Source organism: Brassica napus, chromosome C4 (genome assembly GCF_020379485.1).
Source record: "Brassica napus cultivar Da-Ae chromosome C4, Da-Ae, whole genome shotgun sequence".
In the NCBI taxonomy this organism is placed as follows: Eukaryota; Viridiplantae; Streptophyta; class Magnoliopsida; order Brassicales; family Brassicaceae; genus Brassica; species Brassica napus.
Genome location: NC_063447.1, coordinates 6840263 through 6984441, shown reverse-complemented (window position 1 = coordinate 6984441; position 144179 = coordinate 6840263). Strand labels below are relative to the sequence as shown.

At 37.6% G+C, this 144179-nt stretch overlaps 9 protein-coding genes, 5 long non-coding RNA genes, 1 other non-coding gene and 2 pseudogenes across 21 annotated transcripts; 10 read left to right on the top strand and 7 right to left on the bottom strand.

The window, feature by feature from the left end:
* The first annotated feature begins 7082 nt into the window (after positions 1-7082).
* LOC125585090 lies at positions 7083-8490 on the top strand. 4 transcript variants are annotated; one of them, XR_007321968.1, is made up of 5 exons: positions 7083-7287; positions 7373-7455; positions 7587-7645; positions 7735-8175; positions 8261-8490. It is a non-coding gene; the product is annotated as an uncharacterized LOC125585090 (long non-coding RNA). The 4 variants fall into 4 exon arrangements; XR_007321969.1 differs by having other exon boundaries at positions 7084-7287; positions 7590-7645; XR_007321966.1 differs by lacking the exon at positions 7373-7455 and having other exon boundaries at positions 7087-7287; positions 7590-7645.
* A 5275-nt stretch (positions 8491-13765) lies between these two features.
* On the top strand, positions 13766-15207 carry LOC106406991 (nucleolin 1). Of its 2 annotated transcripts, none has more exons than XM_013847765.3 (5): positions 13766-13902; positions 13973-14012; positions 14268-14326; positions 14431-14873; positions 14953-15207. In XM_013847765.3, exons 1-5 carry the CDS (start codon positions 13858-13860, stop codon positions 15041-15043), a joined length of 678 nt encoding a protein of 225 aa, XP_013703219.1. In that variant the 5' UTR covers positions 13766-13857; the 3' UTR covers positions 15044-15207. The 2 variants fall into 2 exon arrangements, with proteins under 2 accessions (XP_013703219.1, XP_013703217.1); XM_013847763.3 differs by having other exon boundaries at positions 14265-14326.
* Positions 15208-31043: 15836 nt separating this feature from the next.
* Positions 31044-33234, top strand: LOC111205331. Its single transcript, XR_002657824.2, has 2 exons — positions 31044-31696; positions 32950-33234. It is a non-coding gene; the product is annotated as an uncharacterized LOC111205331 (long non-coding RNA).
* Positions 33235-48980: 15746 nt separating this feature from the next.
* LOC106409264 (dehydration-responsive element-binding protein 2E-like) lies at positions 48981-50054 on the bottom strand. Its single transcript, XM_013849919.3, has one exon. It carries the CDS (start codon positions 49796-49798, stop codon positions 49064-49066), a length of 735 nt encoding a protein of 244 aa, XP_013705373.1. The 5' UTR covers positions 49799-50054; the 3' UTR covers positions 48981-49063.
* Positions 50055-52664: 2610 nt separating this feature from the next.
* On the bottom strand, positions 52665-53423 carry LOC106409153 (annotated as a pseudogene).
* A 3849-nt stretch (positions 53424-57272) lies between these two features.
* On the top strand, positions 57273-58812 carry LOC111208578. Of its 2 annotated transcripts, XR_007321965.1 has the most exons (3): positions 57619-57942; positions 58023-58283; positions 58410-58812. It is a non-coding gene; the product is annotated as an uncharacterized LOC111208578 (long non-coding RNA). The 2 variants fall into 2 exon arrangements; XR_002660474.2 differs by having other exon boundaries at positions 57273-58283.
* A 2543-nt stretch (positions 58813-61355) lies between these two features.
* Positions 61356-63730, top strand: LOC106410655 (annotated as a pseudogene).
* Positions 63731-64112: 382 nt separating this feature from the next.
* Positions 64113-67856, bottom strand: LOC111198224 (TOM1-like protein 6). Of its 2 annotated transcripts, XM_048753495.1 has the most exons (10): positions 67605-67836; positions 67000-67078; positions 66826-66924; positions 66621-66734; positions 66057-66349; positions 65883-65964; positions 65715-65800; positions 65345-65608; positions 64936-65264; positions 64113-64872 (listed from the first exon to the last, which is right to left on the bottom strand). In XM_048753495.1, exons 1-10 carry the CDS (start codon positions 67721-67723, stop codon positions 64277-64279), a joined length of 2061 nt encoding a protein of 686 aa, XP_048609452.1. In that variant the 5' UTR covers positions 67724-67836; the 3' UTR covers positions 64113-64276. The 2 variants fall into 2 exon arrangements, with proteins under 2 accessions (XP_048609452.1, XP_048609451.1); XM_048753494.1 differs by having other exon boundaries at positions 64113-65264; positions 67605-67856.
* Positions 67857-70071: 2215 nt separating this feature from the next.
* LOC106407437 (pentatricopeptide repeat-containing protein At2g38420, mitochondrial) lies at positions 70072-71695 on the top strand. Its single transcript, XM_013848295.3, has one exon. It carries the CDS (start codon positions 70167-70169, stop codon positions 71535-71537), a length of 1371 nt encoding a protein of 456 aa, XP_013703749.2. The 5' UTR covers positions 70072-70166; the 3' UTR covers positions 71538-71695.
* Positions 71696-71742: 47 nt separating this feature from the next.
* On the bottom strand, positions 71743-74321 carry LOC106409740. Its single transcript, XM_048753493.1, has 6 exons — positions 73676-74321; positions 73294-73597; positions 73036-73216; positions 72517-72943; positions 72181-72450; positions 71743-72097 (listed from the first exon to the last, which is right to left on the bottom strand). Exons 1-4 carry the CDS (start codon positions 73883-73885, stop codon positions 72688-72690), a joined length of 951 nt encoding a protein of 316 aa, XP_048609450.1. The 5' UTR covers positions 73886-74321; the 3' UTR covers positions 71743-72097; positions 72181-72450; positions 72517-72687.
* LOC106453410 lies at positions 72002-72681 on the bottom strand. Its single transcript, XM_048755410.1, has 3 exons — positions 72517-72681; positions 72181-72450; positions 72002-72097 (listed from the first exon to the last, which is right to left on the bottom strand). The coding sequence occupies exons 1-3, from the start codon at positions 72679-72681 to the stop codon at positions 72002-72004; spliced, it is 531 nt and encodes a 176-aa protein (XP_048611367.1).
* Positions 74322-86455: 12134 nt separating the features above from the next.
* Positions 86456-92346, top strand: LOC106410325 (protein SCAR2). Its single transcript, XM_013850820.3, has 9 exons — positions 86456-86884; positions 86966-87129; positions 87382-87505; positions 87604-87733; positions 87989-88050; positions 88182-91494; positions 91578-91664; positions 91738-91845; positions 92012-92346. Exons 1-9 carry the CDS (start codon positions 86730-86732, stop codon positions 92063-92065), a joined length of 4197 nt encoding a protein of 1398 aa, XP_013706274.2. The 5' UTR covers positions 86456-86729; the 3' UTR covers positions 92066-92346.
* Positions 92347-97912: 5566 nt separating this feature from the next.
* On the top strand, positions 97913-102267 carry LOC125585760. The gene is made up of 4 exons (XM_048755409.1): positions 97913-98375; positions 98543-98809; positions 101902-102025; positions 102120-102267. The coding sequence occupies exons 1-4, from the start codon at positions 97913-97915 to the stop codon at positions 102265-102267; spliced, it is 1002 nt and encodes a 333-aa protein (XP_048611366.1).
* A 572-nt stretch (positions 102268-102839) lies between these two features.
* On the top strand, positions 102840-104132 carry LOC125585089. The gene is made up of 3 exons (XR_007321964.1): positions 102840-103089; positions 103634-103733; positions 103814-104132. It is a non-coding gene; the product is annotated as an uncharacterized LOC125585089 (long non-coding RNA).
* A 1541-nt stretch (positions 104133-105673) lies between these two features.
* LOC106374424 lies at positions 105674-107018 on the bottom strand. The gene is made up of 3 exons (XR_002659872.2): positions 106422-107018; positions 106257-106336; positions 105674-106158 (listed from the first exon to the last, which is right to left on the bottom strand). It is a non-coding gene; the product is annotated as an uncharacterized LOC106374424 (long non-coding RNA).
* Positions 107019-107864: 846 nt separating this feature from the next.
* Positions 107865-108765, bottom strand: LOC125585759. Its single transcript, XM_048755408.1, has 4 exons — positions 108648-108765; positions 108526-108568; positions 108291-108431; positions 107865-108206 (listed from the first exon to the last, which is right to left on the bottom strand). The coding sequence occupies exons 1-4, from the start codon at positions 108763-108765 to the stop codon at positions 107957-107959; spliced, it is 552 nt and encodes a 183-aa protein (XP_048611365.1). The 3' UTR covers positions 107865-107956.
* A 23792-nt stretch (positions 108766-132557) lies between these two features.
* LOC125586628 lies at positions 132558-132664 on the top strand. Its single transcript, XR_007323165.1, has one exon. It is a non-coding gene; the product is annotated as a small nucleolar RNA R71 (small nucleolar RNA).
* The last annotated feature ends 11515 nt before the right edge of the window (positions 132665-144179 follow it).

The window sequence follows — 144179 nt, the reverse complement described above, 5'->3', positions numbered from 1 at the left end:
TTATCAGCACGATAGACTCCAAAACCTTGAGACAAAATCTAACCTAAAATCCGTCACAAATAAACCCTAAACCAGGCGCAACTTAAAATCGATCTATCTCTCAAACCCTGAGGAACCAGACGACGAGCCACATATCAAATTGAAGCTCTTGACGAGGCCAATCCACCAGCGCAAACCGTTTGTCGATCCGATCTTAGACGCACCCTCACTCGCAGAAACAATACGCGGCGCCGTCTTGGTCTTTTGGAACCCTAATCCCGAAGAACCCTAAATTGTTCTTAGTTGCGTTCCAGCTCGTCAGCATCCGATCAGCTCCAGCTCTAAGGTGTTCCTAATCCTAGACAACCTCAGTTTCCAGTTCGCATCACAGCCAGCTTGAGTTCCCAATCAACCAGCTTGCGACCCCATAAGGAGCCAGCTCACGTCCGTGTGCAACTAGAGGTTCATCTGACTTTGGTGGTCCGGTTCAACGCTACAAAATAAAAGTTTTTTCGAAATCTGAAAACAAAAATCGAACCTGATTATTTTGTAAAGATTGAAACCTTAAAAGATAATCTCTAAAACTAAAAGTCATAGGTTAAATAGATCAATCCCCTATGAGTAAATCGAAGCTCTATAAGTTCGATTTAAACCCTAAAAACGAGATTGATCCATTGATCAATTAAAATCAGAACCTTAAAGGTTTTTGAATCTCAAATCAAATCCCCTTGATCAAAGATCAAAGTTTTCGAAATCCCCTAAAACCCTAATTTTGGAAAATCGGTTTTAATTTTGATTTGAAACTTGAGTGTTTGATTGATCGCCTAGAGCTATGGTTAGGATTGTTTTAAAACTTGAATCTGAATCTTTTTTGAACTAAAATCCTAATCTCGAATTTTAAAATTCCTAATGGCCTTGAAACCCTTAATCTTGATTGATATTCCTAAAGGCCTTGAAACCTTAAATCTCTCATTACTTAAAGCTTGAAAGATTGATTTAAAGAATTTACATATTGAATGAGAGTTAGGTTGTTAGATTATTTAATTCTAAAACTTAATAGATATGCAACTAAGAAATAAGATTGAATGCATCTAGATCTCGTTTCGTATATGGCTGTGTGGCCTAATACATTGTTCATACTTGCGGCCTTGTGCCCTTGATTGATTAAAAGCCGTGTGGCTTAGTGCATATCAAAGTGACCGTGTGGCCTAGTATCTGGATGGTTATATAAACCAGATTGCATCATGAACCAATCTTTAAGATTGATGTATCACACCAAGATGGCCGTGAGGCCTAAGCATCACAATACATGACCGTGTGGTCCAAGTATTATAGAGAGACTTATGAAATCATGTGCACTGATTATTTAAACTGGTTGCAAGAATTCTAAATCATGAACTGATTGATGATTTCAGATGCCGAGATTTGAACCCATGGATTATGCCATTCTAAATCTCTCTGGAGATAATGATCAAGAATGGGAAATGAACACTTCAATTATCATGAAGTCTAGAGGACTCAGGAAATGTATCATTGAAGAAAATGATGAAATTGAAAGTGAAAAGCATAGAGCCATTACAATAATGCGTCATCATCTCACTGAGGAACTGAGAAATCAGTATCTACATATTGAGAATCCTCGTGACTTTTGGACAGAATTAAAGTCCAGATACACTATGGTATTATTACCAAAGGTCAAACATGAATGGATGAGTCTCAGATTCCAAGACTTTGAGACAGTGGCCGAGTTTCACTTTGCCTTGTCCAGGGTCGTGTACCAACTGAGATTATGTGGAGAAGAGGTAACAGATAATGATTGTCTATTTAAGACATACTCAACATTCCATCCAGAAGATTTGTTGTCAAAAAATATCTACATATAAAGAGTTTCTACCACTTACAATGACCTGATCTCTTGCCTAACGGTGATTGAGAAGGACAAGGTACTAACGAAAAGCAGTGAGATGAAATATCCTGAGGAAATGGATCAAGATGAATCCAAGGCAGCCATGTCCAATGCAATAGATGGACAGGCCGGCTTATCTATTTAACTAAGAGGGATCTCGACATTTTATTTTAAAGTCCTTGTGATTTGCTTTTAACCTACTTGATGGTTCACGATTTTATATATACAATGGAATTGGTTTTGAATTCATTATCTTGCCTGATCTTACTTGAACATATGAATGTTTTATTAAGAGTTGCCTAAAGGGCATAAAACCAAGTAAGAAATCATGAATGGGTATAGTAAGCATAGTAAAGAAACTATGGCTAAGGCATTGCCTTAAAAGGCATTATATACACCCAAAAGAACATGTGAACCATTGAAGTTATAATGTATGGTTTCCAAGTAGAAACAATGGGTAAGGAAGGAAACAAGTTCCTTTAGATTTTAAGAAGAAAAACGCCTAAGACCTTGAAAGAAAGTGGTCGAGACTATACCTATGATCTCTACTGATCAAAACTATGCTACAGATCAGTATGATAAAGAAGCAAGAGATGTGGTAACCATATTGAGATAACACCACGAAATTTTACACTATATGGCATGATAGGATTAGCCATCCTAAAGTCTAAACCTGATGTAAAGATTGAAAAGGCACAGAGTTATCCCGTAAAAGATCTCACGTTGTGAAACATGTACACAAAGAGAAACTCATTAGGCTAAATTGTCCCAAGCACCACGACCTTATAGTATGGTCATGAGGGGGAGAGAGGATAAACCCATGATCAATACTACAAGTTCGTGTATCACTATGGTCTAAGACCATGTTATATGGCTCGGTCATTACTCGGCCGTAGAGGCAGGACCATTCCTCGGCCGTAGAGGCCATGATACAAACGGCCAAACCAAAGAGGCCATTACCCGGCTAAAGAGACCATGAGAATAAACGACTTGGCCATGACTTGGCTGTATAGTGCAGGCTTGGCCGCATACAAGCCATTACCTATAAAAGGTTCAGCCATGTAAGCCATTATCTATAAGACTAAGATTCTAAAGTCTATAAGCTTGGAGACATTATGTTTTACATGTATAGAATGATAATATGCATCAGGCCATATAAGTGAGCATATATATTCCCATCTCAGATTGAATACGGGTCATAAAACCAGACATACACCATCTTAAGATATTTTGAATAAACCACCAAGATATTTTGAATAAACCACCACATACATATATGTGTCGTCTAAGATGGAACCTCAGAAGAGGATTGGGAATATATAAGAATAAGATCTTCTCCACGAATTCAAAGGACCGTGAGCCAAAACATGGGTGATTAAAATAGTGGCCAGGTACGGATTGCATGAAACAAATGAATCCGAATATTCAATATTAAAGGAAAAAGATTATAAGCTGGACAAAGAAAGATTAAAAAGTAAAAGAATGATAAGAATGGTTTTAACCATCATTGTCTTGGCAAAAGATCCTCGGACTAGAGATTTTGATTTAAGACGTCCAAAGAAAGATTATATAAAGCTAGCTAATTGAGAAGCTAATCGAAATGCCAGACATTGACCCGAGAAATGACTAACCAGCTTAGCACCAAATGAATGTCCTAGAAGATACATAATCAAGTTGCTATAGAGTCTATACAAGATAGACCAAGTGTTCCATAAGATAAAGGAATCTCGGATAGAAAAGAATGGTGCATAGAATACAGATCCGAGATTATAAGAGAAACCATACCAAACATTGAGAAAAGGCTGCGCAGCTACACATCTAAGGTACCAAACCATGTGGCTTGGGATGCCAAGCTACTAGGTAACAAAGGTCTTGGATAATAAGATCTCAAATCTATAGATCATGTCTGGAACATAATGGAACCACATGAAGTGTCGACACACACACATTTGTATAAAGATACATAAAGTTATAGCACTTGAACATAAAGAGATGAACGAGGATCATGAACCCACGAAAGAGTACTCATACAATCATAAAAGATCATAGAGATTAGAAAAGATAAAATGTGGAGGTTCAAAGTATCTAAAAGAGAGATGGGCGTATTGGCCATATACATATACAGAAACGCCATCTGATAAACCAGTGAAATAGATGGATCTTGTGAGATAAAGAAACCGTGAGAGAAGGCACATGATCACGAGGTCTAAGAGTGTTCATGTCTTCCTACTTAACAGCATTAGATTATAGCTTGTTACACAAGGTACACACAGAGATCAAAGGAACATATTATAAGGAGATAAACTCCTATATGGTGGATGCTGCTACATATTTTCGAAATTGACAATAGTCTGGTCATAAGAAAGAAATTAGATACAAATGATGTAGTAAGCAGCATATAGATCACTGGATAAGATGAAAGAACAGCTTCGTTCCTAAGCTGATTCATGGACTGAAACATAAAGCAGCTGCATATAGTATGTAAAAGAAATTGATCACGCATGATCATTGATCTTGGAGTTGTATAAAAGACAATCCAATACAGTCCATATATATTTGAAATTCCTTGTGATTATACTAAAGCTTAAAGAGGTTAGTAGGCATAGAATAAATCTATGTGGGGTGTCCGAACAAAAGGCGTCCGGCCCCGGCCCTTCAAAACTAAAGATGTCCGACTCTTTCCGTCTAAGGGCGTCCGACTCTTCAGCAAAGAACGTCTGGCTATCCTACTAGACGCATCCGGATTTTAAGACTAAAAGGCGTCTAGCCCTTCTTCTTGATCACGGGCTAATAGAGACAAAGGATCAACCAGATACAAATGTATTGTAGTCCATAAGCTTGTGAAAGCCGAGATTCATGACCTAATAATATATACTTAGCGTGTGATATGATCCACATCAACTAAGGTCATGAGATGCCATCATTAAGATAGGAATGCAAAATGAATACGGCATTACCTAAGGCAGAGAAATCGATGTCCACATCCATGAGAGTGTTTCGGCCGCAGAGCCATAATAAGAGATTATAAACTCACATAAATGATCATTGATCTTGAACACTCATGAGACAAGTAGTGGACATGTATAGACGAGGTCTATGACCCAGACATGGATCGGCCAGATCGAGACATAGGTTCATGATAACCATGTCTAGTACATTGTCCATAAGTACTTATTTTGTCCGACCAAAGTAAAGAGTTAACAGTAGACGATCACGTCTAGACTATGGACACATGCAAACACGATTTGAAAAGACCCAATAGTGATCCCCGAGAACAATATGGTTCACATTGTTTAGCACACATGCTTTACCGGGACACTCAATGTCAAAAGACATGAGAAACGACCTAAGAGGTCGAAGTGGTCTAGATACAGCTTAGTAATGAACTTGGCCGATTACTCCCTTCCTACATATACAGGAAAGATCACGCACCAAGATGCGTAGAATGTAGAACCTACACTGAGGTTCACATCAGGGGGAGTAGTGCGTGTTATACTATTTTTCCTTCATCATGGTTTTGTCCCACTGGGTTTTCCTGATAAGGTTTTAATGAGGCAACATGAAGCGTACTACAAATCACGTATGGTTATGGCATCCAAGGGGGAGTGTTATAAATCATGGAGTGGATTGCCATTAACCAGACCCGGACCGAGACCGGCCCAATACCTAGAAGATGGAGAGATGGCCAAAGCCCTAGAGAGAGGAGAGAGAGAGAGCCGACTTCAAGAGAGAGAGCCGACTTCAGGAGAGAGAGAGAATGGCGGCCACAAAGCTTGGAGAAAAAGAAACCCTTTCATTTTCCTAATAGATGTAATTTTTCCATTATTATGTATTATTAGTTTTCCTAATCCTAGTGTGTTTAGGTTTTGGATATTTTCCATTTATCTTTATCTTGTAATCCTTATATAAAGGAACCCCCTTGATTATTAATAAGAACACAGAAATATTCAGTCTCTAAACTCTCTAATTTACAACATATATATATTACTTTTCATATTTATTGGTGTTTTTATAAATTTATTAATAGAAATGACATGTTATTCTAACAATTTGATTGGCTGAATTAATTGGTTTAAGTGAATAGACTAAAAAGCTTTCAAATGAATCTTGGTTTGAAAACAAACTTACGTTGTTATATTATCTTTATTTGTGAATATATTATCTATATATACTGCTACTATAATACAGGACTATCAATAATTTACAAATTATTAGAATTCAAAAATTGATGTGCATTAATATCCAAAGTTATATGAAATATTCCGTAAAAATTAATAAAAAACTAATTAAATTTTTGTAATTATGTATATTTTTATCTTGTTTAGTTGGATTCTCATGAAAAGAAATTATTAGACACACAAAATGTTTCAAAATTTGTCGTGTTGTTATGTCTATATTGCAAAATTTCTTGAATTGAAATTATTTAAATGATTGCATCTTTAAATAAGATTTTATTATTAAAACTCTAGAGAACTATTTTTTTGAATTTGTCAACAAATGTAAATCTTAAATAGGAATTGAAATAATATAATAAACTTACCGTTAACATAAGAAAATATTTTGGTTGCTTAATTTAGAGCTACCAAAATTTATTATTGTAAATTCTAATTAGTTTTGAGGTAACCAATAATTAAATACACAAATTCTAATTAGTTTTGGGGTAGCACTACCGCTTCCGTTCTTACCCATCTTATCTTTCTTATTAATTTGGATTTTCGGTGTTTTTATTTTATGGATGGTCAGAATGAAATATTTTATTAATCTTCTTCTTTAACCTCTTTCTCATTGTTGTTAATGGTTTCTTCACAGTTTGAACCTAGACTTTTTCACACTTTCTTTGAAGAGATTTCCGACTTTATTAAAAGAATGTTTGAGGATCTAGTGACAGTAGACCGTCTTTGTGAATACCATGATAATATAGTACTAATATGCATTATAAAACTTTTGTCTCCATATACTTATGGGCATAAGCCAACGATCAAATGAAACATCTATAATATCTTGATGCAACACAGTAGAAGCAATCCAGGTGGTATAATATACTTGATGCAGCATTTCAGCTAGATGCAAAAGCCAAAATCGAGGCACATCAACAAATTCTACATTGGACTTCTGATTCAACTCACGCGACTTCAAATGAAGGGGTGGAAGTTGACCAAAAAAAGGCCGATCTCTAATAAAATCAGTTTGGTCGGGCTAAAAAAAAGTGCAGGTCCAACTAGGAATCACAAATAAAAAAAGTCCACAAAAGCTCACACAAGGCAATATTAGGGAAGCTGTCTTGAGGGGTTGCTTTCTTCTCCACCTCCCTATCGAAACCGCCGTCGTGTTTATCTCCTCTTTTAAACTAATCCATGGACCAGAGCAAGCTCAAGAGATGCTCCGCATCATCATCCTCCCATGTAGTTTTCTTCATCTTTAGTCACCTCTTCAGCCAATTTTCCGATTTTTCCACTATTAATTGTTTTTGTTTTGGGGTTGGTTTAGGCTGAAGCAGCTGCTGAGGCTACAGATCCTTAAGAAAATAATTGAGTCTCTCTTTATTTGCTATGCCATAGTTCTTGTTCTGTGTAATGGTCTTATTTTTTGTAAAAAAACTCATATATAATAATTATCTCTGCTCATGTTTATTTTTAAGAAGTTAGGTTATCCTGAACTATATTCTGTTAGTTTTGAACTTGGTTTTTTATTTTTCTTGAAGCAGAAAGAGAGTTGAATGATTTGGAGACAGAAGTCAATTGTCGGAAGAGGCAGAAGCAGGTTATGTTTTGTCTTAATAATATTGTACAAGTGCTTAGTTGATCTATATCTTTTTAATTGCAAATAGAAATCCTTGGTTCGTTCTACAGGAGGAAGAAACCACAGAGAAGAAAAAAAAGTGTTGTTTTGGCACTAAAGATGCAGAGGGAAACAATGAGCATACCATATTCGTCACGGGTTTTGATAATAGCGGTTCTAGGGATGAGATCAGGAGCGCATTGGCTAAACATTTCAGTTCATGTGGAGAGTTGACGAGGGTTTTTGTTCACATCGAGTGTGAAACCGGTGTTTCCAGAGGATATGCTTTTTATTAATCTGAAAAAACGTGTTGGCATTGAGGCGGCGTTATCTCTCAATGGAAGCGACTTGGGAGGTCGGAAGCTTCTGGTTACCATGGCTACACTTAGAGACGAATATTATGGCCACGTTAACTTTAAAGGCTGTGAAATTTGTTTTGCTATGTTTGCTGCCGCCAGACGGAGACTGACAAGATGGAAACTTAAAACTGGTGGTGGCAAATTCAGGCGCCTGTACGTCAAACTTCTGATTGTGACTATTGATTTTTGTTAACTTCTTTGTCTTGTTATTAATTTTGTGGTCTTAATGGTATCGCAGCTCTCCAGAACTTGAAGAAAAGTTTCGTCTTCGTAGGAAAGAATTAATGGCTTCTCGCAAGATTGAGAAGTCTAAAACCAAAGACGGCTAATATTTTCTACTTGTTTCTCGACCAGCTCCATCAAACGCTTTTTTTTTCTATTATCTTGATGTGCTATTTAACATATATTATACTATCTTAGCTGCACTTTTTATGCTTCAATCAGATTATGAATTTTTTTTTATAAACCTATGTAATAGGTTATACTAGTTTGCTTTTGGTGGTTTGAGAAATGGTTGATAGGAATCAAAAATACTACGGAACTGTTTTGATGACATCTTATCTACAAAAGTATGTTTACTGATGCTAGAAATAAAAATCTCAGTCTTAGATAAAGTTAAAGTGTTGTACAAAACTTGATTCTTCCTGCAGCAGAGCCAGCAATTATAAAGTTGAGTGCTGATGCATGGTTGGTACTCCTTTTCTTAAGAAAACGGAAAATAATGTATGAAACTCGTATGCGATCAACGTTAATCAATATTCAAAACTTGTTAATAACCAGAACAACAATGGTTTTGCTTTCTCGCCTTGCCAAAATCACAGCCAGTGCAGGATCTAGTAGTTTCTGATACCCCATAAAATATTGAAAATTGAAAAGGCTATTGGAAACAAACTAAGAAAGCCTACACATGGTCATCGTTCATACCCTAAACCAACATGTGCATGAAAAGGTCTGTATATTAAATTCTGTGCCACGAACTAGAAGGTGGAGTAACTGCGAAGCTTGACAGGACAGAATCATAAAGCCGCCCTGAAGTGACGCTCCAATAATCGTTTCGATTCCTTCCCATAATTTCCTCCATTATTTCTCAAATCTCGACCTTTTTGGATTTGTCGAAGAAACTCATTCTTCGTTCTTTTCTTTCTGACGTATATAAAGTGATGATAGACCCCCATTGATTGAAGAATGGGTGGCTGGTAACAATTTTAACAAAAAAACTGATCAAATGAAGTTGAATTTGTCAGAATGAATGTCTTTGCAAATCTTCACCAATTATACTTAAAAAGGTATACTTTTGAATGTGTATTGTTTCATTTTATATGGAGGCTTCCACAATGAATCTTGCTTCGTTTAAGATTTTTAAAAGTTCAATAGAAAACAAACACTTGATGACAATACAAGTTGATATTTCAAACTTTGGGTATCTTAATTAAGTTCTTGATTGTAAGCAATTCTAAAGATATAATAAGTTCACATAGCGTTTTTATAGAATATGATTGCTGATCAACACGCGTAAAGCTGTTGAAAACGATATTCTCAAGCTTAATTAACCCTTTTGTTAAGTATTTAAAATCACACCTCAACCATTTAAATTATAATGATTTTAAAATCCATAGGTAATGTTTTCCAAAATTATTGATATGTTTTATTTAGAGAAATATCTTAATATAGTAGTAAAACATACTGCATTTTTTTTGTTCAAAAGATTCAAAGACTTTAGTATTAATTAGCATTAACTAAAAATCAGAAAATAAAATTTTATTTTATACTGTATTTGGTTTTGTGTTTGGTGACTAAGTTTTAGGGTTTAGCAAACTATCACTCCAAATATCAGCTATTCTTTCTTCTTCATTTATTTATGTGGTTCCAAAATCATTTTAACATTAATATACGCGGCTGTTTTGGTTGAGAGCTTTTGTCTATGATAAAGACCTAAAGAAAAGCTTAGCCAAATAAATTGAATGATGTCAGATTGAATATTTGTACACTCTCAGCCAACAAAAGATTTCTATACATATATCTATTGATTATTCTTGTGTTTTTTTTTTATATTTTTGTCTTCTTGTATTTGGAAGTTCTCCACCTACTCAGAACACATGGACGTTGATCCAAAAAGGGACTCCTTTACCTGATCCTAAAATATTCAGATTCATTTTGGACGAATTTCTGAGTCTAGTAACAAAGTTTTTTTGGTATAAATTGGTTACATATTAAAGCTAAATTATCTTGTACGGTCTTCTAGTCCATCAATCTTTGTCATCATAATTCTTTTGAAACCAAGCGAAGCGACCATGTATAAACGTATTTATTTGACTTACGACCGTAGTCGGCATGAATGCATGAACAATAAACCAATATATAGTGAAGGTCGTGAGTCTCGTGACATTCAACTTTCTTAAAAGGGTATTGGACATTCATTAATCTAATCGTACTGGTCAACATAAATGGGAAAACGGGAAAGTCTCTTTACGATATTTTACCTGAAATTTACCTTTTTTGGCAAGAATTGTGGCTATGGAGTTTATTTTTTCACTTTTGCTAGTTTATTTCTATCTATTATTTCAAACAGTTTTAATATTTTTAAAAACAATTTATCTGCATCGTGGTTGGAATAGAAATATAACAGTAGGGAGTAAAGACTAATGGACTATAACAAATCCTGGTCATTGAATTACAAAGAGGTAACCGGAGCACATATCTTGTTTTTTGACTTGTACTTTGTCAAAATAATAAAATATCATATACTCACGATAAAAAAGACTGAAGTCTCGTAGTTTGCAAATGTGCATAGGTCGGATATTTTGAATCTCGAACCAACGATATTTAATGATTTCTAGGTTTCTAGGTTTTATTAGATTTAATTTTTTCATTAACATATCCAAATCTTTGGGTCCCTGAAAATTTCATTAAATTACTGTAATGCTAAGATATATACACTAATATACATTAATGTTGATATCTAATCATATACTTAAAGTCCGGGATAGTATGTTATCTATATTATTATTTGCGAAATAAATTTTTGCAACAGAGTTCTCACGTTAAAAGTTAGAGCGGTTAATATCGTTTATACACTTAATGAGTAATTATATAAATTAGTCAAAAAAATAAAAACAAATTTCAAATCTATCTGATTAAAAAAGTGATTAAAATTAATAATAAATCGTTTATACCCTTAATAAATAAATTATATAAATTAGTCGAAAATAAAAACGAATTTAAAATATATCTGATTAAATAAGTGATTAAAATTAATAATAATAAGAACTAACTAAAATATAAATAATTAAAAACGAATTTCTATTAAAACTATTATATTTATATATTATATTAGATAATTGACTATAAATAAATATAATAAAATTTTCAAAAATAAAAACATGTTTTAAAACATAAGATAATTCTTAGATATATTCTGTTGTTATCTGAAAATAATATTTTATTTAAATTTATAGTTAGATATAAAAAAATTTATAATTAAATGCTAATCAAACAAATAAATATATTTTCTAAAATATATGTGAATGTTTTAAAATTTTAGAACAACAATAAGCATATATATTTTTTGATAAAAACTAATGAAATATATTAATAATATTTTATTTATATGTTATATTTGATAATTGACTATAAGTAAATATAATGAAATTCTCAAAAATAAAATATATTTTTAAAACATAAGATAATTCTTAAATATGTTGTGTTTTTATCTGAAATTATATTTTTTATTATAAAATATAAAGTTTAATGTTTGGTTTATCTTTTTAAAAACATTATTAATAATTTATTATGTTGGTTTTGATTTAATAGTTATAAACAGATAAATATCTATAAGAACACTACGTCCACATGTGCGGGCAGAACACCTAGTCATAGTGTATTAGAATATATGGATCCAAAATTGATTCGTCAACAAAAGCATTTAAAACTAGATAGTAACCCGCCCTTTTCAAGGGCGAAAATTATTTAAACAAATCTTTCTAATTGTTACCGAGATTAGAATATATAAAGTATTTATAAAAAATCAATAGTTTTTTATATATATAGTTTTGTTTATAGTATTGTTTGTGGATATAATATATACTGTTTTTTTTTTAAATTCCAACATCCCATGTATATAAATGTTAATCTGTTTGAGATCCAAAATTTATAAGCAAATTATTTAAACAAACCTTTTTAACCGTTACTGAGATTACAATATTACATTTTAAAAAAAAAATATTTCCACAATAGCACTTTTATATATTTTTTAATTATAATATTGTTTGTGGATATATTATATACTATTTTTTATTATTTAAATTTCAACTTCCATAATATTAGTTTTAGTTGGTTAAGACTAAGACCCATAATCGTATGGCCCATTTATTTGCAAAGCAACACAATAACGTGTCCTGCAAAAATATTTTCTGTTTTCAAAATAAATGAATAAGGAAAATATGTTCTCAACATAATTAAGTTGTTAGATCTTTTTTTTACTTGGACGAAAAGCTAGTTTAGATTTGATCAAATCTATTATGATGTGGTGGCAAGATATTATAACTGATGGTTCGAAAATAAGAATATTTAGTTTGCAGAACACGTTATTGTATACTTTTTTTTTTTTGATAATCCAGGTATCCGGACCATAGTCCGACTATCCCACCGCGTCCAACCGGAACTGGCAGGTCCTGGCGGTCAAACGGAAACCATGTTAAATCTGCTGTGGCCGGGTCTCGAACTCGTGATAGCGGGCACCTCAGCCGAGGTTCCTATACCACCAGACCACGAGGCCCGGTTCGTTATTATATACTTGATCAGAAGGTTGAGAACATAACTATTGTAACAAATTAGATATACTTTGAGGATAAGCTATATTTTCAAAACAATTTTAAAATATAAGAAAAAATTAAATAAATATAATGGAAAAATAGATATAATCTATATATAAGATTAAAGTTTATATGGTTGACAATATTATGTCATAATGCGAATGAAAATAAATGTTAAGAACTTGCAGGTGTAATGTATGTTTAGATTTCGTGATTCAAGTTATGAAATGAAGCGAAGTAAAGTGTTTGTCCTAGTAGACTAAGTTTGTCTAAGCAGAGTATGTGCCTACGATGTATGAGTTGTGTACTGTACTATTCTTATATCGAATTTGAATTTGATCTTATGCAGTTATTGATATGAACTAAAGCAAAGACTGAAGAAATTGTGGTGCTTCAAGTAATGAAACGAAGTGTAGTAAGCATGTTTCTCTAAGAAAAGTATGTATATATGTAAGATGTAATTTATATATAAGACTTGTGTATTCTTCTACTCGGATATAGACAACGCAACAACAATGTACACAACCCTCTCCTGACTCGGATATTAGTCTATTTTATAATCACTAAACAAGTATGGTCTAATTAAAAGCAATCAATGCAATCCAATATTCCAAAAATAACGAAATCAATAAAATTGTTTATGATTGAGTTCAAAAAAAAAAAAAAATTGTTTATGAGCAAAGTCACATATATATTTAAAAGAACATTTTATTTAATTTATACATTCAAATTATAAAACGATTTAAAACTTATTCAATTAAAAATAAAATATTAATCATTTATTTGAAGATAGTTTAAGTGTTTATAAATGTTTATAGCCATGAATATATGAAATCCAGTGTTAAAATTGAACATTAAAACTTTCATGTCCAACTTCACATCACAAACAAAAGCCCACAAAAGCCCAGTTAAACACCGCCCAATATTAAGGGAAACGGTCTTCTAGGGATTCTTTCTTCTCGAGCTCCCTATTGAAACAAACGAAAACCGTCCTCAGTTTTTCTCTTCTCTTTTAAATTAATCCATGGACGAGAGCAAGCTCAAGAGATGCTCCACTTCATCCACCCATGTAATTTTCTTCTTCTTCTTCTTTAATCACTTTTGTCTCAATTAATTGTTTTTGTTTTGTTTTTTTTTAGGCTGAAGCAGTTGATGAGGCCACAGATCCTTTGCAAAAGGGTAAGAAAATAATTGAGTTTCTCGTTCTTTGCTATGCCATAGTTCTTGTTGTGTGTAATGATACTTATATTTTTGACGCATATATTACCTATGCTCATGTTTATTTCTTTCTTTTTTTTTTGTAAAAGATTTAAATGAAATAATGCTTTCGTTGATAACTCATGTTTATTTTTACGTGGTTAAAGAAGAAAATTAGGTTCTCCTGAACTTACATTCTGTTAATTTTGAACTTGTGTCTCTTTTTTCTTTTAGCAGACAAAAGAGAGTTGGATGATTCGGAGACAGAAGTTAATAGTCGGAAGAAGCAGAAGCAGGTTATGTATGTTTTGTCTTAATAATATTGTACACATGCTTAGTTGATCTACATCTCTTTAATTGCAAATAATAGAATCCTTGTTTGCTACTTATTTGTCTACAGGAGGAAGAAACCACAGAGAAGAAAAAAAAGTGTTGTTTTGGCACTAAAGATGCAGAGGGAAACAATGAGCATACCATATTCGTCACGGGTTTTGATAATAGTGGTTCTAGGGATGAGATCAGGAGCGCACTGGCTAAACATTTCAGTTCATGTGGAGAGTTGACGAGGGTTTTTGTTCACATCGAGTGTGAAACTGGTGTTTCCAGAGGATATGCTTTTATTAATCTGAAAAAACGTGGTGGTGAGATTGAGGCCGCGTTATCTCTCAATGGAAGCGACTTGGGAGGTCATAAGCTTCTGGTTACAATGGCTAGACTTAGAGACGAATATTATGGCCACTTTAACTTTAAAGGCTGTGAAATTTGTTTTGCTATGTTTGCTGCCGCCAGTCGGAGACTGACAAGATGGAAACTTCGAACTGGTGGTGGCAAAGTCGCGATCTTGTACGTCAAACTTCTTATTGTGACTATTTATTCTTGTTATCGGATTTGTCTTGTTTTTAATTTTGTGGTATTGTTGCAGGTCTCCAGAATTTCAAGAAAAGGCCCGTCTTCATTATAAAAAAGCAATGGCTTCTCGCAAGATGGCGAAGTCTAAATCCAACGAAGGCTAATATTTTTACTTGTTTCTCGACCAGCTCCATCAAACGGCTTTTTTTATATCATTTTTGTTTTTTATTTATAAAAGAAAACATATATTATGCTATTTTGGCTGCCGTGTTTATGCTTCAATCAGATTATGAACTTTTCTTTAATAAACTATGTTGTATAGTTTTCTTTTGGTGGTTTGAAAAATTGTTAACAGGGATCAAATACTACGGAAATGTTTTGATGATATCTTGTCTACAAAAGTATGTTGGCTGATCGTGCGAGAAATAAAAATCTGAGTCTTAGATAAAGTGGAAGTGTTGTACTGGTTGAAAACTTGGTTCTTCCATGCAGCATAGCCAGCAACTATAAAGTTGAGTTCTGTAGGCAAATTAAATCGTATGCTGATGCATGGTTGGTGCTCCTTTTCTTCAAAAACGAAAAATATGTAAGAAACTAGCTCGTATATATGATCAATGTTAATCAAAATTCAAAACTTGACAACAACCAAAACTACATTGGTTCTTCTGCCTGTTGTAGTGAAAATATATTAACTAATTAGTTTCCAATATTTTAATAGTTTTAAAATATTGGAAACTAAATAGTATGCTGAATATTCTCTCTTGTTTTTTTGATGTTCAGTAAAATTATGTCATGTACGTTCAGTGAGGTACTTTTTGATGCATATGCTCGGCAATGCCAAACTAAGATTGTGATGTTGTATTATTTGGTCAACATTCTTATACAAGATAGCAAGTAAAAAGATATGCATCTATGCAGGGCTGAATAATGGGGAGGGAAATCTAACCAGAACTGCTACAGAGTAACTAGTTTAATGGATAAAGAAAGATATAATTGAAAAGAGTGGGATCCAAAAATGATGAGAGTTGTAGAAGATGTGTTTGATGGGTTAAAAAGGCGAGCATTGAACATGCAGATGATAAACATTACACAATTATCGGAGTATAGAAAAGAGGGCTACCCTTCGATTTACAGAAAGCAATGGGAGCCATTGAAAGAAGACCAAGTCTTGAATCCAAGTAGTTACTCCGATTGTATAGATTGGTGTTTGCCTGGAGCTCCTGATGTATGGAATCAACTAGTTGATGCTTATATTGTTGATGACCACCACTTTGCTTAAAACTCTCCTTAGATCTTTTCTCTTTCTTTGTTATATTCCTCTTCAATTGTACAGCTGATTCACTCAACTTTCAATTAATCTTTTGTTAACTTCTAAATCTTCTTTATTTCGTATCATTTGATTTAAAATTGGAAATATTTTTTCCTCTAACCTTTTACAAGAAAAGATATAATCTTTTTTCAAATATAATTGCTTTAAGAACATCTCCCACTCAACTTCAAATCTTCAAATTTTGAGATTTTGCATAGTAAAATTTCAAATTTGAAATTTCACTTCAAAACCTTAAAACTACTTTTTATTTTATGTTTGGTCTTTATGATTATTTCTTTTCACAAATACATGTACTAAACTTTATTTAGAATAACCTAAGTACACCAAATTAAAATAAATAGAAAAAATATTACATAACATTAAAATAAAGTTCATACAATAAAAAATACATTAAATAAAGCTTACACATAATAAAAATACATTAACAAAATTAACACAAATTAAGCAAATGACATAAACACTTAAATTTTACATAATGCTTGAGTAATTTGGTATTTTATATGTAACTTTTTAAATTTGTGTATATGTGTGTTGTTGTTTTATTATATATGATTTATATTATCTTTTATTATATAATATTATAATATTGTGTGTTGTATAATATATTAAATGTATATTTTATATGTATTTGTGAAGTTTTATCACTATTAGTAATTTTTGTTAATAGTAATGACTATAATACAAATGAATAAATTATTAAAGATTTTTTTAACGATCACTCACCCCTCAAAAGTTCATTTGAAGTTTGCTCCCCTTAAAATAAGGTATTGAGTTGGAAATGCTCTTAATGTTTTTTTTTTGTACTTTTGACTAGTACTTTACTGCTGAATCATTTGTTATTGACCATAACTATGTCCTTCAATTTGATGGTAGAGATTAATTAGCCTCGGGAAAGATGTTAATTCATCAACTTTAGATCAATTCCAGTTGAAAACTAAGTTGAAGTTTCGAAAAAGCTATGGCATCATGGTTTTGCTCTCGAGAACCTTAATTGGTTTCAAGAAAATGCTCATTATTTAGCACAAAAGATTTGTGATTTCAAAACATTTTGAGTTGAGTCACACTTGTTGTAAAAATGGGGGTTTTAATATGAATAAATATAAAATTCTTCAAGTTCTTGTTGTTTGGAGCAATGTCTAAAATCTTATCAAATTATTCGAAATTGTGTTAGTCAGTGATATTCTCTTCTTGTCTGTATAAATTAAACCCATTCTACATTACCGCTACATAAGTCTTTTTGATTAAAAAGAGTTTATTGATTCAACAGCTATATTTGATGTTGGTCCGTTGCTAATTATATCACCAGTTAAGTTATTGATAATTTCGAATTTTGTTTTGCGGAATAAAAAGTTAAAAACTGATTCATAGTATAAATCACTCAAAGATCTCTCCTCTCTTTTAGAGAGAGGATTTTTTCTCTACTTTCCTTGTTTCCAAATTTAATCTTTCACAAGGAGTAGAGATAAGAGAGTTTTCCAGATCGGTTTTTGTTTCCGGCGACGCACTTTTTTCTTCGGTGGTCGGCCGGTTCTGTCTCCGGCGTCGCGTCGTTACTCTCGATGGTCGTCCGGCTTTTGTCTCCAGCGTCTTTGCCTTCTTCTCCGGCGATGGCGGCTGGCTTTCTTGGGTTGTAAAGGGTTGGGGCGGCGGATGATATCTCGATGATGGTTTATCGACGTTCTCCGCCGGTGGGTGATTCTGGTACATGTGATGTTTGTTCTGTGTGGGTGTGGCTCGGATGAGATCTCAAAATAGTTTGATTGAAGCTCTCCGAGAGTTAGTGCTCTGGCAATGATGGTGGATGCCGTGGAGTTGTGGTGGCTGTGATCGTGAGGTTTGGTCCCGGTGAGCCGGTGGTTTCCCGTGTCGGCGTTGTCGATTTGCATGTCGGGAACATGAAGGGGTGATTTCAACCACGTGTTTCTCTTTCACAGTGGTTTGAACACGTGGCTGCGTAGTCAATGCGTTTCCACTTTCGTGTTGGCGAATTGTTCAATGGGCCGTTGTTGGCCTTTGTAATGTTTAGCTGTGTTGGGTTTTTTGGTGGGTTAAATACTTTTTGTAATGGACTTGTATGGTTACTATTTTTATAATAAATAAAATTTAGAAGGAAAAAAAAAAAAAAGTTATTGATAATTTCGAAATATGGTTATCGTCATACCCTAAAGCAACATGTGCATGAAAAGCTGTGTATATTAAATTCTGTGTCACGAAGTAGAAGGTGGAGCAACTGCAAAGTTGGCAGGAAAGAATCATAAAGCCGCCCTGAAGTGACGCTCCAATAATTGTTTCGATTTCCTCCCATTATTTCTTCTATCATATCTCGACCTTTTTGGATTTATCGAAGAAACTCGTTCTTCGTTTTTTCTTTCTGACATATATAAAGTGATGAAGACCCCCATTGATTGAAAAATGTGCGGATGATGACCATTTTAACGAAAAGCTGATCAGATGAAGTTAAATTTGTTGGAGTGAATGTCTTTGCAAATATTCGGCCAATTATACTTTTGAATGTTTATTGTTTCCTTTTATATGGAGGCTTCCCCCACTATCCTGATTCTATGAATTGCTTCGTTTAAAGATTTTTAAAGTTCCATAGAAACAAACACTTGATGATAATAGAAGATATTTCAATTATTGGGTGTCTCAAGTTCTTGATTATAAATAATACAATAAGTTCACATAGGGTGTAACCGGTGAGCGGTGACCAAAAGAATCAAAGGAATCAAGAAAAATACTATAGTTTTTAATATTTCAAATTTTTTTTACCAAAATAATTTTTTTTCATTTTTTATTAATTGTAAAGTAAAATAGAACAAATTTGTTTTTCATTAAATTGATAATGAATAATCTTTTTTCATCATTCCTCATAATTCCTATATTTTTATTCTTATCTGTTATTTTTCTATTTTATTCTAACACGCATAAAACTGTTAAAAATGATATTTTCAAGCTTAGTTAATCATTTGATTAACTATTTAAAACCACACCTTAACCGGTTAAACTTTCATGATTTTATAATTCATAGGTATTGCTATCCAAAATTATTGATATAGTTTATTTAAGATTAAATATTTAAGGTGGATTTTTGATAAAATTCGTTGCTAGTTAGAAACATAATTGTAATGGTTTTAAACCAAATGTCATAAAAGTTTGTTACAAATTTCTCAAGGTGTTTTTTTTGTTTGTTTTGATTGTTTAGTCTCTTTTTCTGAAAGTAATTATATGTAATCCTAAAATAAAATATGAAATTGATAGAAACGTGAAGTTGACTCTTTCTTTCTATTATGGTACAACCATTAATTTACAGTAACAAATTATATAGTTTAAAAGCCAACAACCAGATTTCCAAACAATCACTTCTTGACTTCTTTTATAACATCAGAAAATTAGATTGTCATGACGATGTCAATTTGATTCACTCGAGCTTTTAACATCTATTTATCCCTTTGAACGCCAAATATTCTAATAACATTATATCCCAAATCAAGAGATTTAGGGTATGACTGGTTTCCCCGCTACACCCGCAAACGCAGTTTTTGCGGTTGTTAGCGGTTGTTGGCGTTTTGCAACAATCACTCAAACCGTTTTAAACTGCTTCAAACTGCTCTAAATCTCATAAATTCAAAAGATGTTTTCAGCTAACGTTTGCAGTTGCGGACGGTTGCTGCAGGATAATATTTTTTTAAACAATATAATTACAAAAATAAAAATATTCAATAAAAATTTTAAATTAGAATTATAAAAATACTAAAATATATCTATTATATTTTAATTAATATTATAAAAATTATAAAAATATTTTCTATAATTTTCAAAAATTTAAAACTATAACTTTCTAAATATAATTTTTATATTTATTATAATATTATGATTTTTGATATTTTTATAATTATATAAAATGTAAATATTGTTAATTTATTATTTAACCGCTGATGCATTGGATAGTTAACCAGTCATAAGTATCTCGCAAACACACCAATTTTTAACTGCAGAACCAATCGTACAAATATCTTAAAACCGCTAGAAACCACAACCACCCGCATCCGCAAATTCCTGCAACCGTAACCGCAATCGATGTGTTTGAACCAGTCATACCCTTATTCATAATGTTCTAAAAGCGATGTAAAATTGTGAATGCAAATACTAATATTCTTACCAAACTCGGTTTGACGGAAGCTACTATACATACAAAAATATACCAAGGAAAAAAATTATATTCATCTATATTTCATTTTAAATGTCGTTTTGGGTTTGTACACACAGATTAATGAAACAATTAATTTTGTATATTTCCTATATAAAAATACTATTACCTATACATCTAACCAAATTTCAATCAATAGAAAAATAAATTGCTGAATAAAATTAATAAAGTTTGCATTGAAAGTCGAAAACAACACTTATTTTTGTAACAAAAATTTTTTTCTACAATTACACTTAGTATAAAACGGAGGGAGTATATTTTTCGATCAAAAGAATAAATATATATCCATAATTAAGATAGCTCATAGCTGTATTCATAAATTCAATGTCGTGACACCACAAGAGAACAAGTGCACAACTGTGTAGAGACTACACACTACAAGAAAACACACCGAATTCCGACGGAGGTTACGACAGACACCAAGGTCGTCGGACATTTGTGACGGAATACTGACAAATTTCTGACCAAATCCAAAAAAATTAAGTCGTCGGAATTCCGTCGGCCATTTCCGACGGAATTCCGACGAAATATGGTTCGTCGGAACTTTCCGACGACTTTTCGACGACATTCCGATAAAAAATGTAACCGTTGTAGTCGTCGGAAGTTCGTCGGTATATTCCGACGAATTTCCGACGACATTCTGATTAACAGCAAAGTCGTCGGAAGTTCGTCGGAAAATACCGACGGAATTCCGACGAACCATGTGACCGTTGCCGACAAATATATATGACCGTTGTATAGCCGTTTGAGATTGGACAATACCGACGGAATTCCGACGGACTGCTTTACATCCGTCGGAATTCCGTCAGAAAGTCGTCGGAGGTCCGTAAGCAATTTCCTATAAATACAACCCCTCCTCATTCAACTCATTCACACTTCATTCTCTCTTCATTCTCTTTAGTCATAACAATTCCGTGAAAATCATGTCTTCAGAAGTTTATTATCGTTCGTGGATGGATAAACCTCATTTGGATCCGAACACCAATTTGCTTACGGAAGAATACGTTCAAGGGATTGGAGAATTCATGAGGCTTGTTCAACAGCAACCGGATGCAAAAAGTGGTATGTTAAGATGTCCCTGCTCTTCTTGCAATAATAATAAGGTTATAAAAGAATTTGATGTTTGGACTCATTTGTATATGAAAGGGTTTTCACGTAATTATAAAGTTTGGTACCTTCATGGGGAAACTGGTTATGAATATGGTAGTACTAGCGAACCTCAGCCTGTTAGTGAACCTCAGCCTGATATTAGGTTAGAAGAATCTAGAACGGATATAGATTATGGTGTAGGTACTGAGCAGATGGTACATGATCATTATAGAGGGGAAGAACCAAACCCCGAATCTAGGAGATTTTTTGACATGTTGGATGCAGGAAAACAACCTTTGTATCAAAATTGTAGAGATGGTCATTCAGTCTTATCATCTGCAACTAGATTAATGGGTATTAAGACAGACTATAATTTGGCTGAAGAATGTATGGATGCGATTACTGATTTTGTCAAAGGTATTCTACCTGAGGATAACCTTGCACCGGGTTCATACTACGAGGTTCAGAAACTTGTTGCAGGTCTTCAACTACCGTATGAAGTGATAGATGTATGTATTGACAACTGCATGATCTACTGGAGAGCGGATGAGACACGGAATGTATGCAAATTTTGTGGGAAACCTCGTTATCAGGAGACGAGGGGAAGAGTTCCGATCCCATTCAAAAGAATGTGGTATTTGCCTTTGACGGAAAGATTGAAGAGGTTGTATCAGTGTGAGCGCACAGCAAAAGCAATGAGATGGCATGCAGAGCATTCCACAAATGGTGAGATTAGACATCCTTCAGATGCAAAGGCTTGGAAACATTTCCAGTCAACATATCCAGAATTTGCGGAAGAGAGAAGAAATGTTTATCTTGGATTATCTACTGATGGTTTCAGCCCATTTGGAAAGCATGGAAGGCAGTATTCTCTATGGCCAGTTATTGTGACACCGTACAACTTACGGCCGAGCTTGTGCATGCGACGAGAGTTTTTGTTTCTCTCAATTCTCGTCCCCGGGCCAGATCATCCTAAAAGATCACTAGATGTGTTTCTTCAACCACTAATATATGAGTTGCAACAACTATGGGCGCATGGTTTTGAGACATACGATGTTTCGCGCAAAGAAAACTTTCAGATGCGGGCAGTACTTATGTGGACAATAAGTGACTTTCCAGCATATGGTATGTTATCTGGATGGACAACACATGGGAAGCTATCATGTCCATATTGTCAAGATGACACAGATGCTTTCCAACTAAAGAACGGAAGGAAAACGTGTTGGTTTGACTGTCACAGACGATTTCTACCACCTGATCATCCATACCGCAGGAGTAAGACTTCGTTTACGAAGAACAAGCAGGTGTTTGATGGTCCACCTGAGGAAGTTAGTGGGAAAGATTTGTTGAAGCAGTTTAGGTATTTTGATGCAGAAAGGACGCCAGATGTAGGTGGACATGAAAACATTCGAGTCAATGCGGTTGGAGAGCTACATAACTGGCACAAAAAGAGTATTTTCTGGGATCTGCCATATTGGGAGAGTCATCTATTGCGGCATAATTTAGATGTCATGCATATTGAGAAGAACTTCTTCGATAATCTGATGAACACAGTCCTTAACATCCAAGGTAAAACGAAGGATAATTTGAAGTCAAGGTTGGATTTAGTCGATATTTGTGATCGTTCTGAACTTCACGTTGATGAGAACGGTACGGCCCCTTTTCCCATTTATCGGCTGGATGGTGCTAGAAAAGAAGAGTTCTTTGATTGGATTACAGATAAAGTGAAATTTCCTGACGGATATGCATCAAATTTGGGGAACTGCGTTGATAGAAGCGAAGGAAAGTTTACTGGCTTGAAGAGTCATGATTGTCATGTAATTATGCAGCGCCTCCTTCCGTTTGCTTTTTCAGCATTATTGCCACGTAATGTTCATGAAGCAATTGCAGGTATATTATATTTTTACAATTTAATTTATTTTTATATTTAACAATTATGCTTATAAAAACTTAATACTTACGAAAATTATGTCTTTTATCTATGTAGGGATTAGTGTTTTCTTCCGCGACTTATGCAGCAGAGTAGTGACTGAAGAGGGTATTAATAATTTGAAGACAAACGCACCAGTCAGCATGTGCAACCTTGAGAAGATATTTCCTCCATCATTCTTTGATGTAATGGAACATCTTGCTATTCATCTCGCAAGAGAATTGGAACTTGGTGGTCCTGTGCAGTACAGATGGATGTATATTTTTGAGCGTTATATGCATCATCTGAAGAAGATGGTCAAAAATCAAAGCAGGGTGGAAGGATCTATAGTGGCACAGGTGATCAATGAAGAAACTGCAATCTTTGCTGAAAATTATTTTCCACCAGAAGTGCATACAAAACACCGAAGACCTGCTCGGCATGATGATAGAGGGGAGAGAGCAACATATCATGTTACTGTCCCAAGCATGTTCAAGGAAATAGGACGACTTAGTGGAAAATTCACGAAGCGGAGACTTACGGACACTGAGCACGCTCATTTGCAAACATATTTGCTCACCAACTGTGAAGATGTTCTACAATATGAGAGGTAAAAATATTTATTCATTTATTGTTAGATTAATATTCAATAAATTTATTTCATATTGATAATATTTTTGTATATAGTGTATATATGGCGGAGTTGCGTATGACTCACAGGCATGCAACAGAAGATGAGCTTCGACAACTTAGAGATAACGGATTTGCTGCGTGGCTTCGTAGTTATGTGAGTCATATATCATATTACCCTATGCAAATGATTAGTTTAAATTTAATATATATAAACTAATTAACTTTTCAATCATATATGTTTTTAATTTATAGGTGAATGATGGTTTGGCCAGAGGTCTTGTGTTCGATGATTGGATACGCGAATTTGTGCAGGGACCAAACTATGTGGTCAAATCATATCCTAAATTTTGTACGCGAGGATATGCATTCACAAGGAAAGGTCATTCTAAGACAACATATGATGCTGGTGTTTCATCTTCTTCTGGTGACGATGTCTACTACGGCAACATAAAAGAAATATTGGAAATCCAATTTCCTGGAATGGTTGGATTGCGTTGTGTAGTATTCTATTGTGATTGGTATGACACCACCCCAGATAGAGGAGTGAAGATTGATGCGTTTGGTGTTACATCAGTTCATTCGCGGCGGAAACTTCAATATTATGATCCCTTCATTCTTGGTTCGCAAGCTGATCAGGTATGTCAATCTATTCATAATTTTTTACCAATATAATTAATTAATGTTATATATTTTACTAATACTTGTATAATTGATATGTATAGGTGTGCTACATCAGTTACCCTCGGGTGACGTACAGAGACGATCCATGGGTTACTGTAACGCAAATCAACCCAAGAGGACGAGTGGATGGAACTTCTGATGATGATGAACCATTGCAACCAGAGTCTACCAGCAACGCCCAGGCAGTTGAAGATTTGGAAAATGTTCAACTCGTTGAGAATTTGACTGTGTTTGGACATGATGCTGTCGTACATTCAGAGCCGGAAGCCGAGGTTGGGGAGTTTGATGAAGATTCAGAAGATTCTGATTAGTTTTTTTTTTTTTTTTTTTTTTTTATGGTCCGTCGGAAATCCCTCGCAATATACCGACGACATAGCGACGACAATGGGTTTCATTGAAAATTGGAAAGGTCGTCGGTATTTCGTCGGAAAATACCGACGACATATGTTTCTATAAAGTTTCAATCATAAAAATCTATAAATTTAGATGCCAAAACTATGAAAATAACACATAATAAGTGTTTAGTATAGTATTAGATCGCAACCGTTCAAATATAACAACTCATTAAAATATTTATGTATGCATATCATTGTTTTCATAACATCTCATCTTAACATTATATACTTATACAATCATATTTATATAAGCTTACACTACAAAAAATGTTATTGTGTAAAATCGTGTTATAAAACATTTTTATTGTTAAATCTTTATGCAAATACTATATATATTATCAAAGATTTGGATTTTGCATTTAGAAACTTGAAATCAACACCCTAAACACTAAGTCGTCGGAATTCCGTCGGAATATACCGACGGAATGTGTCCGTCGGAATATACTGACGGACACATTCCGTCGGAATTTAAATTTGCCCGGGAGAACCAAACCGCTTGAAAATTTTCGCGAATTGGCATTTGGTATATTTTAATTATACCGACGGAATACCGACGAACCCGTGTCCGTCGGAATCGTCTGATATAATAACCCTCCTCCTTCTTTCTTCGTTATCTCCGCATCTCTCTCTCTAAATTCCTCTCTCCACCGGCGATTCACCGGCGATTCCTCCCCCAAAACCGGCGATTCATCCCTCTACACCGGCGATTCCTCCCCCAAACCCTAAATCATGTAAGAATCATCCCAAACCTTCTTTAATCTCAATTGTTTAGGGTTTTGGATGTTAGATCTCGGATTTTAGGTTGTTTGATTGATAGTTTAGGATATATAAGTTAGGATTGTTGTTTGGATTGTTGTTTTATTTTTTTTTGGAACATTTTTTTATTTTTAAAAACGTTTTTTGATTTTTTAAAACGTTTTTTTTTATTTTTAAAATCGTTTTTCAAGTTTCCAGTAATGAAATATATATAATAAAACGTTTTTAAATTTTTTTAAAAATATTTAACAACATTTTTCTATATTTATAAATTTTTTATAATTTTGTATACATATATATATATGTAAATCATGTATAATAAAAATTTTAAAATTTTTTATAATTTTTTATAAGTTTCCACTAATAAACTATGTATAATAAAACGTTTTTGTTTTAAATATAAATATTTAACAACATTTTTCTTCATTTATAAATTTTTAACAACATTTTTCTATATTTATAAATTTTTTATAATTTTGTATACATATATATATATATATGTAAATCATGTATAATAAAAATTTTAAAATTTTTTATAATTTTTTATAAGTTTCCACTAATAAACTATGTATAATAAAACGTTTTTTTTTAAAAAATATAAATATTTAACAACATTTTTCTTCATTTATAAATTTTTAACAACATTTTTTTATATTTATAAATTTTTAATAATTTTGTATACATATATATATATATATAAAAGGTTTAATAGTTTTTTTTAAAACGTTTATAAAACCTTTTGTAAATATATAAATGAAAACATTAAAAATAGAAATGATTTGAGAATATGTTTGATGTATTAATTTTTTTTTTAGGGCCGAGGATGAAGCCCGCCCCGCAGCCCGTCTTCGACGTAGTTCGGTGAGCAGTTCCCGTGCATCGGGATCGTCTCATGACTCGGTTCCCGCATATATTCCCGCTCCAGCTCCCTCTGCCCCTCACGCTGCCCCTCACGCTGCTGCTCAACAGGATCCGGGGGTCATGCCGGTTCATCTATTGGTTCAACAACCAGGTCGAGAGCATCTCCCGTTTCTCCAACCCAACCCACGACGAGGCCATAGCACTTGGTTAGTATTTTTTTTATTTGTACCGTTATATTTTTTCCTTTAATTAACTTGCTAACTTGTATTTTTTTTAAAGGTTCACCAAGTCGAAAAATGGCATTAGCCGGAGCATCAACCAGATGATGTACTCCATGCTCCGTTTTGGATATCCAAAGTGGAGTGTGATCCCTAACGACGAACGAGAGTTGTGGTTTCGTCAGTTTGCGGTATAGTAACTCTTCATTTTTTTAAAGTTTTTACATTTTTTTAAATATATTTACTTATTAAATTGTGTTTGTTTTGTAGCAAGAGTTCAACTGGCACTCCGATCTTACGGAAACAGTCCGTAAGAAATTCAACGAAAAGGCCATGGACTCTTACACAAAGCAGATAAACGCGTGGAAGACAGTTTGGCAGAAGAACAAGAAGCCACGGTTCATCAACGGGACGGTGTGGGAGCAGTTGATAGCTCATTGGGAGAAGGAAGAAACTGCAGAGACGTCTTCTAGGAACTCCAGGAACCGGAAGAGCGATCGTGGCGGGAAAGGTATGTATGTGCACAACCTCGGCGCTTGCTCTATGTCTACTAAGGAGGATGAACTTGTAAGTTTTTTATTATTATTTATCTTTATATTTTTTAAATAAATATTTTATATATTTCTTGGCTAATAATGGCGGTTTTTTTAGATCGAAGCAAATGACGGTAATCCCGTTGATCGTCTCCAACTCATTAAGGTGGCTCACACTAACAAGACGACGGGTCAAATTCAGGACCCCGTGATCAAAGGTGTAGTTGATTTGGTGGAAGCTGAAATAGTTGCCCAATCTCAGCCTCTCTCTGATGACGGCGAATCCACGGGAGCTTCAACCAACCTGTCTCTATTGCAAATAAATGAGATGGTTGAAAAGGTAATTTTTTTTATTAATATATTTTTTTTATAATGTCGATTACTTACTTGTCCCTATTTACTTACTTTAAATATTTTTGTAGGCGGTTCCTAAAAGGAAAGGAGGCCGTTTAGTTGGGTTGGCCCGTCGTGCTTCTTCGTATCCGGCATCTTCTTCGCAAGCTCCGTATGCCGATCCCATGATTCTCGAGGAGCTACATGACAAAGATGAACGGATTGGGGCATTGGAGGAGCAGAACACCACTATCCTTTCGGAGAATGCCACTATCCGTTCGGAGAATGCCACTATCCTTGCTGAGTTGGCATCCCAGAAGAAGTTCAACACCGAGATTATGCAGAAGCTAGATCGTTTGATGTCTTCGAGTTCATCTTAGTTTATTTCGGCTTTTTAAAACTTTCGGAATGTTTTTTTTTCTATTTCGGTTTGTATGAATTTTAAACTTTATGAATGTTTTTTTCCTATTTCGGTTTTTATGAATTTAAATTTTATAATATTATTAGTTTTAAATTTCTGATTTTTTAAATTTATTAATATCGAAAAATATATAAAAATGCAAAATTAATTTTTTTTTAAAAATGGGTATATACCGACGGACAGTGGTCGTCGGAATATACCGACGGACATATATCCGTCGGAATTTACCGACGAACCCCATTTCCGTCGGAATATACCGACGAACGAGGTTCGTCGGTATATTCCGACGACCGTTGTCCATCGGTAAATTCCGACGCCTAAAGTTCGTCGGAATACACCGAGGAACACTCTACGTCGGAATTGTTCGAGAAACGTTCTCCGTCGGTACGTAGTTTTTCCGATGAACTCTGGTCTCGTGTATCCGCATCGTAATATCGTCGGAAGTTCGTCAGAATGACGTTTCTCGGTATTCGTCAGAAAGTCGTCGGAAGTTCTGACGAAATTCCGACGAATTTTTTTTTTCCGACGAAACGATACCGACGGACGGGTTCGTCGGAAATTCGTCGGAATCGGTCTATTCCGACGAATTTCCGACGATTTCCGCCATCAGAATCCCCCTGTTTTCTTGTAGTGACAGAAGTCATGTATAGCAAAATAACACTCCACCTAATTATCAGCTATCTTTTTTTTTTTGGGTAAAAATCAGCTATCTTTCTTCTACATTTATTTATGTGCTTCCCAAAATCTTTTTAGCATTAATATAAGCGGCTATTTGATTGAGAGCTGTTGTCTATGATAAAGACCTAAAGAAAAGCTTAGCCAAATGAAACTGAATTATGTATGATTGAATATTTGTAAACTCAGCCAACAAAAGATTTCTGTACTTTCACCAAAAAAAAAAAGATTTCTGTACATATATCTGTTGATTATTCTTGTGTGTATTTTTGTATTTTATTCTTCTTATATTTGGGAATTCTCCTGCTACTTAGAACACATGGACGTTGCTCCAAAAAGGGGACGCCCTCACCTGATCCTAAAATATTCAGATTAATTATGTACGAATTTCTGAGTCTAATGTCGAAAAAAATCAAATGTTGTAAAATGAAAAAACAAAACAAAATCATTAACATTCATTTAATTATATGAATTGTTAACAAAATCATTAACACTAAATATTAATACATCTCTATTATAGATGTATAAATTGTTATATATATTGAATCTCGAATCAATGATTTGTGGTAGACAAACAGGACTGGGCCGTGCCTGAGTATTTTAGGCTCTCAAACATATAAATTATATAATTTTTTTTGGTAATAATTATATTCATTGATTTGAACTCATGACCTTAAACATGCATACAAGGACAATTACCAATATATAGACGTTTTTGCACTAAATATTGGCTTCTTAGAATCTTAAAACAATTTTGACCCCCAATAGATGGTTGACTAGCTTCACGGCCCTTTAGAGAAATATGGTTATGAAGAATAAAAAGCAACAGCAAGTTATTATAACTTTCAATAGGTTTCTAGGTTTTTTAGACCTTCGATTTTCCATTGATATACACAAATCTTTGAGTCCCTGAAAATTTCATTAAACTACTGTAATGCTAATATATAATTATATATACATACTAATGTTGATATCTAATCATATACTTAAAGTCCAGGATACTACGATATCATAGTGTATTAGAATATATGCATCCAAAATTGATTCGTCAACAAAAGCATTTATAATGTATTTGAATTTAGCCTCCTTCATTTCTGTGAATCAGGACCTGAGGAAAATAATGAAAGTCAAACAAACTACTATATGGGATCCAATAAATCACATCTGGACTATATAGTATAAGTAAAGCAATAATTTTCCCACCAAAAAAGCTAAAAGTTTAACTAAATAATTTTAGAAGTAGAAATTGTTACAGAAAAAAAGGAATACTTCCAAAACACTGCTGTTAAAATATGCAATTGAATTATTTCATGCTCAACGAAAATAAGGTTTTTATGTCATAATTTGTTTAATGTCCACTAGAGAACATTATATTAACCTAAAATATAAGAAGTATGTATTATTTCCCTAGATAAAAGCTACAAAATTAACTAATATGATTTACATATATATGGCAATTAATGATTATGAATAATAAAGATTTGATAACAATTTTTGCGTCCTTCTTCATTTTGTTTAATTTTATATTATTAAAAAAATAAACAATCACATTAACCATATAATAAAAAAATTATATTTTTTCTTATATGTTATATTTTGAATTTTTTTAAATGACTTTAAATTACAAAAATGAGGAAACCTTATATGTTATATTTTTTTTTCAAACGACTTTAAAATAAAAAAAAGAGGACACCTTATATGTTATATTTTTCTTATATGTTAGAATTTTTCTTATATGTTATATTTAAAATTTTTTAAAACGACTTTAAATTACAAAAATGTAAGTTTTCCTTAAGTATACGACTAAAAACATTAAAATGACATATATCAATTCGATGGTTGATTTGAAAGCTTTCAAAACCATATGGAAGATAAAAGTCAAAATAATTCAACTGTGAAAACAATACTGTTCATTTTTTTTCAAGAATGTGTTCGATAGAAAAAATAAGGTTTTTATGTCATAATTTGTTTAATGTTGAATCCGATCAACCCATGATGTATTAATTATAGTTTTGTTCCATTATTTTTAATAAAAATTGATCCGATCCATCGGAAAGAAATTATATAATAACAACAAAAAATATTTTATATATATAAATAAAATGATCAAATATATAAAAGAAACTATCGATAATATATACAAATAAACTCATCATGCGCAAGACGCAGGTCTTATCCTAGTAGTATAACTAAAGCAATAATTTTCCCACCAAAAAAGCTAAAAATTTAACTAAATAATTTTAGAAGTAGAAATTGTTACAGAAAAAAAGGAATACTTCCAAAACACTGCTGTTAAAATATGCAATTGAATTATTTCATGCTCAACGAAGAGAAGATGACGTGTGTCCCTTTGAACCCAAGTTCCTTAAACTCGCATCATCTATATATAAATAACACAACCTCTTCTCCTTCTCCACTCCCATCCTCTTACCTTCACTTTCCTCTCAAGTCTCTTTATCATTTTTCATTTTTAGTAACAAGAAAAAAAGAAAGTAGAGAAGAATCTGTAAAGCTCAGGAGGGATAGCGCCATCATATATAATCTCATTCACATCGATATTTTTGGCGCTGTCCATCCTGAGTTTCATTGGCTCTCCTTACTGCAGTGAAAAAGGCTTTCACAGATACATCAACAACTTCAAAAATCAATATCAATTTTGTTTAGAGTTTCACTTTAGCTCTTTTAATATCACCACCACCTTTTTCTTGCTTTCTTCCTTTTTCTCTTTGATCAAAGAAAATTAGTCTCTTTCTCCGGTGAAGTCAGCCACCAACAGGTATCTGTATCTTGTTAATTACAATTAGTGTTGTTATTGCCGTTTTGGTAAAGCATGATTTATTAATGCCGGGCAAAACTTTCAGAACCAATTATTTTGAGAAAGTGCGAAACCCCAATCAGTGACGTAGATGTATTCGTACATTTACTCGCCAAAGTTGCAATATCATTAGCAAATTATTTTCTCCTTCGCTTTTAGATTTGTTAGGAATTACTTACTTTGTAGTGCCTCTGGCTGGGGCCAGGCTAGGTGGGGAACAGATATGCTCTGCTGCATGAACCACATGGGCCAACATGCATATATATATTTATATACAGTAACGTTTTTTTTCTCATAGGTTTCATTTTCAGTCTTTTTCATTATATTTAAGCGTATATTATCTTCTTGGACCTTGATGGTTCTTCTTCCACGCTTATATTATCTTCTTACACTCCTTTCCTTACTATATATGTATCTGTATTGAATTAAAATTAGATAATATTTAAGAAAAAAGAGAACACTGCTAATCTGTAAATTTTAGTTTTAATTTGCATTATGTGTTTGCTTCTCTTCCAATTTAAGTTTAGCAGAACCTTTTATATATTTTTGTGGTCATATATTTGTGGTCATGAGTTAAAGAGTTGCTCTCTATGAGTGTATTGTACATACTAGGGAAAGTGTATCCTAATGGACTTTACAGATATTTTAACAAACAAAAAATGGACCTTATATATAGATAACTACTAGTGCCCACTAAAAGTACCACTTAGTATAAGCCCGTTTTATACTATTTTGAATGTAACACTGATAACTTTAGAAGGCTGACTTACGAAAATACTATCACTATGTTTAATCCACATTAAAAATGTATAAACCGCAAGGATTTTTCAGGCTGAAAGGAAAATGAAGAAGAAAACAGAATCTGAAATGTGTCTACATAATTGATATTTCGTGGAGGTAGACGATATATTTGAAACTAACAAAAAGGAGAATACATGCATGTCGCAAAATCATTTTCTTATAGACAAATAAAGAAAAAAGACTCGATGCTTATGTATACAGTATATAGCTTATACTATAGCAGAATCATTTTCCATGGCATATAATGTGATTATTTGTTCTCAACGTGGTCTAGTGATTTACTGTTGTTATGTAATATGATATTTTTTTGTAACGTTATGTATATGCTTTCAAAAACAAAACATTATGTAATATGATCTTTGCCATATCGCATTAGTGTTGCTGTCTACTAACGTGCAGTCGTGCATAATCAGGTATTCGAGAAGTAAATAATGTCAAAGGATGGATAGGTCTTCTTCTGTATATTTTGCTGGGACCGCAAGTCATGTGAGGCTGCTCTCTGCCTGATGCTGAACGGCGTCGCAACACTATAATATTTAATTGTTATAACGAAACGCTCTGCACATTTGCCCAATATACGATGTAAAAGGCTGGTTTCAGTTCTCTGGCTTACTCGTGTACTTTATAATTCTTAGGCCTAGTAAATCCAACTCTGCTAAATAACACTCATTCTTTGAAGATAGTGTATTTCGTGAAAATGCATTCTTTGGGATATTGCAGATTAGTATACTTCCAAATTTAAGTTTGTTAATATGGATTATAAATATATGAGCATCTTTTATGGTTATAATCTCATTCACATCGATATATGATTATAATCTCATTCACATCGATATTTTTGGCGCTGTCCATCCTGAGTTTCATTGGCTCTCCTTACTGCAGTGAAAAAGGCTTTCACAGATACATTAACAACTTCAAAAATCAATATCAATTTTGTTTAGAGTTTCACTTTAGCTCTTTTAATATCACCACCACCTTTTTCTTGCTTTCTTCCTTTTTCTCTTTGATCAAAGAAAATTAGTCTCTTTCTCCGGTGAAGTCAGCCACCTACAAGTATCTCACTACAAGAAAACAGGGGGATTCTGATGGCCGAAATCGTCAGAAATTCGTCGGAATTGACCGATTCCGACGAATTTCTGACGAACCTATCCGTCGGTATCGTGTTGTCGGAAAAAAAAATTCGTCGGAATTTCGTCAGAACTTCCGACGACTTTCTGACGAATACCGAGAAACGTCATTCTGACGAATTTCCGACAATATTACGATGCGGACACACGAGACCAGAGTTCATCGGAAAAACTATATACCGACGGAGGACATTCCTCGGACAATTCCGACGGAGTGGATTCCTCGGTATATTCCGACAAATTCTGGGCGTCGGAATATACCGACGGACATTGGTTCGTCGGAATATACCGACGGATATTGGTTCGTCGGTATATTCCGACGAATGCTCTCCGTCGGTATTGTCCGAGGAACCGTTGTCCGCCGATATATTCCGACGCCCAGAATTCGTCGGAATATACCGATTTTAAAAACGAATTAATTTTGCATTTTTATATATTTTTTATATTAAAAATTAATTAATAAATTAAAAAAATCTGAAATTTAAAACTAATAATATTATAGAATTTAAATTCATACAAACCGAAATAGAAAAAAAAAACATTCAGAAAGTTTTAAAAAGCCGAAAAAAACTAAGAAGAACTCGAAGACATCAAACGATCTAGCTTCTGCATTATCTCGGTGTTGAACTTCTTCTGGGATGCCAACTCAGCAAGGATAGTGGCATTCTCCGAACGGATAGTGGCATTCTCAGAAAGGATAGTGGTGTTCTGCTCCTCCAATGCCCCAATCCGTTCATCTTTGTCATGTAGCTCCTCGAGAATCATGGGATCGGCATACGGAGCTTGCGAAGAAGAATCCGGATACGAAGAAGCACGGCGGGCCAATCCAACTAAACGGCCTCCTTTTCTTTTAGGAACCGCCTACAAAAATATTTAAAGTTAGTAAATAGGGACAAGTTAGTAATCGACATTATAAAAAAAATATATTAATAAAAGAATTACCTTTTCAACCATCTCATTTATTTGCAATAGAGACAAGTTGGTTGAAGCTCCCGTAGAATCGCCGTCATCAGAGAGATGCTGAGATTGAGATACTATTTCAGCTTCCACCAAATCAACGACACCTTTGATCACGGGGTCCTGAATTTGACCCGTCGTCTTGTTAGTGTGAGCCACCTTAATGAGTTGGAGACGATTAACGGGATTACCGTCATTTGCTTCGATCTAAAAAAACCACCATTATTAGCCAAGGAATATATAAAATATTTATTTAAAAAATATAAAGATAAATAATAATAAAAAACTTACAAGTTCATCCTCCTTAGTAGACATAGAGCAAGCGCCGAGGTTGTGCACATACATACCTTTCCCGCCACGATCGCTCTTCCGGTTCTTGGAGTTCCTAGAAGACGTCTCTGCAGTTTCTTCATTCTCCCAATGAGCTATCAACTGCTTCCACACCGTCCTGTTGATGAACCGTTGCCTCTTGTTCTTCTGCCAAACTGTCTTCCACGCGTTTATCTGCTTCGTATAAGAGTCCATGGCCTTTTCGTTGAATTTTTTACGGACTGTTTTCGTGAGATCGGAATGCCAGTTGAACTCTTGCTACAAAACAAACATAATTTAATAAGTAAATATATTTTAAAAAATGTAAAAACTTTAAAAAAATGAAGAGTTACTATACCGCAAACTGACGAAACCACAACTCTCGTTCGTCGGAAGAGATCACACTCCACTTTGAATATCCAAAACGGAGCATGGAGTACATCATCTGGTTGATGCTCCTGCTAATGCCATTTTTCGACTTGGTGAACCTTTTAAAAAAAATACAAGTTAGCAAGTTAATTAATGGAAACAAACATAATGCTACAAATTAAAAAAAATACTAACCAAGTGCTATGTCCTCGTCGTGGGTTGGGTTGGAGAACCGGGAGATGCTCTCGACCTGGTTGTTGAACCAATAGTTCAACTGGCATGACCCCCGGATCCTGTTGAGCAGCAGCGGGAGGAGCAGCGGGAGCTGGAGCGGGAATATATGCGGGAACCGAGTTTTGTTCATGAGACGATCCCGATGCACGGGAACTGCTCACCGAACTACGTCGAAGACGGGCTGCGGGGCGGGGTTCATCCTCGGCCCTAAAAAAAAAATTATTAGTGGAAACTTATAAAAACTTTATTAGTGGAAACTTATGTATACACAATTATAAAAAATTTATAAATGTATAAAAATGTTGTTAGATATTTTTAAAAACGTTTTATTATACATAGTTTATAAGTGGAAACTTATAAAAAATTATAAAAAAATTTAAAATTTTTATTATACATGATTTATACAAAATTATAAAAAATTTATAAATATAGAAAAATGTTGTTAAATATTTTTAAAAAATTTTAAAAAGTTTTATTATATATATTTTATTACTGGAAACTTGAAAAACGTTTTTAAAAATCAAAAAAACGTTTTAAAAATAGTAAAACTTTTTGAATTTTAACAAAAAAAAAATAATTCAAAAAAAAACTAAAACAACAATCCAAACAACAATCCTAACTTATATATCCTAAACTATCCATTCAATCCTAAAATTTTCAATCAAACAACCTAAAATCCGAGATCTAACTTCCAAAACCCTAAACAATTTATATAAAACAAGGTTTGGGATGATTCTTACATGATTTGGGGTTTGGGGAAGAGATATGAGGGTGAGAAGAGGATTCGCCGGTGAAGGGAGGTCGAGAAGGGCCGGAATCGCCGGAGAGATAGAGAAATCGCCAGAGAGAGAGGATGTTTGAGAGAGAGAGGCGGAAATAACGAAGAAGGAAGAAGAAGGGTTATTATGTCTGAAGATTCCGACGGACACGGGTTCGTCAGTATTCCGTCGGTATAATTAAAATATACCAAATGGCGATTCGCGAAAATTTTCACGCGGTTTGGTTCTCCCGGGCAAATTGGATTTCCGACGGAATGTGTCCGTCAGTATATTCCGACGGAATACTGACGACTTCTTCCGACGGAATTCCGACGACTTAGTTTTTAGGGTGTTGATTACAAGTTTCTAAATGCAAAATCCAAATCTTTGATAATATATATAGTATTTGCATAAAGATTTAACAATAAAAATATTTTTATAACACGATTTTACACAACAACATTTTTTGTAATGTAAGATTATATAAATATGATTGTATAAGTATATGAGTGTTAAGATGAGATGTTATGAAAACAATGATATGCATGCATAAATATTTTAATGAGTTGTTATATTTGAACGGTTGCGATCTAATACTATACTAAACACTTATTATGTGTTATTTTCATAGTTTTGGCATCTAAATTTATAGATTTTTATGATTGAAATTTTTTAGAAACATATGTCGTCGGTAATTCGTCGGAATATACCGACGACATTCCGACGAACTTGTCTACTTCGTCGGAATGTCGTCGGTATATTCCGACGAATTACCGACGACCTTTCCAAACTTCAACGAAACCCTTGGTCGTCGGAATGTCGTCGGTATATACCGACGAATTACCGACGGACCAATAAAAAAAAAAAAAACTAATCAGAATCTTCTGAATCTTCATCAAACTCCCCAACCTCGGCTTCTGGCTCTGAATGTACAACTGAATCATGTCCAAACACAGTCAAATTCTCAACAAGTTGAACATTTTCCAAATCTTCAACTGCCTGGGCGTTGCTGGTAGACTCTGGTTGCAATGGTTCATCATCATCAGAAGTTCCATCCACTCGTCCTCTTGGGTTGATTTGCGTTACAGTAACCCATGGATCGTCTCTGTACGTCACCCGAGGGTAACTGATGTAGCACACCTATACATATCAATTATACAAGTATTAGTAAAATATATAACATTTATTAATTATATTGGTAAAAATTATGAATAGATTGACATACATAATCAGCTTGCGAACCAAGAATGAAGGGATCATAATATTGAAGTTTCTGCCACGAATGAACTGATGTAACACCAAACGCATCAATCTTCACTCCTCTATCTGGGGTGGTGTCATACCAATCACAATAGAATACTACACAACGCAATCCAACCATTCCAGGAAATTGGATTTCCAATATTTCTTTTATGTTGCCGTAGTAGACATCGTCACCGGAAGAAGATGAAACACCAGCATCATATGTTGTCTTAGAATGACCTTTCCTTGTGAATGCATATCCTCGCGTAGAAAATTTAGGATATGATTTGACCACATAGTTTGGTTCCTGCACAAATTCGCGTATCCAATCATCGAACACAAGACCTCTGGCCAAACCATCATTCACCTATAAATTAAAAACATATATGATTGAAAAGTTAATTAGTTTATATTAAATTTAAACTAATCATTTGCATAGGGTAATATGATATATGACTCACATAACTACGAAGCCACGCAGCAAATCCGTTATCTCTAAGTTGTCGAAGCTCATCTTCTGTTGCATGCCTGTGAGTCATACGCAACTCCGCCATATATACACTATATACAAAAATATTATCAATATGAAATAAATTTATTGAATATTAATCTAACAATAAATGAATAAATATTTTTACCTCTCATATTGTAGAACATCTTCACAGTTGGTGAGCAAATATGTTTGCAAATGAGCGTGCTCAGTGTCCGTAAGTCTCCGCTTCGTGAATTTTCCACTAAGTCGTCATATTTCCTTGAACATGCTTGGGACAGTAACATGATATGTTGCTCTCTCCCCTCTATCATCATGCCGAGCAGGTCTTCGGTGTTTTGTATGCACTTCTGGTGGAAAATAATTTTCAGCAAAGATTGCAATTTCTTCATTGATCACCTGTGCCACTATAGATCCTTCCACCCTGCTTTGATTTTTGACCATCTTCTTCAGATGATGCATATAACGCTCAAAAATATACATCCATCTGTACTGCACAGGACCACCAAGTTCCAATTCTCTTGCGAGATGAATAGCAAGATGTTCCATTACATCAAAGAATGATGGAGGAAATATCTTCTCAAGGTTGCACATGCTGACTGGTGCGTTTGTCTTCAAATTATTAATACCCTCTTCAGTCACTACTCTGCTGCATAAGTCGCGGAAGAAAACACTAATCCCTACATAGATAAAAGACATAATTTTCGTAAGTATTAAGTTATTATAAGCATAATTGTTAAATATAAAAATAAATTAAATTGTAAAAATATAAGATACCTACAATTGCTTCATGAAAATACGTGGCAATAATACTGAAAAAGTAAACGGAAAGTGGCGCTGCATAATTACATGACAATCATGACTCTTCAAGTCAGTAAACTTTCCTTCGCTTCTATCAACGCAGTTCCCCAAATTTGATGCATATCCGTCAGGAAATTTCACTTTATCTGTAATCCAATCAAAGAACTCTTCTTTTCTAGCACCATCCAGCCGATAAATGGGAAAAGGGGCCGTACCGTTCTCATCAACGTGAAGTTCAGAACGATCACAGATATCGACTAAATCCAACCTTGACTTCAAATTATCCTTCGTTTTACCTTGGATGTTAAGGACTGTGTTCATCAGATTGTCGAAGAAGTTCTTCTCAATATGCATGACATCTAAATTATTCCGCAATAGATGACTCTCCCAATATGGCAGATCCCAGAAAATACTCTTTTTGTGCCAGTTATGTAGCTCTCCAACAGCACTGACTCGAATGTTTTCATGTCCACCTACATCTGGCGTCCTTTCTGCATCAAAATACCTAAACTGCTTAAACAAATCTTTCCCACTAACTTCCTCAGGTAGACCATCAAACACCTGCTTGTTCTTCGTAAACGAAGTCTTACTCATGCGGTATGGATGATCAGGTGGTAGAAATCGTCTGTGACAGTCAAACCAACACGTTTTCCTTCCGTTCTTTAGTTGGAAAGCATCTGTGTCATCTTGACAATATGGACATGATAGCCTCCCATGTGTTGTCCATCCAGATAACATACCATATGCTGGAAAGTCACTTATTGTCCACATAAGTACTGCCCGCATCTGAAAGTTTTCTTTGAACGAAACATCGTATGTCTCAAAACCATGCACCCATAGTTGTTGCAACTCATATATCAGTGGTTGAAGAAACACATCTAGTAATCTTTTAGGATGATCTGGCCCGGGGACGAGAATTGAGAGAAACAAAAACTCTCGTCGCATGCACAAGCTCGGCCGTAAGTTGTACGGTGTCACAATAACTGGCCATAGAGAATACTGTCTTCCATACTTTCCAAATGGGCTGAAACCATCAGTAGATAATCCAAGATAAACATTTATTCTCTCTTCCGCAAATTCTGGATATGTTGACTGGAAATGTTTCCAAGCCTTCGCATCTGAAGGATGTCTAATCTCACCATTTGTGGAATGCTCTGCATGCCATCTCATTGCTTTTGCTGTGCGCTCACACTGATACAACCTCTTCAATCTTTCCGTCAAAGGCAAATACCACATTCTTTTGAATGGGATCGGAACTCTTCCCCTCGTCTCCTGATAACGAGGTTTCCCACAAAATTTGCATACATTCTGTGTCTCATCCGCTCTCCAGTAGATCATGCAGTTGTCAATACATACATCTATCACTTCGTACGGTAGTTGAGGACCGGCAACAAGTTTCTGAACCTCGTAGTATGAACCCAGTGCAAGGTTATCCTCAGGTAGAATACCTTTGACAAAATCAGTAATCGCATCCATACATTCTTCAGCAAAATTATAGTCTGTCTTAATACCCATTAATCTAGTTGCAGATGATAAGACTGAATGATCATCTCTACAATTTTGATACAAAGGTTGTTTTCCTGCATCCAACATGTCAAAAAATCTCCTAGATTCGGGATTTGGTTCTTCCCCTCTATAATGATCATGTACCATCTGCTCAGTACCTACACCATAATCTATATCTGTTCTAGATTCTTCTAACCTAATATCAGGCTGAAGTTCACTAACAAGCTGAGGTTCGCTAGTACTACCATATTCATAACCAGTTTTCCCATGAAGGTACCAAACTTTATAATTACGTGAAAACCCTTTCATATACAAATGAGTCCAAACACCAAATTCTTTTATAACCTTATTATTATTGCAAGTAGAGCAGGGACATCTTAACATACCACTTTTTGCATTCGGTTGCTGTTGAACAAGCCTCATGAATTCTCCAATCCTTTGAATGTATTCTTCCGTAAGCAAATTGGTGTTCGGATCCAAATGATGTTTATCCATCCACGAACGATAATAAACTTCTGAAGACATGATTTTCACGGAATTGTTATGACTAAAGAGAATGAAGAGAGAATGAAGTGTGAATGAGTTGAATGAGGAGGGGTTGTATTTATAGGAAATTGCTTACGGCCCTCCGACGACTTTCCGACGAAATTCTGACTGATGTAAAGCAGTCCGTCGGTATTTTCCAATCTCAAACGGCTATACAACGGTCATATATATTTGTCGGCAACGGTCACATGGTTCGTCGGAAATTCGTCGGAAAATTCCGACGGAATACCGACGACTGTACTGTTAATCGGAATGTCGTCGAAAGTTCGTCGGTATATTCCGACGAATTTATACCGACGAACTTCCGACGACGATAACGGTTACATTTTTTATCGGAATGTCGTCGAAAAGTCGTCGGAAAATTCCGACGACTCATGTTTCGTCGGAGTTCCGTCGGAAAGGGTCGACGGAATTCCGACGACTTTAAATTTTTGGTTTTTCGTCGGAAATTGGTCGGTAATCCGTCACAAACGTCCGACGATATTGATGTCCGTCGGAATTCGGCGTGTTTTCTTGTAGTATCGTATCTTGTTAATTACAATTAGTGTTGTTATTGCCGTTTTGGTAAAGCATGATTTATTAATGCCGGGCAAAACTTTCAGAACCAATTATTTTGAGAAAGTGCGAAACCCCAATCAGTGACGTAGATGTATTCGTACATTTACTCGCCAAAGTTGCAATATCATTAGCAAATTATTTTCTCCTTCGCTTTTAGATTTGTTAGGTGCCTCTGGCTGGGGCCAGGCTAGGTGGGGAACAGATATGCTCTGCTGCATGAACCACGTGGGCCAACATGCATATATATATTTATATACAGTAACGTTTTTTTTCTCATAGGTTTCATTTTCAGTCTTTTACATTATATTTAACCGTAAATTTTTTTTTTGTCGTCTTCCCATCTAAGCTAGATCAAGTGGAGAGCAGACGAGTCGATTCTCCGGGGAACATCACCATCTGTCCGGGTTTGATCTATATGGGTGAAAATATAGTCTCTGGTCCTTGTATCTTTCGCTAAGGCGTCTGCCCGGCCATTCCGACTCCGAGGAATATGAGATAGTCTCACATCCTCGAAGTCATCCTGTAACCTCTGGAACTCTTCGATCTATGTCGCGAATGCTGCCCAGTCCATCGGGTTTGTAATCATGTCCACTAAGTCTAAGCAGTCCGTCTCGAACCGTACCGAAATGATCTTTCTGTCTCTCATACATGCGGATGCCCAAAGTAATCCTTCCATCTCAGCATGCAAGGCTGAGAGGTTCCTGTTACACGCCCGTAATCCGAAGTATTCTACGCCCATTTGATCCTTAAGACTCCACCTTAAGCCACTGACACTGCCATTATTGATCCATGATGCATCAATTTGACAGGTAGGGATTTGGGGTATCCAAAGGGGCACTGTCTCAACCTCTGTAGTAGGAGGATCGTCGTGATCTTCATCTGCTTTCTCCTTTTCATTAGCCTTCCTCCAACATTCTGCCTCAAGAGACGCATGTTGGAGGGTGGCAAGGGGGAATACGTCTTTCCCATTGAAAAGTTTATCGTTCTTCGCCTTCCAAATGTACCAACAGATTCATGGGAAGGTATCGAATTGTGGTCTCAGAAGAGCCACCTATTTTCTCTTCCAAAACAGGAAGTTCATGTTTTGATATATAGATGTACTCGGGAAGTAACCCGGAAGGGACGGATAGTCTGATAAAGCCCAAACCTGAAGAGCTGGTAGGCAATCAAAAAGAAGATGATTAATCGACTCCACTGGGCCAGCACATCTAGGACAACTCCTATCGGTGCCCAAGTGTCTATACATAAGCCTCTCTGCCGTCGCCACACAGTCCGAGATAGCCTGGCACAAAAAATGCTTCATCTTACTCGGGGCCTTTATCTTCCACACATGGCTTTGTAGGCCCGTGATACTTGGTTCTGCAGCCCCTTCCTGTGAAAGACTCAACTTGTTCGATCGAAGTAGGTCATAACCGGTTTTAACTGAATAAACTCCTGATTTTGTGTGGTTCCAAACATATCCATCCGGAGCACGAGAGCGGCAGGGCTTTAGCCCAAGAATCAAAGGAATATCATCTGAGTGGAAAAAATCCCGTAGAAGTTGTATATCCCACTCCTTGGTATCATTCCTAATAAAAGACTGAACAAGGAGTTGGGGTAGTCTGTATACAATGTGGTCAGCAGATTTAGGCGGTCGAGCCACTACATCTGGGACCCAAGACTCACTCCAAACCCTCGTATCTTGACCCGTACCAATTGTTTTCCGTAACCCCGAGATGAGTAGAGGTTTTGCTGCCATGATACTACGCCATCCATATGATGGTGAGTATGTACGCCGATCTTCCAAAGGTGAAGTGTGATTATAGTACCTTCCTTTTAGAACACGTGCTAATAAGGAGTTCGGGTAATGAATAAGTCTCCATAATTGTTTTGCAAGAAGCGCGATATTGAAGTCATGGAGATCACGAAAACCTAGTCCCCCCGAATCTTTGGGGGTACAGATCTCGTCCCATGCTATCCAATGTAAACCTCTGCTGTTTTGTTTCGAGCTCCATCAAAAATTTGACGTTGTGCTCCTTAGTTTATCTGTAATGCCTTGTGGAAGCAAGTAACACGACATCACAAATGTCGGAACTGCTTGAGCCACAGATTTGACTTGAACTTCTTTTCCTCCTTTAGAAAGAAGTCTCGATGACCAAGTGTTGACTTGTCCATTGAACCGATCTTGTACAAAGGAGAACACTTTCATCTTTGAGCCACCGATTTGTTCCGGTAATCCAAGGTACATTCACATGCCACCTTCTAGAGAGAAGCCTAGAACATCTTTTATATCTTGCTTCCGAGAATACTCCACTCGGTTTCCAAAAAACATCGATGATTTTGACGCATTTAGTCGTTGTCCTGATGCTTTCCCATATATATCTAGAATGTCCATGATCTCCTTGCATTGGCTTAATTCCGCCTTACAAAAGAAGAGACTGTCATCTACGAAAAGAAGATGAGAGATCCTTGGGCTCGCCCTAGCAACACGGAGACCTAAAATCTTCTTTTCCGCTTCTGCTCCATTTAAGAGTGAGATCAATGCCTCTGTACATAGGATAAACAAAAAAGGGGAGAGAGGGTCTCCTTGTCTTAACCCTCTCCTTGGTAGGATTCACCCTCTTGGTTGCCCATTGACTAAAACTTGATATGTGACCGACGTGACACAACACATAATGAGGTCAACCAGTCTTTCACCAAAGCCCATCTTCAGCATCAAAGCTGCTAAGAAACTCCACTCCACTCTATCGTAAGCTTTGCTCATATCTATTTTAATAGCCATAAAGTCTTCCCTACATCGCTGATTCGTCCGTAAAGCGTGAAAGTTTTCTTGTGCTATCAGGATGTTGTCAGTAATCAAACGTTTTGCCACAAAGGCGGATTGTGTCTCTGAGACCAAGCACGGTATAACCCTCTTAAGTCTCTTGCACAAAAGCTTAGATATGATCTTGTAGCTAACATTACAAAGACTAATAGGTCTGAACTCAGTCATGTCTCGAGGTTTCATCTTCTTCAGGATGAGACAAATATTCGTCTGGTTCAATAATGGGTCGAAACTACCTGTCGCAAAGAAATTTTGGACAAGTCTAATAATGTCTTGCCGCATCTCCCGCCAGAATTTTTGGAATAATTTACTCGTCATGCCATCTGGACCAGGTGCTTTATCCGGGTTGATGTCGAAAAGGGCTCTCCTAATTTCTTGTTCCGACGGTTCCTCTAAGAGTAACCTATTGTCGGTACTGGACACCTTTCCGGAGATAAAACGGAGGGAGGCATCTAGTTCTGTCGGCAAAGAAGTAGAGAAGAGATCTCGAAAGTATTGAACAGCCACGTTCTCCACTTCGATTTCACTCTCTACCAACTTCCCATGTTTGTCTTTGATACTAACTATCTGATTTTAAGCTCTTCGTTGTTTTGTAGTGGCATGATGAAATTTTGTGTTCCTGTCCCATCTCTGTGCCATTGATCCCTGCTTTTTTGTTCCCAAAAAGTATTTTCTTCTCGAAATGCCGAACTCAGTTGTCTTCTCAAATCCTCCAATTCTTCTGTTGTGGTGAATTCATCATCTTGTGCCATGTCTATCTTATGTTTTAACTCCTTAATTAATAAAGCAGAATTTGTAGGGTTTTGTTTTTTCCAGGAACTAATTTTATTTTGACATGAGGTAACTTTTTGATGAAAATTCATCATTGGAATTTCATCAAATTGTCCCCATCCCGAGATTACCGCCTCCTTGAACCCTGGTCTTCCCATCCATCTCTTGTCGAAGCGGAAATTCTTTCGTCCCCTCCTAACACTAGAATGAATCCGTGCTAGGACCGGTCTATGATCCGAGCCCCATAGTTGTAAAAATTCTACAACTGAGTGGGTAAAAAGGGCGTGCCATTCTCCGTTTGCAACTGCTCTATCAAGTTTGCATTTTACTTTCCCGGATCTTCTTTTTCCCACCCACGAGGATGAATTTCCTTTATATGGAAAGTCAAGCATTCCACAATTTTCTAACATGATACGGAAAGGGAGAAAAGAGCATTCTAAACGACGCCTTCCTCCCCTCTTTTCATGGTTACCAGTGATCTCATTGAAATCTCCAATCATAAACAACGCCCCACTTCGGTTGGTACTCATGCGTGACAATCTTTCCCAAACTAGGTCTCGATGTCGAACAACAGGGTCCCCATACACGAAGGTCATAAAGATCACGTGTCCTTCAAGTCTAGTTTCAATATCGATCATATGCGCATCCGTATATAAAATAGTAACCGAGGGATCATCCATATAAAAAAGTGCAAGTCCACCACTTCTACCAATAGGGTCAACAGTACAAACATGATCATATCCAAAAGAAACTTGCACATCTTGCAAAAAACTCCGATTGTTCTTAGTCTCCGAGAGAAATAAAAACTTAGGTAAAAAACAATGAAACAACTCATGTAGATGCTCCTTGGTCAAGTCGGCTCCCGCCCTTGACAATTCCATGCAATTGTGTTCATTTTGGGATTTTTGGTGGTTTATTGCTTCCCACCTTTGCTGATTTTTTGTTGTTCTTCAAAAATAATTGTGCCTTTTCAAAGTCACTTGAATCTTGGCCTTGGGCCGGAGAGAGATTCTGATTGAGTTTTGGCCCACTCTTTGATACCTTGGCCTTAGAAGAGGCCCGACCCACCATTAGGTTTCTCTGTCTGAGAGAGTGATACAGCCTCAGAATCACACCTTAGCTAATCTCACAAGAAATCAAAACTGATAGCCTAAATGGAATGAGGATCGCCAATCAAAGATGTGAAAGGCTTTGAGATAAGATCATGAACCAGAATCTAAATGAATCACACACAAAGATAAAGGTTCCTCACTTGCATCCTAACAAAGAATTTCACATAACTTAGAAATAACAAGAACAAGCATAAAAGCTCTCAAGAGAAAATCTCACTTTCTATTCAATACTCAAGTCCGATTTTACAATGAAATGAGAGGAACTTTATATATAGCTCTTGGACAAGATCAAAGACATAAATGAAAAGCGGATTTTTAGGACAAATCGTAATTAAGAGAGAATCAAATGGCTGGTACAAAGGGCTGATCTCAAGGGATTGAAATCTGCTTATTAAGGAGATGTTGACCACGCCTTTAATACCTTTGATCCACATCTTTATTAGCTGATAAGGAGGCTTAAGTGGTGGCCTTTGTTTGGGGACATCCAGCTGAATAAAATGAACCATGAGTTTGATGTCGTCTAGGTTCATCCGAGTCCAAACATGGAAAGTCTTGTCTACTTTGTGAGCAGTCGATTTGATGCCCGCATCAGAGAGACGCCAGTAGCAATGGGGCTTGAAATTCCTCTTTTCTTCTGTGTCGGGGATCGTGACGAACGGCCTGGCGTTAACTGAGCACAGCGGCTTCCAGTTACCGATGTCTTCAAACCAGATTGCTTCGAACTCTCCTCAACCGATGCCTCTGTCGTTTCCTTCCCTGATTCCGTGTAACCTTCGATAATCAACAGCAAAGGTATACGATCAGAAGAGAGGGCAGGCTCCTCCTCCTGCTGCTTTTCGTCGTAGAGGAGTTCATCCTCATCCATCAAATCATCCTCATCAACATCAAAGGTAGCATCTTGATTCATCCAATCTTCCTCTTTTAAGATCCTTTCAGCATTAGGGTCGTCAAATTCTTGGTTGTCGTCTTGTATCTCTTTGTTTATGTTGGTCTCCGCTGTATGATCAGTCATCTCATCTTCCTCTAGTGTTTGCTTATACCAACTTTTATCTTCTTGGACCTTGATGGTTCTTCTTCCACGCTTATATTATCTTCTTACACTTCTTTCCTTACTATATATGTATCCGTATTGAATTAAAATTAGATAATATTTAAGAAAAAAGAGAACACTGGTAATCTGTAAATTTTAGTTTCTAATTTGCGTTATGTGTTTGCTTCTCTTCCAATTTAAGTTTAGCAGAACCTTTTATATATTTTTGTGGTCATATATTTGTGGTCATGAGTTAAAGAGTTGCTCTCTATGAGTGTATTGTACATACTAGAGAAAGTGTATCCTAATGGACTTTACAGATATTTTAACAAACAAAAAATGGACCTTATATATAGATAACTACTAGTGCCCACTAAAAGTACCACTTAGTATAAGCCCGTTTTATACTATTTTGAATGTAACACTGATAACTTTAGAAGGCTGACTTACGAAAATACTATCACTATGTTTAATCCACATTAAAAATGTATAAACCGCAAGGATTTTTCAGGCTGAAAGGAAAATGAAGAAGAAAACCGAATCTGAAATGTGTCTACATAATTGATATTTCGTGGAGGTAGACGATATATTTGAAACTAACAAAAAGGAGAATACATGCATGTCGCAAAATCATTTTCTTATAGACAAATAAAGAAAAAAGACTCGATGCTTATGTATACAGTATATAGCTTATACTATAGCAGAATCATTTTCCATGGCATATAATGTGATTATTTGTTCTCAACGTGGTCTAGTGATTTACTGTTGTTATGTAATATGATATTTTTTTGTAACATTATGTATATGCTTTCAAAAACAAAACATTATGTAATATGATCTTTGCCATATCGCATTAGTGTTGCTGTCTACTAACGTGCAGTCGTGCATAATCAGGTATTCGAGAAGTAAATAATGTCAAAGGATGGATAGGTCTTCTTCTGTATATTTTGCTGGGACCGCAAGTCATGTGAGGCTGCTCTCTGCCTGATGCTGAACGGCGTCGCAACACTATAATATTTAATTGTTATAACGAAACGCTCTGCACATTTGCCCAATATACGATGTAAAAGGCTGGTTTCAGTTCTCTGGCTTACTCGTGTACTTTATAATTCTTAGGCCTAGTAAATCCAACTCTGCTAAATAACACTCATTCTTTGAAGATAGTGTATTTCGTGAAAATGCATTCTTTGGGATATTGCAGATTAGTATACTTCCAAATTTAAGTTTGTTAATATGGATTATAAATATATGAGCATCTTTTATGGTTCCCTCTCCCCCCCCATACGAGCTAAAGTTTGTTATATGGCTAGTTGGCTACTAATATCAGCTAAAAGATGTATGAATAAATGAATGAAATATATTGGCTTCCGTGCATCACTACACATTTGAGCAAACCAAACTTTTGCATCGATCATGTGCTAGTAAACCAGTGAAATGAAATGTTTTTGAACCGATGAACCTCTCTTATATCATATCTTCTTTTTCCCTGTATTTTTCATTTCAACTTTTGAGTTTGTAGCATTTCAGTTCAAACTCCAGGTTAAAATATAGATCTGAACTGCATTCTCTCGGGGATGGTTAATAAAAGTTATACGAGCTACAAGCACAATAGAAGCGGTTTACATATCTAAGAATTTTATGATTACGTTTCCGTGAGTTATACGAGCATTTCAGATATATGTCCAGAATTAAGATGTCAACTAATATACGAATATTGATCCAAATCAATTTTACAAAAAAAAATGAGATGTATAACAGACCAATATCGGATGAATATACATACAAATAGATCCATATATAGATCTAACATGGTTTACCAATTAGTTACGTCTACCAGCAAAATAAAGATATTATTAATATGAAAGCTGAAAATATTTCAAACTACAGTTTAATGATGCAACGTAAAAACCCTTGCTAAAACCTGAAGTGCTCTAAATAAGGATCAAATCCACCTCCATGGTAATAACCAGATTCATTGTACAACAGTCCGTATTCAAATCCATCAAACATGTAATCTTCCTCTGATTTCACTATCTCGTTATCAGCCATACGACCAAGATTCTCAATCTTTTCTTGACCAAGTTCAATACAGTCTTCGTATAAATAATCCTCCCCATCTTTCTTGTCCACCACGCTATTACCGGTTTCAGAGACGTTGTAAGTTTCCAACCAATAGCTTCTAGAACTCTCTGCCTCATCAGTTTTCTTCATTTCATCATCCTGACCGTTTCCTAAACCGTCCGGGAAATTTAACCGGGCATAGCGTCCATACATGGCACTAGCAGCTCTATCGTAAGCCAAGGCGGCTTCAGATGCAGTATCGAACGTTCCAAGCCAAAGACGCTTCGAGTTTCCGCCACGTTGGTTCACAGGCTCGCGTATCTCAGCCACCCATTTCCCCCAAACCCTTTGTCGAACGCCTCTAAACCGGCAAACCGGGTTCTCCGGTCCGCCTTTCCCTCTCATGCAGCCTTTCCTCGAACCTTTTGCTTGAACCCTACGGGTTCTCTTCAACCCTTCCTCCTCCTCTTCTTCCTTCACCCATCTACTTAACGTCGTATCAACTGGCTCAGCGACTCTTCTTCTTCTTCTGGAGGGTTCTATAGAAGCAGAGGAGCTCTGGTTTGGACCGTTGTCTTCTTTCTCCATCGTTTAGACACAGAAACAGCAGAACAAATATGCGGAAAAGCTAAAACGAGAGGCACCTATATAAAAACAAGAACAGTAAACTAGAAATTTATGTCTGATGTATTAAGGTGTGAACAGCTTTCTGTCTCAGATATCGTCTGGAACACGCGTGGCGCTGGTAGCAATGTACAGCTACGGGACACGTGAGATATTTTGGTGTATTCTTTATGAGGTTTTTATTTTATTTTATTTGTTTGCTGTTTATATTCCTTTACCAGTTTATATAGATTTGATTTCTTTGCGATTAAGACTTTGAATTGTTCGTGTTCTTTCTGGAAAAAAACTATATATTATAAAATTTTGGGGAACAATTCACAATTGATAACTTCCTTCTTAGGGCTTTGGCTTAATGTGCAAGCTACCGTTTTGTCATCTTCCATTTTTAACTGATAGACGTGTTTGCTTTTGGAGGAAACTTTCTTCCCGAGCTCGTTATTTTCTAGTAAAAAAAAATTAACTTGGGATATTTCTTATATATTAAAAGAGAAACATTCTAATAAATGCATTCACACTATAATAGACACGTGACAGTCTCACAATGATTTGATAATAAGTATGCTAACGCGTTCACACTATATTCATAAATGTGTTTTTTTTTAAATATACAACTCACATACATGGTTCCAATAAAACTCTGGATTTTTCGGTTCGAATAAAAATAGATAACAAATCAAAAGCCAAATTATATATATTATTTTTATTGTTTACGGATAAAGTTGAGCAAAATATTCATAAATTTTGATTCGATTTGTTATCTGTTTTGATTTTAACCAACAATTCTGGATATCTGTAACTCTACGAAACAAATCAAATACAAAAATACAATATCCAAAAAAGAAGCAAATCACAAAAACCAATAATTTTAGGAACATATATCTAATTCAATATGTTATATGCATATATATACATATATGTAAAGAATTATATATATATATATATATATATATATATATATATATATACGTTATATATAGTATACTTTATATCAGTTTTACAATATTTTTATGAATTAAATTTATTATATTAGGTACTAGAATTTAAAACTTTAAATAATGTTTTATTTATGTAATAAAATGTTCTTATTAAATTCTTCAATTATTTTTAAAATTTTATTTTATTTATGGATCAAATCGGATATTCTTTTAAATTTTAAAACATTTCGGATATCCGAGTCACCGAATATCTAGGTGGCTAAAGATCGAATCGACACTAATGTTTCCAAATACCCAGATATTCGATCTGTGTCCACCTCTATTTACAGATACAATTTTATTTTCTTTATATGAAAAAATGAGTAATGTCAAGGCCTTTTTTATTTTAAATTAATTTTAATTTATCTTTCATGTATTATTTTGAACAAAAATGTCATTTAATATTAATTAACAATATCTTTATATATTTGTCAACTATTTTTATATACTTTTTACATACATATGCATGTGCACCTTAATGTGAGCATCTTGTAACTAAGTATTCACCACAATTGAAGTATCTAAATTTTTTGAAAGTTGAAATATTTTTTCTTAATGTTTCTTTCACTACCGACCAAATTGTAATGAAATGATTTGTCTTAATAATTATTTTTTTTTTCTTAAACTATTATCTGTTTAAAAACTATAATATGAAACTATCGGTTCGACATGACGACTATCTAAAATTCATGACATGAAAATAAATAAATAATATTAATTTTTGATTTTTACCGGAAAAAAACAAAAAAATCAAACATTTTAACCGAATAAACTAAAATGAATATTAATTTAAAATAATAGTTATATTTTAGAAGATTAAAAATCAAAAAAAAAAATTAAAACCGAACGAATATCCAGATTAAACAGATTTAATGTCTTTTTATTAAAAATAACGAAACGAATAATCACATTACGCGCAAGGCGCGAGTTATTACCTAGTTATATGTTATTTTGATTTCTTTGCGATTAAGACTTTGAGTTTTGACAAAAAAAAATATATATACTTTTGAGTTTCATAATTTATTACCTTTTGTGTGGTGGAAGATGTCAAATTGGTGGCTTGTACCCTAAGCCAAAACCCTAAATATCAACTAAGGTGGATTGTCACCTAATACTATAAATCTTTTTGGTAGCCATTCACACTTCAAACTAAACCTTCCTTTTAAAAGTTCAGGCTTGTGGGGTAAGTTACCATTTGACATTGTCCCACTTATTAAAGAAAGTTGGTCTCTTCCCAAACTCATAAACTTTATACATAGATCATATATTATAGAAAATCTATTATAAGTGATGAAATTAAAGTGACAATATAAGAAAACGATGTTGTTGGCAGTTAAAGATATCGTTTTTTTCTTTCTTATTCTGTTTCATGGTACGACAAGATCAAAGATATGTTGAGAGAAGTTAGATTATTTTTCTGTCCAATGTTTACTGAGGTCAACGACCTCAAGGTTTGACATTAATTGGACTCTTCCCATTTCAAACCGTAGTTTATTGCCTTGGGAAAAAAACAATATGTGACAAGTAGTTTAATTGCTAATCCCATTGGAAAGTAAGCATTATCTTCAGACTGATCGCAGCAGCCAATTTCAGAAGTCCCTTTATTAGTCCACTTCTCTTTGAACCTAGACGAAACACCCAATAAGGCAAACACATTGTTGTCTTTGAATTATCATTTCTTGTAAAGTTTAAATCCTATGCTGCTGTTTCATGTCTTCGCTCATTTAGAGAACCTTCATTATCACCTATTGTATTTGCATCTATGATGGGGAGGTTCAAAAACTTAAACTTTGGATGAACCCACAGAAAAGGTCGACTCTTTCGATGTCAACAAGATCCAAGAAACAAAGGTCAAATCTTGAAAACAGATCCAACTCTTCCAACACAATTAGACGGTTACAGATCATAAAGGTTGAAGAAGCTAAAGATTAGACAAAAAAAGTTGTAAAACACAAACTACTTCATATATTGAACCAACGTAATTACATGCAAAGATGTTTCAAAAGAAGAAAACAAAAACAAGATTATATACCCCCGGGCGGTAGATCTGAGTCGCTTAGAAGCGGCGGAGTTACCGAGGAAAGAGAGGAAGCCAGTAGCTGCGGTCTCTTGCTCATCCAAGAACAAATCTTCCGTGAGCACATACCAACGCGACACCCACCATCACAGCCGAGACAAGAACAGATCCAACATCAGTAAGAAACACCACAAAGATGCTAAACAAGGAAGAGCCAAGACGCGAGGAGATAGAGGAGGAAGGCGAAGGAGAAAAGGGTGAGTCACCAAAGAGAATCCGACGATAGCCGTCGCGACTGCGAGGTAGTTCACCTTGAAGTAGGCGTAGTTCTTGCGGATGCGCGCGGCGGCGGAGGAGATCGAGTCCGGTTTGGAGAGTGTTGATAGGTCTGCGAGCTCGGACCAGGGACGACGGGTGGAGAGAGCGGTTGTGACGGTTTCGGAGATTTGGTTGATGAAGGCGCGGAGAGGTGGTTGAGACTCGACGGAGGAGGTGACTGGGAGGATTGGTGGTGACGTGGAAGCCATTGTCGCAGATCTGAGAATTTAAAGAAGATGACGTGGCAAGAGAGGGAAGGGAAGGAGAGACTTATATATACGGAAGAGAGATTTGTTGACCTTCCTATCTACGTGTCACCGACAATAAGCGTCGCTATTATCACTAAAGTAAATAAATTTATATTAAAAGTTTTAAAATATATTATAGAATAAAAACTAATAGCTATATTTTAAAATAATTTTAATTATATATCTTCAAAACAATAAACAATTAATAGCTAATATAGTAAAACAAAATTAAAGAAATATATAGAATTTAAAATATAGTAAAAATAGAATGACTATTTAATAAATGTATAATAGTTATAATTAGCAGCTATAATTAATTTAATAGTATGAAATATTATTTAAATAATTATAAAACTAATTTAGCTAAACAAAACTCCAAAAACTTAATTTTTAAAGAATATTTTTGTGGAACTCGAAATTACATGAATATAATCCATCCACCATTTGTCATTCTGAATAATTTATAATTTTGTTTTTAATTTCTTTCATTTTAGTGCTTTATTGCATAGTTTAACTGATAACATAATGGTAAAACAAATTTGTGGGAATTGAGAAATGAGATAAACATGGAATAACTATAAAAGAAAAAATAAAAAAAAATAAAAGATTATAAAAGAAAAGAATGAATAAAAGAACTTACGTTGACCACAATTTAAAAAAACACAGCTTTTGGTCTTTGTGTAGAAATACGTGGTTACTTGAAAAACTAATTTTCCTAGATTTTAGAGAATCATTTTTTCCACAATTTTTATTGATTAAAAAAATAGGGTGCAACTGGAATGCTATTTTGTGGAATAAAACTATTTGGAATGGATCATTCCACATGTTTCCATAAAATGTTTACCAGTTACCATGATTCATCAATACTAATAGAGAAAATTTACAAAAAAACTTATGATAATGATGCAAGTAAAACTATCAAATGTGGATCTTCACAAGGTGGTTCAGTTAGTGCAAGACTGCAAGTATAACGTTAGATCCTCATACAAAATAGAGTTCTCGTTTCTTGGTTGTATGATAATTTTGTAATGATTATCATAATTTATTTATTTTTTTGATAACCGAGTGTTCTGGGCCTACCAAAGTGGTGTACACTAGAGACCGAAACGACCAAAGACCTAGATTGCGCTGGTCATCATGTGGGCCATCGTAAATGGTTTTCAGTCTCGGGCGTTGGGGTTTCACATATGGTCGGGATTCGGAACCCGGGTAGTGATCAATATTACAATTTTGGTACTATACCAAACACGCTTAAACAATGATAATAACGTTTACGATGCAAAATGTAACGGTCCGGTTCCTGGACCATAAAAATTTCCTTGAGAATATGGGCTTATCTACGGCCCATATGGCAAAGACCTAGGGTTCCCTTCCCCTTTCCTATAAAAAGAGATGCAGCCTCCCTTTTGCCTCATACAGAAACTAAAGCGAAGCTCTGCAGAGAATTCCCGGAGACCAGAAACCCTAGCCGTCGAGCTCTCCCTTTCTCTCTTGCGCCGTCTCTCTCTCTTCTCTCTCTCTCCTCGCCGTCGCTCTCTCTCTCCTCACCGTCGCACGCTCTCTCTCTCCTCGCCGTCGCACGCTCTCTCTCTCCTCGCCGTCGCACGCTCTCTCTCTCTCCTCGCCGGCGCCGTGTGGTGGTGGTGGTGACGGATCTCAATCTCCTCTCCCTTGTCTCTTGTTTCCAGATCCGGATCCAGATCTAGGCTAAGGTGGAGTGTCTTGAACCCATCTTGTTCTCATGTACTGTATACTCCTTTATGTTGGAGTTTGGGTTGATTAGACCCTATTTGAAAGCTAGGATGATAGATCATGATTATTGCTAGGATGTTAGATGAATGGAACACGATGCATAAGAACCCTCGTATTGTTAAATGGGACTTAGTAAACTGAAATGGAGTTGTGGTAGCGATGATTGATTGGTAATTTATGCTTGTATGTTTGGATGTGTAGTCTCATGAGTGGTTTGTGATTAAAGCTAGGATGCTAGAGAGAAATGAATGCAAAGATGATAGATGAGTAATGATTGTTAATGTTATTGAAGTAGAACTTGAGTGCAATGTGTATTGTGTGTGGCACCGATAACGGGTGGCGCCTAGTGAATGAGTCCAAGTACAAGTCTTAATGAAAAGGAAAGCGAATGAGAATGGGAAGGGATAAGTGAAAATGATAAGGATGTGAAAGGATAAGTGAAAGTATGAAAGAATAAGGTTACGGTTAAGCATGGGTGGGGAAAGCATATAGAGTCTAAGGAAAGTATGTGTGGCAGTAGTTCACGCTAGGTATCCATAGGAGATGTGGCGAATCCACAAGAATATGGAAGCACCCATAGGAGATATGGCGAATCCACATGAATATGGGGTAGAAGCCTAGTGGGAGCTACCCACTGATGATAAGAACGAAGTGCCAACCGCGAGAGGCGGTATATAAAAACGTGCATCATGGTCGGGTAACAGGGAGTTAAAGGTGTCATAGGATCGAGTCGGTCTGGTATGATGAGTCTGTTAAGTCTAGGGTTTAACGTGTGTGGCAATGAGTGAGTTCATTTTAATGATTGATCACTAGGTTACTAGAAATGTATGGAATTGAATGTGGACAATTGGTGATGACAGTATGAAATGATAAAAATACATTACCTGATTGTAGTGGCTAGTCAGTCCTAGTTCCAGCATAGAGTAGTATAGAGTGTCATGCGGGCAGGCTGGTCTAGAGCCACTTCACTGAGTAACTTGTTGCTCACTCCTCCATTTCCATTTCCCTGTGCGCAGGACTGTAAGTAGAAGTATATGGATGTGGGTGTGACGGTATTTCAAAGAAGGTTATGCGCCCGTCGGCTCTCGGGACCAGTAACGGGACACGTAGGGTTGTCTAAATGAGTAGACACGTGTCCATAACGCCCTTTCGATAAACCCGGTCGGACGCCGGGGGATCGGGCCGTTACACAGAACTTGATGGAAAATCTATTTACGAAACAACTGATGTCACGTACTACTAAACATTGCACTATTTTATACTGTCGTGAGGAAAATGAGTTGGGAGTTCGAACGTGGGTTTACTCTTTTTATTGTTTATTTTTAAAATATGTGAAATTTGGAACAAAAATTCATTATAATTTTAGCCTCTCTTTTTCAATAGGTTTTTGAAACTATGTGTTAAATTCTGAAAACTGTGATTTGTTATTTAGTTTCTGTTTAATAAGATGAGAGGAAGTGTGAGTTGTTGAGATAAATCTTTGATAAAAAGATGATGTAAACAGAAACACTTTTGTTAAGCATCAGTGAAAATGAGTTATGAACAAAATGTTTTTGTGGAGATTTCACAATTCATCGCCTCATCGGTTACCATATGTTCCTAGTTATGCACTCGAATGTCTTAATTTTATGTCAGTTAACATTCACATGGGCTACAAGAATTATTGAAAATAGCGAAGGATTGGCGAAAACATTTTCGTAGCCATAATTATTAGCGATGAAAGTTACGACGGAGAGCGACAAAACAAAAAAATGCTAAGTTTGTAGCTAATCCGTAGCGATCTATTGCTATATAGCTACGAATATGATCTATAGTCATTCTCTAGCTAAATAGCTACTAACCAGCGAGAAATAAATTGTCGCCAAATTTTTTTGTGATTGGCAAAAGATGCTATAAATATTTATGTATCTAACTGATATGTATGTGCTATATGTTTGAAATTTGCACTTGTGGCACATGATCGATACTAGCAATGTTTGAATTAAGATAATGCGTACATGTGACCCTTCAAATATTATATGTTTATTGTGTTTGGTGATACTTGTGTTAGAGATTTAGGGTTTAGAGTATAAGGACTGTGGTTTGGGGCTAAGGGTTAAAGGCTTTATATTTAAGAAGTTGTTAAAAATATCGTAAATTATATTTTCTTAGAAATTTATATTGGATTACTAAAAATGTATAAATTTGTGATGTTAGAATGAAAATATTTGGTAACTAAAAATGTATAAATTTATATTTAATAATTTGTAGTTACCAAATATTTTGATTCTAACATCACAAATTTATATTTAATAATTTGTTAAAAATATAAAAATTTGGTTAGTAAATTATAATTGGTTAGGTGAAATTTATTTTTCACTATTAAAATGTATGAATTTGGTTATTATAAATATCCTTTTCATTTTTATATCAAAAATGTTATTTTTCTCCATTAATTATTTTGCATCCACACATTTACCTCCTAAATATTTTTGGCTCCACTAATTGCCTCCATTTTCCTATTTCCCTCCCAAGTACTTTTGGGTTTAGCTCCAGAATAACACTAAAGATAATAATTTCGTGAGTGCTTCCTATTGGTTGGAAAGGGAGTGTGCGGATTACAAATTTGGACCGTTGATCAGTCGAATCTATTGGTCCAGATTTATTAATCTGTGTCCGTTTCTTTCTCTATCACTCTCATATGTTTCTCTCTTTCCATCTCTACTCTTCTCTATGTCTCCTCCTTAATCACCGTGAAACAACTCCAAGGATTAAGAAGAAGAAGACTTGAGAAGCTTTAGGAGAAGACTAGGAATGAAGGTTCAATTGGGTCTCTTACTCTCTCTCTCTTTCTCAGATTCAGTTTTGTTTTTGATTCTTCAGAAGCATGAGTGCAACAGGCTTAGCAGCTAAGCAGACGGAGGAGGCAGACAGAAGAATCACCAGAAAAGCATGGGAAGAAGCACCGGCGACAAGAGATGGTGGAGGTGGAGAAGACGATGGCGGCATGAGATGGTGGGGGTGGAGCTGAGGCCATCAACGCCGGATCTGAAGAACCTAGGGTCCAGAGGAAGCTAGTGCTGGTGGTGTCGACGAAGCTTCACTGTGCTGCGGATGATTGGGGATACTCGTATATATTTCAACGACAACGTTCTTTGTAGGTATGTATTTACAACTTCAGAGATACTATTTGTAGCTATGTTTAAATCTTGATCTTCTTATTGAGCAATCATGTCTTTTATTATAATTCTACATGTTGCTGATAAAGCATATTACTTTTTGTCTAGTGATGCTTATATACTGCTGGTTTAGTCAAGTACCGTGTACCACCAGCTGTTCTTCCACGTCAAGCTTGTTATCAGAGTCAATGTATGAGCCAGCAGTTGATAGCTATGTGTGAAGCTCGGGGATTCAAAGTGCCAGTACATATGCCTCACCCACCGCTCTCCATCTACATGTCTATGTATCAACGAGCATATGAACTACGATTCTTCCCGAACAAGTAGATGAATCTAGATAGCATCTAAGACACATGTTTTTGAATTCTTACAGGATCTCTACTAGAAATCTTTTTCTCATATTTTTTTATATTTTGTTGTCTAGTTTGCACTTTTTAGATTTAAGCATTCGTTTGTAGACTACAAGATCAACTATAATTTTACAATGTATCAAAAATTTTGGTTTTTATTATAATCTGTTTTACAAATAATAATGCCTGAAAAGTATGGTTTGATTTGTTTATTGAAAATTAAATATTTTGTATTCAAATTTGTGACCATATTAGCAACAAATTTGCCAGGAGATATTTCTCACTAAAGTTTGTAGCCTCATAGCTATAGAAATCAGTAGCCAAAGTTGTCACTAATTGGCAACAGACTCAGTCGTAGCCACATCGTTACTGTTGGCTACGAATATTGCTCTTGATAATCTGTCGCTAGCTGGCTATAGATTAGCTACAGATTACGTTTAGCGTGGGCGCTGAGGCCAGGGAGTTGATCTGTCGCCATTCGTTGCCGGCCCAATTTTAGCTACGGATTGTGTCTCCTAGCTATAAAATAATCGGTAGCTATTCTAGTAAATTCTTGTAGTATATAGTAGTAATGTTTTTCATTTTGCAGAATCTTTTGTTTTCTGTTGTTACTAACTTGCGAAGACTAATTTATCATTGATAAAGAAAAAATCTTGAAAATGATCCAAATCGTTTTAATACGTTAAATATTCAAATACTTTATGAAAATACACTATTTTGCTGAGATTTTTACCATTAAAAATCAATTATTAGAAGAGAAATTCTTGGGTTCACCCCCTAGGGTGAACCTCTAGATTCATCCCCTAGGGTGAACCTCTAGATTCACCAACCAATAGTGTTTGAGTATTTGATAGTTGATATCTTTTAAAAAAAGAAACAAAATTGAATTTCCAAATAAGATTATATTTTTAAAATAAAACAATAAAAATACATAAAAATAGTTACAAAAAATGAATAAATAAATATTGATAAAGTTTTAGCAAAATACTAAATCCTATACACTAAATCCTAAACTCCAAACCCTAAATTATAAACCTTAAATATTGGATAAACCGTAAACCATTAGAAAATTTTAAACCCTAAATCATACATTAAAAACTAAATCTTAATAACACTAAACCCTAAACCCTAATCACTAAACCCTAAACCCTTGGATAAACCCTGAACCCTTGGATAAATCATAAACTCTAAATCAAAAATATTTAAAATTAAACCTTAGAGTTTATGATTTATCCAAGGGTTCAGAGTTTACCCAAGGGTTTAGGGTTTACCCAAGGGTTTATGGTTTAGTGATTAGGATTTAGGGTTTAGTGTTAGTAAAATTTAGTTTTTAATGTATGATTTAGGGTTTAAGATTTTCCAACGGTTTAGAGTTTAGCCAAAGTTTAAGGTTTAACGTTTAGGGTTTAGGGTTTAGGATTTAGGGTATAGAGTTTAGTATTTTGCTGAAGATTTAACAATATTAATTTATTTATTTTTTGTAACTATTTTTATGTATTTTTAGTATTTTATTTTAAAAATATAATCTAATTTGGATATTCAATTTTATTTCCTTTTTTTTTAAAATATCAAATACTCAACCACTATTGGTTGGTGAACGTGAACCCAAGAATTTCTCTTATTAGAAGATATGGCTTAGAAATTTGAATTTTAAATATCTGGCTTTAAAAATTAGTATTATAGTTTACATCTTATATATTAAAATAGAAGTCACAACCTTGATTAATGTGTGATTTTTTTATAAAAATGGACCTAATGAACAAATTCCTACAAAGTCATGTTACATTTAATATCTAATCTTATCATTTAAATTTTGGGCCTACCATAAATTTTTATTGGGCTATCAATAATTAGATTTAAACAATAGATGATCCATTAGATTTATAGATAATATAAATTAAATAGATATAATTTAATGTTGTAATACTATACTTCTATATGCTAAATATTTAAATATTTGTCGATGTTAACTTTTAAAATTATAAAGTTTTTTTTTAAATAACAAAAATCATATTATCTAACAATGATTAATTTTTACTACCTTAAACCAATGAAAACAAATTTTAAACTATATAGTTTATTTTAAAAATTAAACAAAAACTAAATGTTTAATTATTTACTCGATAATATAAATCTATGAAGCGAAAAGTTTAATTTTTTAAGAACTTTATAAATTTGTGAAATGTTACAATATCTTTGAATATAAAAATAAAACAATATTTTACTAATCTTTATATATATAGTTACAATTTTAATAATGAAATAATAATTCGAAAATATATATATAGAAGAAGATACAAATACATGTGAAAGTTTGAAACATTCTATTTAATGAAAAAAATATACAGTAAACTTATTATGTTTTAAAAATTGATAGACACGTATATATTATAATATATATCAATTTAGAATTGAAAACAAAATATTTATATAAAAATAAATGAAAACAAAAAACCGTGCGGGTCTAGATGTAGTATAACTTTAATGTTTAAAACTTGGTCTAAAAAAACAAGCTAATTGTTTCAATTTATAATTGGAAATACGCTAAAAGGCCAACTAGTCAAATCAAGTTCGGTAAGCATATAGGTTCGGCGTCATCAATCTCTTTAAATAGACAGTAACGTCATCTCTCTCTTCTCATCATCATTACAACCATCGAAACAGTGTCGTACCTCGTACGTAGTCTCTCCAAACGTTTCATATTTCATCAAGAGAGAATCGTGAGAGATAAGAGACGATGCAGAGATTCTCGGCGAAAAGTACGTTCCAAAACATCCCCATTTCCCTCCTGCGACGATGCATCTCGTCGACGTCTCAGACGGCAATGGCTGCTTACCGACGAATTTCTGGGGAGGCTCCCGCCGTTTGAGTACATCCCGCCGCCGTATACAGGTCCTTCCGCTGATGTCATCCTTAACCAAAGGAAGGAGTTTCTTAGCTCTTACACGTCTTGCCTCTACAAAAAGCCAGTAACGTTTTTGATCATGTCTCTCTGGGATATAATAAAGCGTTTTTGATCTAATGGTAACGCTTTAAACCATATTACACCACAATTAATAGTACCAAAAATCTCCATTTGTATGTTTTTGTTACTATTCAGACCCGCACCTCACAACTATTAGTATATTAACTCTGTGACCAATAATGAAATCTAAATTCATTATTGAATCTTCTTTTTGTTTCATCTGATTAAGTTAAAAAAAAAAATTCTTATTTTTGTTAATTTTTCTTTTTGAGATGCAGTTGAACATAGTGGATGGGAAGATGCAGTATCTATTCGACGAGAGTGGTCGGAGATACTTAGATGCATTTGCTGGTATCGCAGTTGTGAACTGTGGACATTGTCACCCTGATGTGGTTAAACCAGTCATCGACCAAATCAAACGACTCCAGCATCCTACCACTCTTTATCTTAACCATGCCATTGCTGACTTCTCTGAAGCTCTCGCTTCTAAACTCCCTGGTGATCTCAAGGTAACGTAACACATGCATGTTATGTTCTTTTGTGCGTCTTGCCTGATCCAAATTTGGAACAGGTTGTGTTCTTCACTAACTCAGGGACAGAGGCTAATGAGTTAGCACTCATGATGGCTAAGTTGTATACTGGTTATCAAGACATTGTCTCGATTCGTAACGGGTATCATGGGAATGCTGCTGGAACAATGGGTGCTACTGGTCAAAGCATGTGGAAGTTCAACGTGGTTCAGGTGCGTACTAAGAGTCTTTTATTTCTTGAACTAATATTCAAATCTAATATTTGGTTTTGTTTTTTGGCTGGTGGATAGACTGGAACTCATCACGCTTTGAACCCTGATCCATATAGATGTGTTTGGTTCTGATGGTGAGAAGTATGCAAGAGAGTTGCACGATCTCATCCAATATGGCACGACCGGACACATTGCTGGTTTTATGTTTGAAGCTATACAGGTAAAACAAATTAAAAATACAAAGTTTTAAAAGATTGTAACAACTCTCATCATTAACTATATCACTATGTGAATAGGGTGTTGGAGGGATTGTGGAGCTAGCTCCAGGCTATTTATCAGCAGCTTATGACATTGTGAAGAAAGCTGGAGGATTGTTTATTGCAGATGAAGTTCAGTCTGGTTTCGCGCGTACTGGCGATTTCTGGGGCTTTGAGGCTCACAATGTTGTCCCTGACATAGTAACCATGGCAAAGGTTGGAGTTGATCCAACCTTAGTGTTCTCTGGATAATGTTAAAAGCAATGTTCTAAAAACCGCTAGGTGGTGGTTAGGCGTCTTATAGAAGGCAAAGGTTGGGAATGGGTTTCCTTTGGGAGCAGTTGTGACAACTCCAGAGATTGCACGAGTGTTGACACGTCGATGTTACTTCAACACGTTTGGTGGGAACGCTGTGGCTACTACAGCTGGTCTAGCTGTTTTGAATGTGATTGAGAAAGACTAAGCTTCAAGAAAATGCGTCGATGGTCGGATCTTATCTCAAAGGAAGACTCAATCAGCTGAAAGAGAAACACGAAAGTAAATCTCTCTCACACGTTCTCTCTTCATACAGTTTGGTCTTGAACTTTGTGTTTATGCATATGCTTATGTAATGTAGTTATTGGGGATGTACGGGGAAGAGGACTGATGCTTGGAGTAGAGCTGGTGAGTGATCACAAACTTAAAACTCCTGCAACTGCCGAGACTCTTCACATCATGGATCAAATGAAAGGTTTGTTGGTTTTGCGTTTTTTCTAGTCTTCTCATGTGAAACTAACAAACATAAAAAATGTTTATTTATGAAAATGTTTTTACAGAGCTTGGTGTTTTGGTTGGGAAAGGAGGCTTCTTTGGAAACGTGTTTAGAATCACGCCACCGCTCTGCTTCACTAAGGACGACGCAGATTATCTCGTGGAAGCCATGGACTATTCAGTGTCCAAGATGTGATGAAGAGAAATAAAACACAAAATAAGTTTGTAATTTTGCTTAAACAACCAAAATGATTGATGAACCAACATCTCGTTGATTCTCTCAATCACTTTATTTTTCTTCTTATAAAACATTTTTTCTTCCATCTTAAGCTACAAAATGAATATATTATACAAACATTAACATACCTGCTCATACCACCTGACAATATCATCAAGTAGCTCCAGATCCTGATCTTTCATTAACATACTTGTTCCTGTTCAATTCCACTATCATTTGAGTTGTCCCATGAACAAAACCGTCATGAGAGACTTGGCGTAGCCATTTAAACATAGCTAAAAAGCATGGCAAGATCACACCATCTTAACTCTGTCAACGACCACTATGCAAAACTGCCATTTTCTAGTCTCAGCTGCCCATTACAGGACCCAAACAAGTCTTATAAGGAGACGAGAGACTGACTAGTTTCCTACTTCTCACTTCCAAATCCCTTATTGTTCTCCATCTGCTGAAGCTTTCTCACCAAACCAATAGTTCAGACAACTCAACAATAGGATAAGAAGATAGAAGACAAATAAAAAAATCTCATGGTTTCATCAAATCGTTTCAGTATGCCATACCAAATCCTAAAATCAAACAAGATAAAAAAAAAACGAGGGGAAAATAAAATGTACATTCAGTTGTACACCATTATATTCACAAATGAGAAAATAACGAAGCATGCAAACTTATGTTAAATCATTTTCCTCCCTCCTATCATACTCTGCTGCGCCTGAGAAGCATTATTACTGTTGGTAGACTTATTATTGTGCTTCCCCTCTGTGCTACCAAACACATCCAGATCTTCGAACAATCTGTACGATGGCACAAACGGCTTCTGTCCTCCAGAGACACCTGGATTGCTTGCAGCTGAGGTAGCCTGGGGATCTCCAGTTCTAGCGGGGAATGAGTTGGACTGCTGCAGTGTTCTCCCGGCACTTGTCTCTGTGTATGACGCAGTCGCATTAGCCCGTGGAGTGTAGTATGCATTCGCTGATGTTGAAGCCCATGGCGGAGGCGGATATTCAAATGGACTCTGAGGTCTAGCTTGCGGTTGCATCTGGAACTGAGCTTGCTGCTGCGGATGAGTGCCCTGCTGTGTTTGAGTCTGTTGTGGTTGAGAATAGCCTTGATGTGTTTGAATCTGTTGCTGCGGATGAGAATAACCCTGCTGTGTTTGAATCTGTTGCGGTTGAGAATAGCCCTGCTGTGTTTGAATCTGTTGCGGTTGAGAATATCCCTGCTGTGTTTGAGGCTGTTGTGGTTGAGAATAACCTTGTTGTGTTTGAGAATAACCCTGCTGTGTTTGAGGCTGTTGCTGTTGGGGTTGAGAATAGCTATGCTGTGCTTGAGGCTGTTGTGGTTGAGAATAACCCTGATGTGCTTGAGGATGTTGCTGTTGAGGTTGCTGGGGTTGTGCCCAAGGAGCGACATAGCTCTCAAACTGTGGCACAGCCTGCGGATAGACATGGGTGTTTTGATCTGAGACAGTGGGAGGAGGAGCAGGTTGAGAGGATGGAGGTGGAGGAGCTGACGTCAATGCCAAACTCAATAAGTCAATCATGTCTTGTTCCCTTGTGGTGTTAACTGGAGGCGGCGGGTCAGGCAGAGCAAGAGCAAGAGCATTATGAGACTCAGAACTGGCTGGGTCTGTAGTCACAGATGCTGGTGTTTTAGAGTGCCTGAAACAACAAATCATTTCTATGTCAAATACTAAAAGTTTATGATATGAACAGTTCCTGAATCCAATTGTAAAACAGACCTTCGAGCTAATTGCGCAAACTCATCTTCCTCCTCGTCTTCCTCATCAACTGGGCTTTTTCCCGTAGAAACAGTGGCGGGTACTGGGGAACTAGAACCAGCTATGGAACTAGAATCTTTAGCTTCAGAAGATTTTGGGCTCGAATCAGCGGGTTTTAAAGCTAGGACTGGCAGAGGAGAACCAGAAGCTATTGCATCATGTCTAGCTAGCAGAATTTGAAGACTGTCATTTAGATCGAGTCCCCGGCCTAAAAGTTCATCATCACTGCCAAATAAACCAAGAACTGTTTAGCACAACGATGGAACCTCTCAAGTCAACACATTCCAATATGTTTAAGAACTAAGTGATTCCTGAAGAATAGAAGACTAACACAGTGGTGGTTAGCATCTGCATCAGCTTTTTCTGATTTGAACGACAACGCTCGACCAAGTCAACAATGACTTCATCTTTCACAGCCTACATAATACGAAAAACATAGGTAAGAACATTAGATTTCGTTCCCAAAACCTCAATGTAGCTGTATAACACATTCCAATACCTGACGGTCACTGGTATCCACAGCGCTTAGCATGTCGCCCAAGAGATCCATCACGTCCCTCATGGCCTCGATACTTGACAAGCTACGGTTTAACAAAGAAAAGAGCATTGAAATTGATGAAAACTATGTAAAAAATCTAGAACTGCTGCTAGTCCACATAACAAATAGACTTACCTTAAGCCCTCAACCTCACTTGCCATTGCCTCATCAAGCCTTCTAGAGGAACCACTGGGCATTCCGTAACCCACTTGAGGTATTCCATAACCTGCTTGAGGTGGTACTCCATAACCTGCTTGAGGTGGTCCATAACCAGCTTGCGGTGCTCCATAAGCAGCATACGGTACTCCATAACCAGCTTGCGGTGATCCATAAGCCCCCTGAGGCTGTCTTACCGCTGGAAGACTCACTTGTGGAGTTATTATAGGGGACGCATTAGGTGAACGCTGAGGGAACACGACTCCAGAACGCTGACACATACAAGAGCAAACATAAGAATAAGAATTTCATGCAAATGACAATCTGCATGTATATAGAGATCTCCAGTAGATCAAAAGCGCATAGTAACAAGACTCCACAGCTATAAACTAACTTTCATTTAGAACATGGTTAAGAACCCGTAAGAGGTGTAGGTAGCAGCGAAAACCATGATCTTTACTAATACACAGTACTTGGAAACTTGTCACAAGCAAGTCTATGAAAGGTGACCGATAATAAGTAAATTTCAAGCAAGTTACTTACCCTTAACTCATCGTACGCCCAATAATAATGAGGATATTTTCCCTCTGGACCTCCAAAAGCCTGCTGCCAAGAGTCCAGCATGACCAATATTTTATCCCTCACTTGCATATCGGCCTATAAAAAAGATCCAAAGGATCATCAGCAATCAATATGAAGACTCACAACTACGGAAAACATATTCATACAACCCTTAAACAAGACCTACCTTCTTCTTAACAATCTTGACCATTTCCCCCAATATGTTCTTCTCTGCAACTTGATGGTGCAAGTAATCTCCACAGTTCTTCACCAACGCCTCCAAAAGCTAACACAGAAGAGAGTCAAAGAGAGTCGAAACAAAAGAACTCGCCAAAGAACAAAAGGTCCCTAATTTCAATACCGTGAGTGCAAGTTGCTGAACTCTCGGACTCTTATGTTGCAGCCTCTTTTTCAAAGCTTTAACCACATCCTTAGCTTGCCTGAGCACGTCAATAGGCACAAAAACGTTAAAAGCAGATGCAATTGCAGATAATTCTAGCGAAGAGCAATCAATGATTGTGCACTGGAACTAAATGATCAATACACATATTTTTTCTTAATTAATTCCACACCTCTATAGTACATATTAAATTTCGGAGACCAAGGCGATGGTATCATCTAGATTATAGCTATACCTAGGACCGGCCCTGATTGTAGATAATCAAATCAAATTCTAGCAAAGAACAATCAAATCAATGTTCTAAAATCGCTAGCTAAGTGGTTAGGCGCCTTATAGAGAATTATTGTTTAGGCCTATTTTGAGAACACTGTAAACAAGGCCGGCCCTGAGATTTAGTTACGGGGCTTCTCCTCTATACATATTAACCTAGGGACCAAGACGAATGGCTAGGCCTAGGACCGGCCCTAGATAATCAACCCAAACCATAATCTAATTCTACCGAAGAACAATCAAACAGTTCCAGAATCGTAACACCTAAATCGAAAGCGAAGATCAAAGGTTTTTACCAGTGAAGAGAATTGACGGAATCGCAGATTTCCATGTTGGTGGTCCAATCAGGACCTAGAAGAAGATCGCTCGTTGCCTTATCGACCGCCACCGTAGCCGAAGCTGAAGACGACGCCATATCTTCGCCGAGAGAGAGGAAACGAATAATCTCCGGCTTCTATCTTTTTTCCAGCGCAGAGAGAGAGAGAGATGGAGTCAGCAGGAATCTTTGCTTTTCTATCTAAGGAGGAATGAAGCAGAAGAAAAATAAGAAAAAGGAAAATCTTTTATTTGCTCAAAAAAAAAAAAAAAATTTCAAATCTCCAAAATATCACATTTCTAAGTTTATATCACAAAAATAGCACTCAAAAACTAAAATAACCAAAATAGCACCTTTCTAAGTTTATCTTTTGAAAATTTTAATTTTTTTTATTTTTCAAAATTTGAAATCTTATCCCCAAAACCTCATTTCTCAGCTCTAAACCTTAAACCCTAAACTCTAAACCCTAAATCCTAAACCATAAACCCTAAACCCTAAACTCTAAACCCTAAACCCTAAACTCTAAACCCTAAACCCTAAAATCTAAATCCTAAACCCTAAAATCTAAACCCTAAACCCTAAACCCTAAACTCTAAACCCTAAACCCTAAATCCTAAACCCCACCCTTTAACTATAAACCCTAAGTTTGTGACTTTTGATAAAACATTAAGTGTTATTTTTGTGATTTTTGACCTTGAGTGCTAGTTTGAGAACATAAACTTGATTTAGTGGTATTTTTGTTTTTTTCTCAAAAAAAAAGTAAAATCTTTTATTTATTTGTTTTTCTGATCTTATTTTGAAGGACGGCCAACCTCTCGCTCCACGCTCCTCTTTGGCGCGTGATACCACGCGATTGTATAATGTGGTCAACGTGAAAAGTCTGATAATTATATAGGTGGATACTGGATAATGCGCTTTTAATGCTGTTTTCTGTGTCATTACGTCGCCTTTTATATGCTGTTCATTGTTGTAATGTGATTTGATATATTTACTTATTTATACGATTAATTATTTATACGGTTACGTGTTGATACCCAGCCAAGCAAAGTGTATAAAAAAAAGGTTTTTTAGAAGTATATATAACAAAAGTTGGGATATAAATTATTTAGATATTGACGACACGTAGATTTAAGTCGGTGCCACTTTGATAAAGATGAAAAGGAAGTTATAACATAAATTTTATAACTTTGAAAATGTATTCCAACCAAAAATAAAAGAACCTGTGTGAATTGTATACGATTATCCAAATCTGTTTTTCATGAATAATAACAGAAATAAATATCCATCATTATTAGAGAGAAAGGAAAAGTTACGATTCTTTTTAAAATTTAATAGTTTAAAAGTAGAATATGCTAATATGAGCATATATATTTGTTTTTTTGCTAAAATTTTCCAAAAATTGTTGATTTTTCAAAAATATGATAAAAATCACCGGAGTATTGTAAACAAGCAAACCCTTTCTCAAAAAAAAAAAGAGTATTGTAAACAGAAAAAAACAATTACAAAATTTATATAGCGATACAATATTTAGAGACTATTATCTATAAATACAATTATGCTTTCTGTAAAATTATTTTATAATTATCATCAATATTTAGTTATTCCCAAAAATTGTCGAGCTATGAACTAGAAATGACCAAGGTAAGACATAGGATTGAAAAAAATGCTCCAAGAAAATTTATAAATGGTCTGTGGAAATGTATCCAGAACATTGTTTAAAAAAAACTGTTTCCAGAACAGCTGACTTCGTGGTCGAGATGGTTGAAATGTGTGATCCAGGTGGCCAGAGTCAGCTCAAGGGAGCTAAATTAAGTCAAATATGGTGTAAGATAGAGATATTGGTCGAGGAAATTGGAAGGATGGTCGAGAGAAAAAAAAGAGATTAGGTGGATGATAAAGATGGTTCAACGGTTGTTCCGATGGTCGAGAAAAGAAAAAATTATAACGGCTGTATTGAGTAAAGTGGCTGAACTGAAAGCAAACTACTTGTCAGGATTAAAGTAGTTTAAGCTGTGGCAACAACGCTCATGAAAACCATGAGTAAGGAGATGTGGATCAAGCTTGCGTAGAATAATATCTAAAGAAACCTATTGTGAGTTTACGCAGTATCTGCTAAGCCACGCAGTGTCCAAATGAGAAAACAATATATCACACGAGTTCGATCACATACGTATACGTAAAAGTGGACCTGACGTTACAAAAACATTCGTCTTTCCTCGACTCTGAAGCCATAGTAATATTGGACATAACGAATTGAAATATTAATAATAAATTCCTATTTAAGAAATAACGTACATAAAAAAAAAGATTTTTAAATTACTTAAAAATAAAATTGTTTTTGATCCTCAAAATGTTAAGGTTATTTACTGCAATTTTGCTTTGATTAGTCCATTTCTTAATTATAAAAACATTGATGGCTAATGTTGCAAATTTTCCATAGTTTAACAGTTTGACTACAACGACAAGTCTTCCGTAGCTTCCAGAGTTCCGGTCGGAATAATCCTAATCGACGCCGACCCTCGAACTCATCCATCGAGTGACCATGACAAGATCATCATCATGGCACCGAATGTCAAACTTCCTTCGAAAGTATCGCAAGATCCCTCACTCATCCTTCCAAACGAAATGGAACGAAACCCTCAAGCACAAACACGCAATGGAACAACTAAGAACCACTCTCGTCTCAAATCCAACCTCGAGCTCGAACGTTAGCGTTATACAAACACTCACAAACTCATTCCACACCCTCAACTGCGAACCCACTCCACAAGCTTACAGACTCGTCATCAAAACCCTAGCCAAAGCCTCCAACCTCGAGAGCATCGTCTCTGTTCTCAACCACCTCGAAACTTCCGAGAAGTTCGAAACGCCAGAACCCGTATTCAAAGACGTCATCTTTGCTTACGGGCTCTCCGGAAAGACCGAAGAAGCGATCGATGTCTTCTTCAGAATCCCCAAGTTCAGGTGCGCGCCTTCTGCTTACACGCTAAACGCTCTTCTCTCGGTTCTCGTTAGAAGGAGAGAGGGTCTTGTGATGGTGCCTGAGGTTTTGGTGAGAGCTAGTGGAATGGGAGTGAGGTTAGAGGAATCTACTTTCGAGATTTTGGTTGATGCTTTGTGTAGGATCGGTGAGGTGGATTGTGCTGGTGAGTTAGTGAAGTACATGAGTGACGAAAGCTATATCGTTGATCCGAGTTTATACTCTAAGCTGCTGAGTTCTGTTTGTAAACACAAGGACTCTAAATGTTTCGACGCCATTGGATATGTCGAAGAGCTCAGAAAGATTCGGTTTTCGCCGGATTTGCGCGATTACACAGTTGTAATGAGGTTCTTGGTGGAAGGAGGGAAGGGGAAAGAGGTTGTGAGTGTGCTGAACCAGATGAAATGCGATCGAATAGAGCCTGATCTCGTTTGCTACACGATTATACTGCAAGGCGTTATAGCGGACGAGGATTACTCGAGAGCAGACAAGTTGTTTGATGAGCTGCTCTTGTTGGGTTTGACTCCTGATGTTTATACTTACAATGTGTATATCAATGGTTTATGCAAGCAGAATGATATCGACGGCGCGGTTAAGATGATGTCTTGTATGGAGAAGCTGGGTTGTGAGGCTAATGTGGTTACGTACAATATATTGATAAAGGGGTTGGTTAAGGCCGGGGATGTGAGTCGAGTGAAAAGTGTTTGGGAAGAGATGGAGAGGAATGGGGTTGATAGGAACAGTCACACGTATGATATTATGGTTAGTGGGTTTATTGAAGTAGACGATGTTGGTTATGCTCAGGGTTTATTGGAGGAAGCTTTTAGCAGGAACTTGGTTGTTAAGAGATCGAGAACAGAGGAAGTTATTTGTAGGTTGTGTGATAAAGGTTTGATGGATGAAGCAGTGGAACTTTTGCCACACCTTGTTTAAGGGCTCTTTATAGATGTAGACTAACTCTATTATACCTGCAATTTTTCTTATGTATTTGGTCTTGTGGATGATAGCTAGAATTTGATAGAAGAGATCAGGACTTTATGTTATCTTCAAATATTTAATACAAATTGTGTTTGGTTTTGATGTCCACCAAATTGTATGTATATTTATCTTCCTCAAAAACAGAGCTAATAACCGCAAATGGTTTAGACCGTCTCATCTGATGCAGCCGTTCGAAGTCTAGATTCATTGATCAATGATTGACAGATTGACATGGATACAAAACACAGCATCATGTAAGAAAACACAGCTAGTGCGTTGTGTTTTATTTTGAATAACACACAAGTTTAATCCTCACAACCCAAACAAACAAAAAAACTGATGAACTTTAAAGTACCAAAACACAACAAAACGTAAAAGAGAAACTCAACATAGCGCCAGCAAAAACATATGGCTCTTTACTACATAAGACTGCCATCGTAACTCATGAAGTCCCATATAGTTCCAAGAACACCTCGGAGCATTTCCAAAACACAACCCCTCTCTATGTTCTGTTCCTGCAGACCCACAAGTATAATAATTAATAAAAGTGTTACTTCCAATATAGTTTTAAGAGGATGCAGAAGCACAATGACTTTACCTGTAGCTTAGTGTTCATCTCTTTAAGTATAAGAGTCACACCTTTTGCGATTTCCCCTGTTCCATTCCTCTCACTAAATCCATCAGTCTCTCTGACCTTAAGCCCGAGTGTATGCTTTTTGTAGATAGTAACTTTAACGTGACAAACTTCAAATATTTTGTAACCACCTTCGGATGAAGTTGTACCAAGCGGCCACCTTAATCTTCCTTTCACATTGAGATCAACAATTGCTGAACTAAGTAGTCCTTGAATGTTACTTAGCTCGTTCTCCTGCCCATCATAAAAATGGCACTTAAGCCAAGTACAAGAGAGGCATGTCTAGTAAAATTAACTCACCGTGAGAGTGTTTATTTTCCTTTTGCCAGCGAGCATAAGCCTCACATCAAGATTCTTAACAGTGCAAGACACATCAATAGTCAAATGCCTTTCAGGATTAAGCTCGACCTGTGCAAAAGAAAAAAAGGCATACAACAAATTATTATCAATGATGGGATGTACCATGTGTTCTTAGAACACTCTTTCTCCAAGACTTGCCTTGTACATACTGAGACGACCATCTTCCTTAACAGTGCATTTACAACTGATGATTTCATTGGGACCAGTAATCTTCACAATGTATTTTTCCTTTTCTCCGTCTATACAGAATTCATGGCTTGTTATAGCATTAGACTTGATGTTTTGTATGAAAGAGGTTGGAACATCTGTAGAGAATATCCTTCTCGAGTTCTTTAGGGAATAATCAACCACAGGACCAGCTTTGCGCCTAGTTCATTAATTATATGTTATTATAAAACAAGGGAAAACGAGATTTTGAAAACACGCATATATATAAGACTAAATTTTTAAAATGCTTACCCATAAAAGACTATTTTTCCGAACCTAGCAACCAGTCTCAGTTTAGCATTATCTGAAATTTCATGATCCTCCTTTCTCTTATTAGCTTGCTCATATGCAAACACAAGGTCATCAGCAACCTTCTCTGCTACTAAGAGCCACCTAGTTCTTTCTTCTTCTTCGCTCTCTTCAGTGATCATATCTAACAAATATAAACAAATAAAAACCAAGCTAAAAAGACTCACTACTGTTGTTCATTTCAAAACACATAACACTAACCTTTGTGGAAGTCGTTGTTCATCAGTTCCAAAGCCTTCAATCCATTTATGCAGTCAGAAGAATCCGAGGAAAGGGGCACAAGATTAACAGACGGAGGAACCTCGTCCTCAATTCCATTTGAACTAACAAGAAACCATTTGGTGAAGTATTTTCCTGAATATACAATTCCATTTCCTTGAAAATAGCTACTTTTGAGGTCATCAATGTTTCTTCTGAATTTTGTAAGAAGAGGAGGAAAAGGGGAAGGTTGAACTGGATCCTTCGAGTTTCGCTTATGTGGAGGAACATAAGACATGTCTGAAACCTGAAAGTCAACAACAAAATAAGAAGTAAAAGATACGGTTTCAAGAACAATGAAATAAGCTTAAAGATAAATCAACACCTTAGGGAAACTACAGAAAGCGACTGCAGAGGTTTCAGTGATTACAAAATATATCCAAAGGAGCCAAGGAAGTATAAACGAAATAGATTTTGAGATGAGGATGGAAAAGGTGTATCGTCTTCTGATCTTCCTGCGTGCAGTGCAGATAACAGCGAACTCTAAGAGTCTCTTGGGACTTAAATCCTTTTTCTTATCTTTGAATTGACGCATCGTTTCTTTCAAAACGTAATTAAGTTGTGTTTGGTATAAAGATCAGTACGTATAGTTATCAAACATTCTAAAGATCAGTACGTATAGTTATCAAACATTCTAAAGATCAGTATAATTAACACTATGGTAGGCCCGCCCATATACTTTACTTCTAATCAACATTATTATTTTTTATATGACTTGAGGTTTGTGTTTTAATTTTAATTTTACATAATCAAGAGATGTATATGAGATATACTATTTTATTAATTTAAAATTAACCAAAAAACTAATTTTTACTATTAGCATAATCTCTCTTTCTCTTTGTTCACGTTACGGGCGTGTTATTAACCAAAATTACATAAATATATCAGTTAAAGAGTATTTCAAAATGTTTAGTTTACTTAAAATTTAAGGTGATATTAACTTTTATTGTGTATGTTTTGTTATTCTTTTTATAAATCATGATCATCTTAATATTAAAATGTTCATGAATACATAATAGTTTTACATATTTTCTTTGTTTATTTTACTGTAATTATGATAATTTTGATAATAAGTAAAATAATTTTTAATACAAAAATTTTAGATTATATTTTTTTCTTACGAATATTTTTAAAATTTATGTCTTTGATATTATATTATTAATTATGTGCTAAAATATTATTTTAGGTTGATGTCCAATGAAACATTATTTTCATATATATATTTGAAACTATGGTTTGAAACTATTGTCTTTCATATCGTATTAGTTCTAGTGTTTTTATCCGAAATAGGAGGTGCGTTTGGACGAATTTTCTTTTAAATGTGTCAACGCTGTGATTGTTTTTTATTAGGTTAGCTGGTGTCATTTGTCGAGAAGAGAGTATATATGTTTATGGGAAGTGAATGTTCTAAATAAGGCATGCGTTAGTGTTTGGACAAAATTACAACCCTTCAATTTCATGTAAGAACATGTTTAGTATTCCACACTCAGCTCATTCGTCCACCGTCCTCATTTTATTGTGGTATATGCAGACTCAAACTTAGAAGTATAATAAGAAAAATGTATTCTATGTATATATCAAAACTCAGTAAATTTTGGAGACACAGAAGCAGCCAAGTTAAATAGAATTCACAGTCCAGTAATCGGTATGGAAAAGATGTAATTGAAATATACTCACAAATCACAATCATGCATACTCACACATGATTTTATATCCATATGTATCTGCACTAACTGTTGTATCTTTGAGGTCAGGGCCAACAACCTTTTAGGGAGCCACATTAATGAAAAATTAACACCAAGATATTTGAAATTATTATGAGCTAAAGATAAATATATCTTTTTAAAAAAGGTTAACTAAAAAAAGTTATCTCTCCTCTTCTATCGTCTTCCTCTTTTCTCTTCTTCTTTGTTTATTTTGTTTCTCATCTCATTTTTTCTGTTTCTTATCACTTTTCTATCACAATCCGTTAAGTACAACCATAAGCTTAACAAATATTTTTTCATCACCTTTTTGTGTTGTTTATTAAGAGAAATGAACTGATGATTTTTTTGGAAGAAAACTTTCATATTTATAATGGAGGATTAACACAAAGGAATGTACGAAGAGATTCATTGAATGTAAGATTGTGTGAGAAGTAGAGAGTAGGTATTAATGTGAATGTTAATGAAGACGCATGAACCAAGTTAATTTCCGTAGCGGCGCCAGATTAAAGAAGTCTATTCGGCTTCCGACTGACATTGATCGGAATCGTTCGTCACCGGTGAAACCGTTGGACTTCTATTGACAGTTGACTGAATGAGAATTGTTGCTCGACGACCACTTTCCCTAAGTTTCGTATACAGTTTTTTATAGAAAGTGTATTTTGACCGTAGTAAACACATAAAACCCATTAAATTCAAGAATTAATGAAACATTGACTTTTGATTGATCGTGACACGTGTCGTCACCACAAACTCCGAATTAGTGACATAGAATCTGATGTGGATGGCCTAGGAGTGAAGGAAACCCTGTAAGAACTTTATTTTACTACCATAGGACAACTGATATTTGTAAAGAATAATAAGAACATAAATTAAAATTTCAATACCGAAATATAAAAATAAAGAAGAATTGAGAGTCGAGATAGTTAATCTCTTTCCTTAAATCTTTAAACGCTCCGTAGTGTGACGGTTTCATGGCGCTCAGATTCCCAGAATACAACTGCAGCTTTGTTTTTGTTTACCATCACCGAAAAACATAATCTATCGACCCTATTTATGTGAAGTACTCTTAGACTCAAAAAAAAAAAAAATACTAGCATAATTATTCTGAGTGGGAGAAATTTTTCTTGATTGTATGAATGTGTGTATTTTCTATAATGCTAGCAAGACCTTTTATAGAAAAATCATGAGAAGCACAAGTTTCATTTTTCAACACAAAAAATGAAACTGGTGCACTAATGGAGTCTTTAATTCTTGTCAATTATTATGTGAATTTATTCCATATTTTGACCAAGAAATTAAAAAGTAAAATTATTTTTTGTTTGACCAATTCAAACTAAATAATATTCTTTAAAATATATATTTTTTTTTTATATTTTATCAATATAAAAGATCAACATATATTTGATTTAAGTTAATGAACATGAAGTCCAACTAACAACTCAAAACTCAAATCCAAAATCAAATATCTAATGTATGTATTTGCTACTTTGTATAGATTCTCAAATCACACGCATTAGACCTCCATTTCTCATTCAAATAAAATTTCATTTTTGACATATGAATACCTTATTCATAATGTTCAAAAAATAGTTCCAACAAACCCTTCTTTATATATACAGATAGTTTTGTCAACTATTTTTCCTTTGTTTAACATTAGTTAAAATGTAAAATGAATGCCTTCGGAGTCGCATGCAAGTATTCAAGTTTTGCATGTGGTTAAAAACAGACTATCCATAAGATTTGATGTTTTCGATTTGGTATGTTTATATGCTGAAGCGATACATAGCGTGAGTTGCGCATTGAGCACTGCAACTGTTATATTCTGGAAAATATAAATATAGATGTAAGTGTAACGTCAACTTTTTTTTTTTTTTGAAGACCAGTGTAACGTCAACCAAAATAATAATACACTAGGTAATAACCCACGTCTTGCGCGGAATTTGATTATTAGTTTCGTTATTTTTAATAAAAAATATTAAATCTGTTTAATATGGACATTGGTTTGGTTTTAAGTTTTTTTTGGGTTTTTAATCTTCTAAAATATAACTATTATTTTAAATTAATATTCATTTTACTTTATTCGGTTTAAATATTTGATTTTTTGGGTTTTTTCTAGTAAAAACTAAAAATTAATATTATTTGTTTAATTTCATGTTATGAATTTTATATAGTCGTCATGTCGAACCAATAGTTTCATATTATAGTTTTTAAACAGATAATAGTTTTTAAAAAAAGAAAATTATAAAGAAAAATCATTTCACTACAATTTGGTCGGTAGTGAAAAAAACATTAAGAGAAAATATTTTAACTTTAAAAAAAAATACTTCAGTTGTGGTGAATACTTAGTTACAAGGTGCTCACATCAAGGTGCACATGTATGTGTACGTAAAAAGTATATAAAAATAGTTGACAAATATATAAATATATTGCTAATTAATATTAAATGACTTTTTGTTCAAAATAATACATGAAAGATAAAGTTAAAATTAATTTAAAACAAAAAATCCTTGACATTAGTCATTTTTTCATATAAAGAAAATAAAATTGTATCCGTAAATAGTGAAGGGGGGGGGGGGGGCACATACCGAATATCTAGATATTTGGAAGCATTCGTGTCGATTCGATCTTTAGCCACCTAGATATTCGGTGTCAGATATCCGAAATGTTTTAGAATTTTAAAGAATATCCGATTTGATCCGTAAATAAAATATTTTTTAAAAAAATAACTGAAAATTGCATAATAACATTTTATTACAAAAATAAAACATTATTTAACTTTTTAAATTTTAGTACCTTATATATTAAATTTAATTCATAAAAATATTGTAAAACTGATATAAAGTATACTATATATAATGTATATATATAATTCTTTACATATATGTATATTATGCATATAACATATTGAATTAGATATATGTTCCTAAAAATATTGGTATTTGTTATTTGCTTATTTTTTGGATATTGTATTTTAGTATTTGATTTGTTTCGTAGAGTTACGGATATCCAAATTTTTTGGTTCAAATCAAAACGGATAATGAATCAAATAAAAATTTATGAATATTTTGCTCAACTTTATCCATAAATAATAAAATAATGTATATATAGTTTGGCTTTTGATTCATTATCTATTTTTATTCGAACCGAAAAATTCAGAGTTTTATTGGAACCATGTATGTGAATTTTATATTAAAAAACGCAAAGTATATAGTGTAAGCACATTTATGAATATAGTGCGAAAGTATTACCATATTTATTATCAAATTATTGTGTGGCTGCCACATCCCCTAGACTATATTTACGAAGTGATTTATACACATGTCGTCACTACAATCATTATCGCTTAAAAAAATGACATGACACTTAAAATATATGATATGGTTTTAGAAAATATTGACATGGCATCATATTAATTGTGAGATGTAAAATTTCCTTATAAAAATTTAATTTTTTTTTGCAGGAATTTTAAATATGGTAATAAAAATAACTCATATATCATTATTAATGTCAATTTTCCATATAAATATTTATTTATGGTAAATTATTAAATATATCCCCTAGACTATATTGGCGAAGTGAATTATACACATATCGTCACTACAATCATTTTCGTTGAAAAAAAAATGACATGACACTTAAAATAGATGACATGGTTTTAGAAAATAGTGACATGACATCATATTAATTGTGAGATGTAAAATTTCCTTATAAAAATTAAAAAAAATTTTGCATGGATTTTAAATATGGTAATAAAAATAACTCATATATCATCATTAAGGTCAATATGGTAAACTATTAAACATATTAATAATTCATATATCACAATTAAAATAATAATATATATGTATATATGTATCTCACAATAATAAAAATAAACTAAATAAAGTAACACTAATCCAAAAAAATTGATAGTTAAATATTTAAACATTATTTAAATTTATCTGTTCATCTTCATCGTTTAAATTAACAAAAAGATTTTTCAGTTTAACTAAAACAAAAAAAATCTCAAATTTATTAGAATTTATATTTATATGTAAAAATATATATATATATATATATATATATATAATTTATACACATGTCGTCAGTACAATCATTCTCGCTGAAAAAAGATGACGTGACACTTAAAATAGATGACATGGTTTTAGAAAATAGTGACATGGAATCATATTAATTGTGAGATGTAAAATTTTCTTATAAAAAATTAAAAAAAAAATTGCAAGGATTTTAAATATAGTAATAAAAATAACTTATATATCATCATTAACGTCAATTTTCCATATAAATATTTATTTATGGTTAACTATTAAATATATTAATAATTCATATATCACAATTAAAATAATAATATATATGTATATATATATCTCACATTAATAAAAATAAACTAAATAAAGTAACACTAATCCAAAAAAAAATTGATAGTTAAATATTTAAACATTATTTAAATTTATCTGTTCATCTTCATCGTTTAAATTAACAAAAAGATTTTTCAGTTTAACTAAAACAAACAAAGTCTCAAATTTATTAGAATTTATATTTATATGCATATATATATATGTATATATTTAAAATTAGATGGGAAGATATATATATATATGTATATATATATTTAAAATAAAATCAAATTTAAATAGTTATACCAAATCAAAAGAAATAAGATTACAAAAATACGTTTATGATTTTTTATAACAATTGAAGTTAAAATATAAATTAATAATTTTGAAATATAAATCAAATTTTTTTTTGAAATAAAAAATGTTATGTTAAAAATTATTATTTCTGCGCATGGCTCAGGAAAACTCCTAGTGTCTATTATAGTGTGAATGCATTTATTACAATGCTTCTCTTTTACTCCATTTGTTCCCGAAAGTAAGATTTTCTAAAGTGTTCAAGCTTATTAAGAATTCAATAAATGTTTATAATTTAATTTTTCTTTTACTTTATTATACATTTACAAATTTAATCAATTCAAATATTTTCATTTAATGTTTCTTAAAAGTATAAAAAAATACCTTAAACATATAGAAAATTTATCTTTGCGGAACAAGTAAAAAAATCTAAAACATCTTACTTTCGGAAACGGAAGGAGTAATATATAAGGAAGTTACAACTGTTTATAATTTTAACAAAAGGTGTGTAAACATAGCCAAGTCATTTCCAAACGGGGTTGGTCGGCAAAACGGTCTATTAAAGAAGAAGAAGCAAATATCTTACTTTAAACATCAAAAGAATACAAAATTACATTCAAAATTTCAGATTTATTTTACACTAAAATTTTGTATACCCCCCGTATTTTTATTTCTGGTAAAAAATAACCATGTGTATATATTAATTCACAAAATCCAATTTCAAAAGTAGAGAAATATGATTTAGTGGAAAAAACCATACATAAATTAACATTTCACTATATGACTAAAACACATTCAGTGTTATAAAAGTAATGGAAAAGTTTATCTTTATTCATAACATAGAAATTTCTTATACAGGAGATTACACCGTCATAGATAAATGAAAAGATTACAAATCATAATCTTTTGGTTATGAGTCATCCACAATCTGGTTCATAACACTCCCCCTTGGATGCCATAACCATTTAGAGCTTCTAATGTGCTTTAATGTTGTCTCACTAAAACCTTACCAGGAAAACCCAATTGGGACAAAACCATGGTGAATGAAAAAGAGTACAACACACATTACTCCCCCTGATTTGGACATTACTGAAGGTCCCTTCGACCTCTCCAATTTTCTGCAATCCGTGGGTGATGAAGATCTTGGGCAGAATATGCTTCGTCCTCGAACATGATAGTTGGTTCTTCTTTATCATCGGTCATGCCACAATCTGATCGAACATATTGAGTCATCGACCTCAAATACACACACATGAAATCTTGGATGATGTTGCTGTGATATGCGTGTACCACCATATGTAAAACATAATTTGTCTGAAAACAAATCAACAAAACCAAATAACCCCTCTTTGGGCTGGTTAGTATAAAATAAATAAAAATCAAAGGCTTTTTCATCGTTCTTCTTATGGACCAATCAGATCAGTGTCTAAAACAAGACTTCTGCATCATCCATCTCAGGACTAAATGGACTTCTTTATCGTCCACCTTTGAACTGAATGGATCAGTGTCCAAAACAAGTGATCTCACGCCCATGTACTAGATAATGGGTGAGACTGGTCCGTATTAAATCTCTTGAGTACCTTTATCTGTATATACTATTTGATGCACAAGGATTTCATTGTTAATGTACTCAAGCTGTAATCCCAAACAAAACTTTGTTTTCCAAGATCTTTCATCTCAAACTCTTTCTTGAGATATTCAACTATTTGGGAAATTGTATCCAGAGGTTCCTAGGATATTCAGATCATATACTTTGATGATTATCAATATTGTTCTCGAGAACTTGTTGTACTTTCAGCTCAATACCCTCTAGTACTTTCATTATTCAGTGGACCATATAAATATGCAGTCACTACATCAACTTGCTGCAAGTCTAATTTTCTCTCCTATATAGCCAGATTTATGAGAAATCTAAAAGTAGTTGCATCCACCACATGAGAGTATGTCACCTCATAATCTATTACTGATCTTTGTGAGAATCCTTGTGCAACATCAACTTTATATCTCACGATTTCTATTTCTCACAAGACTCATTTATATCCACTGGTTTTAACATCATATGGCGTCTTAATCATATGGCCAAATACACCTTTCTTCCTTAAACTATTTAACCCACGTTTCCATTCAATCCAATCTGTTCTACGAGTGCGCCCTCTTATATTGACGTGGGTTCATGATCCTCGCTTATATTCATAAATTCAAGTGCTACCTTGTATGCAAATAAATCATCTTATGTCGACATTCTTTATTGGTTCCATTATGTTCCAGACATGATATAATCGATTGATATTCATTATTATCATGACCTTTAATACTTTGCAGCTTGGCGTCCCAAGCTAAGTTGTTTGGTACCTGTACCTTAGAGCCGGCCGACCGTATCTCCATGTCTGGGATGGTTTCCTTAGTAACCTCGGATTTGGATTTTGATTATCATTCTCTGCACCTTTCTTTTATTTCCGAGGATTCTTATCTTTTGGAACCTATTGGTCTACCATGTTTCATACGTTGTCTAGACTCTGTAGCAACTTGACTGTGTCTCTTCTTGGACATCAAATTCGTTGGTGCTTTACAAGCTGGTTTATATATGACTTAGTCATTCTTTTTCGGGTCAGCAAATGTGTTTGGCATTTGATTAGCTAGCTTTGTAAATGTATAATCTTTGGACATCTATTTCACATTCTTTAGTCCGAGGATCTTGCCAAGACATTGATGGTTGATTCCATTTTATTTCTTTTACCGTTCTTCTACCAGCTTTATTATTTTTTTCTCCTCCTGGTCTTAAAATAATCTGTGTACCTGGCCTCAAATATAACCACCCATAGTTGGCTCAAAGTACTTTATTATTATGGGAGAATCATATCCAACATATATCTCCATCCTCCTTTTGAAGTCCCATCTTAGTTCTCTGTGGTGGAGCAATTATTATATAGACAGCACATCCAAATGTCTTATGATGGGGTATGTCTGGCTCTTGACCCGTTAATAATTGTGATATGGGATATCTATGCTCACTAAATGGTCTGATACGTATTAACTTAGGTGCATGTAAATTTCGTGTGACCCAAGCTGTGAATGGGAGTTTTGACCTCATAAGTTATGGTCTATCAATCAACTATTTGCGTTTTAAAAGATTTCGGCAAAACCGTTCTTGGTATGGACATGTATCACAGAATTGTCCACACTTACTCCCATGGACATACCATAATCATTTAAACGCTTGGGACATGTATTCACCAGTATTATCTAGACATATAGTCTTTATTTATGAAAAAGGGGCTCGTAGCCGTTTTAATGGTGATGACCTAATGAGTTTCCCTTGTGTACATGCTACACACGTGAGATTCCTTGGGATAACTCTTCTTATCTTTTAATGTGTGCCTTTTGAATATTAATTTTCGCATCATATTTGGACCAGGATGGCCAATCCGGTCGTGCCATAAAGTGTATATTTTGCAGGCTTTTAGCCTCTATAATACTGATCTATGTATAGTATAGGTTAATAGAGAATGCAGGTATAGTTTTTAGGACTTATTTTGGCCTTGGACGATTTTATACATATACCTGAAGGAACTCTTTGTTTCCTTCGCCCATTGTTTCAATATGGAAACCATTCATTCTTATATCTTTAAAACTCAACAGGCTGCTCTTGCTCTTAGAGCTGGGTGAATATAAGGCATCACTGATTTCTAGATGCATACCTTTAGGCAATAATATATTAGCCTAGCCATAGTCTTCTTTCAGACTGGCGATACCTGCTTTAGTACTTATATTGGCGTTTTTTAGTGTACTCATATAGAAAAATCATTCATTCATTTAATCTAAGCAGACAATGTAATAGAAATAAATTCAAGGAGATAAAAATCAGAGAAAGCATATAAGCAAAGCAATCACACAAGTTTGATGTCGAAATCAGATTATCAACTTGATTCTTTTAGGCAATCATAAGTCTCATTTTCCATAAGATCATCTTGATCATGTTCGAAATTATTTTCACCATCTTTATAGACCAAGTGGGTTTCATGATTCTTCCCTTTCAGACTCTCTTTGATAGATGTCACAAAAATGTTTGGGAGTCCTTCATATCTTAGCCCAATGGTTCCCCATTCCACATCTATGGCACACTGATTTGGTCGAGCTTTGTGATTTAAAGGATATACCACGGCCACTGCCTTGACCATGGCTCAAATTGGGTTGATACCCACGGCCTCTGCCATAGTGATTCCCACGGCCAAATGTGTTATAGTGGCCATGGCCACGTCCTTTCCACCCTTCACGGCCATGACCGTATGGTCTATCATTCTGGACGTGGTTACCTTTTTTTTCTTCTGCGGCCTTATTGGTATCAGGTAATGGGGTTAATCCATGAGGTCTCAATTCATTGTTTCTCATCAGTAATCCATTATTTTGTCCAGCTAGCAATAGACTCATCCACGGACTTATAGTCCTGGATTCTGGGATTCCTCCAATCAAATAGGGCCTTCGGTAATAACACTGTTTTTTGGTGATCATATCTCGATTTTTAACCCTGTCCAAAGGTCTAGAGGATTTTCTATAGTCGAATACTGATCTTTGAGACTTTTAATAAGATGATGGCTAATAATTAATATTGTCATGTATCAATCAATCTCATTGGCATTATTGCCTTCTATAATACATTCACCAAGTCTTTTTAACTTTAGGATAATCTTTGTATCCAATGCTCACCGTAAATAATTATCTCCAGAGAGATTTAGGGCAGCAAAATCCAGGTTGATTTTCGACATCTCAAATCATATATCACTCAATATTTAAGTATAATTTTCATGCGGCCTTACTCTTGAAAACAATCAATTCAGATTTCAATCTTGTGAGGACAATGAGACTATCAATCTTAAAGGCATTTAATCAATCAGTCAATTTCTAGCAAGTCTCAGCAATACTATTTCTATGTGCTCATAATATTATGGTTTATCAAGACTAGCAAAAACGGATTTAATTAATCATGCAATTAGGGTTTAACAATCAATGGATTTTAGCAAGACTAATAAAAAGATTTATTAATCACTCAATCAGTTTCAAGGCTGATTTTAGCAATACTAGAATATAGATTTCAAGCATGAATTTCAATGAATCAGTTTCAAGACTGATTTTAGCAATACTAGAATATAGATTTCAAGCATGAATTTCAATGAATCAGTTTCAAGGCTGATTGGTATTTAACATAAACCATGTGTAAATAATTTATCTAGTATCTGAATTTATCAAACCTCAAAAACATATAATCAGATCAATCAATTTAATCGAACTTAGCATATAATCTTAAACCTCAAGACATTAGATTTTATCATGAATCTATCAACCTAGCATACGGATTCTCAATTCTCAAAGACATCCAAATCAGATCAATATAACCTATCATACGGATTATTTAGGGTTTCTATTTAAAACAGATCAGATTACAAAACTATCAATCCTAGCAGATGATATTAAACCTCAAGAATCATGCAATCAGATCATTCAGATTTTAAACAAGTAAACCTCAATCAATCTATCAACCTATCAGATTATATAAGCAAAGCAAGTTAGTAACCTATCGGATTCAATCAATGTTTTAATAGGCTGGTCGGTTTAAACAATTTTAAATCAGATGAACAATTAACCAAGCAGGAAGAGAAAATAAATGTATCAATTTACCGGTCAAACAATTCTAGCAACATAACATCAGATTCAATCAGATTTAAAACCTCAATGATCAAAACCAAAAACAGTTTTGATTTCAAAATATTCGATTAGTGTTTTAATATGTGATTTGATAATTATAGTACAATTAATTCTGATACATATATTATTTAGGGTTTATAGATATAGAGTTAGGGTTTATCGGATTTTAACTTGTAAAAACCGATTTGGAGTTTTAATCATGTAGGAACATGATTTAGGGTTTGGGGTATCGAACTTTTAGAGTTTCGATTTACTCAATTAGGATTTTTGATCTATTACCCTATGGTTTTGATTCATAAAGATTAGGGTTTTAGGGTTTCATTATTTATCAATCAATCCATGTTCGATTATGGGTTCTTAGGTTTTGAATTACCTTTTAACCTTAGATGATTGTTGAATCGGACCACCAAAGGAGTTGAGCCGCGAGCTGGACACGAACGGGACGCGAGCTGGAATGGATCGAGTCGCTTATATCGGGTCGCAGACGTACTTTGTTGCTTGATCGGGAACACCTTGATCGTCGGGCGCGAGCTGTCTGATGCTGTCGCGAACGAGGAAGAGGTCGTGTGCTGGATCTGCTCTCGGGTCACAAACGTCTGAGCTAGGATCATGAACGCCTTGGGCTGAAGCTGATCAGGGACGCGAGCTGGAACAGATGCGGGAACAAGAGACGCGATCGGGGTTTAGGGTTCGTCGGATCGCCGGCTAGGGTTAGGGTTTTAGGGTTTTTCGATTTGGGTATTAGCTTAGGGATTTAGAGTTTCGTGATGATAACGTGTTATAAAAGTAATGGAAAAATCTATCTTTATTCATAACATAGATGTTCCTTATATAGGAAATTACACCGTCATAGATAAATGGAAAGATTATAAATCATAATTTTTTAGTTATGAAACATCCACGATCTGGTTCATAACATTAAGTGATTTTTAGGTTTAAAAATGTTTTTACAGAAAGAAAAAAAAGCATGCAAATGTGCGAAATTCTGAATGCAGTTTACAAAAGAAAAAAAAGTGCGAAATTCTCAAACTATAATAAATAAAATATGTTTTCAATTTGTTTTGTAAAATCCTTCCTCCTTTCACGGTCCAATAATACTCTCTCTCTCTCTCTCTCTCTCTCTCTCTCTCTCTCTCTCTCCTGCGTCTTAACACCCGCCGCTCGAATCGAATCCACACACAGAAAATCCGTTCCGGTTCACGAAATTGGTAAACCATCTTAACGTGGCCGGCCATCAATTCAATGGAGAGAGAGACAGATAACTAGTAGCTACCTCGATTTTAAACTTCTTTCCACCTAACGAGCAAACTCATCATCGCCCGAGAGCTGATCAACCTCAACAATGCCGTTGACGAGGTACCAGTCTCGTAACGAGTACGGATTAGCAGATCCGGATCTGTACCAATCCGCCGATAAGGATGACCCCGAGGCTCTCCTCGAAGGCGTCGCCATGGCTGGTCTCGTCGGCCTATTGCGTCAACTCGGTGACCTCGCCGAGTAAGTTTTTTTTGTGAATTCACGCGTAATTGAGCTCGAATCGCGTTGAATTGACGAATCTGATCGGGAATTGACTTATAGGTTTGCTGCTGAGATGTTCCATGACTTGCACGAAGAAGTGATGGCTACAGCCTCTAGAAGCCACGGTCTTATGGCTCGTGTTCAACAGCTCGAATCTGAGTTACCGTTCGTTGAGAAGGCGTTGCTGTGCCAGACCGATCATTCACCCTTCTTTTCCAATAAAGGTCAGATCGATCATAAGCTTGATTGATTCTAGTGTAGTTAACCGTGTAATCAGTGTTGGTTTAGCTTCTGGTTAGTAAACCAAGAACAAGCTCACTATATAAGACTAGCTACATTTCGACTCATTTCACAGATAAGATCAATAAGAGCTCAATATTGGTGTTAGATGTTTGATTGTTGCTATGAATATTTTATGATCTTGTCAGCTATAAGCTGTTGGATTACTTCAAGCGAGCTTTCTAACTCTGTTTCAGGTGTGGAGTGGCATTCGAATCTACAACTGGAGCAGAGTGTGGTTACACGTGGCGACTTACCCCGATGTGTTATGGATTCTTATGAGGAATGTCGGGGTCCCCCACGGCTATTTCTTCTGGACAAGTGTGATTTTGATTTTTTTTTTTTTTTAAATCTCGTTTCTCTGGTTGTTTTGTGAGAGATGGGGGGTGATGTAAGATCTTTTGTGTGGTTTTGATTAGGTTTGATATTTCGGGAGCTGGGGCATGCTTGAAACGCTACACCGATCCATCATTTGTTAGGCACGAAACATCTTCATATGAAGCGTCGTGGGATGATATTCAGAGAGAGAAGAAATCACTGAAAGCAAAGGTATGTAGTACTTCCCAAAACCGGGAGGCTGTAGCTTGTGCGGTCTAGTGTGTGATACTTCTTGGTTTTGTTTTTGTTGGTCGATTTGCTTTAAAAAGTTGAATTTGTGCTTTTATGTTCTTGTTTAAGCGTAGCATTGAAGTTAGACAGATCCTAGGAAGATTCTCATGGTCTTGGTGTTTTAAATGTGTAATATTATCTTCCTCCGTGCAGTTCTCACATTCTCATAGTTTTTTTTCTTCTAATCTCATGCAGAGAAGAGTATCTCATTGGAGGAATGGAGGAACACCCGAAAATGCACTGACATCACATGCCAAGTGAGTAATATCTACTTTTGTGTTGTATGTTTGTCATTTCAGTTGTGCTTTCTATATAGTTTCTTAAAGTTGCTATATTCCAATTAATTAATGACTGACGATGCTTGCTTCAAATCATTTATCTGGCACAGATTGCATGAATTATTTAGGGAGGAGCATTTAGAGGCTATTCATACAGATCCAGCGCGGGTTGTGAAGCTGAAAACTAGAAAGCTGGATGGCTATTCCCTTATTTCAAAATCAGGGGAAAGCTACATGGGGAGATTTGTGCAGACATCTGTCAACGATGAAGCAGGTTATGAAAATATTTCCCTGAACCAGCCCGAACTATTGACATGGAATATAGACAGTGCCAAAGACGTAGTGACCGATATACCTGAAATCAGTATGGTGGATGCTCCCGAAAAGTCTCACGCTGGAACCAGAACAGATGTTTCATTGCCAAATCAGCTGGAAAATGCGGGTTTTATTGAAAAGGACATAGAGACTGTGCCTGAATCTACTCACAACGGGTTCCCTGGTACGACTTTAACAAAAGATTCACAGACCAATTTGAATGGAAAGCAAGGATTTCTTCAACACAGGAGTTATTCTGAAGATTTAACCAGCGAGGCTGACAATTATGTTGATGCACCAGCCACCATGGAGTCAGAAACAGAAACAGATGATGAGTATAGTAGACTTAAGCATAGATCAGATGCGTTGAATGATGGGAATCATCATACATATTCTGATGTGGATGAAAAGAGGGAAAACCCACCTCAATTTTCATTTCTTCATTCAGTTGGAAACACACCAGTATCAGAAAATGGGCAAGGCTCGTTTGGGAAACGGAGCACTAGTTGTTCTTACTCGGACACTGCAAGCGTATCCATTGATGATCAGTCTGACGGAGAGAAATTTTCTGGACGTTTACCTTCTACTTCTAGTGTTAAAAGTGAGCTGGTTGGTCCCTCGTCTACCGCAACTCCTGAAGCCAACAAAGTTTCTCATGATTCTAATGTTCAGGAGTCAGTTAGCAGCAGCAATGCAGACGGCCAGGCATCATTTATTTCCAATGATTCATGTTCAAGTACAAGGTCAGTCTCTCAGAATGCTGAATCATGTTCACTGACTGTTCAATCTTTAGCACCAGAAGTCGTTGAAACGTCTGCAGAACTTGCTAGAATTAATCCGGTTAAGGGGGGCAATGATGGAAGCGAGGTGGATCCAGTCGATTCAAGATCTGGTGCGTCTTTTGATGTTAAAAACTCTAACTTTCCTTCTGAAACTTCGTCAGTTAGTTCAACTTCTGAAGGAAGCAAATACGATACGGCCGTTCAGAAGAATTGCATGGTTGATTATTCTTCAAATGTAGCAAACTCAGTCCCTGGTCCTCCAGTGTTTTTTGATAGTCAAACAGGTGAACAGTTACCTGTCGCTGATAATGATGTTGAGACAGACTCTCCAGCTGCAGCAAACTTAGGCAACGATACTGAAAGCTGTGATGGTAGTAGCCGAACAGGAGAAGTGTTACCTTTCTCAGCTGGGATGGAGATGGAAGTTTCACCTGATTTTCCCTCCAAAGTTTGTCTTCCTGGTACGATAGACGAAAGTCTCTTTGAAGATACTCTTGATGATGAAACCCCTTCCGCTACAGTGGCTAATGCAGTTTCTGGCGTTGATTCTCGAAGCGCTGATGTTGACAATGAACAGTCATGTGCCTTTGGTACCACTGCTGAGGTCTCTATTTCAGAGTCCCATGAAGACACACTGGAGAATGGAATGTCCGCGCCTACTGAACTTGATAGTATGCTGACTTCTGCTTTTAACTCAGGAGGAGAGAAATCGGTGGGATATGCTTCACCTAATTGTAGCAGATTCGATGAACAGATCTCTGATATACCTGCTGAATTTCATTCCAGTCACATCCATGATGAAGGCGTTCATGACCTTCCTGGGCTGGACAACATATCCACAGACATTGTCCCGAAGGAAGACCTTGCTGTATCAGATAATCACGCTGACATTTCCAGTGATGATGAAGATCATGCTGTTAGCCTGTCATCTACTAGTATGAAAGGTTCTCTGCCTTGGAGATCGACCAATACTTCTAAATCGTCATCTGAAGCTACAGACACCTGCCATGATACAGCTGTGGAGTCTAACGGGATATTACCAGCGAAGAATAATTCAGAGTCAGAGAAAACAGTGCAGGAAAGCCCACTGGAAGCGTCTTCAGAAGGTCTGGGTACTTCCCAAGACAATAATGACCTGGCAGGTAGTGAATCTGTAAGTCCCATGATATCTCTTGATCAAAGTAACAGAGACACAGAAACCAAATCTCCTTGTGAGAGCATTCCTGATGAAAATGGCATAGACTCTTTGCCAGCGAATAATCTGAACCTTTTAGAGAGTTTGACTACCGAGCCGTTGGTTAAAGTGAAAACGCCTTGTGTAAGCCATGCATTAGAAGATGAGGAATTGAAGCAGTCAAGTGTTTCCAGGGGCTTAGAGTTTGTACCACAATCAGCAGGCATAGAATGGAACAATCCTAACCAAGAGTTGAATCTGGATCCTATTTTCCCTAGCTTTGGTCTGATCCCTGAGACCACTACACCTAATCAGGAGGACATGCCACCGCTCCCACCCCTTCCTCCTATGCAATGGCGTATTGGAAAGGCTCCACAATCTTTTCTTCCTAACTTCATGGGAGAATTAGGCGAAACCAGTAGTTCTGCTCCGTCAGCCTCACCACCCTCTGGATCCAGCTTGAATGTTCAAATGTGGTCAACACCAGAGCTGTCAGAATCTCTAGGAAGGGAGAAATCAGAACAACTTCCTGGAGAGTCTATGACCAGTGAATCAGAAAAGCCGTTGCATTCATCCATTAAGTTCCCGTCCGTTGCCACTGATTTGAATAGTCAGTACGACAGTTTCGGCTCCCAGAGAACTCAGTCTGCGGATCCTTCTATTGAGCTCCTTGCAATTCCTAACCACGGGAGTATAGAGGATGTTGGTTCTGAAGAGAACAATCTTTTGGCTGACCATGCTTCTCAGAACCAAGAGCTCATTTCTGCACAAAAGTCGTCATTGCAGATGCCTCAGGAGCCTTCAGCTGAAAACGAAGATTTCGAAGACGACACAGATGTGCAGGTTTCAGAAACCTCAAGAGGTCAGAAAGATTGTCTTGAAACCGAAGCGTTGACACCACCTCAGTCAGCAAAGGTGGAAGATAATGGTCATTCCGATCCTGATGCTTCAAATGCAGAAACAGCAGAACCATCAAACTCTTCGGTTCAGAAGATAACTCCTGCTTCAGTGGGAGATGCTATGTGGCCTGTCAACGCATTCACTGTTGCACCTACATTGGACACAGATAAACTAGAAGAGGTCCCTATGGTTAAACTTCCCCGTCCAAGAAGTCCGCTTGTCGATGCCGTTGCAGCTCATGACAGACGCACGGTAACAGTTACATCTCATCTCCAATACCATACTCTTGCTAAAAGAAATGTTTCTCTAAATCCCTTGTTCTAATGATTTGCCAGCTGAAGAAAGTCTCTGAGAGGGTCCAACCACCAATCAAATCAAAGCAAGATGACAAAGATTCATTGCTTGCACAAATAAGAAACAAGGTAACTCCCATTCTTCTTACCTTACACAGAAAAATTTGATCAGGAGTTGTATGACCTTGGTTTGTTTATGCAGTCCGTTAGTCTGAAGCCTGCTGTAGCGACACGTCCAAGCATTCAAACTGGTCCTAAAACGAACCTAAGGGTAGCTGCAATCTTAGAAAAAGCAAACACAATACGCCAGGTCTGTCGTCTCTCTTTCCATCTCCTTATTTTTACTCTTTGTGGCCCTTCATAATTCTAAAGGCCTCATGTCAAAGCGTTTCGACCAAATACAATATCAACTTGTTTTTCTCAATGGCTCACACATCTGAAAACACGTAATGATCGTTGGATACACACTGGTGCAGGCAATGGCTGGAAGCGATGAGGATGAAGATTCAGATAGTTGGAGTGATTCTTGAGTCATGGTCGCTGGGTACACAGTTAACTTTTTCTGTCGTGTTGGTTCTTGTTTGATGATGAGTGCACCAAGCAGCGCTCTGAGTCAGGTAGGTTATACAATTTATATGTCAGACATAATATCAAATATGTACGGTCATTGCTTAAATATATGTTATCGTATATAACTATATACTATTTTGCTTATAGGTGTGTGTGCATGTTGTAAGTAAACTCCGGAATTTGTATTAGTTTTACGGATGTTTGTGGTTTTTCTAATCATTCTTTTTCTTTCGTGAGATTATTTTAGTTGGCTATGTAATGTGAAATCATTTGTGTCCTTTGGTATGTGGTTCTCCAACCGGTCATACCAGTACAAAGAACACTTCCAAGGCAATATTTGGTTACTCTGTTACAAAGTAATCTCAAACCAAATCGAGGAAGCTGAAATTGAACTAAATATACTTTTTATATGAACTCCGGACCGAGCCTAATTTGATTATATTACAAAGAAACCAAACCGGATAAATTAAAAATATCAATTTCAATTTTAGTTAATAAATATAGTGATCTATAACCATAAGCACAAGCTTAGAAGACGAAACGAACCCTTCTTTCGTCTTGGAGAATGAAACCATTCACAGCTGATCTGGCTTCCTTCCATTTTGCCCTTGACATCAACAGCTTCTACCCAGCACACACACAGCTTCGGTCTCTGTATCTGTTGGCTTACAGCTAGAAGCTCATTATCATGTGCCTTGCTTTCATGAACTGTAGAAGATATTAAATTGTTATTGGAGCGACGGCCTCTTTATCATCATTTGATTGCACATGGCGACGGCAAAGACAGTGTATGCTCCGTCCCCTAGACATTCCACTACCGTTCTTGTACATATCTCCCCCACTGCCGTGGAGTTTAATTCCATATCCAACCACAGCCTTTGAGAAAGATGTAACAAAAGGATAGACTAACATTTGGAGTTGAGTCAAGTTCTGTTTCACCATCAGCTCATGAATTTCGTCCAATGCATGACCATAAGTCATTGTTTTGCGGCAGAGAGAACAAGGACATGCATATACCAAGAGATATGCAGAGTGGAAACAACAAGCACAATCTTACAAGACGAAATGAACCCTTCTGTAGATGTCGTAGCTGTGTCATCTTCAGTGTAATCCAACAGCCATGTGATCTTGTTTTCTTCTTCTCTGCAACCATGATATTGTAAGAAACATATGCAACTTGCTAAATCTTCCAGTTGTCCATCTGAGTAGTTGAAGTTACCCATAGGATAAGCAACCACGTATAAATGGCAGAATCAGTCTCTTGCTCCCAAACTGAATATGTATTCATGAAGCCACTTGAGATTAGCACCATGTTGATCTTTCCCAACTGAAAACGTTTCTAATGGCCTAGATCTCCATTTGTGTTTCACTATCTTGTCTTGGGTTTCTTTCACCAGTGAGCTGGACCAACTCTAGATTTTTATGCAAAGTAATACAAATCTCTAGTACCTTGGCACGTTGATACTTTTTTGTAGAAAGCTTGCTCATAATCATCATATACCAAAGCTTCAGGTGTGCCTTCTTCCCAATCTTAAATACAGTACTTAGCTGCTCCAATTCGTGGTGTTGTGTCCAAAACCCACATCCTTGGTAGCTTGAAATATGGAGGTCGGAACAGTGATCCATAGAACAATATAAGTGATGTATCGTGGAAACCAACATCTCTTAACTTCATGACATTTTCATCTTTATAGCTCTTAACAAGACAAGGAAACTTCAAACTTGTGTGTGTGTCTCCATAAGAGATGTTGAAGTATCGGCAAAGATCAGCAGCAGAATCAGATTTCAGTACCATTACTAACCATCTGCTATAACCAATGTTACTTCACAGTAGCTCCAGTAACCATACTGAGTGATGTGTACCATTCTCATCTCTGTCTTGGGGTTTTCTGTTTATATTTAAAGTTCCAAAAAACTTATCACACTTCTGGATGCTGCTTCTTTTACCAAGAACAGAAGGTGTCTGATGCTGCCAAAATCGCTGCCTTGAAAATCAGCCTTGTTGGAACCATCGCCTCTTATCTTCTTATTTGGCGACAGAAGTGTGTTGACCTTGTGGCACTTCCTCTGCTTCTCCAGACTTTGTACTCAGCAGAAGACAGTTCTAGTTGCTTCTTTTCGGAATTGGCTAGAGTAACATCAACAAAGCTATCCAAATGTCGTGTGGACAAGCCACGAATAATGATATGACGACAGGTGAGAAGAAGATTAAGAAATTAGATTAGGTTCAATGGCTAAAATGCCTTGCATATATATACGGGTTACTGAATAACTAAACCAAAACACCTTATATATAATACTAGGGCAAACCCGCCCGTCCGTAGGGCGGGTGAATAAATGAAATGACCAAGGTTTTTATTATTTTCAGCGGTGGGCTGCATGTAGGTGATATCTAGAGAGTGTGGACTAATGTTAATGTGTTTAAGAGATGATGTAGGTTTTGTTTTTTACTTTGCCATTGGCAGAACATACTATATATTAATATTTGGATGTGGCAGTCAGAGTAAAAGAAAATGAGAGAATTTAATCTATTAATCGAGAGTCATATTTTTTATTTACAATATAAAAGTTTATGTTAGACCATTCGCTAAAACTAAATATCCTAAATTTACTCATATATAATATTTTCTTAACAGAAACGAATAAATAATATACTTCTAAACAATAAGGACATGATTATCCGAGTATTTAATAGGGTTTCTTAGTTTAAATATAAATTAAAAAAGGAAAATTCAAATTAACATAAATGCTGTTCATTTGGTCGACGCAGCCACCTGTGGCTGCGTCAATGTTTTCCGGAAAAGCTTGTTCGTTTCATTGACGCGGGTACCTGCGTCTGCGTCTGCGGCATAACGCAGCGTCATGTGTCTGACGCCGTAAAATCCTGCATCTGCGTCTGTTTTTGCGTCAACTTAACCTAATTAAAATTTTACCCCTAACCTAATTCATTATTTACAGAAATACCTAAAGTCTAATAGCCGCAGACGCAGCCTTCTCCCCATCGACGCAACCCTCTTCTCTCGATCTCAGACGCCTCTCAAGCTCTCTGTCTCGATCCCGACATCTCAAGCTCTCTCTCTCGAAGCTCTCTCTTATCCATATCTCTCGATCTCGAACCGAGCTCTCTCTCTCTCTCTCTCTCTCTCTCGATCTCGAACCCAACTCATCTCATCTCGAAGCTCTCTTCTCCATGGCATCTCATCTCGAAGCTCTCTTCTCCATAGCATCTCGAGCTCGGCCAAACCCATCTCTTCCTTTTCTCCATGAGGTAATTGTCTCTGTTCTAAAGCATTTTGGTTTCAAGCATCGTTGATTACTCTTTCTTCATTTCAAGAATAAGATTTGCCATTACTTTGATTCTTTGGTTCAACTAGAATGGACCAAACATCGTTGATTAAACGTGTTGTGTGTTTTTTTTTTCAGCACTTAAGTGTGTTCCGTGTTCAGCCTTGTCTCAAGTTCTCCGAAGCTTCTTCATCTCTCACTCTATCGTAAGGTTCGTCACTCACTCTAGCTATCATCCTCGTATAGAATCTGAAGCTGTGTGTTTGCTTTATATATGGCTCTCTACTTCTCTAGTCTTCTTAACGTTTGTGTTCATACGTTAAGAAAAATATAAATGTGTTGTGTTTGCTTTGTTTTTCTCAGCACATCGATCTCGAGCTCTCCCAAGCTTCGTCTCTCACTCTCAACATCTTCTAAAGCTCTCCAAGCTTTGTCTCTCACTCTCAACATCAGCTGTGTATGTGTGTCTCAAGCTCTCCCAAGCTTCGTCTGACTCTCCGTGCTCTTTCTCTCGATCTCTTCTCCAACGCATCTAGAGCTTAAGGTAACTGTCTCTGGATTACTTGAGTTTTTTTTTTATTGGTTGTGAGTTCATATAAACGAGATGACAGCATAGATGATAACTTTATGTTCTCATTGCTTATTCTTTCTGCCTTTTTTTTGCAGGTCTCAGGCTCGCAAGCTCAAACCCTCTCTCAGGCTCACTCTCTCGATGGCAAAAGATGTAAGCTCAGACCTTTTCTTGTTTGCATTGTATGAAACTTGAGTTGTGTATAGAAATGTCTTTAGGTGTATTGAACTTGAGTTTGTGTATAGAAATGTCTTTAGGTGTATGGAACTTGAGTTTATGAGTTTATAAATGGAACTTGCTGTATGTGTTTTGCTTTAGACTTGGACACCTGAGGAAACTAGGTATTTTTTCGAACTCTATGCGGAAGAGAGAAGAAAAAGAAATAAGGCTGGTATATCAATGAATAAAGTGGGGAAAGCAAACATTATGGAGGCGTTTGAACAGCGGTTTAAGAAGAATTTACCTGATTAGAGGCCCTACAAGAGCAAGTATGACACCAGTAGGAAGAAATACATTAAGATTAAGACGCTGACTCAAAATAGGACAGGGCTTGGGTTTGATGACATGGGAAGGATTGACATGTCAGATGATTGGTGGAGTGAACGCGAAAGGGTCAGTTTCACATTATTCTCTCTTCAGTTTCACATTTTAGTATATAGCATAATGATGATAAACAGCTTATATTACATTTTTTTTCTCTGTTAATGACATTGCTATCACTAACTTACTCTTTCTTTTTTGCTGTATAGGAGTGTCCAGAGATTAGAAGATCTGTATGCAAAGAGATTAGTAATATGGATATGTTTGAAGCAGAATTTGGTGGTGTAGTAGTAACGGGAGCTGAAGGATGGAGCGCTCAACATGGAGAAGCCAGTTTGAACTCTAGAGTGGGTGAAGATAATGGTGATGATGAAGCTGATTCTCAGCCAGCAGCAGAAACTCAAGCATTGGAGACAGAAACACAGCCACAAGCCCCACGCCAAACTCAGCCATCGACTCAGACTCATTCTGGAAGTTCAAGAGCAAAAAGAAGGCGTAAGTAGAAAGACATGGTTGTAGAAGCTTGTGTGAAACAGACTGGATCTCTTGAGGTGAAGAACAAGATAGCGGAACGGATGTTGGAGCGTCAAGAAGCTTTTAGTATTGAGAATGTGTTGGAGATATTGTATGCTTTGCCTGAAGTGAGAGAGTGGTCTCCACTATATGAAGCAGCAATAGAAATTCTCATAGATAATGAAGGGAACCGAAGAGCCTTTGTAACAATGAAGACAGATGAAGCTAAGATTAGGTTTCTGGAGCTTAGGACTAAGATAAAACGCGATGATGACTAGTATGGAATCTAAGATTAGTCTTCTTTTGTGTTCTTGATGGAACTAGTATAGAGCTTAGGACTAGTCTTCTTTGTGATCTTGCTGGAACTACTATGGAGTTTAGGACTAGTCATCTTTTGTGATCTTGCTGGTCTGATCTTTGTATGAGTCTTTTGTGATCTTGTTGGTTTGATCCTTGTATGAACTCTGCCTTTTGTCGCTTTATATATATGGTCTTTTTATGTTTCTTTACTTGCTGTATCCACATATTTATAAATATGTAAAACATGTTGGTCTTAGGATGATTTTATTATAGGTCATGTTTCTTGCCGTGTGTGCATTTTAATATACTTGCCGTGTGTGCATTTTAATATGTGTCATTTATATTAGGCTGTGTCTTGTATTGCTTTCATCGATCTCTACATATTGTTTTGGTGCTGATAATAATCTTATACATTGTTTTGTAGATGCTTGAAAGATGGATATTGCAAGATGAAGATGGAGATTATGATGATGAACTTGGTTTGTTTGATGCGCCTATTACTGAGAGATTGAGTCATAGAACAGATCGAGGAGCAGGAAGGCGTCATGTTCAACAACTTATGTTTGAATCTAATCAGCAATGTTATGACATTCTTCGCATGAATCAAAGGACGTTTGAAGCTTTGTGCAAGATGCTAGCTGAGCGATATGGATTGAAAGAGACTCACCATGTCTACCTTGAAGAATCTGTGGCGATGTTTCTCGAGACTGTTGGTCAAGATAAGAAGAAGCGGGATATTGCTGCAAGGTATCAAAGGTCAGTGGATACAGTGCAAAGGAAGCTTGATGATGTCTTGAGTGCTATTCTCAAGTTTGTAGTGGATACATTAAGACCACAGGAAGGCGAGTTTGGAAGAGTAAATCATGTTTTGAGGAATGATGATCGGTATTGGCCTCATTTCAGAGATTGTATCGGAGCACTTGATGGAACGCATGTCCCAGTTCGCCCTCCAAGTCAAAATGCAGAAGCATACAGAGGCAGGAAGCAAGATCCTACAATGAATGTTCGTGCTATATGTAACTTCGATATGAAGTTCATATATGCATATGTCGGTGTACCTGGTAGAGCACATGATACAAAATCTTGACTCATTGTGCGAGGAACGAGGCTTCTTTTCCACATCCTCCTCCTGAAAAATATTATCTAGTTGACTCCGGATATCCGACCAGGACAGGGTATCTTGGTCTGCATCGTAATATGCGATTTCATCTTGGTCAATTTGCTACAGGAGGACCACCAGTTAGTGCACGAGAGTTGTTTAACCGAAAGCATTCAGGTTTGCGATCAGTGATTGAGAGGACATTTGGAGTATGGAAAGCAAAATGGAGGATTTTAGATCGTAAGCATCCAAAGTATGGTCTGGTCAAGTGGATTAAGCTGGTGACAGCGACGATGGCGCTACACAACTTCATACGTGATTCACATCGGGAAGATCATGATTTTGTACAGTGGCAAAGTGGTGATGGTGGAGAAGGAGAAGAAGCTGATAGTGACGGTGATGAAGAAGAAGAAGAAGAAGAAGAAGAAGAAGATGATGGTGATGGTGGTGGTGGTGGACATATTGTAGATGAGCCAGCCGGTGATAGAGCGATGGAAGCTTTATGTGATAACATCACAAATGAATATGGTAGAGGTCGTTTACCGTTTTAAATGTTTTTTTTGCTTATAACTTTGATGATCATTTATATGTGATATTTATTTAAGACTTAATATTTTTTTCTTTTATAATCAACTTAATGTATTAGCTTTTGTTTAGTGATAAATATTTTGAAGTATTATTTTTGTTTTAACTTAGCTTATAATTTATGATAAAAAAATATTTTTATATTCGTATATTTGACCAAAAATTTATATACCAAGTAACCACCATAATATTTAATGGATGTAAATATATTTAAATTACATTTTTTTATTTAAAATACAATTTTACAAATGTTTTAAAATAAAATATGAAGAAATAAAATGGCCGCAGCGTCTATCAAACGAACAACCCAAAAATCTGTTTCCTGCGTCGGCGTCGGCGTCGGCGTCAGCGTCAGCGTCAACTTCCTAACTTCTGAACGTTTCCTGAACGAACAATAAAACTATTTTCAAACGATTTAAAACTCCACCAAAAATATACCCAACACACAATACGCCGATACCTTACATAAGACCGTCTCTTTTTATGGTTTGTCTCCCGGCCTAGCTTCTATCCCTCCTCTCTCTTCACCCCCCTCCATCTCCTCCCCCCTCCCCTCCCCCCCCCTCCCCCCTCTCCCCTCCGCCGCGCCCCCCCTTCTCCCTCTCCCCTTCCCCTGTCCATCCGGAGCCAGACTTCTGGTGGACCTGCTGGTCGGAGCTAAGGCGCGGGGATGTTCCCAAGCTAATCCTGCCCACTTCCTTCCCAGCCCGCTCCCTAGTTTATTATCCAATTTTTATGACTCTCTCTCCTCTCCTTCCCTTGTCCCTCCCCGTAAGATCCCCCGCCCCTGGCTTTTTTCCTTTCACTGTTCGTATGTATCCCTTTTCTTACTTCATTCCCTTCTCCTGTTTTTGTGTAGTAACTCCCCCCCGTCCTTTCCTTTATTGGACCTTGAGAGTTACCTGGTCTTTTTTTTCTGGTCCCTTTCCCTGTTCCTCCTAGCTTACCTAAACTTAAAACCGGTTATTTTTTGATGGAGGCCTATTGAACCTTTTTTATTTTTACCGCTCTCCCCGAGTTAAGTTTGTAAAGCCTTGCTGTGTGGCCCTCTGTTAACCACCCCTCGGTTGTCTTTGTTTTGATCTTTGAGCTCTCTGTCAAGACTATGGTCTTAGTTTCCTGTCGTGCTATGGAGTTGTAGCTTGGATTGACTGTTCGCCTTTGTGGGAAGAATGTTTTGTTCTGGGGCTCCTCATAGTCACCTTGCCCCGATTGTAGTTTCTCATCCCCGTCCCTTTTCACTCCCCCTGCTCAAATTCCTAAGCCGGATGAGAATGCGTTTATTTCCCCTATAACCTGTTTGGAAGCTTTAGCGCCCTTACTTTCTGGCTCCATCACCTGCACGTTCCCCCTGTTCTCGCCCCTCCGTCCCTTTCCGTCCCCCGTGAGGGGGGTAGTGTTAAAATTGTTGTTTTACAATTCCCATGTGTTGGGTGGCTGGAGAGAGGGATCAGGGCCTCATTATTCGTTGCCGTTGCTCTAGATTCTACCTCCCCTAAGGCGTTTGTGAACCATAAAACGCCTTACCCTGTTTTTCCTGTCCTCTCCTAGATATAGTCTCCCATCACTTTCCTTAAAAACTATAGTAATTAACGCCCAGATAACTTTGTTCTAACCCTCTAACCTCCTAAGAAGGCATAAACCTTCTTCGCTTGTTTATTTTGATCTATCTCCGGTACCGACTAAATTTGAACAAGGTACGTAGTTTAAAAACTCGCCTTCCCCCTATAAATTTTTTTGTCGTTACTAAAAAAAGGGGTAATAATTTTAAATAACCAACTTTAACCTGATAAGGTAATGTAAAATAGCCCCTCATTATATTAAAATAAAAACATTTTTGCTTCGGCCCTAGGATATAGCACATCAAAGGCTTCATTTTAAATTTTTTAAACGTCCTTGGTTTGCATTTGCTAGAAAGTAATGGTAAGTATATTTTGTTAAACTCTCAGACTTGCCGTTTACCTCCACTTTTGCTCCCTTGTGTACACTCTCCTTCAAATCCTCTTCAAAAATAATGATATAAAAACTGATATTTTTCGTATCTGGTACTCCGCTCCTCCTTTCGCTTATTTATATGTATAAACATATTCCCAAGGCAAAAATTCATTAATGTGCATAGGTGTCCGTTATCGTGATTAGGCGATTTTTCCCCCTGATGCTTTGTGTTGTAAATAAAACACCCTCCCTCTATTATTGGCGTTTGTTGCCTTAGGGTGCGAAATCTTTTATTACCGCCTAAAAGATTCGCCTCCCGTCCTACCCGCAGATGTTTGATGAAAATGCTTCGCGTGGTGCGTGACCACGATGGTGATAAGACCATCCGGCCCCTCGAAACCTCCTTGTCACCTTGTTTCCCCTAAATGCGCCAACCCCTTAATCTCCCTGACTCCGTGCCTTCCTCCTTCTCCTAGACCTTTCCTTCTACCCTCCCCTCCTAGTCTGTTTAGTGCTGGGTGGATTGGAAACCTGGTAAGTGGCCGTCCTGAACCTCGGAAAGAATCTTGAGGCTTGGATTGTCCAGCGATTCTTGGTGAACATGAGGAAAGGGAGAAATCGCAGGTAAACAGTGCGGGTATGATCGGCTTGGCCCATCAGAGATTGTATCTCCCGCGTCCCCCATGTCCCCATTCACCCTCCAAGTCATAATGCAGAAGCATACAGGAGGCAGGAAGCGATAGCTACCTCCTGTTCGTGCTTATGTAGTTCGATATGAAGTTCATATATGCTATGTCGGTTACCTGGTACACATGATACAAAAATCTTGACTCATTTGCGAGGAACGAGGCTTCTTTTCCACATCCTCCTCTGAAAAATATTATTAGTTGACTCCGGATATCCGACCAGGACAGGGTATCTTGGTCTGCATCGTAATATGCGATTTCATCTTGGTCAATTTGCTACAGGAGGACCACCAGTTAGTGCACGAGAGTTGTTTAACCGAAAGCATTCAGGTTTGCGATCAGTGATTGAGAGGACATTTGGAGTATGGAAAGCAAAATGGAGGATTTTAGATCGTAAGCATCCAAAGTATGGTCTGTCAAGTGGATTAAGCTGACACAGCGACGATGGCGCTACACAACTTCATACGTGATTCACATCGGGAATGATCATGATTTTGTAGGGTGGCAAAGTGGTGGAGGGAGAAGAAGCTGATAGTGACGGTGATGAAGAAGAAAGAAGAAGAAGAAGAGAAGATGATGGTGATGGTGGTGATGTGTGGACATATTGTAGATGAGCCAGCCGGTGATAGCGATGGAAGCTTTATGTGATAACATCACAAATGATATGGTAGAGGTCGTTTACCGTTTTAAATGTTTTTTTTTGCTTAACTTTGATGATCATTTATATGTGATATTTATTTAAGACTTAATATTTTTTTCTTTTATAATCAACTTAATGTATTAGCTTTTGTTTAGTGATAAATATTTTGAAGTATTATTTTTGTTTTAACTTAGCTTATAATTTATAAAAAAAATATTTTTATATTCGTATATTTGACCAAAAATTATATACCAAGTAACCATTTTTTAATGGATGTAAATATATTTAAATTACATTTTAAATAAAATACAATTTAAAAATGTTTTAAATATATGAAGAAATAAAAATGGCCGCAGCCCAAAAATCAACCCAAAAATCTGTTTCCTGCGTCGGCGTCGGCGTCGGCGTCAGCGTCAGCTTCCTTCCTGCGTCTTCTGAACGAACTAATCTGCGTCGGCGTCTACGAAACGAATACAACTATTTTCATTGACGCTGAAGCCGACGCCAAAAACTGCGGCAACCAAACGAACATGACCATAAGCGACGTCTCTAAATTAGGGTACATAGAGACGTCTCTTGTAAGCCACGTGTTAGGGTGATATCAGTTTTGTAGCTTCTTCAATGGCGTCTTCTTCAACTAGTCTCATCTCCTCCTCCTCCTCCTCCTCCTCCACTAGGATTCTTCTCCCAGCCAAGTCTTCGCTTCCATCTCTCTCCCTCTCTTTCCTTCCAGCTCTCTCCTCTCCTTCCGCACTCGCTTCTCTCCGGTTTGCTCGACCCTCTTCCCTCACCTCAATCTGCTCCACTTCTCGCCGGAGCTTCGCCAGACCGTAAGTTAATTATCTAAATGTCGATACTTTCTTCGTCGGTATGATTGGGTTCAGCCTCCATGAGCTTATCATAAGACTTGGCTCTTTTCCTTGGTCCTTAGCTTTATGTATCCAATTTTATTGGCGATTCATAGTCTCTGTAACTATGTTTTGTGTAGATTTCACTTAAAGTCCAGAACTTTATCGACATTTTGTTCATAGGATTGTTAGTTTTATTGGCTATTCACAGTTTCTTTTAACTCTGTTGTGTAGATTACAGTAAAATTCCAGAACTGCTTGTTTTTTGCACATGGAGAATCTATTGAGACGAACCTTTTTTATTTTTTGTATGGTCTGGAACAAAGTTGGAATGTTCCTTTCTTAGCTGTACTAGTACCTGCTTAAAACAAGAATAAAATTGTAAAGCTTTGTTGTGGTTTCTCTGAATGTTGAGCTGATTTTGGACGAGACTAATGTGTGTGTGTGTATATGATAATCAAGCTTGTGGCATTGTAGTTTGGATAGACTGATTCAGTTCTTTCTTTGTTTTGATCTTTTTTTGCAGGAGCATCATGTCAAGACATGCGATGGTTTAGTTTCAGTTGTAGTCTATGGAGACCAAGAGAAGCCAGCATTGATCACTTACCCAGATGTAGCATTAAATTGTAAGAGTAGTGGTGAAATATATGCATTGGTTTATATTCACTTTCACATAACCTGATGTTAGATTGTTATGTTTGGCTAGACTTGTCTTGCTTCCAAGGACTGTTTCTCTGCCCTGAAGCAGTGTCTTTGCTCCTCCATAACTTCTGTCACGGAGTGGAGGAAGTCTTGTAGTTTTCTGTCTTGTTGTCTTGTAGCATTGGGAGTAAGCTAGTAGTTTTCTGTCGTGGAGGAAATCTTGTAGTTCTCGGTCATGTTTGATCACACACATATTCTCTCATTTTCAACCAACCAAGATCATCTTGTGTAGATATGTTTTTCATAAAATGTTTAATTTTTTTTAAGAACTCTTAATTAAGAGACTTGCATTGGAGATGGTAAATATTAAAATCTCTTAGCTATGTTTCTTAAGTCACTTTACTACTTAAAAACTATTAAAAAATAATTAAGACACCCTAATAAGAGCTTTGGGATAATGATGCTCTAACATTCCTAAGAAAAGCTAAATATATTCTTATGCTATTTTTTAATTGTTTATCATATTTAATCTAGACTAAATTATATGTATATATATATTACTAATTAGTTTTAAAATTAAATAGTACATTCCAGTTCTTTTATAATTAATATTAATTTTTTTACTAAACAAAATAAATAATAATTTATCGGTTGTAAGATTTTATGTTTGATTTTTGTAATGAAATAAAAACACCAAACTGAAATATGATATATTAAAATAAAATTATATTTTAAAAATATAATATAAATAATTTAATATAGTCACATACAAACATTTCAAGCATAAAATTTTTTAAACAAAAATTAATAAAATTTGTAATAATTAATGTAAAAGTAATGTTTAAATTAAACTATTAATATGATGTTGCATTTTTTTTTTTTTAAAGTAGGTGATTAATATATGATTAGTACGATTTCATCAAAAAAAACATCAATATAAACTTTCAAAATAATATTATATACTTAAAACTGATATTAATATATATCTTTATAACTTATTTTATACTTTAAATATTATTTTTAATATATATATATATATATCTGCACGTACGTATGTGCGGATTCAAGTCTAGTTAAATATTAAAGTAGAGTTTGCTAGATCAATCTCATGAACATATTCGAAGTAAAAAAAAAAAATTCTAAGTGGTATAAGTTTTTTGGTATTTATTAATCTCGCATCTTTTTTCTTCATTGCTTAAAAGTTTGATCTGAGGGAAAACATTCATAGGTTTGCATAAACTTAAATCACTCGTATAAACGTTGAAGTCAAACGGAATTCAGAAGATGGTTAAAATTATTTATTTTAAAGAAACTTTACCAGATGCTACATATTTTAAAAATTGATGCCGAAACATGATTCAAACAGAAAATAGTGGGTAGAGAGACTTCATGATCTTCGCCTATGCGACCCGTGCCTTCTTGGCAACCTTGGAAATTGCTGTTGCGGGAGGCGTATTGGTGTGGACACCAGTTGAAGTAATTCCTATAGTTGGTGCTTCCTCACGGTCGTCACCATCAGTGTCCACCTTAGTAAGCACTGAGATATTCCCAGGCATATCATCGCCATGATCATCTTTGCCATCCTGTTAAGACCGTCACTCTTCATTATTCCCATACTACAAAAGGACCAGAATGGAATATAATTTAAAACATATATGGGCAACGAACTCAGAGAGTGGCAAACGGTCACGTTCGTTCAAGATGCGTGATATAGTGAAGGTTTGGTGATTGGCAGCGAAATTGTAGCTGCTTGCTCTGACCTGGAAGGTGCAAGTCTTGCCAACCATTTGTGCAATAAAAGGGTAGCTGTGTGTCCTCTGGATTTCTCCCTCTCCAGCCTATGTGTCCAATTAATGAATTACAAATGAATAAATCAATAATTTGAGGATAATGGTGGATAATGATATGTGTTACGGTAGACACGTACCAAGATATGCATTTCCCATTGAAATCAACAAATAGACTTTCAGCAATCTCATCATCAATAGTTGTTTCCACACGATACATAAAATAAAATGTTTAAAATGTATGTTAGTTGCTGATGTATGGGACCTCATTTTAGGGTCCAACATATCGAAGGAAACCAACTGCATTGGTGTTACTGCAGGTTGTCAAGTAAAAGATGAGACCGTCCGCTGAAGCTTCTTTGTACATCTGGAGCAAGAGACATAGCACCAGCCTTTATCCATATTAAATCTAGTGACCTTCATGGGGCAGACAAATTCAACCTCTACATTTTACATTAACAGAATCACATGCAAAATACAATCATACTAAAGATTATTGTACAACCTAAGGCTGGGAGTGAGGATAAACTCGTTTAGTTCAGCTATGGTCACAGGCTCAACCTTGGATTAACCGCTCAGCAGTGAAGCTGATGATGTGTTCCCAGTGTCTTGAGAGACCAGCCTGTAATGATGGACAGTAACCCGTCAGAGCATGTAGTGGATAAGTCATAGAACAAACCAAATCTGGACGTAAAAGTGAAAGAACTACCAAATACTTACTTGTAAAATAGGTTTCCTCTGCATTAGTCTCCTTGTCAAAATAAAGTTGTCTCCCAGATGTGGCATTCAGGAACAGACGCCTGCAAATCAATAGTGTTGTAAGTATTCCAAGAAGCATTAGGGTCGATCTTAGTTAAACAATACAGAGAATATGTGGCAGAGTACCTCTTACTATTGTAGGACTTATGCTAGCCGTCCAGGTGGCTGTGGAATGATACAACATCTGAGTCAAACATACTCAACGTCCTAGAAACATCACTCTGAGGAGAAAAACAGTGTAAGGAATGCTCAACATTTTTTTTTTTATATAGATGTGAGCTCAGCGATTATTCCTGAAAAGGATTAACATTTTAAGATCTTAAAGGTTGCAATGGTGAGTCTGTGTGAAACTGCTAGTAAGTGGATTACCTAGAAGCTGGGTATTTGTGTTGGCTAGGCCAAGCAGTGAGAAACTGCTAGTAAGTGGATTACCTAGAAGTTGGGTATTTGTGTTGGCTAGGCCAAGCAGCTGATTTTTGAGTTCGAAACCTGAAGTGTTCTTCTGGAATTGGGGAAACCGGTTCGGTTAACTAATAAAAACTGGTTGAATCACTCAACCATATCAATAGAGGAGAGTCCGACAGACTAAAATTTTGATTACACCTAGTGACATCAAAGCTGCTCAAAGAGAACATAGAACCCGCCTTTAAGTGCCGTCTGTAGGTAGTGAGATGGTGAACTTCCTGGCATGAATGTCGCCTGAAAATGAAAATAAAATAAAATAAGCAACAACAGGATTCGAAACCACTCCGAAAAAGGAAAAATTGAATTTCGCAAACATTTTTGGATATATATGAGCCTAACGCCTCCGTGTGTTCAAAGACTACGATGGACATGAGTTTTAAGAACTGGGCAAAAGATTATTAAAAAAAAACTTAATCAACATCCGGATTCGAAACCATTTCCCAAAAATAAAAAAAATGTTATTTGAAAACAACCGGATTTGGCAAAATACGAACGAAAGAACAGTTTGCTCTGAGAACATATTTTTGATAACTATGATCCTAAATGCTGTCGCGTGTTCAAACACTACGACGAACATGATTTGTTTTAGAACCAAGTTTCGATTGTTATAGGATTGGTGAGGATGATGATTATGGAACGAAGACTGCCCTTTAATAGGTAAAGTTTCACCGACTTGGAGAGAGTTACGAAGTATTGAATGAGATGGTGTGGGTCCAAGGAGTAAAGATGGCCGCAAATGGCGATGAGCCACTTAATCATGTAACGTATCATAGGCATTGAATCGGAGACGAACGACACGAAGGAAACCAACAAAGAGATTTGATACAAAAAACCTCCTAGAACCTCCATGAGAGTTTGACCTAATCGGATTTTAAGAAATCGATTGAAGAAGACGATCTTTTACCCTTTCTTTTAACAGAGCAAATATTGTGTCTCGTAGCCCACAAATAAATAAAAGATGTTGCAGCCCAAAGAAAACCAAACAATTGGAGATCGAGGCCTATTAACAATACACGCAACAAAATAATCAAACGAAAACTGAGGACATGTCAGCTCCTACGTGGAATCCGAGGTGGCCCACTGACAGGAGAGAGAACCATACCATACTTTATAATTAGATAGATAGATTGTTTAGGTCTATAACAAAATGACCAAACCCTTAATAACTAAACCAACCATCCTCTGAATTTATTTACCTACTCAGAACCCTCTGAATCATCATCCTCAATCTCTTCATCCCCAAACACTATCCCATCTTCCTCATCCTCTTCCTCTTCCTCTTCCTCAGAATTCACCCACCCCTCCGCCTCCATCTTTTCCTTAATTTTCTTAAACCTCGCCTGGAGGGTGCAATCTGAGACCCTGATCACACCACCACCTTCCATTACAGATGAATCCTTCATCTCTGCTTTATGACCTTCCTGAACCATAAAGACGTATCCAAAACTTTGGATGTGAAACAAAAGAGTTAGAATTAAAGATATCATTTTACAAGCGAGCGATCTTAATTAATTAAATACTAACACTGACCTTAAACAGCGACCGTTTTCATCTTTAGGAATAAAGATTTTCTTGATCCCACCGCACGAATCAAAATGTTTTGTTAGTTGAGCCTTGATATCTGATTCTGACTTTTCAGGATCAAGGCCTCTCACTAACAAAACAATCCGACTACAAGTTAGGGAAAAGGAAAGTTAAATGAGATAATATAAACTAACAAAACAATCCGACTACAAACAAAAATGGAAGAAAGAGGCAATCTTACTGGTTCGCAGCACGTACAAGACGAATGGGAACTCCATTCACTTCTTCTCCAAAAAATAATAATGTTAGATAAGAACGAAATAGAAATAAAATATAGTAGACAATAACCCAATAGAAAAGAACTCGCCTCTTTCCTAGCTTGGAGAGATTTAAACCAAATTCGTGCCACCTTCATTGTTTCCCCTTCTTCAGGGTCTTCTTCAGGGTTTTCTTCAGGGTCTTCTTCTTCATCTTCACCCATTACGACATTAACCGCATTAAAGAGAATCTCTTAAGCTGACGCTGAGTCGTTTCTGGAGCCAAATTAGACGCTATAAGTTCTGTTGCATAGTAGAAGTCCTCTATCTCACTCTCTGAACTACTTGATTTTCCCACTCAGCAAAAGATGGTACAGCAAGAGGAGATTCAAGGACCCGCCGTTTTTTTTGACTTCATTATAAACTCAGATGAAGGTTCTAACGACGGCAAACTGAAACCTTCCGAAACTTATTAGGGTAGAAGAAGGGGATACTCGTTTGAACTTTTAATTAAATGGGCCTAATTGATGGCAGGCCCACCACTAGCGACTAGAATTAAGTTTCAAAGTTCAATTTTATCATATCATGTCTCTCTAGTAACAAGGAAGAATGTATCATCTATCATCCATCTGTTCCAAGCCTATGCAAATAGGTTAAAGGCACTTACTTGTGATGGAAGAATGTATCATCCATCTGTTCGATTCCTTAGGAATCTTGCAGCACCTTAGAAAAGCCTTTGACCACTTAGACTCTGCTTGTAGAAAGCCTTAGACTCTGCTTCTTCACTCATCCTCATACCAATCTTACTGTACAACTGGAAACATCGAAATTTGATAAGAAGGGTATGTCTCCTGTGATGATTAGGCACACCAAGCTCCCCCAAGTTCCCTCTGAGAGCCATCGACCCGATGAAAAGAAAACCAAGCTTACTGTTTCCAGAATTCAAACACCTAATCATTCCAACAAGATCAAAAGGAGAGAAACTTACTTTTGTTGAGAATTCTCAGTTTGAAGCATATCTCTCTGGAGATTGAGAAAGTTGCTCAGATCTCTCCTTCGTCTCAACCACTCTTCTCGTTGGTCAAAGCGTCATCCCACCCATATCTTTCCCGATAACATTGTGTACACGTCACATAATGTTCGGTGGAGAAATTTAATTGTGGCATGTGACTTTTTTATATCTCACATACCCAAAAACGTCGAACCGAACCGATCTAAATTTTGGAATCGAACCGGATCCGAACTCAAACCGGTGTCCAAACACTGAACCTTAGTCAAGCTTGCTCGAGTTAGAAACATTAGAAGGACACTGTGATCTCTAAAAATTGATCTCAGGTATCCATTCGGATTCAGTTTAGATCTTTGTTTTTTGAGTTTTCAGAACAAAAGATTTAAGTTTTATTCTGATATTTATAATTTTCAGTTCGGATTTGGGGTATACATTTAAATTATGCTAAAAAAATTTAAAATCCAAATATACCTTAAAATCCACCAAAAATCAAAAACAAAAACTAGAACAACATATAAATTTATGTTGTGAATCAAGAGAAACAAGGAATCATTTGTTTTTATTATTGTCTCATACACAACAATAAATATATATATGAATACATAAACTAGGGTTTAGAACCTTCTCGAACATGGGCTTATAAGCTTACATGTACATCCACATAATAGTTCTTAACACTCCTCCTTGGATGTGCATTAAAAAAATTTTTCTAAAGCGCATAAGATGCTGTCTCATTAAAAACCTTACTAGAAAAATCCAGTGGGAAAAACCATTTTAAGGGAAAAAGAGTGCAACACGCATCTACTCCCCTTGATGAAAACATAACTTGAAATATATGAAACGATACAATCTCACATGAACAAACTTCTTCTTAGTTTTGGGCTTGGACCGGTTCACTTCTCTTGCCAGATTTGATACTCCTCACTGAAACTTGAATATCTTGATGAACGTAAGACAAAGTGACTTCAAACCACTTGGAAATAGAAGCTAACATCCATATCTAACTTTATGCACCTGTCTAGCTCCGATAAGATGTGAATATCGAGCCATATTTGGGATATCATTCAAACTATTATGAAACAGCTTGTACATGTCCCACGAAAAGAGACATATCTCGAGTTATATTATCTGTAATGACTTGATTTCAATTGGAGATGAAAGTAGACTCAAAGATCTTTCTCTGGACATCAAGTTCATATTTTAATTCCATATAGAAGGTCTTCTTTGATTGGAAAACTTCCGACCTTCGATTCTGTCTCACGAATGGAATGTGTCTTTGATTCTTTTTCAAGTATGATTGATCTTTGATCATTCTCTCCTGCTTCTTTCAATCTTAAAATACATTGAAATATTGATAGATCTTCATCTCTTAAGTGATAACATTCCTATTTAGGTATCTATCATTTGCGTGTTCTTTGTTGCCTCGTTAAAATTTTGACATGAAAAAACCCAATGAGACAAAATCCATGATAAGGAAAAAGAGTACAATCACGCACATCATCATATTTTCTCCCTGGAAGCATCATCTTTGGGAGAAGTATTCTCATCATACATATCATCCTTTTAAGAATTGCTATAAACATATTCTTACTGAATAAACTCGTTTGATTGTCAGATAATCTCTTGGACCATTGGACTTCTTGTCCACAACATTAATTTCACACAAAAGTTCATATCTTGGTCTATTTTGAATCCATGTCCAAATTTTCTTTAAAGACAATATTTTACACTTTCATATTGTACATACGAGTTATTCACCCTCTTCTTATAAAATTTACTAGTATGACCATTCTTCTTGTCATACAAAATCACATCTTTGAGTATTGAAAGAGATTAGTAAAATTTTCAATATTCTGGTACTTCATGACCAAGAATTGTTTCTTTTATATGCTCAATATACTCGCACGGTAATGTTCTCGAGAACTAGCACTTACTGGTTCTAGCCTCCCGGATCCTTATGGGGTTTAGTGCTTATTACAGTTTATATCCTTTTGGATCATTGACATAATTGTCATCCAGTGGCTTTCAATTCTTGCCAGACTAAAGAAACTTGAAAGTTGATGCTTCAACCACATGATGTGTTTCTTATAACAATTTAAGGTCTTTGTGAGAACCCTTGTGCAACAACTCTTTTGCATCTCACGGTTTTTCATCATCTCATTCATTCTTTCACATAAAGACTCATTTACATACCACTGGTTTACACCTTCAGGTGTATGGACTACTTGTCCAAATACTCTCTTTCCAAGAGATTTAATCCCACATCTATTGCTTATTTCCATCTTGGCCAATCATTTCTTTGTGTACACTTTTCAATAGATGGTTCATGATCCCCATTCTCATCAACTGCTACATTGCATGCATAAGTATTCATGACGCCGATTTGAAATTGGTTCCATATTGTTCTATACATAACATAGCTATTTAAGATTTCTTTATTCTCAGGTACCTGAATTTTTCTTGTCATGCTTTCTATCTCTTCTTGAGATCCTTAATATTTCATTCCTCGATTCTGCCATTCTCATTCGTGCTCCTTTTATTTTCCGAGGATTATTATATTTGGAACCGATAGGTCTAGCATGCTTCATGCGCTCTTTAGACTCATTATCAGTTTGATATAGTCCTTCTAGGACATCCATTTTAACTGGAGCATTTACAGCTGATACTTGTGACTTAGTCACTTTTGTAGGGCCAGTAAACGAGTCTGGCAACTCATATGTTAATCTTTGTAATAGAATTATCTTCATACATTTATTATGGACTTCTATTCACGCTCTTTAGTCCGAGGATCAATGATAATTCATTTAAACTCATTCATTTTCCAGCTGTTTATTTTATCCCCTTAATGTTGGATAGACTAACTTTGAGTCTTTACATAAATCTTATAAAATCTTCTAGATTTTATCATCAATGGAGATCATATCCAACATATTCATAACCTCCTTTGAGGTCCCATCTTCTAGCGATGTGGTGGAGCATCTAGAATATATACCACTTATCCAAATTTTCTAGATGGGGATCTTTGGTTCATGACTCAAAACCAATTTGATGGGGAGAACTATTCATTACTCTTTGGCATTATGCGATCAATGCTGCTGCATCTTACATATGAGCATTAGCTATAAGATGTTCATCATGTATTTCCATATGCATAATATAATCATCAAAGGCTTATTAATTCACGAGTATTACCAATTAGTCTCGCAAACATCAAGTTGCAGATCTATGACAAGGATACATGCGACCTTTTTGTCGATGTATTAATTATAAATATATAGTGGATGATCAGTCCACCTGTGGGTGATCAAGCCAACAAACATTGCCTTGTATAAATCGATTCCAAATCTATTTGACTGGTGAAAATTGAATTCTTATATTACCTTGTAAGCAAGCAGCACATTATTCATAAGAATTTTTTGGTTCTTCTAAGAATGTTCATATGATTATCTTTCACATCATTACTAAATCGGTATGGCATAATCGTAGCTCGAGGTGTCGCAATACCTGCGATATGCACATGCGAATCGACACACAGAGGGCGGTGTGTCGCGACGCATGCACTCCAGCCATGCAGCAAGCCATCTGGATGTGAGTGGTGTCCTCTTGCATGTGTTTGAGACATGCCTCACGACATGTGTGCAACATGTGTCGCCGCACATGCGACCGGAAGCATGCGGGCTGACATACAGTCGCTCGGGTGGTGCGATATTACTGGTCGAAGTTTTCTACAAATACCAGCACCCTCCCTTCAGTTTCATTCATACTTCTCACACCAAAATCACTTAAAGACGTGGCTTAGAGAGAGAGAGAGAAGTAGAAAAAGAAAGTAAAAGGTTTGGAGCTATTTCGAGGGTTTTAGAGCATTTTCGAGATTAGTTACTCTACCGGAAGTCCGAGGAAATCGTCCAGAAGCTAGAGGAGACTCTGTCCGAGTTCAGAACGGTCCATTCCAGCCCATTCGAGATGTCAGCATTGGGTTTTGGCTAAGCTCTCTCCGATCGACAAGCTGCTAGAACACTGTGAGTTGGTTTGTGTGAGTTCCACTTGGAACTTAGGGAAGATCGAGTATTCATATAGAGTAGAATGCTCACATTGTTGCATGATAGAGTCCTTAGGGTTATTTATTAAACCGGACTCAGTTTAGCACGGGCTAAGGTGAGATGAAATGGAATTAAGACTGAGATAATAACCTGACTAGGACTAGGATGATCGATTATAATTTAATTGTGATTGAGATGAGATGCATGTCTTGATTATTTACTACTTGGTTGATTAGTTATGGATTAGACATGCTTTTGTTTGCTTGGTAGTGATGATTGCTTGGTAGTGATTATTGTTTGTGCAGGGATTGTGGTAATGTTGTTGTCTAGGGGATTTTTGGCCATATAGGCCGATCTCCTAGTTGTGTTGTTGATACTACGGATCCTAAGCCATATAGGCTGGACTACGAGTATTGGTGGATAGTTGTCGTAGACTCCTATGTATTGTTTAGTTTTGGGTTGGAGTCTTGTCCCTTAGGTTTTTCCTAGGGATTGTGTGTCGAATGTTATGCCGATAGCAGGTGCGAAACCCGCCCATGCTAGGCATGTTTTGGGGTGGACTAGTGTTTCCTCGCCCTCGTATTCAGCGGGTTCAAGGAAACCCCTTATTTGCTGGATCGGGAAGACTCAGAGAGACGGGATCATGGCCTATGGCTGAGTGATTACACGACGGTGTAATTTGGCAGTGACCCGAAGGACTGTGGGCTGTCGCGCGGTGACCCGAAGGACTGTGGGCCGCGGTCGGTTGAAAGTTCCTTCTTCTGGCCTTTGTGGTAGGGAGATAGGATATTGCTGATAAAGAGGAGGAACACGATGTCACCTGGGCCCGAGTTAGAGTGTTGTGTCGTGTTGAGTAGTCTTATATGTGTTGGGGGTTGTGGAACCCTCGAGTCAGTGTTAGTACCGAGATACGGTGTTGTCTTTAATCGAGTCTTGATTGTTAGACTTGTAAGGGATCCATTTTAGTAGTTGGCCGTGTGGCCAAGGATTGTTATTAGATTAAGGTTGAGCATGTCGGTGTGTTTTTGGATTAGCCTTAAGCTTTGTTTATTGCGCTTAGGCTAAGTTGATTGTTATTTTGGGTTGTCGGGGCTAGCTACTAGGTTTAGGGTAGAGGTAGCCAGCTCACAGAGTGACCTTACGTTACTCACCCAACTCTCGTTGTCTTTTTTTGCAGGAGACCAGTTTGTAGAGGATTGGACGCATAGGCCACCGGAGTAGATTTTCAGTGCATTTGGCTACGGTTTAATTCTTAAAACATTTTATGTTTCCATTGCATTTTATTTGGATTTGGGATCTCTAAAATATTTAAATGTTCTTAAAAACGTAGAATTGAATTTAAAAATTAATGGGTCCAAATGATATTGGTTTAGTTCTAACCAACACAACGTTAGGTATTTGTACGGGTTAAAAAGCCTTAGGCCTTGATCTAACGGAACCGTTAACTTTGGGTAAGGGTTGCAAAGCCTTCAGCCTTATGTCAGTGGGACGTGTTAGTGGACGAACTGGTCTAGGTCGTAGAGTAAATTTTATGACTCTGACCTGATTGTCCCTAGCCCGTCATGTAGCGCTTCCGGACCATGGTGTTGGGTTGGACGGTCAGTCATGTTCTTGTTTGATTGTTCGCTGGCCGGTTGGCCTTTCATCTCCAACCCTTGGTTTGGATCGTCCGTCGGTCATGTTCTTGTTTGATTGTTGGCCGGTGGGTCGACCTATGCCTAGGACGGTTCGGGGGTGTTACAGAGGTGGTATTAGAGCATGGTTACGGTTATGCTCATTGGTTCCCGTGTTTTCAAACGTTTTCAATAATTTTCGAGTCAAAAGGAGTCGCCAATGCACTCTCTAGGAAATCCGGTCGTGTCCAATCGTTGGGAAGGGGTTTGTTTGATTATAGTATTAGAATTTCGTCTAACCCATATATATTTTTGTAACTTTGATTCCATAGGTTTTTGCACTGGAGTGGTAGGGTGGATATTTGGAGTTATGGTGGATTTTGACGTTTTACCTAGTCCTACATTGGCAGACCTTTTTGCGCCCCAGAGTTTTGATCAGGTTGTGCCTGACATGATCACGACACCTATCATCATTTGTGATGATGAGTCAGACGATGTGGCGGTTCCAGCACCTATTATTATCATTTCGGAATATGACACCGAGTCAGATGATGATGTTCTGGAGATACCTTCAGTAGCGCCACCGAGCCCTATCACTATTTGGTCTACGGGCACTACAGGGGAGACACCTAGCTATGATCCTGCTGAGGATCATGGTCCTTCTCCTCCGACGCCAGAGGTAGGGATGCCATCTTGGTCCCCACCTTTAGAGGCATTTGAGCTACCCATCTCCCCTATGTCACTGGGATTACCCGATCCCACTTATATACCGATGACTGATGAGCAGTACGAGCTTGAGACAGGATGGCTGACACTCTTTTATCAGCCTATGGAGTCTATTGGAGACAGTGAGGACGGCCCAACACCTTACTACCCAGACATGATGATTACCGATGACCCTTTTACTCAGCCAATCGAGTTACCCCACTATCAGCCTATCTTTGAGACCAGAGAGCCTTCCAGCTTTCCACATGCGGAGGCAGCTACGATGGAGTTATCATTCCCGGAGATCATATATGACATTGGAGAGCCTTCCAGCTTTCCATATATGGAGACAGCCACGACAGAGTTACCATTACCCCAGACTACTTACGAGACCAGAGGACTATCGAGCTTTCTAGCTTATGCTCCCGGAGGATCAACTTATTTTGGAGACCCTTACGCTACTCAGTCCTCTTATGGACAAGGTAGCGAGATGTTCACTGGTGCCAAAGATGGATATGTGGATCCTCACGGATACCCATATCATACTACGACTTATCTTGGAGGACTGATCTATACCCGAGGTGTTTTGTTTGTGGAGCGATGGGGCACTTGACTGCCGTTTGTCCGAGATATGTGGAGTTGCTCGAAATACCCTACCTACCATGTGCATGACCTGCTGGGGGATCGACGGAGTGGGGGCGCTGCCCCAACTGCGCTATGTTGCTTTATATATGGCGTCCTTAGACGCTTAGGGCCGGGTAAGTTTGGGTACTAACTTTTTGTTGTGATATAGCGGTGTATAGACTTTTGTTGTGCTATGTGACAGGCTATGTCCCTTTTGTTGTATTATATACCATCAGTAGTTATAAAGGATGTTTTTCTGTCAAGTATATGTATATTTGATGGAAGGATATGTTTTGTAGTGAAAATGGTTATTAGTTTGCGTAATCTATTTAGTAATTATGTGACCATATTATTTAAGTATGCATGTTCTTGTTTGATGTTGCATATTTGAGTTATGTGGTTTGCAAAATGAAAAATGGATATCGCTTGGACATATTGTCTAACATAACATTTACAGTGGTTGAAATATCACACAAATTGTTAGTATCATTGAAACCTTAGAATTTTAGACCGTCTTTTTAAGATTAGGTGGTGGAATCTAGAATGTCTGGATAGGATTGCTAGGTTGCCTGGATAGAATTGTTAGGTTGCTGGTTAACTTTGCAAGTTAGGTTGCTTGGTTAGTATTGCGATTAGTTAGCCTTGCGATAAGTTGTTTGGCTAGTAGATTGTTTGTATATTTGTTGGCTAACTTGCATATGAAGTGTTCTGTTAAGTTGCAGCTTGTATGTGTGTTTGTTGATCGAGACTTTAAGGGATGAAAACCTTAAAGTAAAGAGAGTTCAAGGCTAAAAACCCAAAACCCGAAAAGAAAGAGGAAAGAAAGATTTAGAGACTGGACCGTGGTATGGACTGGACGATGGACAGAGACAAGGCTTCACTTCATCAGTATTTGAGGAAGGAGAGTTTGAGAAGAGGAGTAGAGTCATGATGATATTTATCGAAAGGATAAAATGGTATCATCGGGATGAGGATGTTATAGCCCAGCGAACATTCAGCTGAAGAGTTACGAAGATAGTTGTGGAGACCTTGAGGAGAACACTCAAGGAACATCTGTAGACAGCATAAAAAGATTATGGAGACAAGTAGATTATGGATGAGCCATGGGAATTCGAGAGCAAAATAAAAAGGGTCAATCAAGAAGAATTATTGGAGAAGCATCAAGATGGAGCGACTCTAAAATTTCAAGTGAGACCCAAAGAAACCGAAAGAAAGGCGAGCTGGCGGTGAAGCACATTTTATGACCGAGACCACAAGACGAAGTCGTTCAAGAAGAGATCACCATCACAACATATCAAGGAGGAGTGTGCCCTGAAGCTGAGCATTTACGCAACAAAAATTCGAGGACGAATTCTATTAAGGGGAGAAGAACGTGATAACCCGCCCTTCGGGATAAAATGGTCGAGAGAGCAAAAATCAGAATCTGGAGCCGAGCATTTGGGAGTCTAAGTATAGGAGGAATGTTGAGTTTTGATCACATAAAACTTAACATGATTCAAACAAAAGAGAAGACTGGTCGAACATGAACTTGGTGGTCAAACCGGTAAAGATCGATCGGCAAATTTCGAAGAACGAGGTGGTCGAAGAATTGATTGCGAGGGAAATATGAGTCGAATAAGCTGCTCGACCATAGTTAGAAGATGTCTTAGATTGATCAGACGGACGTTTTGGAAGCATAACATTTTTGGAAGCACGACGTTTCAGAAGCTCGACGTTTTTGAAGACCCACGTTTCTTCATCACGAAGTTTTCGTATCAGTAAAATATTATTCTGGAGACATAATAAGTTGGAAGCAGGATGGGAATTATGCAGGACGGGAAGCAAGCACGACGGGATCAAAGCACGACGGAAAAACCCGAAGTTGGGCGAAAACCCTAATTTCGGTATTATGGAATTCTTCGAGGTAGCCGGAGGTTCGGGAAATATTTTTAGAGGATATCAGAATTCATCTGGAGTCTATTAAAAATATTTAGAGCATCAAAACGGGAGCGGAAAAATATTCGGGATTGATCGCGGGTCGAAAATATGCCGGAAGAGTCAAAAATCGCGTAAACCGACCAAGAAGCTCGAGGTGTCTCTATGCATATGGCCAGGACGTTCTGTCTAGAATATCAGCAGCTGAGTTTCAACAAAAGGAGGAGGTGTAGACGTGCATGGGCGCTGAACATGCAGCTTGACAAGTCGTAGCTCGAGGTGTCGCAATACCTGCGATATGCGCATGCGAATCGACACACAGAGGGCGGTACGTGGCGACGCATGCACTCCAGCCATGCATCAAGCCATCTGGACGTGAGTGGTGTCCTCTTGCATGTGTTTGAGACATGCCTCACGACATGTGTACACCATGTGTCTCCGCGCATGCAACTGGAAGCATGCGGGCTGACATACAGTCGCTCGGGTGGTGCGATACTGGTCGAAGTTTTCTATAAATACCAGCACCCTCCCTTCAGTTTCATTCATCCTTCTCACACCAAAATCACTTAAAGACGTGGTTTAGAGGGAGAGAGAAGTAGAAAAAGAAAGTAAAAGGTTTGGAGCTATTTCGAGGGTTTTAGGGCATTTTCGAGATCAGTTACTCTACCGGAAGTCCGAGGAAATCGTCCAGAAGCTAGAGGAGGCTCTGTCCGAGTTCAGAACGGTCCATTCCAGCCCATTCGAGATGTCAGCATTGGGTTTTGGCTAAACTCTCTCCGATCGACAAGCTGCTAGAACACTGTGAGTTGGTTTGTGTGAGTTCCACTTGGAACTTAGGGAAGATCGAGTATTCATATAGAGTAGAATGCTCACATTGTTGCATGATAGAGTCCTTAGGGTTATTTATTAAACCGGACTCAGTTTAGCATGGGCTAAGCTGAGATGAAATGGAATTAAGACTGAGATAATAACCTGACTAGGACTAGGATGATCGATTATAATTGAATTGAGATTGAGATGAGATGCATGTCTTGATTATTTACTACTTGGTTGATTAGTTATGGATTAAACATGCCTTAGTGATGATTGCTTGGTAGTGATTATTGCTTGTGCAGGGATTGTGGTAATGTTTTTGTCTAGGAGATTTTTGGCTATATAGGCCGATCTCCTAGTTGGGTTGTTGATACTACGGGTCCTAAGCCATATAGGCTGGACTACGAGTATTGGTGGATAGTTGTCGTAGACTCCTATGTATTGTTTAGTTTTGGGTTGGAGTCTTGTCCCTTAGGTTTTTCCTAGGGATTGTGTGTCGAATGTTATGCCGATAGCAGGTGCGAAACCTGCCCATGCTAGGCATGTTTTGGGGTGGACTAGTGTTTCCTCGCCCTCGTATTCAGCGGGTTCAAGGAAACCCCTTATTTGCTGGATCGGGAAGACTCAGAGAGATGGGATCATGGCCTATGACTGAGTGATTACACGACTGATGTTAAGAGTTTTCAAGGATCCTAAGACAAATGATGTAGTATGAAAGATTGTCGAACCAATTCTAAGGGATTTCAAGCACTGAGAATGCAAGTACTCACTTAATCTTAGTGCAACCGGTGATTTAAAAGATTTCTAAACTAATGATTAATGCTAATGCAGTTGCAGAATAATAAAAGCGATAAATGAAGTAACTTTCTTGACTAAGGGAAAAGAGAACTCATGGCATAAGGATTAGACCTTGGGTGATCAAGTTTCAAACTAAGGATGGCAAACGATCAATCAAACTATTAACCTTCAGCTTTGACACAGTTCTAAACAAGCTCTATGTCTAGATGAATGTTCATTTACTAACACATTTCAAACATCAAATGTCTTTGGTTGAATAATATAAAAGCAATCATTAGTAACAAGTCAAATGGCTATCTTAGCATCTCTAAGAACAAATGTCTTTGGCAAAGTATGCTAAAAGCTTAGAAGAGTTATCTCAGGCATTTAATCAAACACCTTCTGGCTGGAAAATGCTTAAAGATCAGCTTTTGAGAGGCCAACTCAGAAGATGCATTATGAATACTCTACTAGCAAGGACTAAGAATGATTATAAACTTGAACTAGATGTTTATCTACTTATCCCAATAAGACTATTCACTTAAACACAAAGAACCTATTCTTTTCCTTCAAACTTTTCATGCTCCCAAATCATAATCACAACACTCACCCCCCACCTATAGCTAGACAATAGAGTGCCTAATCTAGCAAGAATGAAGATCAAGCATTGTCGTTCCCGATACTCTCAACATTATGCACGTGTAAGACTTTCCGAAAAAGGCCTCACTCATCAAACAATGAAAGCTTAAAAGGAGGAAAGAGTTTTGGGAGTGGTCTACCACTCGAATTTGTCAAAAAGATTGACGTAAAGGATGTGACAACTCAAGTGTGTATAGCCATGACTCAGTACACAAGGGACCATGAGTAAGAAGCATTAAGTTCGTTCAGTTCAAATAAGGTTGTAGTCGGCTTCAAAGATTGAGTTTCCGCAACTAATGAGATTCATGAAGAGTTTTCAAGGCTCGAAACATACAAGGTTTTTGGAGAGATGCAATAGCTATTCGAGCGCGAGGTAGTGTTCTTTACAAGGCATTTTAAATCATTTCTCCCAATGCAAGTGAATGCAACCTATATGCTCTAGACGCTCATAAAAATGCAAGTGATGTAATCTATATGATTTTTTTTTATGCAAAAGAGTATGTATGCAAGACTCAATGCAAAACCACAAAGAAAACATGATCAAATACTTGGTACCTCCTCCAAACTTAAGTTACACAGTCTCTTTGTTGTCAAGTAGAGAGATATACCCAAAAGAAAGCTAATATGAAAAAAAAAATGAAATGGTATATACAAGGGAAAGTAATGAAGTACCTTCTACGGATAGTGAGTAGGGGCAGATGCCCCAGCATCATCGTCGTCAGGTGGGAATGTGGTGTAGTAACCACCTGGTGCTGAGCTGTAGCTTCCAAACCATGGCTGGCTCTGAACCTCGTCAATCTCGACCTCATTATCAGAAGAGACTAGGGATGGGGACTTGTTTCCTGAGGTGGAGGGTTCAATGGGTGGGTTCCTCCACTTGCGCTGGAGCTGTCTAGCAGTGAGGGGGAAACCAAGATCCGCAGGCTGAGGTGGAGGCTGGGGGACTGATGTGTTCGCGAAGACGAAGTCTGCTGAGCTACATCCAGCTATTCCTCCACTGGTCAAGACATCAACTACTTTCTTCATGAACTTGGCTGAAGTCTTTGCTTGCTTCTTCACAGTCTTGCTAAGCGCCTTGCACTTGTCTTTCAGCTTTTCTATCGTCATGTCTTGTGCTTTGTTCCATCTCTGAAGTCGACCAATATGCTCATGCGCATCACGAAGCGCACCAGGAGGAAGAACTCCAGCATATGGCTTGAAGTAGTAGCGCAGAGGTCCATAAACGGGTTCAGATGCTTTCGCAGCAGGTTCGTCATGTCTCGTCGAAGCACTCCTTTTCCTTGGTGCAACAATGGGACCGAGAGACCCGTGCTCTCCCAGAAAGTCTTCCTGGGAAATGTTGAAGCTGATAGCTCTAGGTCTCTCTAAGCTCGTCAGGTTCTTGTTTGGAAGAACCACTTCAACAGGCTTGCCTTTCAAGTAGTAGTAGTAGACGTAGTTCTTCCCATACATCCCGCTGAAATATGTGGCAATCCTCAAGTAAGTGACATCAATGAATCTAGGTCCTGCTGCGTCCTTTCCCAAGGGAACATTCATAAATTGAAGCAGTGGTGTGATCAACCCGCCAATTCCAACCTTCGGGCGCGAATCAGAGGTGTACCATGCCCAGTCTCTGTAGTGCTCGAGACGACTCACGAAGAAATTGACCATCCCAAAGGTAGCATAGATGCCGGTGCTTGGAAGAGGCAACACACCAGGGGCGGCGTAAAGTCGGATAGCCGGGCAGAGCAGTCACATATCTTCCTCGGTGACACTACCTGCTTCCTTCCGTGGATAGAATGCGTGGACGAGCATCTTATGGAGGTAGCGCACAGACGGATGCCGGATATGTGAGTTCTTGTCAGTCTCGGTAGAGTGCCTGTTTCTGGTGATCAACTTCTAAAGCTCGGTGGGGAGATTTTCGCATTTGGGAAGAGAGGAGTCTTCCACGTCTTGGAACCCCATGACTCTTCCATTGTCCTTGAAGTTCATGTTGTGGTCTCTCCCATTGATTTTGAACTTGATCTTGCCCCATCCTTGCCTCACATGCGGAGTGTTATGGTAAGTGACCTCAAGGGAAGACAAAAACTGACAGGAGACATCCTTGTAGACAGGGTAAGCCATGGTGAGGAGTTTTGGCATCTTCAAATGTCCCAGCATCGCCTCAATATCAAAATCAAGACCCAACTCCTTCAGCTTGTTGGAGTCCAAGTGGCCCCATTCAGCAAGTGTTCATACAGTTCTTCCACAGATGGAGTTTTCTCCATGTCCCTATCAACAGCAACTGCCTTCCCTTTTGACATCTTGGTTTTGTTTGTAGGAGTCTGCTCATCCTCACTTTCATCGTCACTCTCCTCATTAGTGGGAACTGCTACATTGTTCCCTGCCCTCTTCTCTTGCTCTTTTGATTTCTTTGCGGCCAAGGTTTGCTGTCGAGAAGTCTTCTGTGTCCCAGAGCTAGCTGGCTCGGAGGCTAAGGCTTTCCCTCTTAGTGCATACTCTTTTCTTTCAGCTTCTTGCTTCTCAGCATCCAACTTTCCCTTTGTTTTCTTAACCATCGGTACCTGAAAAATTCAAAACTTGAAAAGGGATAAGTAGATGGAAGCAAAGAAGATTAAGACTTTGTAAATGAAAATTGCAAGAGTAAACTCAACAAAAGAACTAGCAATTTAAGTCCAAGTTAACCCAATGCAACTATTTCACATATTTAGCACTAAGAAACCACGCTAAGAGCAAAGAATCACACTTCTCAATCTTATCAAAATATGAAAATTACAAGTTAAGTAAAATTCAATAATCAACCTGGTTCTAGAATGAGAAAATTCTTTAATCAAACTTTTAAACACCTTAACACACCAAGTTCACCCACCAACACACTCAATTAAGGTCAATTTCGAAAAGCCCCAAATTCATGAACTGTTGGGGTCGAAAACGGTTACGACGAAGTTAACATCCATATCCCCACAGAATACAAGTATGTCTTTCCGCAACAAATCATGCTCGGTCAAGAAAACGTCGCAGTGCATGTTCCCGAGATAAAACTTCGTCCGAATTCTATTTAGATCAAACATAAGCCATCGGAAACATACCCAGGCCAGCTACGGATAGGTCCGAGTATGACGATCAGAACACGGACGAACCAAGCTCGGTCATTACGCAACTACCGCACATGCACGATGTCTGGTCGCTACGTAGCGACCGAGTTCGAGTAAAGCTCGGTCGCTATGTAGCGACCGAGCGTCCGTCCCGCTCGGTCGCTACGTAGCGACCGAGCTTGAGCCAAGCTATGTCGCTACGTAGCAACCGAGCGTCCTCCCCGCTCGGTCGCTACGTAGCGACCGAGCGTCCGTTCCACTCGGTCACTACGTAGCGACCGAGCTCTTCCGAAACGTCGATACGACATTAGTCCATGCATTCTTGTCTACCCTTCGATGCTATCTCCCAAAGACCGTAGCGAACCCATTCCATGTTTCCCGCCATTCTAAGTCATCGATCAAACTTTACGGTAAAAACCGCGAAAAGTTTGTTCTTTATCGAAAGAAACCGTAATAAACGCTTCGAGTCAGAAGACGGCCCAAAGGGACCTAAGGCATGACTCGAGGCCCAACTTACGATTTCTTAACCAACAGCCCATATCCCGCATGACGGTTTACGCTTGGTTCGCAAGGAAAGATAAATGTCAAGTTTCCGCGAATAAATACGAAATTTTGAAGATAATTACAAAGATCGGAAAAAATGGAATATCTCCATTTTTATGCTATGACAGCTTAAGGGCAGAAGAGGAAAAGCGTAAACCGACCTAGGAACCACTATAGAAGTAGTCCTAGGCGAGAGGCATGGAGAGAGACTTTTTTCGGAGCAAACTTAGCACTTAGAGCGATTTAGGCATATTTCCGTTTTTGTTATTTCGAGCTGCGACTCAATTAGGTTTAGCCGTCTTTGGGTTGCTAGAACTAGGAATCTCGCCGACAGCTCTCGAGCCTAGGCTTATACCTTGTTGTAACGCTCAAACACGGATTCGGAACAAGATCTATTTTGCTCTCTTTTTACGATTTACGGACTTTGTCGTTGATATCTCGTGTTCTGATTGCTTAGCGTGTGGTATTAACAGATCTCCGAAGCTCAACACGAGTCCGAAGCCGACACTACGACTCAAATGGAACATCCGGAAGAGAACGCTGACCTGGCCACGGTCATCAGGATCAAGGCGGTCAGCACGGCGACAATCGCCGAGTAAAAACGCTCGCGGCATAAAATAGAACTACGAGATGGCTTGATCCTCGATAGAGGTACGTAGGCAGCTCGTCAAAAGATGAGTTCAGCTATCCCCCTCTCTAAAAAGGGGGGGGGGAGTGGGTGCGTATACTCGTATACTCCCACATAGGAAAAGATGCGTTATTGTAATCGAGTTTTTTAGAGATTTCAAAATTTTTTACTACAATATGCGTCGCTCCTTTTTAAGACACTTGCGCTTCAATTTACGCAAAAGTCTCAGAACACACTTAGAAAATCTACAAACGTTAAGACTCTTGTCAGCAGCCTCTTACGGCCCAAAATCGCAAAACAATCCCTCTTCAGCACCGAAAATATACGTATAGTCTTCGAAATAACTGCGAGACGTCGCCAAGTTAAAAGTCAAGACGATGCGAACAAATTGTCCGAACACGACCACAAAAACTTTACACTCCGTTCGCCGATTGGCCCCGACGAACACATCAGCCGTCTTAAACAAACGCAACTTAATCACTCTTTTGATCTTCCAACGTCCAACACAAGGACGAAAGCGCGCTACAAAAAAAATCCGAAATTTTGGTCTAGCACTTCCAGTTGGCTTAAAAATTGTCTCTGGAAAGATGCTCGATTCGTACCATACAAGTCATATAAGCTGAGAACCTATCGCGGACTTTAAATCGGTACGAATCAGGTAGAAATCACAACAGGAAAATCGATAGCCGGCTAGTCACCGCACAAACCTTAAAACCGAGAGTAAACCTAGGTCTTGCCCTAAACCCATCGCATTGGTCTCAGACATCTCAAAGACATGATATCTAAATGATACGAGATCCTAAAACATGTCTCTCCGTTCATATCTCAACGTTTCCGAAAGTTCGTAAGAATAAGTAATTTTTACGAAAACTCACGTCACGAACAAACCAACAGATTGAACGCCTCAACGAAGTTAAATATGAGAAGACAACTCATGTTTACTTCAAACCCACTCGAAACAAAGTAACTCAAACAAACATCCATTATATATAAACCGCATAGCGGTAGGGGTTCAAAGCCACCAGCGGCCAGTCCCGATAAAAATAAAAATGGTCAAAACAGGCCCATACAAAGTTCGAAGACCACACTCGGCCGGACATATATGAATGAAGGCCACACTTGGCCGCAAAATACTAGATAAGGGAAAAAATTCTTCCCGTCAAACACTCACCTCTCACAGATCAAAGTTAAAATTCCCGGACAAGGAAGCTCCGAATGTATCCGCAGGATAGTTCACTTCCTCATCACCGCCGGAAAACTCGGTCGTGGTATCTACGGTATCTGGAGAAACCGGGATGAGATCCCAGAATCCCTGAATCCTCCCGTCGATCAGAGAAATGAGCGTCTCGGCGTGAGCATGATCCTTCATGCCGCCCTTCATTAACTCCATCTCCCTCTCGAAAACGTAATCATCCGCCCGCGTCTTCCAAAGGCTCCCGACTGAACCGCGACACTCACGGAAGTCTCCCAGCAAATTGAAAGCATCCTTGAGGTTCCCGTACTCAACCTGGAATTGAGAGGCGCGAGTCTTCATCACCTCGACAATCTCCCTCTTGCCCTTCCGTTCCGCCCTACGAACAGCCCTGGCATGATCACGAGCGAGTTGAACATCTCGCGCCAACATCTCGTCTCGCATGCCGGCAAGATCCTTCTCCGCCTTCTCCGCTTTAAAGCGATAGATCATGGCTTCTCTATGGCTCGCCTCAATGGCCGATCCAAGCAAGTTCAAGCCCTGTAAAACCGATTGACACGATATAAGCAAAAAAAAAATATATATATATACACTTGAAACGATCGTCAAAAGTCTTAAAGCCTATACCCCGTTGATGATACGAGATCCTTCCGCGACGACTTTTGGCCTCCCCGACTTGTTCGTGGACGGAGAAGCATCAAAGCCCGAGGGAAGACCAGCGAAGAAATCATCAAAGTCCAGAATAGGGACCTCGCTCGTACCGCTTCCATCGCCGAAAGCAAGGTCCGGATCCCATCCTGGAAGCATGCAATCGTCCACCGAAAACTCCAGGTCTCCGAGGTAATTCAGCCTCGTTGCAACCATGGGAGCAGCGTCGGGACCTCGGTCATCGGGTTCGGAATCACTCCCTGTTTCCCCGCCCAAAGCAGGACTAGGATGCACAAACCTCAACGCCTTTCGAACTCTCTTCGGCGTAAAGGAAGTCCAGAGGAAAGGACCGTTCCTGAGCAGATCCCTCACTGCAATAATATCCTTAGGAAACGGAGCAAGGGGATTGATGAAGGTGCTGGATGCCAAGGGGATTCAGCTGGCTTATCGCCACCCCAAAACGATCCAACACACGAACGATAATTTCGGGAATCGGGAACCACAAACGACAGCGCACTACGAATGCTTCGTAAGAAGTAAAGTAACCCTCTGGGGGACTACTAGCGTGCTCTCCTTGACAAGGAACCCTGAACTCAACCGCATCCGAAATATGGTAGAACGACCGCATAACCTCGAGGAATTCGCTAGTACTCCTACTTGGTGCACCTTCCTCGACCGGGCGACGGTTCATGACCGGGAACGATTTCTCTTTGGGAAGCGTGATCGAACCATAACACGCCACCAACCATGCCTCGTTCTCGGCCGGGTCTACCGAATGAGGAACGAATTCCATCTTTGGCACACGGAGCTCTTCAGAAACGTTTGCGGGCATGAACCCTTTCTTGGAACTCCACTTCTTACTCGACATCTTGTGTTTTTCTTTTTTTATCAAGAAGGAAATGATAGAGAGGAAGAGAAAGAAGAAAGAATTTTTCAACAAACCTCTCTATGAGAATGAGTAAGTGTAAAGATTGTGAAGAAATTACCTCCCTTCTTATAGGCATGAGAAATTACAATTTACTTGCGGATTTTCGGACACGAACTTCGCCCAAATACACTAATCTCGTCCGAACTCGCCATACCGCACGTTGGGATCTCACTAGAAATTCACGATCCTTACGAGCTGGGGGGCTAACTATTAGGGTCGAAAACGGTTGCGACGAAGTTAATCTCCAAATCTCCGCAAAATACAAGTATGTCTTTTCGCAACAAATCATGCTCGGTCAAGAGAACGTCACAACGTATGTTCCCGAGATAAAGTTTTGTTTGAATTCTATTTAGATCAAACATAAGCCATCGGAAACATGTCCAGACCGGTTACTGATAGGTCCGAGTATGACGATCGGAACACGGACGGACCAAGCTCGGTCATTATGCTACTACCGCACATGCACGCTGTCCGGTCGCTACGTAGCGACCGAGCGTCTGTCCCGCTCGGTCGCTCGTAGCGACCGAGCGTCCGTTCCACTCGGTCGCTAAGTAGCGACCGAGCGTTCGTTCCGCTCGGTCACTACGCATCGACCGAGCGTCCGTTCTGCTCGATTGCTACGTAGCGACCGAGCTCTTCCGAAACGTCGATACGACATTAGTCCATACATTCTCATCTATCCTTTGATGCTATCTCCCGAAGACCGTAACGAACCCATTTCATGTTTCCCGCCATTCTAAGTCATCGATCAAACTTTACTGTAAAAAGTGGAAAGTTCATTCTTTATCGAAAGAAGCCGTAATAAACGCTTCCAGTCAGAAGACGGTCCAAAGGGACCTAAGACATGACTCGAGGCCCAACTTACTATTTCTTAACCAACAGCCCGTAAGCCGCATGACGGTTTACGCTTGGTTCGCAAGGAAAAATAAATGTCAAGTTTCCGCGGATAAATACGAAATTTTGAAGATAATTACGAAGATCAGAAAAAATGGAATATCTTCAATTTTATGCTATGGCGGCTTAAGGGCAGAAGAGGAAAAGCGTAAACCAACCTAGAAGCCAGTATATAAGGAGTCCTAGGCGAGAGGCATGGGGAGGACTTTTCTCAGAGCAAACTTAGCACTTGGAGCAATTATGCATATTTCCGTTTTTGTTATTCGAGCTGCGACTCAACTAGGTTATTGCCGTCTCGTAGCCCAGGCTCTTACCTTGTTGTAACGCTCAAACGCGAATTCGGAATAAGATCTACTTTGCTCTCTTTTCGATTTTTTATACTTTATCGTTGTTATTCTTGTGTTCTGATTGCTTGGCGTGTGGTATTTGCAGATATTTGGGACCTCTGGGAAATTAGGGCTTTCCTAGTTTTCTTATTTAAACGGAAATCGACAGTGCAAATTTCGGTTCCCACAATCCATCTCAAGAGCCTGGGTTTTGCATCTTTCTTGGCCAAAAGGTGTCTCAAAGCAGCATGATCTGTGTAGACAATGACTTTAGATCCCACCAAGTAGCTTCTGAACTTCTCAAAGGCAAAGACAATGGCTAGCATCTCCTTCTCTGTTGTGGCATACCTCATCTGAGCATCATTCAGGGTTTGGCTCGCGTAGTAGATCACATGGGTCTTGCCATCTTTCTTCTGCCCCAAAACAGCTCCCACAGCTCCCACAGCATAGTCACTAGCATCACACATGATCTCAAAGGGGAGATCCCAATCAGGTGGCTGGACAATTGGAGCACTGATGAGTTCACCTTTCAGCTTCTTGAAGGCTTCTAGACATTCAACATCAAAGCTGAAAGTGGCTTCTTTGCACAGCAGCCTGGTCAATGGTCTAGTGATCATGAAGAAGTCCTTGATGAATCTTCTGTAGAACCCAGCATGACCAAGAAAACTTCTGATGTCTTTCACTGTCTTTGGTGGGGGCAAACCAACCATAACATCGATCTTAGCCTTATCCACCTCAATCCATTTCTCTGAAATCTTGTGTCCCAGCACAATCTCTTCCTTAACCATGAAGTGACACTTCTCCCAATTCAGCACAAGGTTGGTGTCTTCACATCTCTGTAGGACCCTGCACAAATTTGACAAACAAGCAGAAAACGAAGATCCGTAGACAGAGAAATCATCCATAAACACCTCCACAACATCCTCAATTAGATCAGAGAAGATTGACATCATGCACCTTTGAAAGGTGGCTGGAGCATTACATAGACCAAATGGCATTCTTCGATATGCGAAGGTACCATAAGGACATGTGAATGTCGTTTTCTCTTGATCATTGGGATGTATGGGGATTTGGAAGAACCCTGAATATCCATCAAGAAAGCAATAGAATGGGTGATTTGCAAGTCTCTCAAGCATCTGATCAATAAATGGTAATGGGAAATGATCTTTTCTAGATGCAGAGTTTAGCTTTCGGTAATCAATGCACATTCTATGACCTGTGATGGTTCTTGTTGGTATCAATTCATCCTTGTCATTTCTAATTACAGTGATACCACCTTTCTTTGGTACAACATGCACAGGAGATACCCATTTAGAATCTGAAATAAGGTAAATAACACCAGCATCTAAGAGTTTAAGAATCTCTTTCTTTACAACATCCTTCAGGTTAGGATTTAACCTTCTTTGATGCTCGATAGAAGTCATTGATTCATCCTCAAGATGTATCCTGTGCATGCACAAAGAGGGTGATATTCCTTTGATGTCATCAAGTGAGTAACCTATTGCTTTTCTAAATCTTTTAAGTGTTTTCAAAAGTTCAGATAGCTCAATTTCAGTAAGTTCACTACTCACAATGACATGATAAGTTTCATTAGGACCAAGGAATGCATACCTTACACCATGGGGGAGAGGTTTAAACTCCACTTTAGGCGCCTTAAGCTCGCTCCAGTCATCTTGTTTGGTGTCCTCTTGTTGAGTGACTGAGGCTTCTTGATGAACCACTTGTGGCAGCTCCTCATACTGATCCTTACTAACAAACCCTTTGTGTGAATCCAGCATCATTCCATAGGCAATACTCTCCAGGTTCTCAATCACTTCAACCTCTCTCTCTATCGTCAAAGCATGCTGTAAAGGGTCTTCTAGTGACAACTCTTCAAGGAACTCATCAGCAAGGGCGTCCATCAAGTCAATGTAGAAGACTTGCCCTTGAATTGTTGGTTTCTTCATTACCTCCTTGATGTCAAAGTGGAGAATGTGCCCTTAACCCAAGTGGAGATCAATCTGGCCCTCTTTCACATTAGCAATAGCTCATGCTGTAGCTAAGAAAGGCCTTCCAAGGATTAAGGGATCTTGAGCTTCCTCACCCATCTCAAGCACCACAAATTCTGTAAGGATCTCATAGTTTCCAACCATCACGGGGAGGTCTTCCAAGATACCCACAGGGTACTTCACTAAACGATCAACCAATACCAGAGAAAGTCTACACTTCTTGTACTGAGTGAAACCAAGCTTCTTAGCAACAGATAAAGGCATCAAGCTGACACTAGCTCCCAAATCGCAGAGACATCTATCAAATACCATAGGTCCAAGAGCACAGGGTAATGTGAAGCATCCTGGATCGCCAAGCTTCTTTGGAACAACAAGCCTCTGGAAGATGGCAATGCACTCATGAGTGAGAATCATCATGCCCTCCATCTCTTTCTTCTTTGCAGCTACAGCATCTTTCAAGAACTTGCTATATTGAGGAATCAGCATGAAAGCATCAATAACAGGCATTGTGACTTGAACTTCACTCATCTGCTTCTCAAATAGAGCTTTGCACTTCTCTAGCAGCTGCCTCTTGAATCTACCAGGGAATAGAAGTTTGGGTTCATAGGGAGGAGGAACAAAAGAATTCTCAGTTGCTGGAACAACAACTTCACCATCTTTCACTGTTTTCTTCTCTTCCCCCAACCTTTCCTTCACCTTTGACTTCCACAATCTTCTCCAAAATCTCATCATTGATCTTCTCATCAACAATCACCACTTCATCATCTATGTTAATGGCCACCCCCTCACTTTGTTTCTCAGCATCCTTGGTGAGAGCTCTATGAGGTAACTCCTTACCGCTCCTGAGGGTGATAGCTTTCATGGTCTCTTTGGGGTTTTGCTCAGATTTTCCAGGTAAAGAACCTTGTTGGCGATTTTGGTGAGTGTTCATGGCAGCAAACTGGTTCTCCAAAACTTTGAACTTGTTGTTGAGATCATTGTATCTCCCATCAATCTTTGAGTGAAGGTTCTTCAACTCATAACCAACATGCTTCTCACTTCTAGTCTAAGACTCCAGGATTTGTTTCACTAGGGCATCAGTGCTGCTTTCTTGAGGAGTAGAGGTAGAAGGATTAGCTTGTTGTTGGGAAGAATGGTGTCCTTTGTTGTTGAAACCATGAGGAGGGTTTTGTTGAGGCTGATAGCCTCCTTGCTGGTTGTTCCTAGGCTGATAACCACTCTGTTGAATGTTTGAATAGGATTTCTGTTGTTAGTTGTTGTACTGAAAGTTTGGCTCTTTTTTGTACCAGCTACCATTGTTGTTAATGAAGCACAACTCTTCTTGACCTTCCAAACCCTCAACCTCATGGACAACAGGTGGTGTCTCTTGGTTTGGGTTACCAACAAAGTTCAGCTGCTCTTGGGTGGATTTATCAGCAATGAGTATGTATATCTTATCCTGTAGAGCCTTTAACTCCTTCCTCGTCTGCTTGTCATCTGTTCTACTGCCTCTGCCGTGGTCTCCACTGTAGACTGCGTCACTTTTTACCATGTTGTCAACCAGCTCTTCTGCATCTTCCTCAGTTCTTCCCAAGAAGAACCCATTGCTAGCTGTATCCAATCTGGCTATGTACTTAGGAAGAGCACCCCTGTAGAATGTGCTCAGCAAGCTTTCCTTAGAGAAACCATGGTGTGGGCATTGAGCTTGGTATCCCTTGAATCTCTCCCAGGCTTCACTGAATCCTTTCAAGTTCTTCTGTTGAAAGCTGGAAATCTCATTTCTCAGCTTAGCAGTTCTTGAAGTAGAGAAAAACTTTTCCAAGAATGCTTTCTTTCAGTCATCCCAGGTGGTGATAGAGTCGCTGGGTAGAGACTTCTCCCACTGACGTGCCTTATCCCCCAAAGCGAAAGGGAATAACTTGCGCTTTAAGGCATCCTCGGACACACCATTGGTTTTTGACAACCCACAGTAGTTGTCGAACCTGTCCAATTGAGCAAATGGGTCCTCCAAAGCCAAGCCATGATACTTCTTGTTCTCGATCACGTTGAGGAGTCCTGATTTGATCTCAAAGTTGTTAGCTGTCACAGCCGGTGCTCGGATTCCCAGTCTATGACCATGAATGTTGGGGCGGTCATAAGTGCCAATGGGTCGAGTTGCTCGCTGTGGGTATTGTGGAATGTTGTTGGCTCCATTGGCGTTCGCATCATCTTGAGGTTGGTCTCCCATATTAATATCCAATCTCTGCAAGTGAGGCTGTTGCTCTTCTTCTCTTCTCTTTCTAGCACACTCTCTCTCTAAAGCTCTGATGTCTGCAACTCTGGGAACTAGGTTTGATGGACCCCTGCTCCTTATGTTCCTACACCTGAAAGTAAAAGGGAGGTGAAGAAGGAGAATCAGTAACAAGAGAAAAAAATAAAAATGACTTAGTCTCAAGCAAGTGACTAAATCTCAATGTTCAAATCTACTCAGAATTTCGCAACGGCGCCAATTTGATGGTAAGAGTTTTCAAGGCTCCTAAGACAAATGATGTAGTATAAAAGATTGTCGAACCAATTCTAAGGGATTTCAAGCACTGAGAATGCAAGTACTCACTTAATCTTAGTGCAACCGGTGATTTAAAAGATTTCTAAACTAATGATTAATGCTAATGCAGAATAATAAAAGCGATAAATGAAGTAACTTTCTTGACTAAGGGAAAAGAGAACTCATGGGCATAAGGATTAGACCTTGGGTGATCAAGTTTCGAACTAAGGATGGCAAACGATCAATCAAACTATTAACCTTCAGCTTAGACACAGATCTAAACAAGCTCTATGTCTAGATGAATGTTCATTTACTAACACATTTCAAACATCAAATGTCTTTGGTTGAATAATGTGAAAGCAATCACTACTAACAAGTCAAATGGCTATCTTAGCATCTCTAACAACAAATGTCTTTGGCAAAGTATGCTAAAAGCTTAGAAGAGTTGTCTCAGGCATTTCATCAAACACCTTTTGGGTGGAAAATGCCTAAAGATCAGCTTTTGAAAGGCCAACTCAGAAGATGCATTATGAATGCTCTACTAGCAAGGACTAAGAATGATCTACACTAAAACATCCTAGCTCTAACCTAATCACCTTTAACCTCCTTAACCCATGAATTCAAAAGGTGATTACTCACTAATCTCCATGATTTCTTTTAAACCCATATTGGATTTCAGATTAATCATGTAGAGAAATACAAAGAATTGATATGAAAACAACAGGATTGCAATAACAAAAATGATCAATTGAATCAAAGAGATAAACTTTCCAAGAGGTTTTTGGTGGTTTTTCTTAAGATAAAAAATAATCAGCCTCCAATGGCTTACAAAAGGTACTTAAACATAAGTTTAGAAAGTGTAAAACGTGCATAACAAATGACCAGAAGGCCCTTGATTAATCATAAGTTCGACCAAATAATTGAAGCGCAGCGACCTCGGCACGTCGCTCCGGGAGATCGCTCTGGGTGTTGGTAGCGGCCTCAGGTAGTCGCTGTGGGACGTCGCTCCCGGCATGTTCGTCGCTCTCAAATCGACATAACCCGAGCGACCTCGGGGTGTCGCTGTGGTGACCTCGCTCTGGGATCGACACAACCCGAGCGACCTCGGGGTGTCGCTGTGGTGACCTCGCTCTGGAATCGACAGAACCCGAGCGACCTCGGGGTGTCGCTGTGGTGACCTCGCTCTGGAGCTGGAGCGAGTTCATGGCGTCGCTCCGGAAGGGTCGCTCCCATGCACTGCTCGTCCAATGATCACCTTTATCACCTCTTTTGAGCTCCAAATACACCCAAATGTCTCCTAGAACTCCATGTGATACTCTAATATCTAATAAAGACTCATGTATGCAAAATGCAACCTAAACATGGCTAAATCCTAGTCTATATGATCAAAATGCACATGGGTGAATGGATAACACAATGGAAATATGCAAGATATCAACTCCCCCAAACTTGTTCTTTTACTTGTCCACAAGTGAACTTTCTAGAACTCATAGGGAGAGAGGTTTGAAGGTGGGAGCTCATAGCCAAAAGAAACACATCTAGCACTCAATTCAACATCTAAATCCAACATGAGCACACTCTCTTATTACACTCTAGTTTCTCTAGGCATATCTCAACTTGTTTTGCCCTTACACTCATCATCAAGCATCTACACATTCAAATCAACCAACTCTCACATTCATTAAGCAATAAACATCAGGTGAATTCTTGCAAATGGTCAATTGGTCCAAATCATTTGGTTGGGTAAGGGAAGACTTTTTATTCAAATGAGTCAAGAGGTTCAAGATACATGATCTTTAATGTGGTTTACTCTCAAGACAAGTAGTCTTGACATTGCACATAATATATCTAAGAAAGGGATCAATTCATGCATACAATGCTCAATCTCCATTGTTATACCATTTTCCCAAACATACAAGTTACACAATCATTTCCCAATGTCAAACCCAACTCACATCTCTCACCAAAAGATGCTAAGAACATTTTTCACATAAAACTCTTTTTTTTTTTAAATCTACAAGGGATTTTTTTGTCTTTCACAATTTAAAAACATTTCTTAGCTCCTAACAATTTTGCTAGGCCCCTTTTTCTTTTTTTTTTCTTTTTTTTAAATTTTTTTCTTTCTCTTTTTTATTTTATTTTTGGGGGCCTAGACTTTTCATAAACTTGAGCTATATGTTTATCTACTTATCCCAATAAGACTATTCACTTAAACACAAAGAGCCTATTCTTTTCCTTCAAACTTTTCATGCTCCCAAATCATAATCACAACACACACACACCCCCCCCCCCCCCCCCCCCCCCCCACCCCACATATAGCTAGACAATAGAGTGCCTAATTTAGCAAGAATGAAGATCAAGCATTGTCGTTCCCGATACTCTCAACATTATGCACATGTAAGACTTTCCGAAAAAGGCCTCACTCATCAAACAATGAAAGCTTAAAAGGAGGAAAGGGTTTTGGGAGTGGTCTACCACTCGAGTTTGTCAAAAAGATTGGCGTAAAGGATGTGACAACTCAAGTGTGTATAGCCATGACTCAGTACACAAGGGACCATGAGCAAGAATCATTAAGTTCGTTCAGTTCAAATAAGGTTGTAGTTGGCTTCAAAGATTGAGTTTCAGCAACTAATGAGATTCAGGAAGAGTTTTCAAGGCTCCTAAGACAAATGATGTAGTATAAAAGATTGTCGAACCAATTCTAAGGGATTTCAAGCACTGAGAATGAAAGTACTCACTTAATCTAAGTGCAACCAGTGATTTAAAAGATTTCTAAACTAATGATTAATGCTAATGAAGTTGCAGAATAATAAAAGCGATAAATGAAGTAACTTTTTTGACTAAGGGAAAAGAGAACTCATGGGCATAGGGATTAGACATTGGGTGATCAAGTTTCGAACTAAGGATGGCAAACGATCAATCAAACTATTAACCTTCAGCTTAGACACAGTTCTAAACAAGCTCTATGTCTAGATGAATGTTCATTTACTAACACATTTCAAACATCAAATGTCTTTGGTTGAATAATATGAAAGCAATCATTACTAACAAGTCAAATGGTTATCTTAGCATCTCTAACAACAAATGTCTTTGGCAAAGTATGCTAAAAGCTTAGAAGAGTTGTCTCGGGCATTTCATCAAACACCTTTTGGGTGGAAAATGCCTAAAGATCAGCTTTTGAGAGGCCAACTCAGAAGATGCATTATGAATACTCTACTAGAAAGGACTAAGAATGATCTACACTAAAACATCCTAGCTCTAACCTAATCACCCTTAACCTCCCTAACCCATGAATTCAAAAGGTGATTACTCACTAATCTCCATGATTCCTCTTAAACTCATATTGGATTTCAGATTAATCATGTAGAGAAATAGAAAGAATCGATATGAAAACAACAGGATTGCAATAACAAAAATGATCAATTGAACCAAAGAGATGAACTTTCCAAGAGGTTTTTAGTGGTTTTTCTTAAGATAAAAAAATAATCAGCCTCCAATGGCTTACAAAAAGTACATAAACATAGGTTTAGAAAGTGTAAAACATGCATAACAAATGACCAAAAGGCCCTTGATTAATCATCAGTTCAACCAAATAATTGAAGCGCAGCGACCTCGGCACGTCGCTCCGGGAGGTCGCTCTGGTTGTTGGGAGCGACCTCAGGTAGTCGCTGTGGGACGTCGCTCCCGGCTTGTTCGTCGCTCTCAAATCGATACAACCCGAGCGACCTCGGGGTGTCGCTGTGGTGACCTCGCTCTGGAGCTGGAGCGAGTTCATGGCGTAGCTCCGGAAGGGTCGCTCCCATGCACTGCTCGTCCAATGATCACCTTTATCACCTCTTTTGAGCTCCAAATGCACCCAAATGTCTCCAAGAACTCCATGTGATACTCCAATACCTAATAAAGACTCATGTATGCAAAATGCAACATAAACATGGCTAAATCCTAGTCTATATGATCAAAATGCACATGGGTGAATGGATAACACAATGACGGTGTCATTTGGCAGTGACCCAAAGGACTGTGGGCTGTCGCGCGGTGACCCGAAGGACTGTGGGCAGCGGTCGGTTGAAAATTCCTTCTTCTGGCCTTTGTGGTAGGGAGATAGGAACACGATGTCACCAGGGCCCGAGTTAGAGTGTTGTGTCGTGTTGAGTAGTCTTATTTGTGTTGGGGATTGTGGAACCCTCGAGTCAGTGTTAGCACCGAGATACGGTGTTGTCTTTAATCGAGTCTTGATTGTTAGACTTGTAAGGGATCCGTTTTAGTAGTTGGCCGTGTGGCCAAGGATTGTTGTTAGATTAAGGTTGAGCATGTCGGTGTGTTTTTGGATTAGCCTTAAGCTTTTTTTATTGCGCTTAGGCTAAGTTGATTGTTATTTTGTGTTGTCGGGGCAAGCTACTAGGTTTTGGGTAGAGGTAGCCAGCTCACTGAGTGACCTTACGTTACTCACCCAACTCTCGTTGTCTTTTTTTGCAAGAGACCAGTTTGTAGAGGATTGGACACATACGCCACCGGAGTAGATTTGCAGTGCATTTGGCTAAGGTTTAATTCTTAAAACTTTTATGTTTCCGTTGCGTTTTATTTGGATTTGGGATCCCTAAAATATATAAATGTTCTTAAAAGACATAGAATTGAATTTAAAAATTAACGGGTCCAAATGATATTGGTTTAGTCCTAACCAACACAACGTTAGGTCTTTGTACGGGTTGAAAAGCCTTAGGCCTTGATCTAACGAAACCGTTACCTTTGGGTAAGGGTTGTAAAGCCTTCAGCCTTAAGTCAGCGGGACGTGTTAGTGGACGAACTGGTCTAGGTCGTAGAGTAAATTTATGACTCTGACCGGATTGTCCCTAGCCCGTCATGTAGCACTTCTGGACCATAGTGTTGGGTTGGACGGTCAGTCATGTTCTTGTTTGATTGTTCGCTGGCCGGTTGGCCTTTCATCTCCAACCCTTGGTTTGGATCGTCCGTCGGTCATGTTCTTGTTTGATTGTTGAGATCGAGATCGTCGAGGAGCATTGCGTTGTTGAGCTACTCTCGTTCGGGAAGTAATCTTCTTCGAACACCGGGGAACTCTACTTCTGCGGGAATCATGCATTCCGTTCCGTATACCAGAGAGAAAGGGGTTTCTCCTGTTGCTCGCCTCAGGGTGGTATGGTGGGACCAGAGGACTCCCTCGAGTTCGTCGGCACACCTGCCTTTTTTGGCCTCCAAGCGTTTCTTTAGTCCGTCGAGAATGGTTTTATTAATCGTTTCAGCTTGTCTGTTACACTGCAGGTACCTGGGCGTTGATTTGTTAAGCTGTATCTTCCATTTTTCCCAGAAAGCCTCGAACCGGGTCGAGATAAACTGAGATCCGTTATCGGTTACGATTTCGTAAGGAACTCCATGCCTACAGATGATGTTTCTCCATACGAAACTTTCGACTTGGACATCCTTTATACTTGCATACGAATCTGCCTCTACCCATTTTGAAAAGAAATCGGTGAGGACTAAAAGCAAAACGCTTTTGCTTTGAATAATGAAGGGGACCGACAATGTTCATGGCCCAGCGCATAAAAAGATAGGGCGATGTGATGGAGGAGAGAACTTTGGCCGGTTGTCGGATGGTTGGAGCATACCTCTGGCATTTTTCGCATTTTTGTGCGAACTTCTCGCAATCTCCGATCATCGTTGGCCAGCAGTATCCATGGCGCTTGATTCCCACTGCCAGTGATCTTCCGCCGGAATGATTGCCGCAGGACCCAGAATGTACTTCTTCCATCACTTTTCTCGCTTTTTCCCCTTCCAGGCACGTCATGAGTGGTCCGGAGAATCTCCATTTGTAAATTTCGCCGTCTACTGTTACGTAGCGCGCGTCCTGTGTTCAGACTTTGCGGGCTGCCCATTTCTCGATGGGCAGGTGTCCGTTGATAATGTAGTCTCGAATTGTCTGCAGCCATGGGGTATCGCAGCCGTACTCGCTCAGTTCTCAAAATGTAGTTCTCGGTCGGTACTCGATATCGTACTCGCTCAGTTCCACCGCCCATTTGGCCAACCGGCCCGATTGACTCGGGCTATGCAGAATCGTTCGTAGGGGAAAAGTCGTGAGGACGACGATCGTGTGGGATTGGAAATATGGTCTTTGTTTTCGGGTCGATGTTACGACCGCGCATGCTAATTTTTCCATTAGCGGGTATCTAGATTCGGCATCCAGCAAGGTTTTACTTATATAGAAAATAGGTTTCTGTTTGCCGCGTTCTTCCCTGATCTGTACGCCGCTCACAGCTGTTGCTGATACGGTGATGTACAAGAACAAAGGTTCCCCCTCCACGGGCTTTGCGAGGACTGGAGGGGAAGCTAAATACCGCTTCAGCTGTTGGAAAGCGTTTTCGCATTCTTCCGACCATTCGAATTTTTTATTTCCCCGTAAGACATCATAGAATGGCAGGCACTTGTCTGTTGACCGTGAAATACACCAGTTAAGTGCCGCGACTCTACCGGTCAGCCTTTGGACTTCCCGCTTATTCTTCGGCAAAGCCATCTCGATCAGTGCGTTGTTCTGTTTTGGATTAGCTTCGATGCCGTGGAATGTGACTAGGTAGCCGAGGAATTCCCCTGATGCCACGGTAAACCTGCATTTTGTCGGGTTGAGCTTCATGTTATGGGAATTTAACTGCACGAAACATTCCTCGAGATGTGATACGTGATCCTTTGCTTGGGGGGATTTGACGAGCACGTCGTCGATATAAACCTCCATCGTTTTACCGAGTTGTTTAGAGAACATACGGTTCACGAGTCGCTGGTAAGTTGCGCCAGCGTTTTTAAGGCCAAAGGGCATTACCCTTTAGCAATAGGTTCCGCGATCGGTAATGAACGCAGTCTTCACGCGATCGTCAGGGTTCATCATAATTTGGTTGTAACCTGAGAAGGCGTCCATGAAAGACAGAAGTTCGTTTCCTGCCGCTGCTTCTACTAATCGATCGATGTGTGGCAGGGGGAAACTATCTTTTGGACAGGCCTTGTTTAGGTCGGTAAAATCCACGCAAACTCGCCATTTTTCGTTTTTCTTTTTGACTACTACAGGGTTGGCGAGCCAGTCTGGATACCTCACTTCCGTTATGGACCTGACTTTAAGCAATTTTTCGACCTCGTCGTTGACCGCGGAAGCCCGTTTAGGTCCTAGCTTCCGCCTTTTTTGTTTGACGGGTTTAAAAGTCGGATTGATATTTAATTCGTGACACGTTATGTTAATGTCAATCCCTGTCATATCTTCCACGGCCCATGCGAAAGTATTGAGGTTCTTTTTTAGAGAGGTTATGAGCTCTGTCCTTAAAGGCTCACGGAGATTGGCTCCGATCTCGATGCATCGTTCCGGAGATGCTTCGTCGAGATAGACGGTGACCACAGGTTCACAAGTTGGTTCGCGTTTTTCCTCTAGGGCCGCGATGTTACGAGACTGCCAAAAGAGTTCAGCCGAATCTTGACTTCGCGAACCCTGGTCAGAGACCTTTTTCTCCGTTTTTCTAGGAGTGGTTTCGAGGTCTAGTCTTTTTCGTTTTTGTTCTGCGGCGTAACACACCTGTGATACTCTTGGGTTTCCCCATATTACCTCGACTCTGTTAGGGGCTGGAAACTTGAGGCAAAGATGGTACGTTGATGGGATGGCACACATGGTGTTCAACCATGGCGTTCCCATGATAACGTTGTAAGATGCGGGACGGTCAACGACTAGGAACTCTGTGACTCTTGTCTCAGTTCCGGCTGTGACTGCGAGATTAATCGACCCGTAGGCCATTGTTGTTTTTCCCGAAAGTCCCAGTAGTGGGCTAGGGTATTTTACAATTTCGGATTGATCGACCCCCATTTTCTCGAGAGTATCTTTGAAAATGATATCGGCCAAACTTCCGGTGTCGATTAGCACCCTAGCGACGTCGATATCTCGGATCTTCAGTTCGATAACAAGGAGATCGTTTCGAGGTTTGGCTCGATCGACCGTTGCTCCCCCCTTGAACGAGATGACGTTCGCGCATGTTGAGTCTTGCATATCGTTTCTGATCGTTGAGTGGCTTTTGCGGGTTAGATTGATCCGTACCCCCCCCCCCTTCCTTCTAGCGCCAAACTGTGGGAACCGAAATTCGCACTGTCGATTTCCGTTTAAATTAGGAAAGTAGGAGAACCCTAATTTCCCAGAGGTCCCAGATATCTGCTAATACCACACGCCAAGCAATCAGAACACGAAACGAGAACAGTAATAAAATGAGAAATCGAAAAAGAGAGCAAGATAGTTCTTATTCCGAATCTGCGTTTGAGCATTACAACAAGGTAAGAGCCTGGGATACGAGAGCTGTCGGTGAGATTCCTAGTTCTAAAACCCTAAGACGGTAATAACCTAGTTGAGTCGCAGCTCGAATAACAAAAAACGGAAATATGCCTAAATCGCTCTAAGTGCAAAGTTATCTCCGGAAAAGTCCCCCTCATGCCTCTCGCCTAGGACCCCTTATATACTGGCTCCAAGGTCGGTTTACGCTTTTCCCCTTCTTCCCTTAAGCCGCCATAGCATAAAAATGCAGATATTCCATTTTTTCCGATCTTCGTAATTATCTTCAAAATTTCGTATTTATTCGCGGAAACTTGACATTTATATTTCCTTGCGAACCAAGCGTAACCGTCATGCAGCTTACGGGCTGTTGGTTATGAAATCGTAAGTTGGGCCTCGAGTCATGTCTTAGGTCCCTTTGGGCCGTCTTCCGACTCGAAGCGTTTATTACGGCTTCTTTCGATAAAGAACAAACTTTAAGCGGTTTTTATGGTAAAGTTTGATTGATAACTTAGAATGGCGGAGAACGTGAAATCGGTTCACTACGGTCTTCGGGAGATAGCATCGTAGGGTAGACGAGAATGCATTGACTAATGTTGTATCGACGTTTTGGAAAAGTTCGGTCGCTTCGTAGCGACCGAGCTTTGGCTCGAGCTCTGTTGCTATGCAGCGACCGAGCGGAACACGCGTTCGGTTGCTGCGTAACGACCCTTTTCGAGCTCTCGTCTGATGACTCGCGTTTCCTTCGCAAAGCTTTTCGTAAAGAAGAATCTATTTCGAAAGTATTTGTCGAAGAAGGTTTCTACGTTTTCTTCTTCGGGGATTTGGACGTTAACTTCGTCATAACCATTTTCGACCCCAACACCTATGCCTAAGACGGTTTGGGGGTGTTACAGAGGTGGTATCAGAGCATGATTACGGTTATGCTCATTGGTTCCTGTGTTTTCAAACGTTTTCAATAACTTTTGAGTCAAAAGGAGTCGCCAATGCACTCTCTAGGAAATCCAGTCGTGTCCAATCGTTGGGAAGGGGTTTGTTTGATTATAGTATTAGAATTTCGTCTAACCCATATATATTTTTGTAACTTTGATTCCACAGGTTATTGCACTGAAGTGGTAGGGTGGATATTTGGAGTTGTGGAGAATTTTGACGTTTTACCTAGTCCTACATTGGCAGACCTTTTTGCGCCCAGAGTTTTGATCAGGTTGTGCCTGACATGATCACGACACCTATCATCATTTCTGATGATGAGTCAGACGATGTGGCGGTTCCAGCATCTATTATTATCATTTCGGAATATGACACTGAGTCAGATGATGATGTTCTGGAGATACCTTCAGTAGCGCCACCGAGCCCTATCACTATTTGGTCTACGGGCACTACAGGGGAGACACCTAGCTATGATCCTTCTGAGGATCATGGTCCTTCTCCTCCGATGCCAGAGGTAGGGATGCCATCTTGGTCCCCACCTTTAGAGGCATTTGAGCTACCCATATCCCCTATGTCACTGGGATTACCTGATCCCACTTATATACCGATGACTGATGAGCAGTACGAGCTTGAGACAGGATGGCTGACACTCTTTTATCAGCCTATGGAGTCTATTGGAGACAGTGAGGACGGCCCATCACCTTACTACCCAGACATGATGATTACCGATGACCCTTTTACTCAGCCGATCGAGTTACCCCACTATCAGCCTATCTTTGAGACCGGAGAGCCTTCCAGCTTTCCACATGCGGAGGCAGCTACGATGGAGTTATCATTCCCGGATATTATATATGACATTGGAGAGCCTTCCAGCTTTCCGTATATGGAGACAGCCACGACAGAGTTACAATTACCCCAGACTACTTACGAGACCGGAGGACCTTCGAGCTTTCTAGCTTATGCTCCCGGAGGATCGACTTATTTTGGAGACCCTTACGCTACTCAGTCCTCTTATGGACAAGGTAGCGAGATGTTCACTGGTGCCAAAGATGGATATGTGGATCCTCACGGATACCCATATCATACTACGACTTATCTTGGAGGACTAATTTATACCCGAGGTGTTTTGTTTGCGGAGGTATGGGGCATTTGACTGCTGTTTGTCCGAGATATGTGGAGTTGCTCGAGATACCCTACCTACCATGTGCACGACCTGCTGGGGGATTGACGGAGTGGGGGCGCTGCCCCAACTGCGCTTTGTTACTTTATATATGGCGTCCTTAGACGCTTAGGGCCGGGTAAGTTTGGGTACAAACTTTTTGTTGTGATATAGCGGTGTATAGACTTTTGTTGTGCTATGTGACAGGCTATGTCCATTTTGTTGTATTATATACCATCAGTAGTTATAAAGGATGTTTTTCTGCCAAGTATATGTATATTTGATGGAAGGATATGTTTTGTAGTGAAAATGGTTATCAGTTTACGTAATCTATTTCGTAATTATGTGACCATATTATTTAAGTATGCATGTTCTTGTTTGATGTTGCATAT

Bases quoted from the DNA above. Each gene is read 5' to 3' on its own strand.
- LOC106406991 (XM_013847763.3), top strand. From the start codon at position 13,858: ATGGACGAGAGCAAGCTCAAGAGATGCTCCACTTCATCCACCCAT. The intron at 14,013-14,264 runs GTAAGAAAATAA...TTTTTCTTTTAG, and splicing joins CACAGATCCTTTGCAAAAGG to CAGACAAAAGAGAGTTGGAT. The intron at 14,874-14,952 runs GTACGTCAAACT...GTATTGTTGCAG, and splicing joins GGTGGCAAAGTCGCGATCTT to GTCTCCAGAATTTCAAGAAA.
- LOC106409264 (XM_013849919.3), bottom strand. From the start codon at position 49,798: ATGGAGAAAGAAGACAACGGTCCAAACCAGAGCTCCTCTGCTTCTATA.
- LOC111198224 (XM_048753494.1), bottom strand. From the start codon at position 67,723: ATGGCGTCGTCTTCAGCTTCGGCTACGGTGGCGGTCGATAAGGCAACG. The intron at 66,925-66,999 runs GTATTGAAATTA...CTTCTGTGTTAG, and splicing joins TTCAGCAACTTGCACTCACG to CTTTTGGAGGCGTTGGTGAA. The intron at 65,801-65,882 runs GTATTGGAATGT...CGTATTATGTAG, and splicing joins TGGATACCAGTGACCGTCAG to GCTGTGAAAGATGAAGTCAT.
- LOC106407437 (XM_013848295.3), top strand. From the start codon at position 70,167: ATGACAAGATCATCATCATGGCACCGAATGTCAAACTTCCTTCGAAAG.
- LOC106453410 (XM_048755410.1), bottom strand. From the start codon at position 72,681: ATGGTACATCCCATCATTGATAATAATTTGTTGTATGCCTTTTTTTCT. The intron at 72,451-72,516 runs GTGAGTTAATTT...TATGATGGGCAG, and splicing joins GGAAAATAAACACTCTCACG to GAGAACGAGCTAAGTAACAT. The intron at 72,098-72,180 runs GTAAAGTCATTG...GTGGGTCTGCAG, and splicing joins AGATGAACACTAAGCTACAG to GAACAGAACATAGAGAGGGG.
- LOC106409740 (XM_048753493.1), bottom strand. From the start codon at position 73,885: ATGCGTCAATTCAAAGATAAGAAAAAGGATTTAAGTCCCAAGAGACTC. The intron at 73,217-73,293 runs GTTAGTGTTATG...TATATTTGTTAG, and splicing joins GAACAACGACTTCCACAAAG to ATATGATCACTGAAGAGAGC. The intron at 72,944-73,035 runs GTAAGCATTTTA...TTAATGAACTAG, and splicing joins GGAAAAATAGTCTTTTATGG to GCGCAAAGCTGGTCCTGTGG.
- LOC106410325 (XM_013850820.3), top strand. From the start codon at position 86,730: ATGCCGTTGACGAGGTACCAGTCTCGTAACGAGTACGGATTAGCAGAT. The intron at 86,885-86,965 runs GTAAGTTTTTTT...ATTGACTTATAG, and splicing joins CAACTCGGTGACCTCGCCGA to GTTTGCTGCTGAGATGTTCC. The intron at 88,051-88,181 runs GTGAGTAATATC...TATCTGGCACAG, and splicing joins GCACTGACATCACATGCCAA to ATTGCATGAATTATTTAGGG.
- LOC125585760 (XM_048755409.1), top strand. From the start codon at position 97,913: ATGAATCAAAGGACGTTTGAAGCTTTGTGCAAGATGCTAGCTGAGCGA. The intron at 98,376-98,542 runs GTAGAGCACATG...AATTTGCTACAG, and splicing joins TGCATATGTCGGTGTACCTG to GAGGACCACCAGTTAGTGCA. The intron at 98,810-101,901 runs GTGATGAAGAAG...AATTTGCTACAG, and splicing joins AGAAGAAGCTGATAGTGACG to GAGGACCACCAGTTAGTGCA.
- LOC125585759 (XM_048755408.1), bottom strand. From the start codon at position 108,765: ATGGGTGAAGATGAAGAAGAAGACCCTGAAGAAAACCCTGAAGAAGAC. The intron at 108,569-108,647 runs GTTCTTTTCTAT...TTTTTGGAGAAG, and splicing joins CCAAGCTAGGAAAGAGGCGA to AAGTGAATGGAGTTCCCATT. The intron at 108,432-108,525 runs GTAAGATTGCCT...CCTAACTTGTAG, and splicing joins CTTGTACGTGCTGCGAACCA to TCGGATTGTTTTGTTAGTGA.